At 39.3% G+C, this 136,048-nt stretch overlaps 14 protein-coding genes, 2 long non-coding RNA genes and 1 other non-coding gene across 23 annotated transcripts; 11 read left to right on the top strand and 6 right to left on the bottom strand.

The window, feature by feature from the left end:
• The first annotated feature begins 1,058 nt into the window (after positions 1-1,058).
• On the top strand, positions 1,059-8,138 carry LOC131334079 (putative pumilio homolog 8, chloroplastic). The gene is made up of 5 exons (XM_058368948.1): positions 1,059-2,403; positions 2,484-2,646; positions 5,405-5,568; positions 5,656-5,914; positions 7,592-8,138. Exons 1-5 carry the CDS (start codon positions 1,487-1,489, stop codon positions 7,709-7,711), a joined length of 1,623 nt encoding a protein of 540 aa, XP_058224931.1. The 5' UTR covers positions 1,059-1,486; the 3' UTR covers positions 7,712-8,138.
• A 1,228-nt stretch (positions 8,139-9,366) lies between these two features.
• Positions 9,367-10,738, bottom strand: LOC131334109 (peamaclein-like). Its single transcript, XM_058368986.1, has 2 exons — positions 10,588-10,738; positions 9,367-9,791 (listed from the first exon to the last, which is right to left on the bottom strand). Exons 1-2 carry the CDS (start codon positions 10,667-10,669, stop codon positions 9,607-9,609), a joined length of 267 nt encoding a protein of 88 aa, XP_058224969.1. The 5' UTR covers positions 10,670-10,738; the 3' UTR covers positions 9,367-9,606.
• Positions 10,739-18,509: 7,771 nt separating this feature from the next.
• Positions 18,510-20,965, top strand: LOC131333282 (uncharacterized). Its single transcript, XM_058367739.1, has 2 exons — positions 18,510-20,441; positions 20,537-20,965. Exons 1-2 carry the CDS (start codon positions 18,614-18,616, stop codon positions 20,644-20,646), a joined length of 1,938 nt encoding a protein of 645 aa, XP_058223722.1. The 5' UTR covers positions 18,510-18,613; the 3' UTR covers positions 20,647-20,965.
• Positions 20,966-22,951: 1,986 nt separating this feature from the next.
• On the bottom strand, positions 22,952-28,956 carry LOC131333866 (uncharacterized). 2 transcript variants are annotated; one of them, XM_058368652.1, is made up of 5 exons: positions 28,636-28,956; positions 27,741-27,855; positions 26,557-27,195; positions 26,258-26,444; positions 22,952-23,446 (listed from the first exon to the last, which is right to left on the bottom strand). In XM_058368652.1, the coding sequence occupies exons 1-5, from the start codon at positions 28,710-28,712 to the stop codon at positions 23,421-23,423; spliced, it is 1,044 nt and encodes a 347-aa protein (XP_058224635.1). In that variant the 5' UTR covers positions 28,713-28,956; the 3' UTR covers positions 22,952-23,420. The 2 variants fall into 2 exon arrangements, with proteins under 2 accessions (XP_058224635.1, XP_058224636.1); XM_058368653.1 differs by having other exon boundaries at positions 28,625-28,953.
• A 1,077-nt stretch (positions 28,957-30,033) lies between these two features.
• On the top strand, positions 30,034-33,061 carry LOC131333865 (protein arginine N-methyltransferase 2). Its single transcript, XM_058368651.1, has 3 exons — positions 30,034-30,375; positions 31,560-31,955; positions 32,688-33,061. The coding sequence occupies exons 1-3, from the start codon at positions 30,102-30,104 to the stop codon at positions 32,999-33,001; spliced, it is 984 nt and encodes a 327-aa protein (XP_058224634.1). The 5' UTR covers positions 30,034-30,101; the 3' UTR covers positions 33,002-33,061.
• Positions 33,062-34,601: 1,540 nt separating this feature from the next.
• On the top strand, positions 34,602-35,348 carry LOC131332992 (glycine-rich protein 5-like). The gene is made up of 2 exons (XM_058367294.1): positions 34,602-35,223; positions 35,266-35,348. The coding sequence occupies exons 1-2, from the start codon at positions 34,602-34,604 to the stop codon at positions 35,346-35,348; spliced, it is 705 nt and encodes a 234-aa protein (XP_058223277.1).
• A 1,395-nt stretch (positions 35,349-36,743) lies between these two features.
• LOC131333864 (acyl-CoA-binding domain-containing protein 5-like) lies at positions 36,744-40,988 on the bottom strand. Of its 2 annotated transcripts, XM_058368650.1 has the most exons (5): positions 39,120-40,988; positions 37,962-38,067; positions 37,752-37,852; positions 37,509-37,580; positions 36,744-37,074 (listed from the first exon to the last, which is right to left on the bottom strand). In XM_058368650.1, exons 1-4 carry the CDS (start codon positions 40,772-40,774, stop codon positions 37,544-37,546), a joined length of 1,899 nt encoding a protein of 632 aa, XP_058224633.1. In that variant the 5' UTR covers positions 40,775-40,988; the 3' UTR covers positions 36,744-37,074; positions 37,509-37,543. The 2 variants fall into 2 exon arrangements, 1 of the variants encoding a protein (XP_058224633.1); XR_009201946.1 differs by lacking the exons at positions 36,744-37,074; positions 37,509-37,580 and having other exon boundaries at positions 37,753-37,852; positions 37,962-38,120.
• Positions 40,989-48,051: 7,063 nt separating this feature from the next.
• Positions 48,052-50,516, top strand: LOC131333863 (uncharacterized protein At2g23090). Its single transcript, XM_058368649.1, has 3 exons — positions 48,052-48,534; positions 48,826-48,866; positions 50,185-50,516. The coding sequence occupies exons 1-3, from the start codon at positions 48,459-48,461 to the stop codon at positions 50,302-50,304; spliced, it is 237 nt and encodes a 78-aa protein (XP_058224632.1). The 5' UTR covers positions 48,052-48,458; the 3' UTR covers positions 50,305-50,516.
• A 1,338-nt stretch (positions 50,517-51,854) lies between these two features.
• Positions 51,855-66,777, bottom strand: LOC131332308 (transcription initiation factor TFIID subunit 4b). Of its 3 annotated transcripts, XM_058366457.1 has the most exons (16): positions 66,590-66,776; positions 66,457-66,517; positions 66,265-66,373; positions 58,406-58,851; positions 58,192-58,287; positions 57,677-58,057; positions 57,250-57,558; positions 56,027-56,157; positions 55,836-55,923; positions 55,295-55,430; positions 55,120-55,175; positions 54,993-55,049; positions 54,744-54,884; positions 54,593-54,658; positions 53,934-54,201; positions 51,855-52,416 (listed from the first exon to the last, which is right to left on the bottom strand). In XM_058366457.1, exons 2-16 carry the CDS (start codon positions 66,493-66,495, stop codon positions 52,244-52,246), a joined length of 2,496 nt encoding a protein of 831 aa, XP_058222440.1. In that variant the 5' UTR covers positions 66,496-66,517; positions 66,590-66,776; the 3' UTR covers positions 51,855-52,243. The 3 variants fall into 3 exon arrangements, with proteins under 3 accessions (XP_058222440.1, XP_058222442.1, XP_058222441.1); XM_058366459.1 differs by having other exon boundaries at positions 58,406-58,836; positions 66,457-66,777; XM_058366458.1 differs by having other exon boundaries at positions 58,406-58,848; positions 66,457-66,775.
• An 829-nt stretch (positions 66,778-67,606) lies between these two features.
• LOC131334935 (small nucleolar RNA snoR100) lies at positions 67,607-67,714 on the top strand. Its single transcript, XR_009202337.1, has one exon. It is a non-coding gene; the product is annotated as a small nucleolar RNA snoR100 (small nucleolar RNA).
• Positions 67,715-70,489: 2,775 nt separating this feature from the next.
• Positions 70,490-74,393, top strand: LOC131332737 (uncharacterized). Its single transcript, XM_058367033.1, has 4 exons — positions 70,490-71,043; positions 72,488-72,716; positions 73,476-73,600; positions 74,041-74,393. The coding sequence occupies exons 1-4, from the start codon at positions 70,714-70,716 to the stop codon at positions 74,122-74,124; spliced, it is 768 nt and encodes a 255-aa protein (XP_058223016.1). The 5' UTR covers positions 70,490-70,713; the 3' UTR covers positions 74,125-74,393.
• Positions 74,394-75,173: 780 nt separating this feature from the next.
• On the top strand, positions 75,174-78,269 carry LOC131333492 (protein THYLAKOID ASSEMBLY 8, chloroplastic). 3 transcript variants are annotated; one of them, XM_058368038.1, is made up of 3 exons: positions 75,174-75,326; positions 76,149-76,633; positions 77,330-78,269. In XM_058368038.1, exons 2-3 carry the CDS (start codon positions 76,178-76,180, stop codon positions 77,723-77,725), a joined length of 852 nt encoding a protein of 283 aa, XP_058224021.1. In that variant the 5' UTR covers positions 75,174-75,326; positions 76,149-76,177; the 3' UTR covers positions 77,726-78,269. The 3 variants fall into 3 exon arrangements, with proteins under 3 accessions (XP_058224021.1, XP_058224022.1, XP_058224023.1); XM_058368039.1 differs by having other exon boundaries at positions 75,185-75,326; positions 76,172-76,633; XM_058368040.1 differs by having other exon boundaries at positions 75,255-75,330; positions 76,172-76,633.
• A 1,365-nt stretch (positions 78,270-79,634) lies between these two features.
• On the top strand, positions 79,635-81,780 carry LOC131333494 (uncharacterized). Its single transcript, XR_009201818.1, has 4 exons — positions 79,635-79,788; positions 80,395-80,622; positions 80,798-81,609; positions 81,646-81,780. It is a non-coding gene; the product is annotated as an uncharacterized LOC131333494 (long non-coding RNA).
• LOC131333493 (expansin-A20) lies at positions 80,135-81,789 on the bottom strand. Its single transcript, XM_058368041.1, has 3 exons — positions 81,654-81,789; positions 80,749-81,067; positions 80,135-80,658 (listed from the first exon to the last, which is right to left on the bottom strand). The coding sequence occupies exons 1-3, from the start codon at positions 81,784-81,786 to the stop codon at positions 80,355-80,357; spliced, it is 756 nt and encodes a 251-aa protein (XP_058224024.1). The 5' UTR covers positions 81,787-81,789; the 3' UTR covers positions 80,135-80,354.
• Positions 81,790-84,729: 2,940 nt separating this feature from the next.
• LOC131334132 (uncharacterized) lies at positions 84,730-86,662 on the top strand. The gene is made up of 3 exons (XR_009202057.1): positions 84,730-84,967; positions 85,890-86,018; positions 86,326-86,662. It is a non-coding gene; the product is annotated as an uncharacterized LOC131334132 (long non-coding RNA).
• Positions 86,663-118,717: 32,055 nt separating this feature from the next.
• Positions 118,718-125,013, top strand: LOC131333326 (QWRF motif-containing protein 2-like). The gene is made up of 6 exons (XM_058367788.1): positions 118,718-120,700; positions 121,922-122,041; positions 122,542-122,658; positions 122,776-122,865; positions 123,608-123,715; positions 124,538-125,013. The coding sequence occupies exons 1-6, from the start codon at positions 119,024-119,026 to the stop codon at positions 124,631-124,633; spliced, it is 2,208 nt and encodes a 735-aa protein (XP_058223771.1). The 5' UTR covers positions 118,718-119,023; the 3' UTR covers positions 124,634-125,013.
• Positions 125,014-128,466: 3,453 nt separating this feature from the next.
• On the bottom strand, positions 128,467-129,554 carry LOC131333428 (zinc finger protein ZAT10). Its single transcript, XM_058367948.1, has one exon. It carries the CDS (start codon positions 129,372-129,374, stop codon positions 128,664-128,666), a length of 711 nt encoding a protein of 236 aa, XP_058223931.1. The 5' UTR covers positions 129,375-129,554; the 3' UTR covers positions 128,467-128,663.
• Between the last annotated feature and the right edge of the window lie 6,494 nt (positions 129,555-136,048).

Below are 136,048 nucleotides of genomic sequence, written 5' to 3'. Positions count from 1 at the left end.
ATTTTAGAAAAGATAAAGGAAAATAGAGAAAATGATAACCAAAACAAAAAAAGTACTATGTATCAGAGAAAGAGCGAGAGAGTATGTTACCGAGAACAATGGATTCCGGGTTCCGAGTGACTTACCGGCAAGGGCGATGACTGTTTGTGGCTGGACAATCAGAGGAGAGGCTTTGATGAGAGAGAGAGAGAGAGAGAGAGAGAGAGAGGGCGGTGACTACTGGGGGGGTTTTTTTTTTTTATCAACAAGACAGAAGTTGATTGGTAGGGGAAAAAAATAAAATTGATGGCATTTTTGTAATATATTTGTAAGAGTGTGAGTGTTTTCTTAAGAGAGTTGGAAATCACACTTGAACCCTTGGATCAAATGAATCCTAATCATTCCAACAACTTGTCCCAATACCCTTTTATTTTATAATAGAGATGGAAAAAAAAAACAAGTTGAAAAAAAACGAAAACAAGTAGTACTGTAGTTTTGATGATTTCTTTCATTTGCTAACTTGCCTACTTACATTTTTATTTATAACAAGAAAATGTAATAAAAAAAAATTAAAACTTTATCTTAAGTAAAAAAGACGAAAATGAAAAAATGTGTGCTTGTTTAAGGTGGATATTGGACTAACTTGTTTAAGGTGGATATTGGACTAGCTTAACTTATTTTCAGAAAATATTTTGATTGTTAATGAACTTTTTTAAACTTTTGGGTCAAGTACTTAATTCCTTTTGATTCTACCTTGATAAGAATAATCAGGAAAGTCAAAAAACATATGAATGGAACTTGAGAACGGTTTAGGAAAAAAGAGTAATCTAAATACACACGTGCTATAATTTGTTATTAAACGTCAAAGTCAATGTCAAATTTTATAGAATTCAACACAGAATTAGTAAACATTTTATGAAATATATAAAATAAAAACAAAAAAAGTGACTAGTGTGAGGAGGGTCAAATTATTTCTAAAAAAGTAGTAGTAAAGGAAAAAAGAAAAAGAAAACGAAAACTATAGAGCAGAAATAGTATGAAACCGCGTGGGTTGTAACAGGAGGATAGATAGAAGCTGCGAAGCAGCTCCAGGGTGACAGACACCCACCCCGCAGTAGCCCTTCCACCTACGCCTTTCCGCATGTAAATGTTTCCATAAACTGCATGCATCCCCTCTCTCTCTCTCTTCATTCTCTTCAGACTCATATCAAATCAAATCCCTTCCTCTCCCCCTCTCTCTTCCTCACTCTCCCACCCATACATACACAGATACGGAAAAAAATACATACATACATACCTAAAATCCCAAATCCCATCAACATTGCCCAAATCCCATTTCAGCTTTTTGCTTTCTTCCTCAATTTCTTCACTCAAAAACAGATTGAAAATTAAATACCCATTTAAATCTCCACCCAAACCCCTATAAAACCCCACTACAAAATCCCGAACCCCTCCAAACCCTCTCTCTCTCGCTCTCTCTCTCTCTCTCTCGTGCGTTTTCTTGAAAATGGAGAGAAGAAACCCTTCATCACTCTCTAATCAAAACTCATCGTCGGAAAACTACTACCCAACTGACCGAAACACCCCTCCTGCCCTTGATCAAACCCTAGAACCCTCTTTCTCTCGCCTCACCCTCTCCTCCTCCACGCCGCCGTTTCACCCCGAAGATCTTGATTACCTGATCGGCGCCGAGGGTTACTCGACTCAGGGGCTTAGGGTTCAGAGTGCGGTGGACGGTCAGATGGGTTTTGGGTTTGGTGGGTCCGGCTGGAATCCGACGGTGGGGCCCCAGATGGGTCCGTATCCGACGGCTGAGAGCCAGCCGTGGCAGATATCCAAGGGGGTTAACGTTAGTTCTCCGTTTGGGTTTAACCAAGGGCTTGGATTGGTGGGTGAGGGTGGCTCTGGGTCCCACGCAAGCAGGGCCTACTCTCACAGTTTCTTTGACCCAGCCCTTTTCCAGTGCCCTACTGATCATAATCTTGGTGGGTCTTTCTTGCAACCCAAGAAACAATTGGGAAACCAAATCCCAATTCTGCCCTTTTCTAACAAAAGCAATTTTCTTGATAATTTTGTGCCTATGAACTCATATAATAATCTGGGTACTAGAAGTTTGAATCAATTTCCACAGTTCTTGAACGGTTATTCGCTGAAGGATTTGCGTGGTCGGATTGTTAGCTTGGCGAAAGACCAATACGGGAGTAGGTTGTTGCAAACAGAGTTTGAGGACCCTGGAGAGGACGAAATTGAGATGGTGTTGATGGAGGTGATAGACCATGTGGGTGAGCTGATGAAGGATCAGTTTGGGAACTACATTGTTCAGAAGCTTGTGAAGGTGTGCAATGAGAGACAGAGGACTCTAATGGTTTTAGCATTAACCAAGATTCAGAATCAACTCATTAGTATATGTCTCAACCCCCACGGGTACGTACGGATTGGAGTTCGTTGTTAGTTTGATATTTTTCGTGGTGTTTTAATGCTGATTAATATTGTTTTGATTGCAGAACTAGAGTTGTGCAGAGATTGTTGGAGACTATTGATAGCCAACGGCAAATTTCCTTGGTTTTGTCAGCTCTGAGCCCTGGTGCCGTAGTATTGGCCACTGACCCAAATGGACATCATGTGATCCAGCAGTGCTTGATTCATTTCTCAAATGAAGATAATAAGGTAGGTCTCAATCCTCTTTGTTGTATGTGACCAATCTCTCTTACTTATGTGTAAAACTTGTATAATGCTGCAATTTAAGTTGTGTTTTTAGTATCTTGTGAAAAACTTGTTATTTACGTAGTTTCATCTAAGATAGTTCTCATTTTGGGGAAGGTGGGGAAAGGGTCCAACTGCGTGAGCAGGATACTCCTCTGGTTGTTGACCTGATATGTTCAAATCAGTAATTCGGGGTGCCTTGATTTCAATAAGAGACCAACAAATAGGTTATGGAAATTGTTTAGTTTAGGTCAAGGAACTTTGGGCTTTATTGGTTTTGAACCTCAAATATTTTTCTGAACTTGTGAATTGCATGTTCTATGAGATCCATACATGGAATTCTTGTCCGAGTCCGAATCCTCGTAAATGTTGTATTATTACAACAAACCAAAACATTGGGTCCTGTGTTCTGTCTTAAGTTTTTTACCGTTTTTGTATTGGTTTGTCAATATTCTGTACCTTTCAAGAAGTGTATGTTTTGAAGATATTATGGCATTAAGTTGGATTTTTAGGTTCAGATAATGATTTTTTTTTTTTGTGGATTTATAGAACCTACTCTAGCCTTGTGGCTCTAGTCTACAGGGGAAGGGAAGGGGGCTCTGGGGGAGTTGAACACTTGACCTCATGAGCTAGAGTATGAGGGTTAAGGCCCAACCGCCATCCCAACTCTCTTTCCCAGATGCTAACGAGTCATTCTCATACAAATCATTCATAAGAAGATGGCATCTTCCCAATAACATTCTTGAATAAGTTAATAAAGTAACAAGTAACTTGGAAGTTGGATAAGTTATTGCTTTTTTTTTTTTTCCTTTAGCAGCTGCAGTTCTTGAATTTAAGGTTCGCTAAGTCTTAGAAAACTTAATTAACCAAGAATTACAGGACTTTTATTGAGGTATTACAGAGAACATGTTAATGAGTCATGCTGCACTGTTTTCTTGTTTGCATTTGTAAATTCTTTGTTTCCCATTCCTTGTGTTCAAAAGGCACGATTTGTTGACATTAGTTAACTTTGTTTCCCCTAAACTTATGTGGATATTGTGTTTTGAGCAATGGAATGAATGTACGCAAAAATTGTTAAAAGTGATATTTCCATTCAAGACGATACGGTTTCATATCCAAATCCTTTCCTCCATTGGGTATGCCCCTTTACATAAAAAATATGCTTAGTATTAGGTGGTCTAGTCTTCATCAGTTCATCTTTTAATAAGTTAAAAACATCCAATTCAAAATTAACTGACCAGGTGGCATGTCCTCCTATACTAATTTTGAAGATATAGTTAACCGGACAAGTTCTAACATAATTTGTCGTTGAATGACCTCTATGAGAGTCTGTCACACCTAACCACTAACCTATAAGCACTTTCAAATGTTCACCAAACAAAAATATAAGCACTTTTAAATGGATGGTCTAGCAGTGGCGGACGCAGGATTCTTGATGTGGGGAGACCGAATCACATGTATTTGTAAATTAACAACAAAATTTCATCCTCATATAGCAATAACACAATTTTGAGGAGACCTTTCTTCATAATTTTTATATACAAAATCTAAAATATAGTAGAAATATTGCGATAATTGGGGGGTTTGTGGGGATCCGGGCCCCTGCTTGCACCCCCCTATGTCCGCCTCTACGGTCTAGGATGATGCAATTAGCACACTATACATATTGGTTTCTTTTTTAGGTTTGTATAGCTAGTAGATAGTGAGAAGTGGATGGTCACTTCTAATAAGCCTCGTAATGATTTTTTTCCTGAAAAAAAGAATTTACTAACTTGAGAAAATAATACACCAAGTTAAGATAGATTCTAGTAAAAAGCGTCATAGCTGAGGAGCACAAGCTGCAAAATTACCACTTGATCTATAAATGCTACCTCAGTTGGTTAGAAACCGGAAACTGAAAACCAAGAAACGAAGATCTGCCGAACAATGTGATCTTAGTTACAAAGAACCTTCTACAATCTCAAAAGAAAGCCCACAGACCCCACAAGATTGGATTAAAACCCAAAAAAGAAACATAGAACCCAAAGTGATTGGCTCAATCACTGCCACCACCCGAGACTTTGTGCACCATACTGTCAATCCCTCATCTGCCACTGTCCACTTACCACCAAAATGACCACCACCACCTTCCCCTTTCAGAGCTAACACACAATCATATTTATCCCTAACACCCTTGCCGTATCACTTCTGTCTTCTATTCTACAGCAAAGCAGTCTATTTAGCTTATGTTGAACACGGTTGAGACATGTATTGGCACGCCATGAAGGTGGACAAGAGTTCTGTTAACAAATACTTCCTTTGAGATGCCCCTTTCTTTTGTTTTGGATATTTCACATATTGGCATCATTTTGGAAACTGTTTTTTAGAAATTAAAACAGGGGAAATGAAGAAAACTAAGGAAACATTTTTGTAAAACCATTCAAATAAATTGCTTTCAAAGGAAATTCAGTAAAACAACCCATTGTCGAGAATTCTTGGAAAGTATTCTAGTTTGCTGTTACGTTTCACTAAAATATTTCAATGATCTGAAGACAATAGTGATTCAAAATGTAAAAATGAAGGCCAAAAACGAACACAAAAATGATGCTCTTTCTTTTAAAATTTCATTGCTGGAACTTCTTCTGTTTATCTCACTGTAGTAGTGGGTGCTCGCAGGAATCACTTCAACATTCTATTCCTTATCGGACAACTGCTTATGAAATACTATGTGCTTTCTTTGCAGTATCTTCTCAATGGGATAGCGGATAACTGCTTGAAAATCGCAACCAACAAACACGGGTGTTGTGTGCTACAGGCATGTGTGGACCACTCTCAAGGAGAATACAGAGAAAGCCTCGTGGCTGAGATAATAGCACATGCTATTCACCTAGCTGAAGATCCTTATGGGTTTGTTTCTACAAACCATTCCCATTATTTACTCCATATATTTTTTAAGATTAACATAGTTATATTCGTACATGTTTTAATATGTAGCAATTATGTGGTACAACATTTACTGGGACTCAAGATACGAGAAGTCACAGAGAATCTTGTGAAGCAGTTTGAAGGAAGTTTTGTATCTCTATCATGCAACAAATACGCTAGTAATGTGATGGAGAAATGTTTGACTGAAGCAGGAGAAGAGGTATCTTCGCAGATTCTTTTGGAGTTTCTTAGAAGTCCGGATGTTTCGATGCTTCTAATTGATCCTTTTGGAAACTTCGTCATTCAGTCAGCATTATCGGTGTCTAAGGTAAGCTTATCGCCAAATTCATATTTATTCGTTCCCCTTCTTGTCTTTGTTGCCTAGGGAATAGATGGATGTCACACGGATAAGAATTTGGGATGTGCCCAACACCACTACCTGATTTAAGAACTAGGATCTTGAATCTTATTGTTCTTTGAAGATATCTAAAGCAAAAAAGAAGTCCACATTAGCTAGAAAAGAAACATTTCTAGCTTTTGCAAGGAGGGGAGAAGGAAATCCGTATATTCCCTTGCTCCCTTTTGATTTCAAGTACTTGCATACAGACTCACAGTCAATTCATACCTTACTATCTACAAATATCGTATGATTAACTCTTCAAGAGGTGTCTCATTCTCATTCCCATCTTTTTGACCTGTACCCAAATGTCTTACGATTAAAGTTTTGGAACGTCTGATCTCTAATGCTTGCACTCGCACCCACAAAAATTAGTTATAACTAGCGGATGTTAGCTTTTTGTTACTAATTGAGTATTAGTTCGTGAACAAGTTTTCTATCTGTTTTCTTAAATGTACTTATTTCTACATCCTTTAACTTCAGAAGGACTTAAAATTGGATGAAGGGTGCATTTGCACTTTAGTGAACAGTTTAAACCAAATCAAGGTGGCCATGCAAACCTAGTTGACTGTTAGCTGCAATTTTGAAAATGGAGGGGCCTTTGATAGTTTATGCTATGCAGTAACGGAGGCCATGTCAGCTTGCTTAGATGAAGGCAGTGGCGGAGCTATGTTGGGGCCCTGGCCCCTAGCCCCAGCACCCCGAGCTCCCAAGTTTTAAAATTTTTATTTTGTATATACCTGATTTTTAATATTATTGATAAATATTCGTGTATAGCTACTTATTATCTTCATAATTTTGGTTTGATTTGATAAAAAATTGGTTCTTTTACATTCTCATTTCTCAATTTCTTTCATAAATATAAAATAAGTACGTAACAATTGAAGTAGTCTAAAGAAAAAATATTAAACGATTGGTATAATAACTGCATTAGGATAGAATCATTTCAATGTCTAAATGTGATGTATTGGAAAACAAAAACTTTATAATATAATAATTATACGTTCCGATAACAAATATGTCTACTAAGCCACTGGATGAAGGCATTGAAATCAACCAAATAAGGTCAAACCATGACTAACAGCAGAGACAATACAAGCGTGTCATCTCTTCAATCTTTTTGCTATAGTTCATATATTCCTTATAAGAGATTTACCGGGAAAAAAATATTCCTAAAATGAACACTTGACAAGACATTGTTCACATGCAATGTATTTAAGAATGGTTTTCCTGATTTTCATATTTATTTTTTATTCAAAACTTCCTGCAAGAGTCAAGGCATTAGATTGGACTATAGTATAAACCTAAGGAAACCACATATCCCCATGTTAGATGGAACTTTTGCGGCTAGGATTAAATTCCGTCGGATATGATTTTCCACGAAATATAGGATATACATACCTTGGGAGATTTGGTGTTATTAATCCCCTCACTATTAATATGATAAGATCACTTGGGAATGGAGACTATTTATCTCCTCACTAATAGTCCAACCGAACAAAGAAGAGCTACAATTGATTGGAATTTGCAATGTCAGTGTTGACAATTTTAATTTCATGCACTCTTGTCGTTCAACTCTGACCTGATACTTGTTTTTGGGTGAAACAGGGTGTTATCCGTAGTGCTTTGCTTAACGTAATCAGGGCTAACGCTGCCATCTTGCGTACCAATATGTATGGGAGGAAGGTCCTTGACCGGCTTGACAAGATCAAGTCACATCATGCTTAGCCATTAACAAGCTGGCCAGTCAGTTCTTACAGAAATTCACTGACACTGGATGGGTAACTGACATTATACGTCTTTGTTCTTGCTTATCTGTATTTTCAGAGATCTCTTAGGTTCGGTATGTTGTGCTTATAAATTTCATTACCAATGTGACATTATGTAGTGTATTTGTGGGTATTCGAACTAGTTTGTACCCTGCGAGCGAGTAGGCATTAAAATGAAGGATTGAAGACGACTGGAAATGACGGAATAATCTGTACTGTAGAATCAGAGTGCTTCCTGTTGTTCAATGTTATACCTTAAAAAGTGTAAGCTTTTTTGTGTTTTTTGTAAGATTAAGGTTTATTTGTACTAAGTAATTGTTTTTTTTTTCTGTGGAACAGACTTTTAGGACCCATTACCGTTATTTGTACACATGGTGGGCTTCTTGTGTGTCTGTTTTCTTTTTCCTTCCATGGCTATTTGTTTTCCTGAATCTACACTAGTCTAACCTTGACCCGGTTCATGAACAAGGGTATCAACTTTCTCTTCGTAGCAGTTCAACCGTCAATTTAAGTACAACTGTACTTACGTGCAGCTATACAACCGTAAGGCTTTATATTGCGGGTGTTTGATGTGGTTTATCTCGGACGTGCTGCTGCCTAGCTTGTTCTTATCATAATTCTGCTGTGTCTATCAATTCTGAAAAATGTGAATAACTTTGCGTTGGACCCTTTCTTAGCTCGTGATTCTTCTCTTCGTTTATCAATTTTTGATAAATGTAAATAACTTTGCGTTGGACCTTACGAATGTGGATCTTCTCTAGTAATTGTTTCGGGCAGTTGTCGTCGTCGTCTCACAAGTGTGGCAACCAGGAAGTGTATCATTCAAAGAAGATACTGTTGCATTGTGAGAAATATCGCTGCGTCAAGAGAAACTGATAGACTGTCCGGGATAATTACTAAAGAGAAGTGATACCTTGAAAATAGTAACTGGGGTCTACCACGTGTATTGATTGCTAGTAAAATGAATTTCCTGAGTGAATGGGCAGATGTTGATGACTTGTTCCAATCATATATACTAAAATTGAGGTTCTTTTTCTGAAAGAGAAAAGCTCCAAATGCAGTAGCCTAGCACCTGTGCCTTTTTCACTGGTGGCTCATGTGCAATCCAGGCACCAACCATGGGGGACCGCCTACCAAATAAAAGTTCTCTGTGGTCTCTAACGTTGTACACTCTGCACGTGTCGAGGATGCCACATGAGAGAATTAATTTAATCTAATCTAAATGTAGGAGTATTTATGTTGTTCGTGTTATTCAAGTAAGGTCTAGTTTGGCAAAAATAAGTCATTCGGCTTTTCTTTTCTTTTTCTTTTTTTTTATTCAATTTTCTTTTCATTTGTTCGTTTTGCATCTTTTCTGAATTATTGTTTTGTCACGACTAGAAGAATCGAAAAAATAAAAAATTATGATCAAAACTCATAATCTTGCTCGAAACTCAATTCTTTTTTTATTTATTCCATGTGATGTGGGCTTGTTTCTCGTATTGGTTGAGTTGTGCTTTGTTATCTTGTGGACTCTCACAATCGATGCGGTATCTCGGGTTTGTACTTTGTGATTCATACCTGATGTAAATGGTCTCTCATTTCGATTGAAAAAAAAAAAAAACACATATAGAATGAGTAGTAACAATTTATAGCTGTATTACCAAGTAATTGAATCCACCATAGCAAACATATGGACCATGATAGGATCCTCTCTCTCTCTCTCACACACACACACACACATCATACATATATAAATTGCAAATAACTCCATTTTATTCCCCAAATACTGAAAAGACCTTAGACCCAATTTCTGAACAACTTATGTGTATATATTCTTTTTACCATGGCTATGTTATAGTACTGATTGAAATTCTAAGGGCACTTGGGGTTGCCCTTGGAATTCTTCTTGTCCCTATAGCAAGGGCACTCGTCCTTGTTCCCAGAAGTCCCAGAAGGAACACAATTGCACTCCTCGCAGCGTATGCCACAGTACTTCAAGCACCTGTCCTCCCGTCCTGCTTTTGAGCACCTTACCCCGCACTTGGAGTCACAGAAACCTTAATATATATAATTCCAAAAAAAAAAAAAACATACACATCACCAAATTAATCAGTAGAGATAAACATACGTACATATATACTACATAATTACATTTATATTCTGGACGATGAAAATAAAAAACATGTCATCAGGCCTTTGGTCCAACCGCATGGGGAGGAGTTTAAGTGCCTAGGGAAGAAGTCGATCTCAACTTCGAATGGAGTCAGGTTCGGTGCTTTGGTAATCTAATTTACCATTCGCAAACGCTGCCTAAGCAAAACAAAAATAAACAACATGTGTATGCGTGCATATACATATTGATAATTAGACTCAAAAGGATATGTCAAATGTGAGAGATTCAGACTCCTTTTGTCTTGATTAGGCAAAACTATAAGAGAAAAAGCATTTGTAGTCATATTTTTGTTGTGATTTACTTCAATTTTACGAAATTCTTATACCATGTAAACGAAACTTTTTCTTTTTTTAATTAATTAACTTCGTTCACCTAGCCAAGGAAGACCCAAAAATGAAAGTGAAATGTTATTCCTTTGGAATTTGTGTGCAAAAATCTTTGACAAAATACTATGGCAGGTACGAGTAATCAAGAAACGTTTTGATGGGTCCCTAATTAATTTTTTAGACGCCCTATATATATAACTCGTTATTTCTCCCACTAACAGCTTAAGCTTGAACAATTTAGTACGTCACATGCACATTGTTCTTGATTTTGGTTACCATGCATGTATTTAAATTGTAGGGCATCTTAGGTTTGAAAGAATAAGTTTTTATTAGGTATAATAATAAGCATCTTACTTGAACCAGCCATTGCAGTCTCAAGGAGAGAAGAGCTGAGAAAAAGGGACACCAGCAAGAAAGTTGCAAGAGCTACCTTCATCTCTCTCTCTCTCTCTCTCTCTCTCTCTCTCTGGGTGAAATTGTGTAATGTACTGAATCAAACAAAAGCAGAGGACTAGAGCGATATTTGTAGTAAGAAGAAAGGAAAGGTTGGTAGACCCAAAGGATAAGGTTGGTGAGTGGGCTTCCCACAAAATTTATCAAGATTCGATTCTTGGGGTCATATCGAAATTAGGAAGTAGTAATTTCTCGTGAATTTCTTAATTTTGGCCGTGAAAGAAATCAATTGAGATTGATGCGCGTAAATGGGTCCGGAAACCATGAGCGTCTTTAAAAAGAAAAAGAAAAGAAAAAGGTAGGACCAGCTGGAAAGTGTTGCCGGACGTATTAAAAGAGATAAGTGGTCCACAGTTGTCAGGTGATTTTTGTGTGGCCAAATATCCGCTAGCGGTTGGTACTCCTTGGAGGACGTTATCTTCACATGGCCGTCCTCATTAATTTCTGAATGACCAATCATATGTTGCATGTGACGTAGGTGGATTTTGACAAACATAAATATTTATAATTTTGGTCGTTATTAGCTTTCATAGTTTCTATCAAACTATTTTCCAGATTTCAATCGATAAGAGAAATAAGTAATACTCCTATATGAAATAGAACGATTTCTATTTAAAATATCTAGGCATATAAACGAGAGCAACCTCTACAGACGTTACATCACTTCATGTTAAAGTTGTAGCCATCGGATCAAAATTTTTTTAATAGATACAAAGAATATTCTTTTAATAAATCTATCCCTCCCTACCCTTATTTTTTGGACAATATATCTCTATGTAAATACTGTATTTTCTGATCAAATAGGAATATATAAATATATATTTCATATATATCAAAATGGTAACTGACGCTTTGTGATGATTATAATTATCGCATAAAACAGTTAGCTAGAGCGGATAATTTATTTAAGCTGAAACTATGTTACATTCCAATGTGCCTTTAGGCACAGACATCCACTAGTAATCCTGTAAAATAAACCATATAGTACTTCCCAAAAGTCCAAGATAGATCTAAAAAAAACTTATCTTTTTTGAATTAATTCCGGTTGTATTGATTTTCTCAGCTTTTGGTCATAAGTTTTTACTTTTCTCATCAGGAAAATCAAAAAAAATTACGCCAAACGAAATTTTTTTCTAAAAACAAAAAAAACACTACTAATATTTATCAAAATACTAATACTACGAGACTATGTTAATTTAGGCATATTAACCATTCTTAAAGACAACGTCCAATATTACCAGCAATGCTGTAAAGTTGAAATTCTAATTAATGTACGCGGCTACGCAAAGCAATTAGCTAGCCTTCCTTTTGTAGATCCTTTGAATTCTTTGTTTCACATTATAAGTGCAAGCTAAGGCACAAAGTTTCAAAACCAGAAGGCAAAGGATAAAAATCTATGGTACGTGCGACTAGCCGGCCGGGCTTCTAGCTCAATTGGTCGTATATACTAGTACTCAGGTGTTGGAAAGTTCTCGGTTCAAGCGGATAGAACAACGACTATATTTCTTATAATAATCTAACTTAACGAAAATTCTTCTTACTGTCTGGCAAAAAAAAAAAAAAAAAATTCTATGGTGCATGTAATACGTATTCTCTGGTATATTTACGATCAAATACGTGTGTATCATGAAAAAGTGAAGTTAAGTTTCGGTGTGACTTTATGGTTAGTTACAAATTTTACAGTTCTATTTACAAATTTTACGGTTCTATTTACACCCATTTTTGGCCAAAATTCAGAAAATCAGTTTGTTGGTTAGAAGAAGGCCTTGAATGAAGGTCTCAGGCTTTGAAAAGCCTCATGATCGGTCATCTATGAAATCGGGCCGATTTGAATGCCACTGATCAAGTTGAGTTTTCAAAGGCCTGGGCCAAATTTATGCCTAAGATTTCGTTATCACAAGCCCAAGCTCAAGATTGGCCGAAGACTTGGGTTGACCCACTAGCTCTAAGTATTTTATCCAGGCCTAGCCCAGTTCTTAGAAGTAACAAGGCCTACAAATAGGTCCAAATCAGTTAAAGCCTGGGTTTTTGCTTAGTCTCCGAACCTCGCCTTCGAATAAGGTTGAGAAAAACCCCAAGCGTAGGGCTAGATCGTCGGTAGCATAATAAACCGGCAAGACCGGGATCGTACCACAAGGAATTCGAATATAACTTAATCGGATTGTAGGTTAAAATGGTAGAATGTAGCGTTCAAGACAGCCAACTTGGTGATACTTTGAAACGGTGAAAATTGCCAAGGCAAAAGTCTAGGAAAAAACTTAATTAACTTAAAAAAGACAAGTCTAGGGATTTTCTAACCCTTGACAAAGGATGTTACCGGTTCTCAATTTAATGCAGGCGAGAGTCACGACCGCGTGCTCACGCCCGAAAGATTTAGCTTTAAAGACTACGTTTATTGAAAGATGTGATTAAACGGAGGCGAACCAACTTGTTTTTAACATTTATCAAACACATAGGAGGCCACGAGTCCTAGATAAGCTGCTTGCCAAGACCGCTTGACTAAACGTCTTACCAAGGAGTTAACACCCCTGGTTTAGACCAAAAATGCAAGTTAAGCTCTATTCCGAGAATCATGATTTTAAACCCGGTGGTTTGAGAACCGAATAACGACCCTAGTCCTTGGGAAAGAATATCCCGAGACTCAGCCTAACGACTACTCACACATACTTAAAGTATAGAAGAGAGTATAAAAACGAGACATGAAGTTTAACCGACGGAAACGAGAATAAACTTGATATTAAAGAGAATCTAGTCCGTACAAACAACTTTAATAAACGGAAAATTAATAAACGAGAGTTACTTACTTGATTGAGTTTTAGGAAGATTACACTTGAAAAGCTTAAGAAAACATTAATGGAGGAGAGACTAAACTTCTAATGAACTAGATGATAAGAAAGAGAAAGAGAGTGATGGCTATTTATACAAAAATGCATTCTCTCTCTTCAAAAATATCAGAAAATATCCAAAAAGTGGAAACATGCCACAAATGGAAAGTTAAAATCTGCCAAAAAGCATGTCGGTGAGTCACCCGTATCGTTACTCTAATACCGTATCGATACCGTGCAGCCTTGCTCTGAATTCCAAAATTCCCCGTAAAGGAACCGTATCGATACGCTGTCTCCGTATCGATACCGTGCTGTTTGACCAGAAATCCAGAATTACACAAAGAGGAACCGTATCGATACTTCGAAAATTGTATCGATAAGCTGAGAGTTGGATTTCCTTCTGTTCTAATGAAGTATCGATACTCCAAGAATCGTATCGATACCGTACTGTTTACTGGCAAAATCAAGCCCCTCGTGCCCCGACTTAACACCCGATGGCCCTTGACTCTTCCCGACCTTCCGTTTGTTCATTCCCATAGTCCGACGGCTACGCTCCATAAGGCATCGCCACTCGGTTCCTTTCAAAGATTGTTCAACACATCAAAACATGCCCCTTTAATGCGTATTGCCTGAAACGCTCAACAGAAAACCTTACGCGCAAAATCACTTAAAACAGTAAATAAACATAAGTTAAATGACGTAAAACAAGACTAGGTGCACCAAATATCTACAATATTGGGTGCTTATCAGTTTTCTCACCAGGCTTGGGCTCAGAAGGCTTACAATGGACGAAGGACCATGATTCACATTGAGTTCGGGCCCAAATAACAAATGGGCCTACTTCTTAAAGAAAACGTCACCTATGGCCTTCAGTTGGCAGGGAAAAGGCCTCAAGCTGCTCACAAGCAGCTTAAAGGCCTAGAATGTTCTTGCTGGACAGATCTAGGTAAGCTACTTACAAGCAGCTCAAGGTCTGAGTCTTTACTTTTTTTCAGCATGAAACAAGGCTTGGGACACATGGCAGCCATGCATGGAGACATCCCAAGCAGCTCACAAGCAGCTTAGGCCTGCACAAGCAGCTTAAAGGCCTAGAAGGTTCTATCTAACATCACACAAGCTGCTCACAAGTAGCTCAACCAGGTCTGCATTTTTGGCCTTGGTGGGCCCAAATATGCCTTTTTTACAAACATCCATGCTCACAAGCAGCTCAAAGCCCTCAAGCTACTCACAAGCAGCTTAAAGGCCTAGAATGTTCTTGTTTGGCAAACATGGGTATGCTGCTCACTAGCACCTTTCAACATGAAGCAAGGCCAAGAACAGGTGGCGTACATGCAGCCCTTGGAGCTGTTGGTGAATGACTCATGCAGACCTAAGCAAGCTGCACACAAGCAGCTCATTCAGGTCTGGTTAATCCTTTGTTTCTTGATTCTTCTTTCATAAGGAATCAAGTTTAGAGGAATTGAGGGCCCACAAGAGATAGAGGAAATAAAATGGTAGAAAGGCCTGAAAAAGTATTGGTCTTCAGCAGTGGTGGGCCCAGAAGGAGTCCATTCAAGCAGTAGCTTGAGTATTGAAGCAGTTCAAATAGCCTGGATGTTGCAGGAGCTGAAATTCTTTTTGCCCTTTTACAAAGTTTTATACAAGAAAGAAGGATTTCTCAGGCCTTTGCCGTTTTCTTAGAGTAAAAGGAACATTTTGGTCAGGGAGCAACCCCTCATTTGAGCATTTCGAAGCTGCTCAAGCCTAAGCCTCTGCTAGAAGGCCACATGGCAGCCATGCATCGAAGCATTTGAAGCAGCTGAAGGCCTGAAGACCCTATAAATTACAGAGTTGAAGGCCTTGGCAAAGGTCCACGACCATCAAGCCCACGACTTATCCAATTTATCTTTCAATTATCTTTACTTTCTCGTTCAATCTAGCCAAGCCTAGATTTTATTTCATTTCCTTGTAACCAGACTTTGTTAAACCGTTAATAAAGTCCTTTTAATTCTGTTTTAGGCCTTGTTCTACTTTTATCTCCATTTTTCATAGGGTTAGGAAATACTAAGTCCTTATCCCGCAAAGGCAAACCACGAACCTTCTCACGGTCTCCTCCCTTAGGCCGTGCATTTTCGTTCGATTAGAAGTCAGATTGAGGCTTCCAGGCCTTGATACAAATTTGGGCAGCAATCCTGCCCTGGCACGCCCACGCTACTCTAGCCGATTTGGTTTTTGCACTTTTTGTGGAGAAACAAGTTCATGATAAGAAATGATTTTCATACTTCTCTCTTATCTATTTGCACTCGTTTCTTTGTCTTTATCCATACGGAATTATCAAATTGCCCCTCACATGTAAAAAGTGAAGGTAGGAGTAAGGCTAGTTTTGTAATTTCACATGCATAATAACAAAACAAAAAAATGAGTGGATGAGTGTAAAAGGGCAGCGTGGAAATCATGCATTTACCTACATGATTTAATTTGTCACGTATTATTTTACTTCATTTCTAACAATTTGTGCAACTATTTATTCCGGTCAATCTCGAATGAAGTGTTATGAATTATTTTCACCAGTTACGAAAATGTTTACTGCCCATTACAAATTACACACATTTAATATATATAGTTGGGAGAGTCTTGTTTGTCCTTATAGCCTGTGTTGAAGTTCAACTATGCATATGCTTCTTACAAACACAAACACTGGAGTGTGTTTTTTCTAGAAATTTGAAGAACCCTAACACAGGATCTAGGATACAGTAATAGAGAAAATAAAGAAAATCGAAAGCGCGGACAGAAAAGAATGCTAGAGACTCAGAGTTATACTTCAGACGAGTGTATACGTCTGTCATTTTAGTTGTTTCTTTATGTTGATAAAAAGGACGGCATGCACTACATGTGCGCATTTTTACATACGATTGGCGTGGAAATAACTTTTGTGACACGGCTTCACAAAATATGTTCAAACTGAAAGGGGTTGGGTTGTTGACTGGGATGTTGGAGGAGGTATTTTTGTCAAGCATGTGGGTCCCACAGTGCCGTCCCAGCCAGTCCAGCTTCTGAGTATTGCTAGAGTTCAGTTCAGTCTCGAAAGAACGTCCTGTGCACCAGGTACGATTTTCGTTGTACATCACGATGACAAGTTGGAAATATAGTTTTCTTTCCCGTCCTAAAGATCTTGCTTCACGGACTTTTAATAGGTAACGTTTAATTCCCACAATGTTGTAACGAAATTGTATTGCTTACGAATGACCTGAAAATGACCAATCTAATTGTAAGTCATCACTGCTTAGTTACCTAAAAAAACAACTCATCACAGCTTTCTGGATTAATTCTAGTTACTGTTACCCTTTCTAATGGTTGTTGTGAAGTAAGTTTTTTCCCCTTGGGTTTGCCAATGGTTAATTTGATGCCTCCTAATGCAGACTCACTTCTGCCTATTTTCCTGTCTCGAGCTTGTCTTCAAAGGGGATTGAATCAGGCATGTGTTAATCGCAACCATTTCCTGCTGTTGGAGCCTAGTCTTCGTTAGCTGTCGACTAAACATGACCAGTCTTCGGCTGATAAGAGTAATGTGGAAAACACGTACTGAAGCCTCTTTACCAGCTTGGACATTGTTAATTCAGTTGCTAAAACTTCCAGGCTAAAAAATCGTTCAAATTCAAAATTGAAGAAGAAAAAAACTTTAACAGCTCACCTGGTGTATTGTGTGATCATCAACTTAGAAATTAGTACAATTATGCAACACGCGGATGGGTTTTTGGGAAGGAATAAAACAAAACTTAATCATGCATCGCGACAGAAACCAGATGTCTTCCCAGGGACTACGCCACGCTGAATCATCATGACAGTAGGATAGGTAGCTAGGGGAAGATTTTTCAGGACAATCACCAATACTTAATGGAGATAATTTAGGTTTAAACCTACTTTTCATGCTTTCCATCGCCATATTGTATTCTTGTTTCGTAGCCGCATATTCTTGAGACCTTCCCCACATGCACGGAACTGTTTTTATTACTCCATTCCTGCCTTCTGTTCTCTGCTTTGCAACTTGTGTGGTACTATTTGTTTGAAGAAAATAACATTCGCAAACGCCAGGGACCACAGCATTACCTCTAGTTTGCAGGGACAGTGTCCCAATTTCAAGTTGTGGTCCCAAAAGGGGAGATGTAGTTCCAGGCTAATCAGCATTACTTCTGATTATAAACATGTAATATTTCCCTGACATAGACAGATTGAATCCAATATGCTAATGCATTCGGGGGGTTTTTTGCCGGTACTTTGGAATGAATATGCTAATGTATTCAAGCCCATGTGTGTTTGGGTAACTCTACCTAGGGAAGCTTAGCTAGCATTAGACCCCTTGACCAAATTACCCAAAGCCAGTATTGGATTCTAGACAGCATCCTGACAAAATTTGCATAGAAAACAGTTCTACTGTTAAGGATTTTTCTTTTTCTACCCTTTATCAGTCTGAGGTTTTACTGTTGATTTGGTAGATTTGTGGGAGAGTTTGCTTAATAAGAACACAAAAGGCTTGTGTCCAAAAATGGTATATAAAGGAAGTGGTAACATGAGGGTGTGAATGTGGCAGGCACTAATAACAGAAGACAAAAAAGATAAGATAAACAAACACAAGCATTGATATTTTAAGAAATCTTTATGATAAAGCTCAAGTTGGTTATTAACTTAAAAGATAAGTCTGCATCCCTTTGATTTTTTTTTACTGTGAAAATTCTCTTGTGGTTGTTTATACAATGATAGAAGTACCTATGTAATCCTCAATCCATCGGGGCATGGGTGGGGAGGACTAAAGACAGACGTAACCATTGGCAATGTATGCACAAAGTAGGTGCTCTCAAAACGTTTTTAAAATAGCGCCCCTTGTGGTTGTTAATGAAAGGACAAAAAATAAATGCAGTCTTTCTCTTGGAAGAAAAGAAAGGGCAGAATTTAAAAAGGAAAAGTTGTTTTTGAAACTATTATAAAACTCTTCCTCGTGCGCCGTTAGGAAACATTCCACCACTCGGCCAATTCCACTAACCTTCATTTAGCTTTACATCTTTACATGTAAACCCTAATCCTAATCCCAGCCCAAAATTCTGGAGTAAATCTATTTTCACTCCACCATGAACTTGCATAAGAAAAAGGAGAAACTGCCCATCCCCCTTACTAGTACCACAGCCAATAGTATGCAGCAGCCCAAAGAGACTTGCACTAACCTTAACTGTTTCTTCTGCCTTATGAAGGAACCTGAGTCCTCAATAAGGAGAGAAGGACTTGCAAACTGTTTCAAGGAAATGCCTTTCACCAACGACCATGAACACGTTTTGGTCCTAAGCGGATTATGGAACATCGCCATGACTCAACCGGATGATCCAGAGTTTCCATCTCTCGGCATCTTTAATTGCATGGCCAGTCTAATCCACAGGGGTCTCATCGACAGAGATTGGCTTCTTAGGGACCAAAACCTATATATTCCCTATTATGCAGCTCATGTTATAGGCTCCTACACCATGAACAAGGTTGAGTTTGCCGAAAAAGCAGTGGACTCAGGAGTGATCCCTCCACTGATGGAGCTTTTCAGAGGAAAAATGAGTTGGGTTGAGCAAAGGGTTGCAGTTAGAGCCCTTGGACACTTGGCAAGCTACGAAAGCACGTTTGAGTCTGTGGCAAAGTATGAAGAAGAGTTGGTCAACTTAGCCATGAATTTGGCCTCCAACTGTCTTGAAGTGGTATATGTTAATTATGTAGGTGTGAAGGATAAGAGCAAGAGGTTGAATTACCACTGTGATTTGCTTACTAGAGGGGTTGGAGGAATGGAAATGGAGAACCGAAAGGCTGAGGAATGGGCTAGCCAAATCCAGTGCTGGTCTCTCTATCTTCTCAACTGCTTTGCCATTAAAGAGAGATCCATAAATCTCATGTCTGAGAAAGAGTTCCTTGAGGACTTGTGTGGAATGTGGGGTGGGTTGGTGAATCACAGCTCAGCCGCGGGGGTTGGACTCATTAGAATCTTGTGTTACACTGAAGTTGGAAGAAAAAGAATTTCAGAATCACCAGAAGTCATAGAGAAACTCTGTAATCTCTCTAGATCTTCAGATGATTGGCAGTATATGGGGATTGATTGTCTTCGGTTACTTCTAAATGATGCGGATACAAGAAACAAAGTCATCCATACTGCCACTTTGTGTCTTGCGGACTTGATTGAGATTCGGACACTCGGAGGAAAAACAAACATTGGTGAAGCGATTGCAAAGGCACTGCTCACGGATTTCAGACAAACAAAATCGAAAATTGTGGACAGTAGAGTTGAGAGAGCACTAGAAGAAATATGGGATATGAAGGTGGAGAGGAGAAGGAAAGAGAAGAGGTTGTCTAGTGAGAACGTTGAGGAGAAAAGGGTTTTGGTTAGCCTGATAAAACAGCAAGGGAACCATAGCTTTTCGGTAGGAGAAATCGAAGAGGCTTTGTTGAAGTATACAGAAGGTTTAGAGTTGTGTCCAATGAGGTTGAGAAAAGATAGAATTGTTTTGTACAGTAATAGAGCTCAGTGTCATTTGCTGCTTAATGATCCTGATTCTGCCATTAGCGACACAACAAGAGCTCTTTCCCTTTCTACCCCTGTCAACTCTCATAGTAAAAGCCTGTGGAGAAGATCTCAGGCTTATGACATGAAAGGGTTGGCCAAAGAAAGCTTAATGGACTGCTTAATGTTCGTAAACAGATTCATAGGTTCAGAAACAACAAAGCATGTTAAAATCCCATACTACGCGGCACGCATGATTACCAAGCAGATGGAAATTTCATGGCTTTTTGCCATCGCACAATCAAAGACAGCAAGCGATCACATGGATAAAGCAAAACAAGCAGACGGTGATAATGAGGCTAGCAGCAACGAGGATTCAAACTTTGAAATGTTGAGAATGATGACAAAGAACAAGGCTTTCGCGACAGGTAATTAACTCTGTCAACCTAATTTTTTAATTTGTGTAATAGAAGATTTATGGAAGTTTTGATGCATGTGTTGATGACTGTTCACTCTTTTTCAGGTTTGTCAACCATTGTAGAAGAACCTTTGATCAGAAAGAGTGGAAGTGGCAGGGGAAAGTTGGAAAGATCCAAGGAAAGAAAGAATGCTGCCTTGGCTGTATCACAGTAAGTCAAAAATGAAGTTTTAGTAACAAATTCTAGTTGCAGCTTCGATTAGAGTAGTTTAGTACAGCCAATTCATGCTTGCTTTTTGGCTGTTCATGTGATGGGCAAGTTTTGATCCTATGGTAGACTCTTCGAAATGTATGAAGTGTCAGGTGTTGTTGGACACCCAACACTTCAGTACATGTTTGGGATGTATCTAGCATTTTTAGTTATCGTTTCGTCTCTACTGCAGAACGATGCATAAAAACTCTTATACTATGCATGAAATGATCTTTAGCACCTGGTAAATTCATTTTACCATAAAAAGTAGGAAACCATTCAGATTGAGTACTTTGCAGTGTCCCAGCCGTATCCTTGACATGAGAATTAAATGAACCCGATGCTTAAATACATTATCGTTCTCAATACCTGTATCCAATTCGATGTAACATAAATCATTCAGGTGTAAAGAATGCACAATTCATCTCTCTTTTTAACTCTACTTTGAAGGTGGAAAATGGTAACATGGTAAGGGTTATCAATTTGAAATGATTGGAACACCTTCATCACATGCAAGCATATTAACAAAGGTAGCCAGGACCACAAATCCATATTCACTATAAAACCATTTTAGTACACAAAGTTTCCATTGTAGTAGTACCTTAATTCCGGGACTTGATTTTCTGAATTTAAATATGGATTTGAATTGGTTTTGTTTTTGGATTTACTGGTTAAAAGTTAAAACTTTAAAGAAGAGAATGTTGCAAGTGGACTGCAGTTGATGCCTCCTTTATACTCCCATGTACATGGGTAGGGTTCGATTCTCGTAAGCACCCATCTCCCTCCCCAAGTCCCCTAGGATAGAGTAGATTAGGATTAGGATTAACGAATGGAAAAAAAGAAAGAAGAAGAGAATGTTGATCCATATTAGCTCTGTGTAGACTAATACTTAGAAGTTTGCTTGGTGAAATCATGGTGATAGTTGTTACATTATTATTCAGTAATGCCATCCAAACATTACAAGCAACATTTGGTATCTGGCCGTATTGAGTGTGGTTGCAAGTTCCGTACTCTCACTCTCAAGGGAGAGGTCTTGAGTTGGAGTTCTCATGGAGGAGGTGTTCGACTCCCGTCGTAACTAGTAATTCCTAACATCCTACCGTATGGAAAAAAAAAAAAAACACTCTCAAATACTCTTATTCTTAATTCTTTTTGTCTTTTTTCTTTTTTCCCTGTGGTTGTTTTGCTAGTTTGCTTTATTTGTAGACCTAATAACATGACAAAGCCAATGGTTAGGTTAGGCACATTTGCACCAAGACAATATTAAAACACCCGAAATATTTGACTATTGTTGCACCTTTCCAATTTTCTTATCGCATTTATGGATTCTATCACTCATTCATTGGAGAAATATACATATAAAACTGGTAGGTTAGATTAGGCGCAATATCCTTCTCAGCAAATATGTTTTTATTTAAAGAAACGAAGGTCCTATGTCTAGGGTTGATAAACATACCAACCTGCTCGTGTTTGTTCGTTAAAAGTTCATTCAAGATAAATTTGTTTATGTAACAAATCAAGCTTAGAACATTTTTTTCAAATTGTATACTAAAAAATTCAACCTTCTCGAGATTGGCTCGTGTTTTGGTCGATTAAAGCTCGGTCGAGATAGACTCATCTCATAAACCAGCTACTCAATAAGCTTTCAAACCAAGCTTGAAAAACTAACTACTCAGCTCATTCTGCTCGTTTATCACCCTACTTCACCCTACTTATGTCCACCGAATATTCACCTAGAATGATGTTATATTAGTGTAGGTACAAAGCTAGTGTATAATAATTCTAAATGTTAGGCCGCGAATCAAAGGAAGAGCAAGCCACCATTTGGAAAAATCAAATTCGAAACTTCAAACCACTAAAGATTATCCGGAGCTTAAAGGTATCATACCAATTAAGTTTGCCAATACCAGTAGATACCACAAACAAGCAAAACCATGGTATTATGGCAAATTTGGGCAAAATTGTTTGGTCTGGCACAGCATAAGCCGCAAAAAAGAAATCAGGATGGGGGACGCGGCCGTGCACCCCCTCTCTACACCGTGTAAAACGGCCGATCCGGCCATTCATCTCAATATGGACGACTCGGATTGAATCCGAGCACGTACAAATCTAAAGCGTCCATTACTCGATTAAGATCCGAACCGTTGATTGCCGAGATAAACGGCCAGATTAACCGCTCCACAGAGAGATGCTCATTAGCATCCCCATTCCGTGAAAATCACCACTACTACAAACCTTTTTTCCCCATTGCAATCACCAAGAGAATAAAATAACGGAACGACTGACAGATGAATAATAAAATAAAGTTCAATATGCCACATCTGTAACTTTATGATCACAAACTACAAGCAGCCCCATTACAAGAAAAATAAAACTATACAAGACCTGGCAAGTGCCAAAAAATATAGGTCTTTCTTTTGTTACATTTTCTGAAGGAACACAACCCTAGACCAACATTCTCAGCCACCACCTTGGGGTTGACAAGGGAATACAACACAATTTTGCTGGTCAAAAAATCAAAATTGGGAGATATATTAAAAATTTGGATAGGATATTAATACAGCGCCATTAACTTCCAAGTATTACCGTTATATGGCATAACATAGAAGATAACACACCTACATTCATCAGGTGTCAGCATTAAGACCAGTAACACCTTCTGTTTTTTTCCGGACCTTCACATTCCCAGATACCGCTATCAATAACAAAATGGTCAATGATGAATCGGCTTCTGCTCCCTTAAATTGCCTGAAATGCAATCAAAACTGCAAAGAGGACCATGTCCAGGATAAGCCTCCAAAAGAAAATTGGTTAAAGACAATTACAGCACCGCTCTCATGAGACTGATTAAAGACGCCATAAATAAGCTTTCATGGGAAACAGAAGCACTACCATAGTACAGTGTTCTAAAACAAGGAATTAATCGGCGATTAATCACCGATTAATAGCTGGTGGGGCCTATCCGATTAGGTCCGAGTAACAATTAATCGCCAATTACTAATTAATATGCACCGATTAATTGCCGATTAATCCGATTAATGGCTCAAAGGTGGCCGACCGCCCGACTAGCGCCGAGCGACTTTTAGTACATTGCCATAGTACCATCAGAAAATAACGAACTTCACCAGCTTAACACTTGAAGATGTGAATAAGACTTTAACATGTCAGGATGACATTTCAATCTTGATGGCAGTAATTACAAGTTAAATTGCAACATTTGGAAATGGCTAGATACAAGTACAACCATTCTTATCACAAACTATGCATAGGCAGAACAAATCATCATACAATGCGGAATAACTGATTAGTTACCAATACAGCAATACGGGTTCTAGTTACGGATAACCAGAAGGTACAAAAGTTTGGTGGAGGAATAGAGGTACTTTGTATATAGGTAAAGTTCAGGCCACATAAGCCACCATGTGGGCGTGGCAAGGTAATGTTTCTCAGCTACTATGGAGGACCACAACATCATCCCTACAAAGGAACCTCGACTACTCCCTCAGTCCCTTTTGGGCCTTTTCTTCTCATATCAAAAACCACACTTTTCAAGGAAACAGTAGTTCTAGCTTTTCTAATTTACTCTGTTAGATCATTTTCGGTCATCTGAAAATTTTATAATCTTGTACTTCATAAGATCACCTACCGGGAAGAATAGTGAAAAAAAGGTATGAAGTGGATGTATTTATAGGAGGGTACGAACTACAAAGCATGGCCAAGGCACAAGTCCCACAAAGGACCAAGAAACTTGATTTAACTCTTCGCTTTAACCTCCAGGGAATCTAACCTAACGGTGTGGCACCCCAGGAAATCTAACCAACAGATGTGGCACCCCATGGCCACAAAACTTAGCCCAACAGGCTCCCGAGGCTCTAAATCTATCCTAGAACAAGATGCCATAGACAAGGGTAAGGCCAAAAAAAATGGAGGATAAAACGCACTTTGAAGCAATGCTTAACCAAAGATACCGCACTAGCATATAGAAAGTCAAAAATCCTCTGGATTGGGCCCAGGATTTAGTCCAAGACCTAGGCACCGCATTCATTGACCTCTATACCTGGTCTTGGGAATCTCATGGCTTAACCCAGAAGGAAGCATACAAGAGACACATCCTATCACCCGAAAAATGCCACTGAATCCGGGCCTTTAAGTAGGATGAATGCAGGGGTACACGCTCCTACAACTCACGAGCTCCGGTAAACTTGAGCCAAAAGTAAAGCTCTATCTGGCAGACTTCAATTAATAATCATGCAACAGAAAACCGGTAACCTATTTAGGACTTCATAGTTTGTAGCTTCTTACAAAGAAACAAAAGGAGAGATTTTGAACATTAATGTATGGGAATTTGGGGGCCAATTTGGCTGTAAGCATTGTGAACAGTACCTAACATAGTAAGTTAGGCTGTTGCTAGGTTATTTATATGAATTACAGAAACACATCGCGTCGCAAAGTAGGCTTGTATGAGGAAACAAAGGCTAAGCATACCGGGTTGAGCTTTGGAAGGCTTGAATGATGCTACATCGGAGATCTAATAAGATAACTAGAATCATAGCACAGCTCATGAGAGACGTATCCAAGACTATTTAAAAAAGAAGCACCAACTATCATGAAAGTGCCCAAGTGAATGTCTGACCAAACTAATCATAAATAAAACCACTACAGCAAACAAACTTGATGATACATGGTTTTAGTTGGCCCTAAACTGGCCCAGCTTAACACCAATCAACATACAGATTTAGTGAAAACCTTGTCTGCTGCTGTGACATAAGGAAACCCATTTGAGGAACTGAAAACCACAGGCTGTCAAAGAAAACTCGAGCTATTCTCTGTACAGTGATTTCCCAATTGCGCTAATGGTTCAACTTCCTTAAGGAGGCAAATCATTTTCTAGTTTTTCAGTACTATATTCACAGAAGGTTTTCCTCCAGTTTTCAACAAAAAACAGAATGATATCAGTGGATAATGAAACCCACATGCTGGAAGTTTAAGCCTGCCCCTCATGATTTGAAGAACTATTCAAGATCTGTTCTCAGGCCAGAATAGCAGTTACACCGACAGGAGAAATGAGTACCAATTCTTGTACTGAAGGCCCAAAGAAATGCAGAACCTATACATCCAAGAACCGAAAAATGGTAGTGCCTGGAGAAGGAGAAGACTAGCGAGAAGAGGAACCTAATTATAATCCGTGATTTTCGGTCAGTTTTAATAGAACTCCACAATTGCAGAATCTATCTCTGTATAAAGCATCTGTTAATTATCATATAACCCAAAAAACAAAAACACAAGATGACCAAGTAACTGGCTTATACCAATCAGACATGCATAAGGTTATATGCACAACTATATGCTTAATAATATGCATACATATATACATATTTATAGAAGCACTAGGCAAATAATTGAACTGCTCAGATAATTTCAGACGCATTTTAAACCTTGCAAGCAATTTGCAAGCTGCATGAAAAAAAGAATATTGTGAAAAGGACTTAACAAAATACTACACTCCCATAAACAGACAAATGATCAATCTAAGGGGAAAAAAAGGCAAGATAAGGTAAGACTTCAAGCAAGCTCACCAATCAGGCCAAGAAGTAGAACAATTGAAAAGACCACTTGAAGGGGCCGACGATACTGCATCTGATACTGAGACCTTTGAAGGAGTCTCTGAACAGCTCCATACCAACCATACAGTTGCTTGTTGTCATAACAATCATCGCATCCAGCAAGGCAACTCTTACTTCTTTCATAACATGCATCAATGCCCTTTGAAGAAAAAGCAGGATTATAAGGGTTGGCAACATACAACGTTCCACATGGAAACCAACAGGCAAATCCAAAAATGTATTTCAAGAATAAAAAGAAGATGAATAGTCACCCTCGTCAATTGCTGAGGTTGTGATAACATAGAGTCAGCTTCTTGGTGGTGATCTGTATTTTTCAACTTCCTGTACCCATTCTTCGGCCACTTCAACTTAGAAGCATTTTCCAACGTACTAAGCAACCCTAAGCTGGGTACCTTTCGAGGAGGTGGCACAACATGTCCATTGGCCGAATTATGGGGGAAAACATCATCAGGAACTGCAATCTTCCAGGCTTCAATATCAGCACTTGCGCTTGCTGTCCTGCGATGTCCAGGCAACTTCTCCTCCCTATCCTCCACGAAATTCCTCTCCACCGAATGTCTTGAATTCTTTGCACAATCTTGCGCTAATTCCTTATCAGCCTTTTGAAGGTTCGCTGATTGTTCAGTCCTGATGTCAATATTTGCAAAGCTTTTGTCCATGCTAACTGATGGTCCCGAAAGAAACAATGCAAGCTCGTTGCATTCCCCTTCATCCAAACGCACCCACGGCAAAGGTGGCTTGCCATTTGAAATAGCTGATTTGTGCAAGGAACTTTCAATCTTTGAAATCTGGCTCTCAATTGCAGTAACAAAATTGTGATGCCTCTCTTTCGCATCATCAGACGAGCTATTAGCGTAACTAGACTTGACAGCACGTTCCAATTCCTCCAACTGCATTGATTGCCGAACAGCAATTCATAATCATTAGGCATGATATCACAAACCCCTTGTTCCCGCAACACACACAAATAGACGCAGCTGCCCAAGTACTTTAGGGAGGTAATTTGACCACCCTCAACAGGGGAGAATATATGTAACAAAAATAGTCGCGTGATGACTTCTTTTTAATATACATTTAACCACCCTTAAAAGCTAATGAATACTCTAATGCCATGCAATTTTCACGCAAACTTATAGAAGTTGAAATCCTAACCAACTCATTGTTCCCAACACCAATTTAACATGAATCCAACTCATTGCATAACTAATTTCCACAGCCCACACCACCATTCATAGCCAAAGAAAAATATTTGGCTAGTAAGCATTGAAAGAGACGTAAACGATAGCATGCTACAATTCTTTTGCCATCACGCAAGGATTTCAATAATCAAATTCATCAAGGTAAATTAGGATTTTCTACGTATTTCCAATGCTTTTCTCGCTGCCATTAATATATACTCAAAACAAACATCAATATGCAGAGAGAATGGGATGACCTGCCATTTGGTGGTGCCGAGGGTAGTACGTACATCCCTACGAAGTTCTTCTGAATTCCATATGCCAGACGAGTCTTTCATTGAGTGAATCCACGTTCTATAAGTCGATTCCATCCTACAAGACATTGATATACAGTAAATAGTTACTAGGAAGACTCAAACTTAGCATCAACAGCAAGTCATGTTAAACTACGTTATTTTGAATCTACCGGTAGAAGGTACTCCTCTCCTAACATTACTCGTTTAGACTTCTAAATGAGTTGGTCATTAATAATTTCAGAAATTTCACATGGTCTGAGAGCAAACAATTAGGGTTGCTAAACGAACGAGCCCAAAAGTTGATTGTTCAAACGCTTAAATATGTTCAAGCTTCGCTTGTTAATAACTTACAAGGTTAGCCAATCTCAAACAATTGAGCCGATCACGACCTAATATCAAGTAGCTTAAATTTTCTAAATATCACAAGTCGGACGAGTTGCTAAGTCTAACGAGCCGAATAGTCAGCTTGTTTGAGGTTGGTTTTGAAAACTTAACGAGCAGAGCATCAACAAAATGTTGAAGTTCGGTTAGTTTACGCAGCAAACCGTCTCCAACAAACTTTTAACAACCTACCACGAACTCACACTCCTGCAGTTCGGTTCATTATGAACCCCACAAACAATAGATACTGCAATCAATAGATTCTATTCTCGAACCTCGCAACCATCAAATAACTAAAAATTCCTACACATGTTTGAATGCTTACAAGGAGACTTAGGCCCAACGGGCAACACAAAAGTCACAAGATACGCGTCTAAATGTTCTTCCAGATCTACGAATGAATAAGATCGAATAACGAAATTGAGAAATCAAAAGATTAATAAACCCTAGGTGGGCAAACAGACCGTGTGTATACCTATCAGCAGATTCCTGAACCTCTTCCGCTGCGGAGAAGAACGGATCCTTCTCCCACCGATCAAAATTCGACGCCATCCTTTTAATACCAAAAGCTCTTTTTCTTCCACCAAAACTACAAAAATCTCAGGTAATTCAACCAGAAATCAAAACCCTAACTATGAAATTGTATCATAGAAGCGTCGATTTCCCAAAAATTCATCGGTAGTGCGTTGGAATCTCAATGTGCGTGTCCTCGTAGATTGCGCGCGTGCGAGGAGAGAGAGAGGGGAGGGAGGAGAGGGGCGCGAGGAAGACAGAGAATGTGGGGTAGGAAAATATAATTGTGAGGTAGTTGGGGACTTTTTGGGGAAAATGAGTTTAACTGTGGGAGTTGAGAAATTTTTGGTTGCTCGGTGGGTACCACGTCACGTCACCCGGAGACGTGGTGTCCGAGCAATATATTTAGACCATCCAAAAATGTATTAAACAGTCTAAATTAAAATACTTTCTCCAACACTCTCTCTTCTCTTTCTCTTTACTTTTTCTCTCTTCAAAACCGAATCGTTCAAAACTGAAATGAACAGGCCGAATGCGCCGAGCGATACCACCACGTAATATCCGCTCGGCGCTGAAAATCCTCTCTTGGGAGTTATTGTGAGGATTGGATGGCGGCTTTTAGGTGTGCTCACCGTGTGCGGTCAAAATTGATGTGCAATAGGATTAGGACTGCATAACAGAAGTACAGTATCTGGAAATCACGGTGCTTCTTTTGTGCTGAAATTATCTGTATCCATGTATTTTGAGTCGTTGGATTGCGTCAAGAAATGTTAAATTGAATGTCGATAAAGTTGTTTATGATACATCAAATTTTGCTTAAGAAACCAAACCGAAAAAAGATAAATTAACTATTGTTTCAGAATTCAGCCATTAATTTTTAAACAAAGTTGGACGTATCATAAATACTCTTACCGATATCCAATTAAACTTATTTTTTAAGAAACCCTAAATAAATAATTCTAAATAAAATAAGCGGTTTCAATCATTTTTTAATCCGAAACAGATCTAAAATAGATATAGGAAAGACCTTTTGACACAGATAAATTTATACAGATCATGCACATAAATTTTTGTGGGATTCATCTCGGGTCTTACAAAAATAATCCAAACCGCTCATCTTTTGTAAAATATTCTTTTTAAGTTTGTGAAAAAGAATTAGTTGTAACGGATAACAATAGGAGTTTTTTCAGAAATCGTAAAACTATGATTTCTGAAAAAATCCTTATCGACATCCGTTTGAGTTATTTTTTTCCCTAGAATACCCTAAAAAATAATTTAAAAAAGATGCACGGTCCGGATTATTTGTGTAGTACCTGATATGGCCCCACAAAATGTATCTGCACCGTATGTGTGAAAAAATTCTGTGCACCGCTCCCCTACCAAAACCAGGGTTCTGCATACGTTCCAACATTCCGAGCGTGCGCCGACATGGACGACGGGGAGCTACTCTGCGAGGCGGCGAGAAGCGGCGACACCGAAAAGGCGAACACCCTAATAGAAGCCGGAGCAGAGGTTTCGTTCTTCGACGGCGACGGATTAACCCCTCTGATGCACGCCGCCAAGCACGGCCACGCCGCCGTGGTCAAGCGCCTCCTCGAAGCCGGCGCTCCCTGGAACGCCCTCTCGCCTTCCAACCTCTCCGCCGGCGACTTCGCCATGGACTCCGGCCACCAGGATGCCTTCGACCTCCTCCTCAATGCCGGTTCGTGATTGCGCTTTCTTCCTTCCCTCCTTTCCTTTTTTGGTAATGCATAGTGTCTCAGGTCAGCTTGCACATCTCGGACTTATCCATACCGCCCCTCCCATCACACGCATATGCGGGTGAGGTGGCCCCCAAGAGTTGTTGCTGACGAGAATGAGAATCGAACCTTAGATGTTAGGATGGAGCAAATACTTAAGTCTCAAGTCAAGACCGTCAGGCCAACCCCTTAGGGTTCTTCATGTGTCGCATTTCTGGAAATACAATAATAGAGCTGCAGTTGAGTACACAGCCCCTTGGGGTTGAAGGATTTGATAAGAAAAGAAAGGATTAGAGTTTATCGTCAAATCATCACTCATTGCATTGAGTAATTTGGTGACAAATGGAGAGAAATGTACAAAATTGATTTTTTTTTCTTTTGCCCCTTTTTCAGCGGTGAGATTTGATGAGAAATTGCTCCCCTTTCTTATCAGCATTTTCCCACAATCCAAATGGGCTGTTTTACAGCCCCATTGGATTGACCTGACTTGGTAAGAGAATAAAAGAAATGATTGAGTGTTTTTGCGAGAAATGTGCCAAATTGGTATATTTTGATTTGTTCCTTTGTCTTTAATTGATTCGGTGAGATAGGGTTCCGAATGCACTGTAATTATGGGTTTTAGTTGGTTAAAAACTTGAGCTTGAAATTTTGTTTCAAGCTTTATTTGTTTATCAGTTGAGCTTAAACCTAGCTGATAATCTCTTTTCACTCGATAGTTTGCTTTTCCAATTTTTTCAGAACTTATCGAGCAGAGCGCTAGATAGTTTTAGTTGAAAATGTAATGAGACTTTAAGAATATGCTTGAGCTTGGTGTATTTATGTCACACGCCAAGCGTGAATGAGCTTTCGACAATTCGATCTTCAGTAGTTTGCTTCATTTGATTGCCCTTTAACAATAATTGAACAATTAAACGTGTCAAAGGAACTGACATTGTTGCCTTCCACAATTTCACTAGTTTTACCCTTTGGGGTCAAGGTCTTTGCACCAGCTTGTTTCAAATTGCCTACCCTTGGTGCTGAAGATAAGTTCATGAATATACGGATAATCTGTGATTCTACTACTTTTATTTTCTATGTACATATCAATTGCTCAGGAACCATTGCAAGTAGTTTCTGTTTTCTCATTTTCTAACATAATATTATATAGGGATACAAGCTGAGTTGATCCTTGGAACCATTGCAAGGAGAGCAAATCCAGGTGGGGATCCTAATGGTGACTACTTGGAGGATAGAGTTAGTTTTAGTGAGGATAAGCTGATGGACTCTGAAAGTAAGGCTGTCATGATGGCTTGGGAGAAGCCATTGATGGAGGCGCATGCAAAAGCTGTTTGTTCAGGAGGTGGGCACATACTGAACATTGGATTTGGAATGGGGCTTGTGGATACTGCCATTCAACAATATGCACCAGTTGCTCACACCATTGTTGAAGCTCACCCAGAGGTCTATGACCGTATGCTTCATTCTGGTTGGGGGGAGAAGGAGAATGTGAAGATAATATTGGGCCGCTGGCAGGATGTCCTTCCTCAGCTTGAATCTTATGATGGTAAGACAAGATTCAGTTGCCGTTATATTATATACGTATGAAAACATGGATATTTACTTTTACATTAAAAAAAAGGGGAGGGGGGGGAAAGCATATCGGGGATGAGGCACTTGAATAAAGAGACTAAGGAAATGCTGCAGTGGCAGTGGTTTAATAATGTATGGGAAGACTCTCTCTTTTTTATAAAGCAAGGTGTCATGGGCCAGCTTACGCGCACCTCGGACTAATCCCAACAGCCCCGCCCACAGCCATTTCACGCACTTATACATGGGGGTTAGGTGGCCCCAAGAGTTGCTGGCAAGGAGTATCGAACCTAAGACCTTAGGAGGGAGCAAACCCCCAAGTCCCAGGCCAAGACCTCTTGGCCAACCCCTTGGGGTTGCTCTAAGACTAGTTTAGCTTCCTACCTACCTGCTGTATGTCTTAGCCTCTGAAATCTTCTCTATTTGCAGGTGAGAATCCTTATGAATGCTTTCTCTAAAATAGTTATGCACTTATGTTACTCATCTAGCTAATTGTTAACAGAGTGGCCACTCACTTCAACTGACTGACCTAAGAAAGTTGATCCCAACTACTTGGATGGCTAAAAATCATTCTTGTTTAGACCTCTACATAATTTGCTACCTTGAGTTATTAGTGAAAACAATAGCTGATTGGGTGTTGGTATGCCCTGCACTTTGGCTAACTGTCAATGTTCTAGCACTTTGTAATTGTTGGTCTCATTTGGTTCAGGTATTTTCTTTGACACTTACGGAGAGTATTATGAAGATATGAGAGAATTCCACCAGCAACTTCCTTTGTTGTTGAAACCTGGAGGGATCTACTCATTTTTCAACGGCCTTTGTGGGGGTAATGCCTTTTTTCATGTTGTGTACTGTCAATTAGTTTCTCTGGAGCTTGAGAGTTTGGGTTATTCCACACAGTTAATACCCTTACCTGTAAAGGATTGTTTGGGAGAAGAAGTCTGGAAGGGTGTGAAACACAAATATTGGCAGTTGGACACATATTACCTCCCTGTTTGTCAGTCTATACAGGATTCTGAATGATGTTTGGATTCATACTACTTGTTTCTTGATGTTCTGTATGATTAATCATCGTTTAGACCATTCAGTCTCTTTTAGTACTTATAGTATTTGCAGATTCAAGATTGGATGGATAGGGAAAAGAGGAAATCACCCTTGAGTAAACTTGTGCTATATTTGATGTCTTACACGTCAGTGTATGATCTTGTGAGTACATGCTCAGGACGTTAGTGGACTTTGATTTTACTCATCAAAAATAATTAGAGTGCACATTATTCGTCAATAATGGCATTAATTTTGTGCGATGAAGCAATGACACTCCTAGAGATGGTTGTATCTCTGTCAGACACTCTGGGACATGCGTCACGCTGGCACATAGGGACATGTATTGGACATGCCACGTGGCATGTTCATTAAAGTCTAACCTTTTAAATAGTGGGACACGTCACATGGCCTGTTCATTAAAGTTCATTTTAGCAGCACAAGCAGCTCTAGCTGGTGGGTAGTGGAATATGATTACTAAATGGGTGTTCTATTTTGTTTGGAAGCAAGCTCATGAACGATTAATGAGTTATAATCATGAATTGAAGCATACTGTCATTGTTTACAGCTGATAGGTTGCTTTCATTAAAATGCATTGGGTGAGTGGTTGAGTTATAATCATGAATTGAAGCATAGTGTCATTGTTTACAGCTGATACATTGCTTTCATTAAAATGCACTGGGTGTGTGGTGTATTCTCTTAGCCTACTCAGATGGCTTTCAACGCTATCCTTTCCAAGATCACAAATGTTCTGAATTATTTCTCAATACTAGCCACAAAATGGTTTTACAAAACCAATTATCTGTTCTATTGTTTATCTTGGACCTCTTGGTTAATCTTGTTCAGTTGCGTGTTTAAATTAGTGTACAGACCAGTTTTCATCTTTTACTTTCCTGCTCCACATCAAACCCAGTTTTGAAAGCCAGTTTTGTGCAAATCTAGCAGTGAAGCAGAATGTCTGGCGAAATACCAGTTTGGTAGCTCCCCATTCTCCATAGTCCACTCCTTGATGTTGCTATCACCGCCACCTAGTCCTGTGATTCTCTTTTCATAAAGTTTTCACTCTAAAGATGCGTCGGCAGTCGGGTGATGGAATGTAACTTTAGAACCCCGGAAATTAAGCGAGAAATCAATTGGACACATTCCTATGCCATACATTCCAGGCCTCTATTCCATGTTATGCCCCTCATTCTAAAGTGCAATGCATACCACATGACATTATCACCAGGAAGATAATACTTCCTCACCAGAGTGGTCATGCAAACTGCCATCACCACCAGAAGCATTTCGCACATGTTGGCTCATCATGCATGAACACTCTCTGTGTCTGTGATCATCCCCCCACCACTCCCAGTCACGCAGACTACAAGCTATATAAAATGATATGTGTAGCATCAGAGGACCGTCACCACCTCCCAACCTTAAATTCCTTCTTTTATCTGCATATTTTTCATGCTTTCTCTTTAATTTTTTTTAGCTCTTAATTATTATTATATTTGAAAGGTTGCGTATAAGTAAGTGATTGTGTTCCTCTTGAGGATGTAACTTCTTGCACTTTGCAAGTACTAAAAAGGGGGGATTCATGGGAAGAAATACTGTAGTTTTTTGGGGTCTCGTTTTCTCTGTCTTGGTGCTTTTGGGGCTGTTTGATTATGTTGCTGTTGAAGCTACTAGAGAGGGGATGCTTTTGTACCATGAGAGACACAATGGTCTTGACGATTTGCAGGAAAATAGGTACAGGGTAGATGCTACCTATGGAGGGTCTGCACCAGGTGGCAGTGGGGGAGGATCAGGTGCGGGTGGTGCTTCGGGTTATGGTTCTGGTGGTGTGGGAGGGGGTGGAGGGGGAGGAATTGGCAGTGGAGGTGGAGGAGGGGCTGGCTGTGGGGGTTATGGTAGTAGAGGTGGCGTTGGTGGGGGTGGGGACTCTGGGATTGGCCAAGGTGGTGGCTATGGTAGTGGAGGTGGCGTTGGTGGGGGCGGGGGAGGTGGGGGCTCGGGGATTGGCCAAGGTGGTGGTTATGGTGGTGGTAATGGTGGAGGGTTTCGTGTTGGCGGTGGTAATGGAGGCGGGTTTGGCGGTGGCTACGGGCCAGGTGTTGGAGGGGGTACAGGAGGAGGAAGTGGGATGGGCTCTGGATCAGGCCCAGGATATGGCAGTGGCAACGGCGCTGGCGCTGGCGCTGGTGGTGGTGGTGGTGGTGGTGGTGGTGGTGGTGGTGGAGGCTCTAGTGGTGGTGGTGGAGGTTTCGGCGGCGGAAGTGGATCAGGGAGTGGTCCTGGGGACGGTAAAGGAGGCCCTTACCTTCCTCCTGGCAAAAGCCACTGATATTACTAACCTAGTAGCCTTATTAGCATTAGGATAGATTAAGGAGGTGAATAAGGAGCGATTTTCTCCTATTTATAAATGTTATATTAACAAGACCTAAAAAAATAAATGTTTTATTTCCTATCTTTCCTTATCTGTCATGTTAGACAATTCAAAGTTTCCAATATGGGAAAAAAAAATCTGTTTATTTTCAGTTTGTCGGATTTGTTGTCAACATTAATTTGAAGTTTCGGCTTGTCGTAGCAGATAGCGGTTGAAAGGTCGTGGTCAGTGCTGTTCATTGAGAATACATTCGATCAATATTTCAATTTGACAAGGCCAATAACAAATATACAGTATAAATGATCTTTTTTTCAACGTTCTCCTAATGATCAAGGGTTGAGACTTGAGTTCGAAACCAGGACAAATATACAGTACAAATGATCTTTTTTGAGGCTAGTTGAAGTGCGTGTAAGTTAACCGGACACTTAGTTATAAAAAATATTGATCATTTTTATCATCACCGCATTGATTTCAAGGATAGAGCTAAGGGGACTAGGAGGTGGCCATCGTCTAACAATATCAAAACACTCATTTACTTTACTAGTAATAAATTCCGAGTTACAAAGCATATTTACTTTAAAAGTTAATGGGCCCTTTGTAAATCAAAATTTAATTACAATGCTGTTGGTATAAAACGATTAGGCTGAACAATTTAAGAGTTTGTGTTAGATGACGACATAGCTTAGGTTCAAAAGATCAACTCCACGACAGGATGAGTTAAACAATTATACTAAGATTGTTGTTAAAGCATCTTACATGGGGAGCCATTTTGGGAGCCAAATTCATATTTTTTTGGCTTCAAAAAATATGGAAAGTCACTTTGGGAGCCAAAAAATAACTTGGCCATTTCTTTCGAGGGTTGTGATCTTATAGCTCTTGGAAGCAATCCAATTGCTCTGATATGTGGGAACGGCAACAAGTGGTAGCGGCCAAATAATGGCTTTAAGTACCGTAGAGCACTTTTTACCAAATTTTGACAAAATATAACACTATAACAAACCAAAAAATGGCTTCGGTTCCTATAAAATGACCAGTACCATTGAAGATGCTATCTTAGCATCTCAAAAGCAACGCCCTAAAAATTTTAAGCTCAAGTAAGAGAACCTACAAAGCTACAACAGCTTTCATGACATTGTCCACATACTAAGATTTAGCTTTCTTGTACTACTTCCTTTCCTCATAATGAAACGTGAGGGGAGATCATAACCCCAAAAATAATTTCAGATCAAATACTGGCATTATTGGCATACCTACTTGGATTCCTTTCACAAAATTCCTGCTACAAATTTTTATCGAAAATTTGGACCATTAATGGAAAACGAATCCAACCATACAATAAGCATAACCACAGGATTAAAATAAGAGCAACCATCAGTTATTTACTTACTAATTCGTGATGGATCTTTGGAGAGACAAATGACTTGTATACACGTATATGCAGCATTCACAACCATATTCATAGACATCCCACGTCGGGAGAAATCAAATTCAAATACAGAACAATAGAAAACTAAAACGAAGAACAATGGAAATGGCACGACAGCTAGCAATACTTTTACTAATCACACACTCCTTGTGCTTGGCAGGATGAACTAGTCTTCCTCCTTGTGATGCAAAGGCAGAAGAATAAACCCATGTCAGGGGAAATCAACAAGCAACCCAATGCTTATTATCAATCTTTGTCCTGAAACATTGCAAAGGCCAAGTTAAATAAAGTTAACTTGTGTGATTTAACTTATTTACTGCTCTATCTACACATGATTTCTCAAGAAAACCAACAGAAAGTCAAGATTAGAAAAGAAAAAATAAACTTTATGCGATAACGTATAAAAATGCAGCAGAAATAAGAGAGACTATGGAAAAGTAGTGCACAACATTGAAAATTCAAAGGGTAATGAACCAAGTTCGCGCATTTTGCATGACAAGAAGATTGACTGACACCAATTGTTAAAGAGTCCCAACCTAGGACGAGGCTTTCTTGAGTTCGGGTATAGAGGAATGGATACAATGATACTGCTGTGTCGTCTATATCCGAGGGAACAAAATATTGTTTTCCAAACCACCAACATTGTAAATCTAGATCACCAGTAGATGTGGAAGCAAGATAGACGAACTTACAATTATCCCTTTATTTACAGAGTTCGAGCCCCCAGTCATACACCTCCATCAGCGCCATAATCTTCCAATTCTCTGCAGGAGAGGCAAAAAGAGAAAGGGAAAATGACGTAAAAAATGCAATGACAAGAAAAACACAATATAATCACCAAACCGAGAGAGAGAGAGAGAGAGAGAGCTAGGGGACCAAATTTAGCTCTGACCAAAAGTCAAGTCTAACTAATATGAATACGCGAATAAGGTTACCTTTTCTTTGTAGAATGATGTTGACTGTGCAGATCGGTGCTTATTTCACGAGATGGAGCAGCATGTATTCCAGATTCTAAAGAGTCTGCACAATCATCTCCCTGTCGAATGAATTGCATCCAAGTTGGTGCATGAGCCACTCATTCTGAGACACTGATTTAAGTCATTGGAATGTAGGAGAACCATACATTTCTACACAGAAATACTTACAGATGATTTTCCTTCCATCCATCCTGGAACTTTATCTGAAAGTAAGGCAATATACTGCTCCCTAGCAACCTCTGGATCCATGTTCCCCATCCTTTGCCACGCATTCCTTCAACAACGTAACCAGTACCGTCCATCACTCACACATAGCAGCTGTCAACCCTGTTATTATAACTAGCAATCAAACTTCACCCTGAAATTTGTTCGAGGGCATGACCTAATGTTTTTGTTCATTCAGTACATCTTTCCAGATTTCCAAAGTTCTAAGAGTACTTATGTGTGGTCTTTTTCAAACCTAAGTTTCACTGTTCTAAATCTAGACACTAGTGCACAGAGGCAGTCTTTAACTTGTCTGCAAACCAGATGACTAAGGAAAACGATTACTAGATTTAAAGGGTGGAAGACTATGTTCAAAGTTAAAGCATGCTGGGAAACTCAGAATATCTCTCCAACTTTCTGTTCAAAAGGAAGACCATTTGAATTCTACTCTTTCTGCTTGGCAGCATTTTAAAGTGATTAATTGCTAGCCCTGTAGTTAGGCATTTTTAGAGCATTTCATAACCATTTTATTTGTCCGTTTAGATGCCTGGTTTCTGGACTAAAATCTCCTTACATGGCATCATTACAGCTAAATTAACTGGAACTAATGAATTGGTCTTGTTAAAAGTAAAAAGAGTTGGTGAAGACCGGAACAGAACAAGGGAGGATGTGGAAATGTATCATTCTCTGTTTGACAACATTCCCAACATGATCATAGCAAATAGTTATTCCTTGTTTCCATTTTTGCCTTTGTGTATTGTTTATTTCATTTGCCTCATATTTCTTATCATCGAGGAATGTGCTTTTAAAGCCTTAACAGATAGTTACAGAAGTTGTATCTACCTCAATGTCATAAGAGGAATATGATTTTAAAGTTTAAACCCATAACGGATAGTTACAGAAATTACACCTACCTCAATGGCTATCTATAGATGAACACTATTTTTCCCCCATTGCAGGTTGAGTTGATGTCTTTCTCTTACACCACCCAATACATCTAAATTGAGCAAATTATATTTTCCTACACAAATTGACAAGCATACATATCCAAAAGAAAAAAAACATTGAACAAAACAATTCCAATCATTAAGAATACCACTCCATTGTAGGAAAGTTTCATACCATTTGGCACGGGAAGAGATCTTAATCGCCATGGGTTGAGGCTCATGACAAGGCCCTTCCATGGCAACCTTATGAAGCCCATACAACTGCATCTGAACATCACTACCCATACTCGACAACCGGTCATCCTTTCCCCCACTGGCAACATACTTAGCAGCTGCAGCAAAAACCTCACCCAACTCGCTCCTCTCAATCCCCTCCCAATCATCATCTTCCTCACCACCAACCGATTTCTCCTCCTTTACATCTCCCTTATTCAATCCCCCTTCAATCCCACTCTCCACATCACTAACCTTAGCATCTTGAGCGACTGCAATGTCATCAATCGCTGACCCACTATCAATCTTACAACCAGCATCCGCATTCTCAACAATGGTTCCTTCGAAACCCAAAACATCCATTTCATTTCCTTCCTTAACAACATTTTCAACATCACCCACATCCCCATCCGCGTTCTTGACGATTTTTCCTTCAAATACCAAATCAGCCATTGGGCTTCCTTCCTTAACCACACTCTCAACATCATCCGCCTCTTTTCCACCTTCCTCGTCAATCAATCCATCCAAATCAGTCACCAAACCCTCTTCCTTATTCTCACTCTCAATATCATCACCCTTTATTCTCTCACATCTTTTTCCAATATCACCCGCATCTTCTTTCTCATTTCCTTCGTTAACATCATCCGCCTCTTTTCTCTCACCCCCTTCCTTCCCACCCAATCCATCCCAATTAGTCCCTCCATCACCTTCCTTAACAACCCTTTCAACATCATCCGCCTCTCTTCCCTCACCACCCTCCTCAACAACCAAACCATCTAAACTAGTCACTACCCCTTCCTTAGTAGTTTCAACACCATCCCCCTCTTTTCCCTCACTACCTTCTTCCTCAACAACCAAACCATCCAAACTAGTCACTACCCCTTCTTCCTTAATAATAACACTTCCAACATCACCATCCTCTCTTCCCTCATTACCTTCTCTCTCAACAACCAAACCATCCAAACTAGTCATTACCCCTTCTTCCTTGATACTGACACTTTCAACATCATCCCCCACTTTTCCCTCACTACCTTCTCTCTCAACAACCAAACCATCCAAATTACCCACCAACCCTCCATCCTTAATTCCACCAACCCCAACGCCGCCCATACCCGCCGCCTCCCTCCCCAATTCTCCTTCCGACGCTCCCCCGACCTCCTCCACTACCTCAACCCTACCCTCCGCCTTTTCCTCAACAACCAATCCACCCAAATCAGCCACGTCATCCACTTCCTTAATCCCAACAACACCACCGACTGTCTCCACCGCCTTCGACTGTCCCTCCGTGGACCCCACTGGCACGCCTAATGCCTCAATCTGGCCAGAACGACACCGTTTCTCGTCAAAGGCTTCGAATTTATCTACTTTCTGAACGGATTCGTCGGCGAATCGGACTTTTCTCGTGCTTCTAGTACTGCTCTGGACTCTTAATCCTCCGTCGAACTTCTTCTCCTCCACGAGTACCATCTGTCCATCATGAACTGCGTCGTTCGATTCTTTCAACCCCAGGTCTCGTTTGGAGTCACCGGTGGTAGCTGTTGAGACGAGTTTGGCGAGGAAGAAGGAGAAGATGAGGGCAACAAACGCCGTAATAAACAGCTCCTGAACAAGCTCCATTTGAACGATTGTCAAAGATTATTACAAGAGGAAAGTGGAAAGAACGGACGAGAATTGGGAAGAAAGAGAGAGAGAGAGAGAGAGAGAGAGGAATGACGGATATAGAAGTACGGAGTAGTTCACACGCATAATAGAGCAAAGCATATTCTCATGCTTTCTTGGAGAAGGGGGTCTCCTGCGTATTTGATTGGCCTCGGTCTCAAGCCTCGTTTGGTTCCTGCCTCCCGGTTTATTTTAGTCACGTAGGCTCTGTTCCGCTAAAAATTTTACTATTTTTTAAATACTTATTTTTTGAAAAAAAAAGATACTATTTTTCGTTTTACGAGATACATCATTCTCTCATAATACGTCACTTTTAATTCAGAAAATAACTACGGAGTACTTATTTTTCTTAACGAAACGGAGCCTCAATGTACGCATGTGTGAAGAGTAAAAGTACGAGTACGAAACGTCCTTTGAAAACGTCCTAAATTAGCAGTAGTATTAAAATTTGTGACAACGAAGGATTGAGAACGCGAACAAAGAATATTATTAAAGAATTATGTTATTAAGCTTATTAGTGATTCGTTAGTTTTCTCATAAATATATGTGAAGTACATTTTATGATAAGGAAAAATAGTTAGATGTCTTTGCTTATTTGGCTTTTTTTATTATCTATTTCCTCCATTTTTGTTATCTATTTCCTCCATTCTAATTTGGCTGTCTCTCGTTCTATCATAATTAGAGAAGATTTTGTATGTTTTTAATTAATAATAGTTTAGTTATACAACATGAATCTTATTTTCTAAATTTCAATTAATTATATTTAAAAAAAATGAAAATCACATATAAAGTATCAGTATACATTGAAAAATTTAGGTAATTTAAAGTGACGTCACTCCGATTGGTTTAACACTCTGAGAGTAACTCTCAACAAAAAGTAACAAATTGAGATCAACAGAGTATTATTAGTTAAAATAATCAACACTGCGTAATTAAAATCTGTACAGAAAAGAAATATACGATATTTTAATAGAAGTAGTACTTATTTTTCTAGGGAATAAGCAAGAATAATAACCAAACATGTCTATGTGTGATGGTCTCCTTCTCGTGATTTGTGATGTTTTATTTATCAAATTGGATCCCATGGTCATCATTACATTATATCATTCATAGAAAAATTAAAATAATTACAAAATACTAGTAATCTGTTGTCATTGAGAAAAATGTTGTCCAACCATGTGATCATTACGATGGACTGAATGATTTTTTTAAGTAAAACCTTACTAGTTAAGGTTTGGAGGTCAAAGGCGTCAATTGCCCCAACTCACTTCAGAGTTATGAATGAACAAAATATATTTCTTTAAAAAGACTAATTTTAGTTAGTCTACTAATTTACTAAAGATGCTAAATTACTTCAATCTCAAAAAAAAAAACCAAAAAAATAGTATGACTATGCTTGTTTTAGGTCTCTAAAACAAACCTCTTTATCTGCGCGCAAGCTCAATAAGTTTTTTCTTCATTTACTACTCTCATTTCTCTATCTCTTTTTTTACTCGGTACCCCAAAAAACTTCCTAAAAATCTAAACCCAAGTTTATATACTAATTTTCACATTCTTTTTCATTTGTTATCTAAATGTAATTTTTATTTATACAAAATTATAAGGGTTTTTTTTAGGGAAGAAATCTTACAACTTTAGATTGGTAAGAATAAATTACAAAAAATGTATTTGAACTAAAGTGCACAACTTGGACAAATAAATCTATGCGGAATTCCACTTACAAGTTATACATCAGCGGGGTTAGGGGGAATTGGGGGGTTAGTAAGTTAATTATACAATCACATCCATTTTTAACGCACCTAAATGCGCACACACTCACACAAATGTTTCCCTAACATTTTTGTGAATGTGTGTAATTGGTGTGTAAAATGGGTGTAGTTTCTCGACAAACTGCCAAGAATCCGTCTTCTTATTTTTGGGTCGACCCAACTATGGATTCACCAGTTTTTTTTGTTTTCGGTCTACAGAAGGTGCCTAACCTTTATTGCGCCAACCCAAGGGTTGGACCAGTTATTGGTGAATCCACTTTTCATACAATTGATCAGAGTTTGATTTTTAGGGTCCGGTCGTAAGGAAAAAAAAACTTGCGTATTCCTTAATCTCGGCATGAATTTCTTGCATTTAACCGGATTGAAGAAGAAATTAATAAAAAAACTGATCCAGACATATGCGACCGTCGGAAAAAAAAAAACCCTTATTGCGCCACGACAGCACCGCAATGCCAATCCGAAACCGTTATGATCGACATCCATAATTCACGGGCAGTTTCTAACTTGTTGACTAGGAAAGAGAAAAATAAAAAATGCTTCCCTATATAACCTTTAGAAAGGTGGTGTAGTAGCTGTATTGATAAGAGCAAAATGAATCAAATGATTACATAAATATGACAGAAAACAAAAATGGCTGCAACGAAAATCGATCCGAGATTTTAGAAGAAAGCAAACCTCGAACTCAGGTTAAGCCAGCCCATTGGGATTGACATGTGCGTATTTGGAGTGGATGTGCTGAGTTGCTCGGTTGAACTGAGGATCTACAGGAAATTGGATGGTTCAACTCCTAGGTTATCTTTACTCCTCATGAATGAGAATTAGGCGCCGGCTAGTTAAGCCTGAAGTTCAACGTCAACCCTAGGATTTCTTTCCCCTTATGCTAATGACTGTCCATTCAATTTAGGGATTTGTTACGTATACATTATTCGAATATGTAAAACCGTACATCCTACTTTAAATAGAGGTAATGACGTGTCGGAAACTATAAGGCATTGTTTGGAACTTGGGAATGGAAGTGGAAAAGGATGAAAATGATTAAGAAGAAAATGAAAGGGAAAGTTGAAGAAAAATTTGAGTTTGTGTTTGAAATTTTCTCCTCTCTTTCCTTAACAACCAAACAAAGGAAGAGAGAATTTTTAAAATTTTAATGCTTTATTTGGATTGATATTTGGAAATTTTTTTGAAAAATAGTAGGGGTAATAAGTTGAAAGATATAGAGAGAGAAATGTTGGAAGTAGGAAGAATCTAGAAGGAATCTAGGAGGAATTTTTTTTTAAATTTTTTTTGAAAAGGGAAGAGACCAAGGCATTAAAATTTTCCATCCTTTTCCTTTCCATCCCCAAATTTCAAACTTCGGGTTGGTGTTTTGCAATGAGGTGCACAACACCGTGCTGCCCACTTTCAAGCCATCGGATCGTGCATTTGACGGCTCGAATCTCATCTCGGCAATTAACGATCAAGAGTCGTTCATTGCTGATATAAGATCCGCGCTGTTGAACGCCCAATCTAATGATTCAGAGGTGTACAATACGGTACTGCGCACACCACTGTACAATACCATCTCCAATTCTCCAATCAAAGCCTAAGTGGTTGGTTGGATAAGAAGTCAAGGAGAGTATTAAATGAGTACTATTTTGGAGGATAAAGTATAGGAAAGTTTATCACATCCCATTTTAAAACCATGTTTTGTTACTTTAGTATAAGGCATGCCATGCCATAATTTCAGTGGGGTTGATGCATGTGATCATCTCCCTTTCAGACTTGAAACTACCCTACAAAAAAGCAACGAAAATGAAAGGAATAATTAATCGCCACAACTTTATTAGGAGTAGTATGTTCCTCTCTCTCTCTCTAGTCTATACCCTCTTACGTGTAGCCCTGATTATGTTTTCTTTTACTAATAAATAAGATATGTCCGGCCCACTTTACGCGCAGCTTGATTAATTTTCGATGTTCGGAAGTTAACGACCGGACAAACTCTCGAATGATCCCAAGATTTGAAATGATTGGCTTCCGTGAAATTCGAACTTGCGGTCTCATAAAAAGACAAACACTTACTATTCATTTTCACTCTACCTAATCCCTTAGGGTTGATTATGGTTTCTTGTTTTCATGCTTGTTGTTAGCAAAAACAAAAGCAATGGGAAGTTTATATAGTCTAGTTAATTTTGTGCTTTAATAAGTCCTTTTCTTTTTCTTGAAGCAAAAAATGGTGCTTTTCCTTTGATCTGTGCTCCTAAGGAGTAATTAACGTGCATTATTTATGCTTTAAAGGGCCTGAAATGGTGGTAAAGGCCCTTCCAACATTAAATACTCTTGACTTGAATTTTCCCAAATTATCTCTTGTAATCCGGATCAAAGATAATTTCAGTTCTGCTGAAGTAAATCTCAGATTGCTTCAGAGATTTTCCTCAAAACACGTTAATTAGTTCAATAATCTCTTCCAATGATGGCCTTGACAATGACTAACATGTAATTAAAGCAATTTTATTTGCCTCAAATTTAGAGACTGTGTTCAACGCTTCCACTCTATCAACCTCTCCCATATCACAGTCAGGGCAGGCTCAAGAGATTTGGATGCTCAATGCTAAATTGTGGGATGGTGCCCTATGCATTTTTGGAATTAAACGACAGAAATGTTTCTTTATATTAACACCAACAGCCAAAGTGGGTGGCTTGAATTCTACTTGACTTAGTTTTAAAACCTAACAGTTACAATAGCATTATTTTTGGAAAAATAATATTTCAAAAGAAAAAACGGCCCAAAAGACTCGATCTCGGACACTTCACATAAACTAAAATCAACTTACCACTGAGCTAGCAAAGACATTTGTATTGTAAAACGAACAAATAATAAATATACTAAATTACAAATAATATTGGAGTGCCCCTAAAATTTAAATTTTTTTGGATGCCTGAGGCACAGATCTCTTGAGCCTGGGCCGGCCCTGATCACAGTTGTGCAGAATAATCCACATACTTTGCGGTGGGTTCCACAAAAGTTTATAGTGTGGGAGGCTCCCCGGGCATTGCTGAGCATTGCTCTAAAAGAACCAAATAATTTTTCTTCAAATCCTGGTATTTTAGGAATGCAGATTTTTTTTTTGGTGTGTGGTGGGATGGTGGTGAAAGGGACCATGCATAAATTATACAAGGTATAGGGGTATTTTACAACACCGACCATCGTCCAATAACAGGGACTAATACAATTAAGAATCGAAATTCATGGGCCTTCACTTTAATCGATCAAAATTAAATCGAGTTTGCTCAAATTTCTCAATTACGCTTCTCAAATTAGCTAATTCGAGTAAGCAAGAGGTTCGTCAGGGGACACTTTCTCACGAAACACAATATCTGATGTTTTGAACAGAACGCATTGATGGTTAAACTCTGCTGCGATGACGAATGCACCAAAGCAGAATGCATTGGGCGCACCTGGCTATATATATATCAGCTATAAACTGCAGTTTCGTTTCGTTTCTTTCTCTCTCTTTTTCCTTCTTACCCATAATATAATTGGGAAAAAAAAAAAGTGATAAATTCTACCCATTGCCCCATCGAAAATCTTACACCCGCATTATAGCTAACTCATTTTTTGAGTAAAAGAGAAAGTCTAGAAACACAATAGTTTGCATGGATTGGCCCAGTTAATAAGCCCATTGTGAGAGGCCCAATAGAAAATCCCAAAACGAATGGAAAACCCGGCCCAAAACAAATGGAAAGCCTGGCCCAAGATTTACCTAAGCCATGCATATTAAAGGAGGTCTTTATGCTGACACGAATTGGGGATGGTGCTGTGCAATGGTGTGCGCAGCACCGTGCTGCACACCTTCGAACCGTCGAATCATGCATCCGACGGCTCAGATCTCATCTCGGCAACCAATGATAGAGAGCCGTTCATTTCCGGAAAAAAAAAACTAGAATGGCATACTTCAAATATTTGAACATAGTTTACCAAAAAAAAAAAATTTTGAACATTACCGTCGTTATAAGTTACTCAACTTACTTGTGATTGCTTGTATGATGAGGTATCACATATTTTCTTTGCAGATTGAGTAGTCTGCTCAGGGAAATTTCTGGCTTGTATCAATAAGAGGTATATTTTCAGCATCACACGAAACGCGTGTCAGCCTGACTTCGGGTTGGTGCTGTGCAATGAGATGCACAGCACCGTGCTGCGCACCTTCGAGCCGTCGGATTGTGCTGTGCAGTGAAGTGCACAGCTCTCAATCGTTAGTTGTCGAGATGAGATTCGAACCGTCGAATGAATGCACAATTCAACGGCTCAGAGGTGCGCAGCACGACTGCACAACACCAACCCGAAGTCAGGCTGACACGCGTTTCGTGTGATGCTGGAATTTCATTTATCCAAAACTTTGTATTTAACTATTTATTTAAGGTAGACGTTCGGAAATTAATTTTCACATTTTTTTTGTTCCATATAACCCACCTCTTTTTGGGTTTTGCGCATTCAAAAGTGAACCCTTTTTTTACCCATGGATAAACAACGAGATAAACTTATTCAAGCAGTCCCCACATCTCGACCGTCCAATTCAGCTTTGAACGGTTCGGATTTAAATGAAACTATTTCGGAGAAAAAATGAAATTCTTCTTCGAAAAAATTTCATTGACATGCGGACCGTCCAAAACACTTTTGATTCGTTGCGATTCACCTCTATAAATAACCATACGCAGTACCCTCCATTAAAAAGATTTTCTTATAAAGATTAAAGAATATACTCCCTCCGTCTCGATTTGTTTGTCCAATCTTAGGTTTCCAACTTATTAAGAAAACTAAATCTAATTCATTGATTTGAAAATTTACATAATCTCATTTATTGATTTTGAAATTGAACAGTCAATATAAATCAAAAAGGGAACAAACAAATCCTTCCGGAGGGAGTAGCTAATTTACATGCAATAAGGTAAAAAAAAAAAAGTGTGGTGATTAAAAAACCATGAAAGCGACTACCAGCACTTTTTCATACTTGTCAAACGAGATGAAAGGGAACAAGCATTGGAAAGGGACCTAGGAGTCCAAAATGTCAAACTTTTCGGTTCAATATTCCGCATCTTATGATTATCTTTTTATCTTAAAAAAATTTGGGTAAATTTATCTGGCATAATTTATGCTTTTGACTTGTGGGTTGAATGTATTTGCTTTTAATACTATATATTTCTTTCTAATTATTACTGTGTAGGCAACTTTTCTTTAGTAAATTCAAGTGCAACAAATACCCCCACAATACACCAGACCTGGGGACGTTGCCGAGTACCCTTCTGCCAAGTGGGGTATCAAGCGGGCATTCGGTCACTCATCTCGGCACAAAAAGGTCGAGAATCAACAATTTAGATCTTGACCGAATTCAAATCTGTATGCGCTTAGATCCCCGAATTGTTGGTACCGAGATGAACGACCGGATGCGAGCGCTCGGCACCCCACTTGGCATCATCCCTAAGTCCACACCCAATACACCAGAGCCAAAGTAGTTCGACATAAATACGTGGAACCCCACACAATAGAGGCGTAGTCAAACAAGTGATAAGGCCAACGTGGTGCTGCTGTCCTCCATAACTTGTTTCATCTAATCTTCCTTTTTATTTCTTGTATATTTATTTTGTCCTGAAGCAATTAAATTATTTCTGGTCCTCATATATTTCTATCTCTAGTCTAGTCTAGTCTAGTAAAATAAAAGTAGGTGGGCGTTAAATAAATACACGGTCCAAGCTCGAATTATTTATATATACACCGCGTCCCCCAATTCTTCGGCCCCCAAACCCATACACAGGCAAAAGGGGGCACGCAGCTCAAATTAGGGTTTCCAATTTCACAAATCGAATCTAGGTTTTCGAAATCAGCAGCGGCAGCAGCCATGGGCGGAGGCAACGGACAGAAGGCCAAGATGGCTCGCGAGAAGAATCTCGAGAAGTCTAAAGCCGGCGCTAAGGGTACGCACAATTTCTCCGTATACACGTACAATCACACGAATATCGATTTTTTTTTTTTTTTTTTTTGTGGTGTTCATTCTGTTCTGTTAAAGATGCATTTGATTTTCGTTGATCTGTCGATTGATCTGTGCGAACGATTTGATGATGTATAAAAACGTCTTCTTTTGGATTTTTCATCTGTTTCTCCTTGTAGTACTGTCTTTAAATTTTGTCTTTTTTGGTAATTAGGTGTAAAATTAATGGTTTTTAGAGGGGTTTTGATGTTGATCTGATGATTTGATATGTGGGCAGGGAGTCAGCTTGAGACCAACAAGAAAGCTATGTCGATCCAGGTTGATTCGTCTCTTATTCTTATTTCTCTGTCTTGATCACGACATAATATGTAGATAGATTAGGCTGTGCTTCGGTTAATTGAAGTCAATTTCAGTTTTGATGTTTTTTATCCTAATTTCTTTCGTATTTGTGTCCGTAAATTTGCAAATTGGGAAGGAATTTGTCCTCAAGTTTGACTTTTGGGGCAGTAGTTCAAAAGGATCTAGGGTTTTTTGATATTACGATGCTCTCGACAAAGCTCAATAAAATTAATTCGTGTGACAGGACCCAAGTGATTGGGACTTGAGGCTTGGTTTGGTTTAGTTAATAGGAGTTAAAGAAGTTCAAGTAACGCGATACAAACACCAAGTTGAAGGTGTGGTATGATTAACATAAAATAAAAAAAGGAAGGTGTGGGATGAAATTGTTCTTTTGTTTAAATTCATGTGTACTTCATTGAATAAGGTTATGGCTTGAGAACCCAATTGACTTTTTGGGTTAGTGGTGGACCAAAAAATACATAAATAAACCTTATCAAGATGAATTAGTACCTTTTTATATTGTTGGAGCAGGTTTGAGTAAGATACTTTCAGAATGCCTGTTTGATTATGGCTGCATAGCATCCATCTTATGCCCAGTGAGGCTGATTTAGGATCTATAATTTCGTGGAGGGATTTTTAAGGGAAAAGGAAACTATGGGATGATTCTCGTATCATCTTTTTCAGTGTGATCAAGTAGAATCCCTTAATTTTTTTCTTTTGCCTCCACTTGGTGAAATTTGGGGGACTGGCAAGAATTAACAGAGAAGCAGCAGTGCTAGTGTCTCTGTTGCTTCTCAATTTCCGCATAGTATTGTGTCAAATCAATAGTTATTGTATTGTCAATCCAGCAGAAAGTGGCAAAAAACTGCTATTCTCTGGAGCATGCTCTCATGCAACCTTATTTTTCTAAGTAGTTTAGTTGTTTATCTTGGATTCTTGGCATTGGTGGATCACATATGAAGAACTTCACTTGTTTTCAGCTTTACATACTAGGTGAGAACAGTGAATCTTTTTTATGCCGTTGGATTCACACAGCAAGGGGAAAGGAAAAAATTAATGATTTTCTCAGCAATTAGTCTATCTTTAAGGCAAATAAATACTCCTGCTTGAATTTTTTGGTCATATGTTGGAAGGATCCCATCCAACCATCAGAAAGGGTATTGACCAACTCGCAAACCATAAACTAATTGCAATAAGTGTAGTTAAACAACTGCTGGGCCAACTGCCCTTGTTACTATTGACTGAGTTTTTTGGTGTATTTACGATGTCTCTAATGAGTGATAGTTGTTGAATGCAGTGCAAGGTGTGCATGCAGACATTCATTTGCACCACATCAGAAGTGAAGTGCAAGGAACATGCTGAAGCAAAGCACCCCAAGGCCGACTTCTTCGCATGTTTTCCCCATCTCAAGGCCTAATGTGATAATGGGTTTTGTAATGTTGTTCCTTCCGCTATCGATGTGCTGAAGTTGGAATCTTTTCCAGTGTTGTTATTGAGCCTGTTCTAGACTAGGGAGATGATTTAGTTTCAACTGTGTGAAACATCATTATGGGATATGTCCCTGAGGGATTTCTTAAGTATAAATTGGGTGAAGTATGTCTATAATATGCCCTTTGCCTTTGGTTTGAACTCTTCTATTGTTGTGTGCTGGTGACTGGTGTTTTGTCTTTTTTGTTTCTGGAAACCGTCAACACCCAGAAACATGAACCGTTCCAATTTGAGTGACGTCCAGGTCTTGCCTATATATTTGGTTAACTTATATTGCAATAAACTAAAACTCTGAAGGAGTTGGCTTCTCGGGGGACTGCACTGTGCAGTCGGCAATTTCTGGACACAAGTGAGAGGTTCATTTGAATGATCGGAACCGTGTGAGATGTCTTGTAAATCTCGTTGAGAATCTCAACTGTCAGAAATCATGAAAATCATTAACCTGTTTGAAATGAATTTACCTGTATATATGGGTTTGATTGAATGAGATCGAACTGTTTCTCACAAACATAAATGCATTACGAACAGGTATTTATCGGCATCTGATTTTCAAGATTTTTCTAGAAGGCTAATCGGCATCCTATTTTCGTGATTTTGCAAGGTTAATGTTCTCAACAAGATGTGCAAAATAACAGTTTCGTTATGCCACACGGCCCGTATTGTACAACTATTGGAGTATACTTTTATAAATTCAAGCAATAAACATCAAACAAAACACCTTTCCAAGAGCATTATGATTTTTCTTTTTTCAACATTTCGTCCTGCCGAAACTCCTCCCACCAAGAGATGAAGTTGGCTTCTCGGCAGTCCCCAGCTGGAAACTGCACCGTGCAGTTGTTGATTTTGGGCACAAGCGAAACTCATTTTAATGGTCGGAACTGTTCATTTTGTAAAACTCATCGTATACTTTAATTGTGTCAAAATCATGAAAATCATTAAACCTGTTCGGAATGCATTTACGTTTGTAAAATTGAACGGAATGCATTTACGTTTGTAAAAATGAAGGCAATAGTCTGTCTGGTGCATGTAGCAGCAGGAAAAAACAGAAAATATACCTCTTTTTGATACAAGCCCAGAAATTTCTATGACAGACTACTCAATCTGCAAAGAAAATATGTGATACCTCATCATACAAGCAATCACGAGTAATTTATAAAGACGGTAGTGTTCAAAATTTTGAAGAATGCTATTCTAGTTATTTTTTCCTCCGGAGAAAACACACCAAATCTCAGTAGATTTTATTAGTATCTTTTTGGCAAAACACAACAGTTTAACTATCCATTGAGCAACAACCCTTCCACTTGGCACCTAAAGGCCAACTTCCGTGCTCGACGGGTGGTAAATTGGAAGCATCCCTGAAGGCATACAATAGTGGTAGCAAAATACCGACCAATCTTGAAAAGAATGGCAACGTCAATCTCAAATTACAGATCGCCAGTCCAGAAAAAGTAACAAAAAAGATTTGTGGTCACAACACGCTGACTCGAAAGCTCTACTTGATATTAGAGATACATAGTGCACACAAAAAAAACCCAAGACATTATGTTGCATTTATAATACAGAACTCAATTTGCATATTAGCAAATCGGCATTACAAGCATAAACTAGCAATCTTCCTTGCTAGCACATGGAGAAGCACAAAAAAATACATAAAATTACAGTTGCCGAGCGTGCCTTTGGTAACAACAATGCATTGGATCTTAGCAAGCCTTTTTAAAGAACTCAAGCTCAACACGTCACTGGAACTACGGAATCATTATAAATGTGCCTTTGGAAACAACAGATTAGCATTGGATCTTAGCAAGCCTTGCCTTTTAAAGAACTCAAGCTGCACATCTTGCTGGAATCACGATTGCATCCGGGAATTGTTATTCAGCTACAGCATCACCACGCATTTTTTCATACAAGCGATACATCACTGTAGACTTCGACATCTGGGGCTCCCTTTCGAGGACAGCAATAACATCCTTAATCGAGATAGAGGGAGTGGCTTTAGTTTGAGGCACCACAACTTGATTCCTCGCCAATTTCCTACTCGACCCTATTGACAGAACAAGGGTTAAAATCAGAACTCGTGAAATGGAACAAGCAACACAAACTATCATTTCGCGGAAATTTACCACACTAAGGCTCCATTCAATTCCCTAGACGTGCCAAAATATTGAAGAGTGTTCATAGATGCTGTTAAATGAACTGAGCTGTATCCCTGTTTTATTTTGACAATGTGAACAAACAATCATGCAAGGAAATAACATAAAACAAAAAGGTATCTTGGTAATTGTCCTGATTTTTCCTCACCAAACCTCCAAATTTGCCTGAAATTCTGCCTTCAAATTTGAAGACTTGCAACTCCAAGAAATGATAATTATATGGTCCTGATAAGGTAATAATTGGTCCCGGAACTAGGAAGTTGTTAATTAACTCGACATACACTCTGAGAAGAATCAATTTCCAACAGAACAAAGGGCAATTATAAGCTAGCTTACTTAACTAAGTTAACTAAAGGCATTTGCAATCAATTCTGAATTATCACTCATTTGACTTTTCAGCTAATTGGACCCCGAAAAATGGAGCCGCTCATTTGAGCTGCTAAAATAGAAATCGAAAAATTACACCACAATCTTTCAAGTTGAATATGTATGCACAAAAAGGGTATCCGAACAATAACTTCACAAAAACTAATGATAGCTACTTTACCAAACAAGTTGAGCTTTCTGACGCAACTAACAAAAACTTGCACAAAACACATTAACAATATGTTTGCAGTCTTTTAAGCTAATAATACGCAAAGGAATCAATTGAAAAGATTAGTTATCCGGAATATTCACACATTAATTCTCTTTCCTTGAGAGTCTACCAATGAATACTCTCTTGCGTGAACTTGTTCTGCCCTAACAATATTTTAAGGAGCAACTAAAAATTATGGTATTCTCTAGCTTCAAGTTTCATGCTATTGGTTTAATCCAAAAAAAAAAAGTTTCATGCAATATGGTTTAATGATGTTCTGCTAACAAACCCTACTGTTAAGGGTTACTTAACAAATCATTCAAATCTCAGCTGACTTGGCAATACTTTTCCCCAGTTACATTTGTCAACGTTGATTAACATACTAGTGACTGCAAAAACCAAGCAATTTAATATGAATCATTGACTACTCTTTTTATCAAATACTGTTTCTAATGCAAGAGAAGAAAATCATCGTTGTGACGTGTTTAAATGGACAATACATTCTGCACTCAGGCATATGAGAGACTTCTAATTCACACACACACACACACACACAGAGAGAGAGAGAGAGAGAGAGAGAGAGAGAGAGAGAGAGAGTAGCCGCCATGGTGTATTTGATAAACTTGTAGCACAACGAAGGAAATACCACTATTTGGTAAAAATGTAGCACAACTAAGGAAATACCGCCATCAACAAAATGGTTCCTTCATAAATTTTATACTATAAAATAAGTCGACATCTTCGAAAACCTCTGTACTAAGAAGCTATGCCCACATGTAAAACATTGCTAACACCAAAATTTGGCTAAAAAACTGCCTAATTCAAGCTTACCAAATGCCAAAGAAGCAGCTGAGGGGACTCTTTTCTCTCCTCCTTCAATATCCCTTGCATTTTTTGCAGAGGTTGATGAAGGCTTGAAACTCATTTCTTTGCCCTGCTGAGAACCAGAAGCCACATCGACTCCCCCTCCTTCACGTTTCTGTCGGGCCTGCTCAGCCATTAGCTGCCATTTTGACAGCATATCATCCCCTCCAACAGCAGCTCGGGCAGCAACATTTGCAGCTGTGGCCCGCATCTTGTCATCCTCGTCTTTGTTTGCCTGCATATGTAGTAAAAGTTGAAAAAAAAAAAACTATTTCCCCCCCTTTGAGTGGTGAATATTCTTCTGTCAATCATGCTCTATGTTACATGGAGTGTGGATCAGGTATCTAATGCGAATATGTGTCTTAAGTGCTCAATTCCTCCAATTTTCATTTCAAGGTCACAGGGACCCACTGTAAAATTCATATTCTTAAAATATTCCTTCAATTTCTAAGATAAATAGTGTATACAAGGTGCATTTAGGTGTATCACGAGTAATATATAAGTTGTATGCAAAGTTCATGGCAAATTATAATTACAAAATATGCTTGCTTGGCGTCCAAGACAGGTGCTTAAATCTACATTTGGAAGAGTTAAGAGTCTGTGTACCGCAAAATCATGCTCAATACCTTAAGTGTTTTCACACGACCATCATCTCTCTCCTTATCACCATCAACTCCAGCATCACCATCTAGCTGCAATCATTTAAATAACACTTAAAACACATGTATCTAAGCAGGCAAATGCACAAAATAAATTGAATTTGCAAGAGCAACTCACTTCATTGAGCTTTTGGAGTTTTTCTGCTTCCGACTGCTTTTTCTCCCATTCTTCCCTGGCTTTCTGGTTAATCGCCAAGATCTGCTTCCGAACATCTGAAGTTACAATAGTTTGGTGCCTTGGCTTCTCAATATCAACCCGCTACAAGAGTTCATGTCAACATATTGGGTCAAAATCAACTTTCATTTCTTTGACTACTCATTTTCACAAAGAGGAAAGAAAAAAACGATAAGGCAAAAAAAGACCAACCTGCTTTGACAGTCTGATCAGATTACTTATCAGCCCACGCATTCTTTCCTCTACACACTGGACTTTCAGTTACATAAGAAAGGTGCAAGATTAACAAGGAAAAAAGCATACTGGTCAAGAATCTCACCAGTGACAAGCATCTCTCCACATCATTGCTTGAACTTTTCACACCGCATTTTGACACTGCCACGATACACATTCCAAATTGTCAAGCTGCATGCTTCAAAAAATTGGTTCTCTCCAGAAACAAAATTCATAAATTCAACAGAGATTAAATTTTCATCACAAAACGAATGTTTAACTGATTTCTGCCAATTTCTTTTGAAGGGGTATTTTCTGCAAAATCAGCCTTTCTTCTTCTTCTTGCACAACCCTTCGAGATGCTTCTGAAACTCGACTTTCTTCCTTGGGCCCGGAAAGCAGCTGTTCTTCCTCTTCCTACATTACACAGCATATCAAAGAACTGTGAGCTCCTCTTAAAGTATCTGCAAAGCGTGTTTAGTTAGACCATCACTAAGGGTTCAATAGCTAAATGGCTAGCACTGCTTCTACAATGGTGCAGATCTTATTTCATCTATTTATTTCAAATCATGATGCATTGAATTGCTACATGTGGGCCCATGGTGAAAGAGGTAGAAATGAATGGACACGCTATATTTTAGCTATAGTGCCTTGTAATCAATTCTGCACAATATACAGATATAGGTAAATATAACATGTGTTTTGCCCCACCATAGGAAGAGGCAATCTGGAGTTTCATACTAAAATATAGTTGTAGGCTAGCATACCATTAGAGAGCGCTATTAACTGACATTCCAGAAAGATGATGGCAAAACATCGTACCCTAAGATTAACTCCGCTAACAGCAGTTACATCATTGAGTTGATCGATGCTTTGATCCGCAAAGGTCCCAGATACTTTTTGCTTCTTACTGTCAGATATAACAAAAAAAAGGTTGATGATAGTGAGTGAGAAACAAAAGTGCACCAACAATCAAAGACTGATTTTCAGTTTCGTCAGCTAAAGAAATACACCTTGATAGAGGTGGCGACGAACCAAGGGATTCAAGTGGTTTCTTCTGACCAATAGGAGGCCTTTTCGGGGGAGTCTTTGCATTATTTCCAGGTCCAACTGGAGTAAGTGCAGATGGGATTCGAGAACTTAACTGATAAAACATGAAAGCAACAAGTAAGCCAATGGACAGCCGGAAGCAAAAATATGACAACAAAGTAATTAATCGTGAATACTTTGGAAAATTATAGTAAACCAAAAAAGTTCCTTTTCCGAAGAGAACAATTAATAATCCCATTAATAGGAAAGGGAAGAGCTTTGAACATAAAAGAAAGGAAGAGGTCAATTAAAAATGATAAGACATCAAAAATTAAGAGTAACGCATAAAAAACAAGAGAAGGAAAACTGAAGAGTCAAGCAAACGCAGGAGAACTGATTCTCCAATGATAAATAAGTTCTATGAAAGAATTTTCCTGCAAAATGCTTATTCTTTTGCTGACAAAGTCATGTTGAAAATCAACCACGCGCTATCGCTATATTTATGGACTATACACATACGACAATGTACTGGATGTATTTACGAGGGCCCTGTCGATATAGACCATCTATGTCATTGCCGGCCTCTTGCATGTACATGCAAGAATGCCCTATAGAGCTGCAAATTGAGCCTTTATATTTAATTGTCCTTTGTCTTGAAATAAGCACTTCAAAAAACCCTTAGAAGTAGCTTTTAAAATTGCTGGATAAATATTCTCTGTTCTTAGTTTGAGAAGAGCAATGAATATAAGATCAGTAGCTGCCACGACCCAAACCCATCGACGAAAATTCCGGGAATGTGAAGTTTATTTTATGGTAAAAATCAGGTTTTATCAGGTTCAAAGTTTCTAAAAGGCAATCACACATAAACCTCTATAGAAACTCTCTGACACTACTACAGGATTTAATGATTAAAGAGTACACACTATCCAGATTGATTAGCCATCAATTAGCAGCGAAAGACAATCAGGCAATCAAAATAGCTGGACGACTGAAATTAAGACAAACATCAGATCTAGTAGTCAAAATGTACGAACACCAACAGAAACCCGAAATGTTCCTAAAAATCTTCTATACATTCTTCACTGTTTAAGAGCGTTTGTAAGTGGTGGGACATTTCGTTTATCTCATCCTGAAGTTCAATCCACACATTAGAGAATCTTAGAATAAGACAGAACCATGTAAGTGTAAATGATCCCGTTAAGATTACCGAGTTATTGGGGTCCAGCTGTGCTGTCATAGAAGAAGATGCAGTATTAGAAGGCACCGTACTTGTAATCCCGGAGAACCCCATCCTGGCGGAATGCATCTCAAGGGCATCATCCTTTAAAGTTCCTGTCATTGCATTCCCATGTGCCTGTGAAGGGGAGAAAGAAGACAACCCCCTGGGGGAAGACAGAAGTGATTTGTACTGTTGCTCATTCCCCTGATCAACAGGCTCTTGTTTAACGTAAGCCATCGATGATTGAGCACCATTTTTCTGCTCTTGACCAGTTGATGATTGCCAATGAACCAAATTCTGTTGCAAAGATTTACTATTTTATCAAGTTAGAAAGATTCTTCACCGTTGTACTCTTCACCTAAATAAGTTTGCCACTTGAATTTAGAAATATTCAGCCTGAGTTGATGTCACTGACCTGATTTGCATCAATGCTTTGATGAACTGAAGCTTGCCTCATTTGTGAATCATGGGGTTGCTGTTTGAGAGATGCGGCTGAAGCATTAACATTAGATCCAGAAAATGGGTGATAACTATTGCCTGCACTTCCATAAATTGGAAAAGATGGCTTCTTGCCCATTGTCGAATTGGCTGAATCAGATTTCAGTTGTGATGCAGAAGACGGGATATGTGACATGTCACTGGTGCCTCCCTTCTGGTGAAGTTGTGCAAATGACTGGGGAACATTTCCCTGATGAGGACCAACAGTTTGCATTTTCTGATGCTGTTCTTGTGCAGAAGCTTGGGATTGTAATGATAACTGGTTGGGTCCAGTCTGCGAGTTTCGAGCCTGTTTTCCCTGTTTGGTTTCAGCAAAACCCCAATCAAAGTATAGTTTAGATAATCTTTGTGGTTTTCAGAATCAACTTTGTAGAACACTTTTTTTTTATTAAGTAATATGTAACTCCAACCAAATAACTGATTTATGATTACCTGAGCATGTAATTTATACACTGCGATCTTGAGCATCTGGTCCCCAACAATAGATCTCATGTTCTGGACAAAGATATCTTTGGAGATTTCATTTTTCTGAATAAAAATGAAATTTTACCCCATCAGCTGGAGAGTCATCACAAAAGATTATCCAACGTAAGACATTCATAAGACTCGTAAAGTTGATAAATAGAAGTCAACGTCTGGGATCCACCTTCAGTTTATTAAAAACAGTTTGAAGTTGCATGGATCTGTCTTTATCTAGTTGAGGTGTTAAGAGTGGTAGCAACAGGCCAAAAGGCACTTGTCCACGTGGATTCCCGGGCTTCTGTTCTGTTGCCGCTGCATGTTGGTTAATTTTTGGTAACTCGGGATTTTTTTCAGAATTATGAATGCTGGGTGGTCTAGAAAAATGGAGGGTATTTTGTTCTGCTTGCCGTTGTCGACGATCATCTAGCAATTGATTGTCAATCTGTTGCCGCTGATTCTCAGGACCAGATCCATGTTGCTTTAGATCCGTCTCAGATGAATGTTGAGCCTGTTGCTGGGACCCATTCAGATTTTGTTGACTTCGAGAATTCGCTGTTTCATCTTGGCTGGAAGTGTGCCATGGGGGAAATAACTGACTGGAAGTGCGATAGATTCCTTTAGATAAAGCTGCTGTTAAGTGCAATACTCAATCAATAATCAATCAAGATGCTTCTAAGAAGGGAACAAAAATAACTAGCAAAGTGTCCAAAGGGTCAAAGGCAGTAAATCCAAGTATGAAGGCCACTTGAGCAGACTAGTCCCATAATATACAAAAGGAAACTTTGAAATATGATCCTCAATGAACAAACTGACTAAAACATACACTACCAGTCTACCACAAATCAAAGAAAGAGAAGTATGTTGATAATACAATATCCTGTTCGGTATACATCAATAAGAAACCCACATACGAACTCTCGTGTACATGCTCTGCTATCGGTCAAAACAACAAGCTTACTACATTTTATAATTTTTTTTCCTACTCATATCCAGTATAAATCTAGCTTTCCAAAATGAGTTCATAATCCATAGCTACTGGCCAAAACATTATAGTTGTTAGCGTTATATTTTAGTTTTTTTGCTGTTAGTCTGTGCTAGTGATTTTACAGGGTAGGTTATTTTCTTGTTTCAGGTCATAACATCATAAATACATGGCTGGTAGAGAAGCTTATTATGCCCCTACATCTTTACCCTAGTTATTCTTTCTTCCTCCTTTTCCCTATCTCACCTTCTTCTTCTTCCTTCCCTTAAAACCTAAGTCCTATTTTGCAACTTAAATATAAACCTCCGTGAGCCCATTCCTCTCCGGTACAACTAAAATGGGTTTGCATTCTATGTCAAATTGTTAATGCATTGACCTTCCAACGGGAATTCCTTACAGCATACCCTCAACCAGTAATAGGCAATAAGAACAACAAAAGGTACTTGTCAAACAAAATCAACAAAAGGTACAGCCTCTCCCTTCCTAAAATGTTAGACAATGAATGTCAATAGCTATCAACAAGCTCATCTGCACAAATAACCACTCACTGCGTCAACAATAACAACAACAAATGCGCAGCCTCTTCCTTCCTGACACAGTGAAAGGTCCACTTAACGAATGTCAAAAATAAAAATACAAGCTGGTTTACGCAAATATAAACCCACTGCTGGCTTCTACAGAGAAATTTGAATCAGATGATGTACGGCCTGTTTGATTAGTCAGATTAGACGCGCGATTCGATCATCAATCCAAGCGAACTCTATTTTCACCCTTTGCATGCAACAGTCCAAGTATTACATGTCCATAAGACAACCAATCATAAAGCATATGCATTTGAGGATATACATATCAGGCACTTAGGCACATATTCACATTAGATACCCGTTCCACACTCCATGCAACATTGAGGATTGATAGAAGAACATTCACCACTAAAAGGAGGGAAAATGGTTATTTTTTAAATCTTTTTACGACATATGCAGGCAAACAAAGACGAGGATACAAGATGCAGGCCACAGCTGCAAATGTTGCTGCCCGAGCTGCTGTTGGAGGGGATGATATGCTGTCAGAATGGAAACTAATGGCTGAGAAGGCCCGAGAGAAACATGAATGAGGGGGAATCGATGTGGCTTTTTTGGTTCTCAACCGGGCAAAGAAGTGAATTTCAAGCCTTCATCAACCTCTGCAAAAAATGCGAGGGATACTGAAGGAGGAGAGAAAAGGGTCCCCAGAGCTGCTTCTTTGGCATTTGGTAAGCTTAAATTAGGCAGTTTTTTCGCTAAACTTTCGTGTTAGCAAAGTTTGTACAAGTGGGCATAGAAAGTTAGAAAATGAATGTCTATTGTATGAACAAGCTCGTCCCCACAAATAACCACTCACTCCATAACAATAGAAACAACAAATACACAGCCTCTTCCTTCCCGACACTTTGAAGTTACACTTGTGAATGTGAAAAACAAAATACTTGCTAGTCTACACAGAATCTAGTATTGGATTGTGTATGACCTTGCCCCGCAACAGGGCAAGGATTACATATCCATTAGACAACCAATCCTAAAAAAATATGCACATACAGTACATTGGAGGATGCGGTATAATTAAACCCTTCCTCTTACAGCCCCTTTGGATGGTGAGAAAGGGTGAGAATAAAAGATTGGAGTTTGGCATCAAATCTCACCAATTCGTGGGAAACAAAAATATACCACTAAACACACAATTTCTTTTCACTTTTCACCATGCCTCACCTCTTTATCCATCCAAAAAAGTGATAGGATTTCTTCTTCGGTTCTTCCTTTTCTTTTCTCACCATCCCCCGAGGGGGCTGTTAGTTAGTATGGAGGAGGTACAAATTTATATGTCCCAAGGTACGGTAGGACGTATCCCCTTATCATTTCCGACCACTCAAACATTGTTGTTCGGTATTCTACCCTAGCATGTGAAAAAGTAGCAAATGCTAAAACCCCTTTGCACACTGACCCAGGATCATGTTTCTTAATAGCTCACAGCCTCACATCAAGCACAAGCTAAAGTTATGAAATTAAAACTAAGTCAATTCAAATCCTTAAACTTCTACAAACAACAAAGAGGAAGTACAGACTTATTGTACATAAAAGGATTTCAACAACGGAAAAACAAACAATAAGTAGAGTCCTAATTTCGCACTCCATTTAGTTAGCTCAATTTGAGGGTTATTATTGAACTGATTACTATCAAATGGAAGGTATACTTAATCCTACCCAATAATCAGATCCAGGTAGCCGTCGGGAAGTTTACAATAGCACTAAGTCTCCTAATCATTCAGTAGGACCCTTGCTCCCACTCTCAATTCTCGCTCTCGTGAATTTAAGTAATCCTGGATTTTTTTGAAAGACGCTTTCACGCTCGCGCAGGAGCACTATGTGACTTAGCCCTAGCATGTGAAAAGTATAAAATGCTAAAACCCTACTTTGAAATTATAGACTAAGCACTCCTAAGCTGACCCAGTATCATGTTTCTTAATAACCCACACTAAGTATACACTAAGTTATAAAACTAAACTATTTTTTTTTTTTTTGAACAGCAAAGAAAATTTATTAATTTTTGAAAACAGATTACAAAGATTAAAAGGATCCGAAGCACGAGGCATCAAATAGAGCAAAGAGAACTCTGACAATCATATGCCATGCTGCTAGGAACCAAAAGGGAAAATAACCACCCGTGGATGGCAAGAAGCCAACCCGGGCCAAAAACCCAAAGAAGAGACAAAACACACCCAACCACATGCCCCTGAGATGATTAATGATCAATCATGAGTTTACTTAAAACTTCCTCATCATCACCCAAATAATCTTCGGCCAAGATTTTGTCGATAGACCGAGCAGCCTTTGCATCATCCAGGTGAAACCTGTTAGTGTCTCCGGAAAAAGTGGATAAAGCCGCAGCAGCAATCGCAGATCTAAACACAATGCTTTTTTGCTTCTTTTTTCCGCCTGTCTTCTTGGATTTGTGATTCTTACTTGCACCCCTCTTCTTGGGTTTTGGAATGCCCAAAATATTGTCTACTGACTTCTGTTCCCATTTTTCTTTCCCTGAATTCTTAGCCTCCTCAACTGGGTTGAGGTCAACAAAAAGATGGATGCCCTCAACTTCCTTGTCATTTAAAAAGCCTACTTTTGATAGGTTCCAAAAGCCTTCATTAGGTTCCGCAACCTCTGAAGCAGGGTCATATACCATTGCGCCATCTTCTGAACAAGGAGTATTATCCCCCGCAACAATTGCTCCATCATAAAAGGTTTGGGATTTTTCCTTTGCAGCTATTTCACTATCCTCACTACCCTGAAAAGACTCCGAAGGTTCAGAGTCGGCCACAAGCATATTATCCTCATCAAGATTGACCTCATTGAGTCTAGTATCGACGCCACCACTTACTGACTTGCAATGGGATTCGCTTCTGTGAACAACGTCCAGCTCCGCATTTGAAGAGGACCCATTGGTTGCACTCATAGACACCGGAATAACCCCCACATCGTCCTCCTCCTCTTCCTTTGATTCTTCCTCTGAATTCGAGGAAATATCTAGACTAACTCTTGGAATCTGTTTCTCCGCTTCATGTGGTTGGTTACACGGATCTTCCATCACCTTAACTTTGTAGCTCTTACCTTCGACATCAACGGTAATCCACTCGTCAATTTCCTTGAAAATATTTGTGGCGATTAGAATCTTAGCCTCCGCAAGAGATGACATCTTCAGTGTTGATTCGTCTGTAGATATGAAGGAACCCCATAATTCCCCAATAGATTGGAAGGAAGTATTACTCCATACATTGAGCGGAGTCCCATAACAACACAACCAAACAAATCTTTCAGCACACGCCGCTTGACCATCCCACGGATTAGTTTCAGAAAACCACCTTTGAAGACAGCGTTCTTTAACCATTTTCTCCATTTCGTCTCTGCTAGAACAAGTTAAAATCACAGACCTCCCACCCAATGCCTTAATATCAATATTGTCAAAGCCCATCCCTGCCATCTGGACTTCAACTCAAACTATATTGTAAAGACCCGGTATTTTTTTTTATAAATAATAATAATTATCAAAATATTATTTGCTCAAAAAATTATTTATGTCGTCACACCAGTTTTATTTCCGTAATCGATCGTGTGCACGCGTATCCGGCAAGTGGTTTTTCCTAATGTGTTCGTGCGTTGCACCGGATCATTTTCCCCCATCCTTCATTTTTTTCGGTAGAGAGGGAGCAAACAAAATCCCCCATTCTTCTCCTTAATTCCCTCCAAGTGAGACAACACATCATGACCCAAGAGTTAAAACCCCCCATGCCAAGATCCAAACCCAATATTATAACCCCTTTCCTCCCTTTTAGTTTTTGTTCCCAGCACATACACACCCACGGCAGAAAGAGAGAGAGCACGCAGTGTGGGAGAGAGAGAGAGGGGGCAGCCGGCCTCCATAGTCACCACCTCTCGCCATCATCGCCACCTCTCGTCACCACCCGAACACCACACCTTCTCCTCCTCTTCCCAACCGAACTCCTCCACCACCTCTCCACCTCACCAACCGGACTGCCACCTGCCATCATCACCCGCCACCTCCTCCCACCACCCGAACTCCTCCATCACCTCCAGCCAACCACTATCACCATCCGACCACGCTCACCCCCAACCGGATCCCACCACCGGTCAGCACCACCGCCACCTCCAGCCGCCGCTCATCCTCTCACCATCATTTTAGCTGAGCTCCGCCGCAGCCTCGACCTGCCACCGAACCCCTCCGAAAACCTTTTCGCGGACAAGAGGTAGTCCGGAACTCACCTCCCTACGTATATATTATGTTCCGTAATGATTTTTGTTTTTGTTTCGGTATGATAAGATTCGGACCCGACGTCGCCGGTCGCACCCGGCCGAAAACCATGTTTCTTTTTTTTTTGAATAAAGTGGCCATTGGAATATTGAAAACTTAATTAGATTATTTACTTTTTGTCCCCTTGAGTTTGAATAGCTTTTAAACCACCATAATGAATAAGTGATAACATTATAAGTCCTACGGTTAATAAATTTCCGGTTTAATCTTAGTTTAATCGCATGATAAATTTATTTGCATGATAAACTCGATGACATGATAAATTTTTATTGCATGTTAGTTTTGCATGATTTGTTCTTATTGTGAAATTAATTGTTGTTAGTCTGTTAGCATGTTAAGTAAAAATGTTAAACTGTGTGAAATGCTGTTGTACTTAGAATGGACATTAGGTTCATAGGGGTTTGGTGTACTTAGATAGAAGATCACATAGACGATTTTTAAGTTAAAGGAAATCGGAAGATAGGAGATGAGGTAATTGGGGGTTAGCCAGAGGAATGATGTTTACGTGGGATTTTTGGAGGTTACCCAGTCAATCCGGATCTGTTGGAGGTTATCCACAGAGTCTAGTTTGGGAGAGGAGAAATGAAGCCAGGGTATGGCAGTTGATGGTCGATTCGAAACCTTAGGATATGGCATTACGCGATTGCTCTTTTTGAATAGGAGATAAAAGGATGATATATATTATAGTACCAGGTTATGGTCTATATACTCCCAAGGTTACGGTTAGTTCCTTGTGGGCCCAGTGGTTACAGTTAGTTCCCTTGGGAATTCATCCTTGCGAGGTGGTTGATGACTCCGACTAAGTAAATAACTTAGGTCGTTTCATTAGGGCTCCCGGTTAGGGCAAGCAAGGAGGAGCGGTATCACGAATAGCCATAGTCCTAGTGGTTAGCATGGGAGGATGTTTCTCAAAGGTTGAGATTCTAGAATTCACTGAGTTAATGGCTAGTAATTGAATTTGATCTTATTGCTTAATTTGCCTTTTAATTTAACTGTATTGTACATGCCTTTGTTTGTAAGTTATGGGTTTCGGGTGGATTTTGGCTATTGAGTGTCATCGCTCACGGTACTATGTTGCCCTGGTAACTCGAACGTAAGGTATTGAAGACGGAACAGAAGGGCCGTAGGCAAAGAATGATTTAATGTTGACCAAAGAAGATATTATCGAACCCTAGTTACACCCTTAATTGCTTTGTAATTTCAATTAATTATTTTAATATTGTACAGTAAGAGAATCTGGCAAATTACTTTAAGGTTGGTATGTTGTGATTTGATTGTGTTGGAATTGACAAAACTTTTTGAATTTTAAATGCTTCGAAATGGAAAACCAACTGGAAATCTCTTTTCAATTTTTTTAATGTCTCTGAATTTTTGGGGTGTTACATATATAAACTTAAATCCTCAACATTTTACAACCAACAAAGAGGAAAAACACACTGATTGGCAAAAAATTGGATTTCAACAGAGAAAAAATCCCCAAAATAGGGAAGTCCTAATTTTGGTACTCCATGTAGTTAGCTCAATTTGAGGGCTATTATTGATCTGATTAGTAACAAATGGGAGGAAGGCATGACAGTCTAACACTAGGTATAAGCTAAAACCCTACTTTGAAATCACAGACTAAGCTCCTAAGCTGGCCCAAGATCTTTTTCTTAATAGCTCACACAAAGTATAAGCTAAAGTTGCAAAATTTAAACTAGATAAAGTCAGATCCAAGACATTTTACAACCAACAAAGAGGGAAATAAACTCAGTAACAAAAATTGGATTTCAACAGGGTAAAAAACCACAAAATAGGGGAAGTCCTAATTTTTGTACGCCATTTAGTTAGCGCAATTTGAGGGTTATTATTGATCTGATAACTAACAAATGGGAGGAAGACACAACAGTATAACACTAGGTATAAGCTAAAACCCTGCTTTCAAATTACAGACTAAGCTCCTAAGCTAACCCAGGATCATGTTTCTTATAGCTCACTCTACGTATAAGCTAAAGTAACAAAATTGAAACTAGATAAGTAAAATTTAAATCCGCAACACTTTACAAGCAACAAAGAGGAAAATAACTTATTAGACAAGAATGGATTTCAACAAAGGTAAAAACAGACAAAACTAGGGAAAGTCCTAATTTTGCACTCCATTTAGTTAGGGTTGAGGGGTTATTATCGATTGAAGGTTGAATCAGAGGAATGAAAGGAATACGCACCAGTGTCTGAATCAGAGGGTTGAGATGTGGAGGTATTATCGCCCTCTATGTCCCTGTTAAGTGCAGCTGTGAACGCCTCCACGTCAGCCCCTGAATGCATCGTTTCGTCCTACAAAACGAATTGTATTAGAACGATTAAAACTCTTCACTTCTCGAGAGAGAGAGAGAGAGAGAGAGAGAGAGAGAGGGAACCTCGTCTTCTTCGAGGAGCTTCATTATGGAGGGGTCCATCACGAACTTTGATTAGGGGTTCGTAATTTAGCGCTTGTGCTACTATATGCTAGGGCAAATTGATGGGATGCGATGCAGTTGTTCTTGCTGGATCTTTTCTGCTTCGGAATCCGGATTTGGTGCTTTACTTGGAGGGGAATTGGAAGTGGGAGAGTGAGGAAAACAGTGTAAAATCGCCAATCAGCGATGAAATACAGGATGCAGAGATCAGGGAGAGAGAGAGAGAGATGATTGCCCTGGCTTATATACATGGAGAGAGGTGTGATCAAGTGTGGCCAATTCTATTTTCAGAAAAATAAATCCGCACTTGTCTTCTTTGATTATTTATCAACCGGTATTCGATCCACATGATCTTCCACAACTTGTATCTTCTTAACAAGATCTACAAATTAAACAGTTTCGATTAAGAAATAAATCCAGAATGTGTTCACAATTTACCAATTACACTTCTTTGCGAGGGACTAAGAACTTCGCAGGTTCAACATGCGAGCTATTACCCTGTCCACGTTAGTCGCCCCCAAATATGGACCCGCCCAAGCTGGGAAAGATCAACAGCAGTCGTCGTCCAGTTTACCCCAAGATTTCTCTCCCCCTCTCTCTCTCTATATGTGTGTGCGCGCGCGAGTGTGTGCATGCATATTATATCTTGCTACACCTTGTTTACAAAACGCCCATCAATTCTCTGGGAATTAATTCTTGCGTCACATTTCAGGTATAAAAAAGCTCATCTGTTATCCGAGTAGTATACGATTAAAATTAGGCTACGGATTTTGTTTTACCTAGTTTAGTTCAGGTCGATCTTCTTTGTCGCGGTGCTTGGATTTTTCTCCACGAAAATTCTTGTCTTTCATCATCAAAACTATCATTTTTCAGTTCTTTAGACGTACTTCTACAGAGTATATCAAGTGTTGGGATAAGTTTCTTTTATAGCTGTAGAACGTCATGCGGGCTTGGTAGAGTGAATAAAAAAACTGTTTCAAAACTGTGAATTTCTGCTCTCAAATGTGCTGTTCTTGATAAATGGGCTTGGTGAATGGGCGTACAACCATTGCAAAATACTAGGTACATCTTAATTTTTTTTTTTCTTGTACATACCGATGCTCTGAACTATAAATGAAAAAAGCATGGTCATGTACACATAAATTGATTTGGGTCTCTAAGCCTACTTTTTCTGATGCCATTTGGTTTTGATTTGGGGGCATGGTTTTACGACAAAACGTACTTGTAGCTCATTGGTTCTTGGAGGTTTAGCGGGGCCATTGTTTTAGTGGTATTCTGAAAGCAGCCACTTTGTGCATATATTGCCAAATGTTATATCTGTCTCCAATCATCCCCCTCCCATATCCCCAATGATTGAGGACTAGATAGGTTATGTTATGTTGTTGTCGTTGTTGTATTATTGCATGTTAGAAGTCCAAATACTTCCTCTTCGTGAAATAATATCAGGCTTGAAATTCCTTGATGGAAGAATTGTGTACTTAACACTAATGTTGCAAGTTTGTTATTTTTCAATAACCATAACGATGGCAGTGTCCATGACTCCATGTAATTCCCAATTGATGGATTGGGTGGAGATAGATCTATGCAATATATGCACCAAGTTATTGCTCTTAGAAAAATATGACTTTATATCTTTTTAACACTTAAGTGTGGTTTCAACATGTTTGTGAACTAGTTGATCGTTTTCTTGTTTTCTGCATTGTGGTGCTGCATTACCACTTTAGAAATTTATTTATGTATTGGTTCTTAGGGAGAGATTTTTTAGTGCCGAGCGGGTATATCCCACGTGGTACCCGCTAGGCACATCTGAGCCGTCCGATACACTTTTGGACGGCTCGGATTAAAACCATCTCTCTCCTCTCACTCCAACACTTTCTCTCTCTTTTTCTCTCTCCAAATCCGAACCGTTCAAAAATGAAATGGATTGCCCGAATGTGCGAGCGGGCACCACGTGGTACCCGCTCGGCACTGAAAATTTGTTCGTTCTTAGGATATGAATATATGATCATACAACACACTTTACGTGCTCGAAAAGGAATTTCAAATGTTTACGAGGGCCTTTACATCATTTGGGATCTTCTACGAGGAGCAATACCATCCTTGATGCAAATAGATACGTACTATATACAAATATAATCAACAAAGTTGGGCAGGAACAGAGGCCTCAAATGAGAAATGCTATGCCTCGACGAAAAGAGTGGCATTTTTCCTTAGATATGTCTCACATCCCTGTTAAACATTGTGTGTCGGAAGTGGTGAATCTTCGGAGAAACAAAGATATTTGTATGGGCCGAGCTCTTGTTTATGTAGTTCGGCAAGAGTTTCAGCATTGTTTCGAATAAGGTATTGGGATACATATCTGTATTGTTTAGAGGGGCATGCGTCGGACGGTATACCACCGTATCGGCTGGTGTTCTTGAAATGTTGGTATTGGAGTCCAAAATTCTGCTATGCCGGTAGACCAGACGATATGCTAGTACTGCTACTACACTTAGAACCCTGATTTTTTAGTCACATAGAGCAACAGGGGCTGTATATGATCAAATTTTGGTAGACTCGTTATGTTATTTGGAGATATGAGTGGACATAGTGTAATTGGAATAGTGATGGATCGACACTTATTGAGAGCAGAATGTCTTGACTAGATTTTGAACATCTCTTTCCAGTGTCTTATCATATTCACTTCACATAAAATAAAAGTTTGTCCTCATAACTGATATAGTTTGGTAATATTTCACGAAATTTGTACCTCGGTAGCGACAACATATTCTTGGGTCGTTAATTGATTTAGTGTTGTTATCGTGTTCACAAAGAAGCTTATATAGGAGTAGTTTGCTGTGTACTTCAGTGTTCACAAAGAAGCTTATATAGGAGTAGTTTGCTGTGTACTTCAATATCTATGCCCAAATCACTCAAGTACACTTCATTTGTTTCATTTAGGTCCTTTAAAAATACAGCCATACCTAGTTGGAGAGGCTGGTGGATTTGTTAAACTTGTGGCAATTGAAGAGCCAATTGGCAAATACGAATCACGAGTCCAGATGTAGGGTCCAAATTTGATCCAGTCCTTTGACAGTCATACGCAGGGGTATTACAACTTGGGTGTCCATCACACAAAAATTACAAGAGAAAATAATATCCGTTGCAACAGTTCAACTTCTACAATACTTGCGGACTTTCATGTTAAATAACTTCGGGTCTTTCATTCTTAAAGAAGGGTGTTAGCGAAACAATTGTCATATATTTCGAAGACCCAGTTTAGAATGTGACTGGGTTGGCCATGATTAGTTAGTGACCACAGTTGAAAATTTGTGCACTTGGTGTAGTATTTTTGTCATAGAAGGGTGAGGGTTCATTTGTAGCAATTCAATTCAATTGTATATGATTCTATAAGCCTACGTCTGTTTTTTTTTTTTTCCAGTCACATCATATACATTAGTGGGGTGTTAGCTAGGGGTTAACAAATTATTTAGGGGGTCAGAAATTATTCATAACCCTAAATTCCCACCCTCACCCTTTGCAGAGCAAAAACTTCTGCCTTCACTGAGGGATGGGAGTGAGAATACCACCCTCTCCATCTGTACTTGTATGGATGGAGAGCTTCATTGATTTTTTGAAGGTTAGGACTCAAAAATCATCTTTTCACCACCTACCTAACACATGGTACAAAGATTCTATTTTTATGTACTACTGTATAATTTTAGCACAAATAAAAATAATTTTGACATTTATTTTTTGCTAAAGCCAAAACAAATGAGTCATTGACATTGACGAGAAATTTTTCGCTGCCGGGTGGGTATATCTCACGTGGTGCCCGCTCAACACGTTTGGGCCGTCCGATACACTTTTGGACGGCTCAGATTAAAACCCTATTTCTCCTCTCATCCCACCAGTTTTTCTCTCATTTTTCTCTCTCAAAATTTGAGCTATACAAAATCACAATAGACGGCTCGGATGTGTTGAGCGGGCACCACGTGGTACCCACCCGGCAATTAAAAATTCATCGACATTGACACTCTTTCATTTCTAATTCCCCGCCACCATAATCTCTCTCTCTCTCTCTCTCTCAACTGTGACTCGGTTGCACCGCGGTCTCACATCTCGATCCAAAAACCTCACCGCTCTCCAACTCAATCGCATCCAATCCAAATTCGTTTCCGTTCCCAATTTCACCCCCGCAAATCAAGGAAAAATAAAAGAGACCCACACATCATCAACATGCGAATCATCGCCTCTATCAATCGGTTCCGACGTACCACCGTCTGCCCCAACCCTCAACCAATCACCAAGCACCACCAAAACCACCAACAATGGAGAAGAATCTACACTCGAACGCATCACCACCTCGGTAGTTTTGTTAGGGTTTCGAAAACCCCTCGCCGTTTCTGCTTTTCATCAGTTCCTTCCCATTCGTATTCTTCTTCGTCTAGTTCTGATTCGAGGATGGGGTTTCTGAAATGGTACTTGGGCATGCTCGAGTCTCGTCCTGTCATCACAAAAGCTATCACTTCTTCACTTATTTACACTGCTGCCGACTTGACATCACAGGTATAGCAACAAAACCCATGTCCCATAATAGCCATATATTTTAGTAGTATAGGTTATTTAATTCAGGAGCTTTCATCTGGTTGCATTTCCAATCAGCTTGTAATGACGTTGCTTGTAATGACATTTAGAGGATATGGGTTGGGTATTGATGCAAATCTCCGCAAATTAAGTCGAGGGTCTTGTTAAGGAATGCAATAATGAGGTAGTTTGACAGTTGTACATTCGTTATAATATGCACTTTCAGGAAAGAATCCGGCTTGTTTGTAGTCCGCTTTTGGACTTCTGAGGACTGTTTGCATAATCGCAGCCGTCCATATGTGTTTTTATGATCCAGATTTGCTGAAGGTTGTCTTGCTTGTCGTATACTTTCTACAATCTGGACCAAATTTTGTCGAGATGAATGATTGAGATTGAAGTGCACCGGCTTCTTTGCGGTCCAACTGCTGAGAAGTCAGATCCTTTAGGAAAATGTAAACCATTTCAAAGCATGTTAACACACGTTACACTGCACCGGCTTCTCTGTGGTCCAACGGCTAAGAAGTTGGATCCCTCAAAAAAACATAGAACCATTTTAAAGCATGTTAACCCACATTACACTCTTGTTAGCAACTTAGCACAATGCTTGATAAGGCATCACTGGTCCGTAATGTAAATAAGGTGCATGGTAATGGTTTCTATATAACTACATCTGTGGATGATATTTGTAAAGTATCACGAGCGTCTTATCAGAATTGGTCAACTGAGTTTTGAAACAGCTGCACATTCATTGTGAAAAGCACTATGTTAGCGCACAGATTAACACAATGCTTTATGAGGCATTATTGGTTGTCAACGTAATTAATGTGCATGGTTATGGTATTTATATAACTATGTCCGGAGCTAATACTTCATTGTACAGGAAGAGTATGTGTAATTTTGTGTGCAGTAGGCGCGAGGCACTGAACTTTGCTTGTATAGGAATGGTAATCATAGCATATTCTCAGCCTTAAGGGTAATAGTCTCAATGCAGATTCTGTTCATTGTAAGTCGTTATTTTTTTGAAGCATTTCATCAAGCACTTGATGGGAATGTGCGACATTATTGAATTTGAAGGACAAGATTCAATTCCCAAATGAGGCATAGTTGTGTCCTTTTTTTTGAACAACAGACATTGTCGTGTGTATTACATAAGGAAAAGCGTAAGACTTTCAATTCAGGAATTCAGAAGAATGCCCATTGGATGTATTGACACAACTAAAAGATAGACTAAAAGTTTGGGGCAGGGAAGGGTTGTCGATGGAGCTGTCTATTTGTCATCGTAGGCCACTCAAATCATTTCAGTTCCCACTCAAACAGAAAAACAAAATTAAATCCAATGAAAATGCAATGGAAGGAATGAGTTCATCTTTCTATAGATCTGAATACTCGTGTTCACTAAATCAGTTATTGTTGTATTCAATGTCAGATAATTACGTTGCCACCTGCTGGTTCGTTTGACTCAGCAAGGACATTGCGCATGGCTGGATTTGGGATGCTTCTTGTAGGGCCGTCACAGCACTTGTGGTTTAACTTCATAGGAAGAATCCTACCAAAGCGAGACGTAGTAACTACCTTGAAGAAACTGTGTATGGGACAGGCTCTCTATGGACCCTGCCTTAATGGTGTTTTCTTCTCCTACAATGCAGCTTTACAAGGTACACTAATGGCTTACAATCTACTTATAACAGTGAACTACATTCAACTAGGTAGTTAATTAAGCTAATTCCATTAATAATAATAAAAAAATCTAATTCCCAAGTATAATGAATCCAGAGTTGCATGTTCAATAGAAATCTCGTCTTAACAATGGGGGCCCACTTTAGGACTTAGTGCTGCAGTATAAGGCAGGTGTATGTGTTTTGGTTTTAAGTTTGGCTAATTCTCCTTTAAATCACTAGCCAGTGAAACACAGAAAGTTACCAAATATAGAAATTGGTACCCAATTTGGACACCTCTAGATGAACTGATGAAGCTTTAACAAACACAAAACTTTCCTAATACAATACTATGGGGATAGTTTGCCTTAACAGCAACAGTGCTGGAGCTTTGTGGGTTATATGCAATCAAACTGGGAAGGTTAGATCAATTCTGGCGAAGTTGGATCTTGCCGAAAATTACCATCCTCCCACTGTATATTACGATTTTTTTCGGGCATGATATGCTAAAAGCATTTCTGCTCCAGCCTCTTTTTTTTTTTTGTGAACTTTATATTTCTGGACAAAAACCTGGGGTTCCACTTCCACAATCGCAGGATTTTCAGAAAAAAAATTCCACTTCAATAAAAAAAAATTCTGTTGTTTTTTTTGTTCTTTCTCCCAGTTTTTGTGGTATTTTCAGTTTCCTGCTTTTTTGTGCAAAATGTATCGACTTCAATTTTTGAACCATATGAGTAATCGTGTTAGTTCCTATCTCAGGTGAAAGTGGGAACGAGATTGTAGCCAGATTGGAGCGAGATCTTCTTCCAACATTGATGAATGGTCTTATGTTCTGGCCGATGTGTGATTTTCTTACTTATAAAGTCATTCCTGTCCACTTACAGGTAACATCTGGATCCTTGATGTTGAATTTGAAGAGATAACCACAGTTTAGATGCCCTGAATTTTCACAAGACTTCTATTTGAGGGTTTTTTTGCTATGAGTTTTTTCAGCACTTCCATGATTGGTTCTGCCCAATTGCTTCTTCTTTTTATTTCTGCGTATTGAGTTTTGCACTCCCCTTTATAGGATAAGGCTTTTTTGTCTGTATTCATGTGTATTTACAGCATTGTCTTTTTATTGGTTCCTTTTTTCAACATAAAAATGTAATATTGTAAATTCCCATGAATAAAGCAAGGTAAAAAAAGGTGTAGAATAACAAAGGGACTGCAATTACCATTTTGGTATTGTTGCATGGTTGAACATATTTATATACCTAGAAGTCTACTTTTGGGACTTGTTTTGCTAACTGATCAACTGAAATTTTCTATGTTTTATTGGCAGCCATTGATGAATAGCTGTTTTTCGTACATTTGGAGCATATATCTGACGTACGTGGCTAGCTTGAAGAAAGCGAGTATTGATTAGTTATCGAGTCTGTTGAGTTCTGCAAGATCTGCAGAATTAGAAAGGAAAGAAGAGAAAAATGACCTAGATGGAAGAGATACTAGCAGATTTTTGACCCTCTCCATAGTTGCAGGTTCTTTCACTTCCAGTGACGGAGAATCACAGTTCCGTTTTTGAATTTTGTTATTCATAAGTTGCCTGTACATAATTCCTTGTTATTTGAGTGAACGATTGAAATGACTGAGAAAGAGCAAAACTCAGAAAGCTGAAGTTCTTTGATATTAGGTTAATTTCTCGGTGCTGAAGTTAATTCCTCGTATCTAGCGAACTGCTTCCCAAACCATTCAATAACATCTTGATGTGTCCTACATGCATGCCGAAATCTAAAGTCACAGAATTTTTTTTTTTTTTGCTAATCGAAAAGGGTGGAGGAAGGGACGACCGATTATAGCAACCGCTTGCGGCTTGCGTAGGTTTCTATTCAAACGGTCTTCCTTAGTAATGTTAAGAACAAAATCAAAAGGGTGTAATTGATAATGTCTAAATTGTCACATTTATTTCTCGCCCTAGGTCATTTCCAGCTGCCATTACAAATGTTAACTGTTTCCCTTTTTGTGTTTTTTGTATAGAGTATATAGAGGGTGCCAATTATTCAGCCATACATTAATGGATAATCCATTCTGAACTCCATATTGTTTTACATTTTTTTTTTTGAAGGCAAAAAAAGTTTTATTAATCTTTGAAATTGTTACAAAGACCAATAGGATAAGGAGAACGACGTCATATTCCTGACAAAGCTAAGAATAATCCAGTTGCAAACTCTTACCTCATGGCTGGAAAAATTATGACTCTGGATGCAAACTTTGTCGAAGTCGTGTTCAAACTCAAGCCGCAAACTTTGTGACACTGGACGCAAACTTTTTCTGAAGTCGTTTGTCGTGTGCAGCATTTACGCTTTTAACTTAAAATTCTAGCCGCAAAATATTACTATGCCCGCAAACTTTGTGACTCTGGACGCGAACTCTACATATCCTTAGTTGACCCAACTGAAAAAATACAGACCTAATTGGTGCAAATTGGAAACAACAAGGACCGTTAGTATAATTAAAGACCTTGGACCAAATTTCCCCACGCAGCGCTCTCTCTCTCTCTCTCTCTCTCTCTCTCTCTCTCACACACACACACAGAGTAATCGGCGAAAAAGACTCCGGCAGACGGCAGCTGTAAGTGCAATCTCTCCTTATTTCTGCTCTCTCTCTCTCTCTCTCTCTCTCTCTCTCTGTCTTCTTATTTCCTCTGTTTATTGACTCACCTCCATGTTTTTGCTTATGGAAATGGCTTCTGTTATCTTGCTTCTATTGGTAAAATATCTTATGCTTGTTATGTCTAATGAAGCATGCTAAAACTGTAAAATATATGTACGTAATTAATTTGCTGTACCCGTACCCTACTTTCCTGCAGGAACGGACGCATGATTCTTATTGTGTGAGGACCAAATCACTTGTATTCATATGTTAATCACAAAATATCATCGTTTTATAATAATAACATACTTACCGCGCACACACAAAAAAAAACCCCGTAATTTTGAGGGGATCTTTTTTTATAAAACCTAAAATGCAGTAGAAATAGTGGGATAATTGGGGGTTGGCGGGGACCCAGGCCCCTGCTTGCACCCCCTTGGTCTGCCCCTGCTTTACTGCACCCGTACCGTACCAGCACCCCGTACCCATACCTATGCTTCAATGTTAGCCTTTCATTATCGTGCTATTTTCAAATTACCCACACTAGAAATGTGCTCATGGAGGGTTTGAGGTTTATTCTGATGGTATTTGGGTGAAATATAATGTTGAGTATTGTTACGATTTGGTTTTAAATTTCCACTATTGTTAAGTTCAGGGTGGTTGGTGCTTCAAACTAATGCTATAGCTATGCATATGACACTTTAGTGTGTTAGGATCAATATCTGTGTTCATCAAATACGAGTGAAATATCGTGTTTTAGAGTGAGTATCAATGGGCTATTCATACATGCGTTACTTACAGCGGCTGTTGCAAACTTCATATAGAGAACGATGAATTGGAGTGCAATCAAGACCACTCTTCCTACTACACCTTTTTTCGCAAGCTTTAATCTTTGGGATACGAATAGGCAGCTCCCCAAAATTCGACACACCAGACCATGGGAAAAGCAGATGCTGTCACTTGGATTTGGAAGCAGTAGCAACAATAAAGGAACAAGAAAGAGGGGTACTACAACTAGTACTGATAGTTGTATAAGAATAACGATGAAGGACAGGAGCAAGAACCGAAAGCCTCTCCAGAGAGGAAGGAATCTCAGCATCGAAGCTATCCAAACCATTCAGGCTCTGAAGCGAGCAGCAGCAGCAGCAGCCCAAGACCGTCCCTGCAGCGAGTCTCTGTCTCTGGACGTGGTGTTTTCTTCCAAGTTTACAAGGTTACTCAAATTAGATATGATGGCCGTTCTTCATGAACTTCTCCGCCAAAACGAATGCCTTTTGGCCCTCAAGGTTCTCTCTTTTCCCCCTTTTCCTTATGCTCCACCTTTATCTTCTCTCTGTACCAGCAATTTGAGCAAAACTACTTGTTTGTCACAATTGAGTTCCAGTTTTATGAAAATCATTACTCACACCCCCGGCATGCATTGGAACACACCATCTGATGATGGGGGATTTTGTAGGCTCCAAGATTGACCGGAATGATTGGTACCCTCTGGTAAGGACCGATATTGACGCTGGAACGGAATTAGGAGACTAGGGTACCAGTTTCACACAAATCCGGTACGTACCGGCTGGTTTGGTAGGGATTCAAAACCTTGATTATGAGACACCACATTTCATCTAAATACAAATGAACACCTGGTAACATAGTTTAATAGCTTGCAAAGTATATACACATGCTGAGGAATTGTGTTAGGCGACTGCAATTGCATGGACCAAATAACAGTGGGCAACTCCTCTCTTTTTATATCTGTAGTCAACAATTGAGTTGTCCATATATTTTGTCTTTGGTGAATGAGAGATTGATTGAGTTGTTTATTTTGTCCACTGAATGATAGATTCTTCTTTGACCTTTTGTTTTCTTTCCACTTACAATGGTTTTCTGCAATTGCTGTTATTTCGTTGATTAATATGTGTACTTGTTGTCTTTGTTTCACTACTTAGTCCCTACTAACATTTTCCAACAAATGCCATTGCATCATCTAGGTTTTCAAGGTTGTTCAGAACGAGCATTGGTATAAACCTCAAATCTCACTATATGGGGAAATTATATCAGTTCTGGGAAGCAATGAGTTGTATGAAAAGGTAGATCTTCTGTTCACGGAATTGAAGACAGAAACTGGTATGGAGCATGATATTGAGGGATTCAATGTGCTGCTAGAGAATTTGATGAGTTTTGACATGATAGAACTGGCAATGGAGTGCTTTTTCTTGATGAAATCACTTGGATGTGAGCCAGATAAGTCATCCTTCAGAATATTGATTAATGGTTTAGAATCCAAAGGAGAAACTGGTTTGTTAGCTATTGTGAGGCAGGAAGCTGAGAAATATTATGGTGAACATCTTGCATTCTTAGAGAAGGAAGAGCTAGTAGGAAGCTAAAACTTGAATCCATTGCATGAATCAGTCTTACCATGTTACGGAAGGGCAAGATGTTATCACCACTAATCCTTCTAAAAGGCAATTGGACTACGCAAATGTAGCAATGGAAATTGAGCAGGCGGTTTTTGTGCATATGGAAACTTTGGCAAGAGGATGCGGAATGGCCCGAACTAGCTCTGGCCTTTGGTTTTAATTCATCAAAAGGGACATAAGAAATAAATGGCTGATAAAAGCATACTACACCCACTGATGTGGTACAAGCTGGCTATGTTGTCTACTGTTCAGTTTGATGCTTTTGGTAAGCTGTTATTATGGCTGTAGTTGTCTCTGTAGCAGCCAAGCAGTTTGATAAATCAGCTTACCTTTGAGAAAAAACAAGGGAAAATTCTCTACATTGTTTGGTCTCTTGATGGAAATAGGTTGCAAAACATTATTTACCACACTCTTATTTACCACACTCATAGAGTGAACATTCAGAAATGGCAGTATATCATTGCTCTTATCATTTTATAATCATTTACCAGTTGGGTATCCACATTTTGAACGTGTTGCCATTGCAGATACATTATTTACCTGTTGTGTTATCATGTTATCAACTTATCATTGGCATGTTTTATTGACTGCATTAGATGCTTATGTACAGAACTGCTCAATGGTTTATTCACTACCATTAAACTGGTAGTCGTTGTTGTAGAAGCAATGTCGGATGCCTCTAACCGTAGCCAAACACCTATATATAAGAACATGATATCCAATTCGGTGGCTTTTTTTCCAATGGAGCCCTTTAATTGAAGGCCTCCTAGCTTTGTGAGGAGGGGTGATATAGTCATTGTAATGTTGTTCACATTTACTGGATTTACCCTGGTTTTAGTTGACGTGTGTGTAAACTATCCACATGGTCAGGGTCATTTTGGGATGTGAATTCAGAGAGTAAAATTAAATATCTGATTTTGTGCTGAACTTAGACGTGTACAACTCTCTCTCTCTCTCTCTCTCTCTCTCTCTCTCCCTCACATTGCCAAACCGGGCTTGAAAATATAGAGAGAATTCAGAGAGTAAATATCTGATTTTCGTCTTGTGGCCTTCAATTGTATATGGGTGGCATTCCCTTAATGCCTTTTTGATAATATAATCTTTTACTTATCAAAAGAATAATAATAAAGCCCTTGGAGGAGTTCACCCATCAGCAGTATCAGCAACAGCTAGGTACTGAGGAGAGGCCTTAACCCTTCTCCAGGAGCTAAGGCAGGCACAAATATCCCCAGTAATCAGGTTTTGTCAAGCAGAAGCATCCCTTGACAGATTTGACAGATTTTGAAAGACTCTGCCATTCCTCTCTCTCCAAATCCTCAATCAGGCCAGTTTTCAGTATCCACATTCTTGAAATCATAGATTCCTTAATTTTCCTATTTGGCTTACATGTTTTTACAATAATGCTAATTGGCTTTGATTTGGGGGCATGGTTCTACAACAAAACGTCCATGTAGCTCGTCGGTTCTTGGAGGTTTAGGGGGGCTACTGGTTCAGTGGTATTCTGAGAGCAGTCACTTTGTGCATATATTGCCAAAGGTTAGCTATGTCTCCAATCATCCCATACCCCCAATGATTGGGGATTAAATGGGTTCTGTTATGTTGTTGTTTATTTAACCCCAAATGATCAGTTTGAAGATTTTGCAAACCACAATGCATTTGAGCTGCTGGCGAAATATTGTACAACTCATCCTGGTGTTTAACAATGATATACAGCTATAGCATGACGATCATCTTTTATAGGTAGAGATTTGGTATATGTTTTAGGCTGTTGATTTTGCCACTCCCTTTTTTGTTAACGCCACTCCTCTGCAAGTGTATTTTTGATGCAAAAATACACTTGCAAATGAGTGACATTAACAAAAAAGGGTGTGTCAAAATCATTTCCCATGTTTTAAGAGTATTTTATATTTGAGCACTTGCCTTTGTTCCAGGGTACGGCTTCTGTGCTACTTGCTGGGCTCATTGCGGCTCTGAAATTGGTCGGTGGAACCTTAGCTGACCACTCATTCTTATTCCTCGGTACCGGAGAGGTATGCTGTTTTCATCCCCAGCCTCAGGAGATTTCTAATACAGATACGTATATGTGTATGTCCACAGAAAATTTAGTGCATATTAGCCCTTCCATTATATGCATATCAGACTCTTAGACTGGAGCGAAGCTGGAAAATAGAATAAATTTATATACTCTTGGTTTGTTATCGAATTAGGAATTTTTGTTGCCTCTTAGCTGTTGGTTATATGTGCAATTCATCATTTCCCGATATAGTCTGCAGCAGTTCACATCAGTTTTCATCTTTTTTTCTGGAAGAGAATATTCCATGTAAACATATCTGAATTTGACTCCGCATGTTTACTCTATATATATTGCTACTTGTATTTTGCAAAAAAGAAACATCAAGGCTCTTCTTTAAGCCGGATGAATAACTTGAGGTCTTTCTCAAATATTCTCATCGTCTTGTAACGATGATGTTAACCCCAAGGATATGCCTGGGTAAGTGAATGACTACAAGGTGATATCTTCCACGTGGGTAGACATTTCTTGTTCGATTAACCGCCTGACTTGTAAAAGTATACTACCTAAAATATCTGTCTGATACTAGAACTGTTTTCCTTGAAATGTCTGACCAAATCTCCAGGTTGGTGGAGCAACATTGTAGGAGGTTACTGTTCTTCCAGTGCTGGTGGTGACCTCAAACGAGAGAGGCTGTCCGGAGAGGTTGAGATTGCACTGCCAATTCTGTCCCCAGTTCCTTCCCATGGGTATCCACCCTGTCTTGGATCCCTTCACTTTGACTCCAACGACTTCCCCATCCGATCCTACATTGGTGATGAGGACTTGATAGTAGAATGATGTCCCGTAAACGGTAAACCTTATTGCCCCACTTCTCTCACACTTAACCCTGCTCAATTGAGGATCAACATGAATTCATTTTCCCTCTGTTGCATGTTATTTCTGGACAAACAAATGAGTGAGTTATTAATGTTGTTACCTCCTGTACTGGACCGGAACTATGTCAGCTCTTTTCTCTGCGATTTCAGCAAAGGCAGCTTTCGACATTTCAAAGTGTGCGCGGGGGAAATTGCACCACCCACCATAATCAGCCGGAAGCCCGTAATTCGGGGGACAGAAATCGGTGGCAGTAAGAGTTACGGATGGGCTTCCCTGTAGGCACCACAGGATATGGTCGACGCACCTCACCTCGAAGCAACTCCCGCAGGTGCTCCCTCTGTTGAACAACATACTACTTAGCCCTGCGCTGTACTTTCCGTAGCTGCTCCTGTGAAGGTCGCCGTACCCACAAGCTCCTTCTGCAATATGTGTAACCAGTAAGTAATTCTTCATACAGCAAGGTATTGAGAGAAAACATGTCAAGTGACGTCCCACATCGCTTGGTACCAAAGTAATATGAAGCATATAAGCGAAGTTTCACATCACGGTCTTGGGTAGAACTCAACCCCAAAAGCTAGCTATTGAAGTGAGGGTCCCATTACACTTATATTATTCATATTACGTTGGTACCCAAGCATGTGGGACTTTGCTTTACACTTTCCCTCACACCCAGCGTGCTTACTTGGCAGCACCTGCGCGTGCAAGCCAGGAATACGCACCATACCCATCCATGGCATACCCGGCTCTAATACCATGTTACATGATCTTGGGTAGAACTCAATTCTAAAAACTAGCTATTGAAGTGAGGTTGCCCTCGCCCCTCACGCTTATATTCTTCACATGACTTTGGTACCCAAGCGATATAGGACTTCGATTCACAGATGTGTGAGTGCGCGCGCTAGTAGTATTTGGGACAATTTCACAAATGTGAGAGACTATTAAGTAGGTGCCAAGGAAGGAAGTAGTCTAGTAGCTGATCAAAAAAAAAAAGTAGTAGTATAGTACCTATGATGATAGAGCCTTCGGTTTCTTTGGAGTACGTTGCGGTGGCGGACTTCCATTCATCATCTTGGGCAGCGGCATTGCATCCATGAAGTAAAATCAAACAGATCACAGTGGCCTGAAAGGCGGCACCCATCTGAGGTCTGATAAAAAAGCTCTCTTTGAAGTCGTTCTTAAACTGGAAGAGGTTCTTCTATTGCTCCTCTCGTTCTTTCTATTTTGTTACTATCTACTTTCCTCTCTATTCTAGTGGGAAAAGGAAAGCTTTGAGTCAAAAAGAGATTGGCGCCTGCATTTGGCTTCATTGCAGGAGAGAGAGAGAGAGAGAGAGAGAGAGAGAGAGAGACTAGTGTTGGTGGTGGCAGACAGGGATAAACATAGAGCCTTAAATATAGGAATCCAAGGGGCTCTGCTTTGAGGATCCAAAAAAAAAAGGGGGGCTCTGCTTTTAATAAGTGTGTAGAAAGAAAAGGGACTTCTTTTTTTCTTTTTTTTTAACTTTTTTTTTTTACTACAATGCTACAACCACACCAAAATTTATGCACCCAAACTTACATCCACTCACAAAATTCAAGGGTTCCACATGCAATAGGAATGTGCAGTGTGCATAATCAGAAACAAAGCAAAAATAAACAAAACCCAAAAACACATTATAAAAAGAGTAAGCTAAATATAGATTCTATTCTTTAGCATGTACTCCTTCATTAGAATAGATGTTTTATGTTCTCGTCCTGAAATTTGAAAAAACGCAGTAATACATTTATTCAAAGACAACTCGTTTGTCTATAATGAATGATGATGTGACGGATGAGAACATATGTAGGGAGTGGTTTTAGGACCGTGATTTAATTGATTCTTATAAAAATTTGTGTACTTCAAAGGAGAACAACCATAATTAGACTTTAACCAAACAAAGAAAAGGATGGAAAATTGTACGCAATCTACGCCAGGGGCTGTGCCTTTTTCCCGATAATGATTAATTGCACGTTTGTGGCAATCCACCAAATAATTGAGTGCTTCTTAATATTACATCCTCCTATATCTATGGCCAATCTATAGATAATAGGTAGAAATAGATTTGAACTCCGCACCCATGCCATGCACGGGATCAAGACGGATGCTATGTATGTCCAACTGGGAGCAAGGATCCTGTAGTGAGCAATTCGAGCCGTTCATGTCGATAATCAATGGTTTAGATATGAACCATTAATTGGGGAAGCGGACGGTCCGGATGATCACTACACCCATGTAGTGAGCAAGTCACTACAGGGTCCCAGAGTCATGTCCAGCTTGGGTTAGTAACATGAACTCTTTTCGTGGTGGCTACTTTGTGGTGTTAGTGATGAACTAAAAAGTTGGATAATTAAATATTCATTGTATGAGCAGAAGCAAGGAAAACACAAAAAGAAAATGTGTTAGCTAGATGACTAGCACAAGACTCATTTTCTTTCTAATTTTTATGCTCTTCCCGCTAGATGACTAGCACTGAGTTTTTCATATACCATTTGTCAAGATAAAGAGTATTTTGTGAAATGGCAACATCGTGTGGCACACTGACACCGTGAATTACCGATCCATCCATGTTTACTCATGTTGGCACTGCCGGCTCGGCTTGGACCCGACTCACGCACATGCTGCCAAACATAAATGGATCGATCGGTGATGCAATATGGCAGTGACACGATTTCACAAAATTCATTGTCCAAGGCCAATCTCCACTTTGCCAGTCTTCCACTAGATACAACTAATCAGATCTAAGGTGCTTGAGAATTAGTAACCAATAACGACATATATATACGCTATTATTGTTCGGAAAATTTCCAATCGTATGCTTTTTTACAGTTAGGATTGGCAAATGACACACGAAAACTTTAAAAAGCAGTACTCAAGACTTGTAAGAGAACTGTGTAGAATGATTTGGGTAATTCGAAATGGAAAAAGGACATAATGGCTGAGGTTTCACTCTCAAAGGGTCTCAAACTCAATTGCGGGGCCCTGACCTCAAATCAATAACACTGACCACAAATTCTGGAGTGCATCTAAAATAGTATACTTCGAAAATCATTACCCTAAATTCAACTCATAAATAAGTCTAATGTGGATGATCTAACTTGCCAAACCGAACTTCAACGGTCTATTATCAGTCCCCATTATTGAGGGGGGAAAAGGCTTAATTAAAACACCCTCTCAATTATTACGTTTTTTTGTAACATCACCCCCTCAATTTAAAAATTAGCCAACATGCTCCCCCTCAACTATCAAAACTAAGCAACATGACCCCTATGGGCGTAGTGATAGAGAGGGAGAGAGAAGAGAGATGTGCGTGTGAGAGATGACAGACAGTCAGACACGTAAAACTGCCCTAATTTTACATTAACGGAATATTTGTCTTTTGCCCCTATTCTATCCAAAAAATTAACAGAAGTGGAGAGAAGGGGTGAAGTTGCTTAGTTTTGATAGATGAGGGGGTCATGTATGCTAGTTTTTTAGTTGAGAAAGTGATATTGCAAAAACGTAATAGTTGAGGGTGTGTTTTTGAAATTAAGCCAAAAAAAAAAGAAGGGAAAAAAAGAAGGGCGCCGCTATTCGCAGCCCTTTATTTTCTCCCGTAGCCCATTACATTTCGGTAAATGGTTGTTGAAAATCATAAATAGCATTTCGGTAAATTTCTGTTGAAAACAAGATTATATTTCGATAACTACATGTCGAAAATATGTTCAACTTTCGGTAAACAACTGCCGAACATGCATTTTCGGTAAACATCTGTTGAAAAAAATATTATATTTCGGTAATTGGATGCTAAAAATATATCTCAATTTCGGTAACTAACTGTCGAGTATAATTAGAAATTTTTAACGGGCTATGGGAGTAAATAGAGGGCTGCGAATAGCAGCGCCCAAAAAGAAAACACGTTTGTCCCACTAAGGACGAATCCAATGATACATCCACATGGCAGGGTACAAGTCCTAAGTTGTCTTCGACCAATCGTCTCTCCGACACGTGGCGACAAAAGGCCAAAAAAAAAAAGAATCCGAAAATCACGTCGAAAAAAATCAACGAGACCAGCGAACGTTGGACCTGGACACGGTCCCCAACCGTCGGGAATGACCCGTGGCATCGCACGACTCGTCGGTTTCTCTTTAAGAAAGAGATTGGAGATTTTGGCCAGCCATCACTCATCAGAATATCAGATTCCAGTGTGACCACCAGACCACAGCTCACCCCCTCCAGGCAGCCGGCGGACATCGGTTTTAGAGAGAGAAACTGAGTGAAAATCTGCTGCTACTCGCCAAGTTCGTTGCTCTCTGCTCCGTCAGGTCTCTCTCTCTCTCTCTCTCTCTCTCTCTCTCTCTCTCTCTCTCTCGCAATGCATAAACAAACAACATTCGATTGAAGTTTTGTTTTCCAAATTTAAGTATGAAACACAATTTTCAGACATAATTTGGATTAACAATTGCGTTCGGAACCGTTCGATAAATACGTGAGTTCGCCTAACTTCTATCCTCTGTCAGCCCCTCTCTCTCTCTCTATCTCCCTGTCTCTCTTCTTTTGGCAATGCATAAAACAAACAACATTTGAACTAACTTTTATTTTTCAACTATCGGACATAATTCGGATGCATATCGGTGAGCTTCGGACACAATTGTGACCGTAGTTGTTTTTTAAATTTGTGTCCTTTTCTTTTCATTTTCTTTCCTCATATTTGTTGCCCGTTTTTTCAGTCAAATGTTGGAATTTTTATTTATTTTTATCAACAACAAATTTCATTCCAAGAAGCCTAATGGCACTCATATGAAATAATCATAATAGTTGGTAAGAGCTAAATCTACTGAAAACTAGAAAACGAGCAAAACCACAAATGGACATACAAGCTCAAAAACGCATTATTGATTCTCAAAAACGCATTACTGATTCTAAATTTCTTATCATCTGAGACTAAAAAAAAGATTTCTTAATTAACAAACCTTTCTTATTAAATCTTCGGATTGAGATTTTGTCATAGTCATAGTCTCGAGTGCAGAAAATTCAAAATGTAAACCAAAATAAGCTAAAAGAAACAAAAAAGGTTCATAGTTATTCAACAACTTATTTTAAAAATTAGGTTCGTACGTAGTTTTGTTCTTTTTCCCATCGAAACGATTTGAATTACAAAATTCTTTTCACCACAAACATCAAAGAAATAGCTAAAGGAATGTTTCGATAGCATCGTCGCTTCATATTATGATTCAATTTGCTCAGGGTCTGAAGCCACAACGGTTGCAGCCGGTGGGGGTGGTTTTTTCGCGATGAGGTGGTGGCGCAAGATGGTGGTTCCTATGCGGAGAATTTGGATCGTTGTCGCCAAGGGTGTTGGGATTCGCAAAACTGGTAAGGATGGATTTTCTGATTTGCCTCTCAATTTTGTGGATACAAGTTCGTTGTTTTCTGTTGACTGTGGAAATGGCTAATGCTCGTATGCGGAAATGGATTTGTCCAATTGAAAGTAAAATATATGGGTTACGCATTAACCCCGTTTGTCAAAAAAATTTAGTTTCGCCCGTATTTGTAAACGCGTGACAATGTGGCATTGTTCAATTTGTGTTAACAACGTCTCCCTAGCTATACTTAAGATCTCGCAGATACTCCACTTTTACGTCTAATTCGACCAATCAAACGTGTCTATACACTCCTGTAGGACTAGTGAAGCTTCGGCAAGAAGTGAGGACTTGCGAGTACCAGGATGTCCATGTGCTATGGGAAATGCTGAATAGAAATGAAACAGAGCTAGCTGGTTCCAAAACCAAGAACAGACAATTCTGGAGCATCTCCGATTGGGCAAGGCGGCGCACTCCGTATCTTTCTCGCAGCTTCTGATCATTATGTTTGATCCTCAATTTGTGCCCCCTTTTTGTGTATTACAATCTTTCATTTGCTGTGAAGACCGAAGAGAATAACAACAGAGAAGCTCCTGCATGAAGTGGTTGCTTTGATTTCGTACTAAATCTACCATCTGTATAATTCTTTTGTTTTTATTCAGCTTCGCGTCGTGGGTAAGTTGTTGGTGTTGTGGGTAAGTCTTTGGAAATTTGCACTTAGGCTCCGTTTGTTTGGGCGTAAAATGTTTTCCGGTAAAATGTTTTACCTATTTTTCGGTGTTTGGTTGTGTAAAAAATTAGGAAAACATTTTACATGTAAAATATTTTCCATCAATTAGATAAAAATGACTTACCCTTAAATCTTCCGTAAGTTATTTTCCGAAATGAACCTACTGTCTTCTACTGTAATTCTCACTGCTCAGTTTCCTCGATCGTCAGTCCTAACCCACGTTTAATTCCAATATTCCAGGATCTCTCCACCGTTTGAGTCTCTTTCACTCTCTTTACACTATTTTGTTAATTTTTTAAAATATTTTCATGTGCCAACCAAACACTGGAAAATAAAAGCTTGAAAGATTGTTTTCTGAAAAAAAACATTTTACATGGAAAATATTTTACATTGTAAAGCATTTTACATCGAAACAAATGGAGCCTTAATTTGTATGAAAATTGAAAAGAAACTTTACGTGAATAGAGATTTGTGAAAATAGATGTATTCTAAATTCTACATACTTCGAGGGCCTTCTGTACCCAGGTGCTTTTAAAATGGGTTTCATCCTAAGCTAAAAAATATAATCTGAAGGGAAAATGACGGCTAAAGACGTGTTTTGATAATTAATACCCGACAAAGATTTGAAAGCAGGGCTCACAACTTTGAATCCTACTTCCAAATTATCGCTATTGAAGTTTCTCAGTTTGAATCCTTAGTATTTCCAAATGCTCTTCTATTCCATACCTGAATTAGAGCCTCATCTTGACTTTAGGGCCCGTTTGGATGCGGAAAAAAAATTAGGAGTATTAGTTAATAAGGGGATAAGATAGTAGGAGGTATTAGTTAATAAGGGATGACCCACATTGATGTGATGTTTATGGAGGGAAAATTAAATAGTAGGTTGTTTGAATGATGTATTAAAGAAGAGTGATTAAATAATACTTAGTTTGGATGGAGGATTAATAGGGGTTATAAGGAATGATGGATAATATAAAAAGCTATCAAATGACCATTTTACCCTTGTGCAGTCCCTAAATTAATTATGTATTACGTTTTATATGTAATTGCAAATTTAATTATTCTTTCACAACTTAAGCCGTAATATTTTTTCTACTAACAAATTAACGAATTTAGTATTATTATTAAATAATTTTTTTTATAAAATTTAGGTTTTAAAAAAAAAATTAAGTGTTATAAATTTCAATCCGTTTAAACAGGTGGAAAGACTTTAGTTTTTTGATCATTTTATTCTAAATTGTCATAATTAAATTTTGACTCTAGGGCTCTCGTTGATTAACCCTAAGAAAGTTGTAGAATCAAATATCTCTTAGGGCTAATCAACGAAAGTCATAGAGTCAAAATTTAACTATGATCATTTAGAATAAAATGATCAAAAAACTAAATTTTGGATTGAAATTTTTGAGTTAAAATATAAAAACATGTGATTGAATGAGTTATTTTAAAGATGAGTGAGTCCCTATATCTGTGAGTCGGCAGAAAGGAAAAAAAAAAATCACGAATTTTACTGCGCGTGTCAGCAAGTGGGACAAAAAGTTCTGTCCCAACTTCATCTCTCTCCCTCTCTCTCTCTCTCCAACTTCATCTCCATTTTTACTGTACACTATATGGTTGTAGTCAGACTTTAAAGTAGAATAGATAGATTTTCGGTCTTTGTCAGCACTTGTTGGTCCCCACAACTTTTTTGCATTCAAAATTTCATTATGAAATAAAAACTCAAAAAGCCCAACCGAACACAGTGTTTGAACCAAACAATCTTTCCACCGGTTCAAACGGATTGAAATTTGGAACACTTAATTTTTCAACCTCTTTAGACAGTTTATATATTAAAAAATATAGTTAAAAAATTAAGTATTCCAAATTTCAATTCGTTTGAACTGGTGAAAAGATTTTAATTTTCTGATCAATTCATCCTAAATTATCATAATTAAATTTTGACCCTATGGCTCTCGTTGATTAGCCTTAAGAAAGTCGTAGAATTAAATATCTTTTACAGCTAATCAACGAGAGCCATAGAGTCAAAATTTAATTATGACCATTTAGGATAAAATGATCAGAAAACTTAGATCTTCGCACCGGTTCAAACGGATTAAAAATTGAAATATTTATTTTTTTACACCATTTATATATTAAAAAATATAATTAAAAATTAAGTGTTTCAATTTTCAATCTGTTTGAACCGGTGCGAAACTCTTATTTTTTTGATCATTTATCTTAAATGGTCATAATGAATTTTTGGCTTTAAAGTCTTTCAATGAGCACCCTAAGAGAGCCCGAAAATTAAATAAGAAGTCTTAAGATAGGTTTGATGAAAAATTATGATTTTGGGTAGAATAAAAAGTAAAAGTTGATTGAATGATGGATGGAAAAAGGGGGATAACGAGGGGTATTTTCGTCCACAAAACACACCTCCACAACTGGAATATTTTTGGGCTCATCAAGAGGAGCCCAAAATTTATACCGGACAATCACTACAATTGGGCAAAACGAAAAGGGGGTAAGAAATAATAGGGAAAGAAATTGGGTTTGCCAAACGGGGAAAACAGGTGGGTCCCTCCCCATATACCCCTGCTAATTTTTTCCCTCCTCTTTTCCCTTCATCCAAGCAGGGCCTTAGACTTAGAGGCCTCCTGTACCCGGTACAACAAGGCCTACTGTTCCTTCAAAATGGGCTTCATCCAGAGCTAAAAAATATGATCCAAATGCTCTTTTATTCCATACCTGAATTAGAGCCTCATCTTTTATCATTATTCAGATTTGCTTGCTTTGAATTCTTTATCATTAATGTTTGGTTTAAAGTCGAAGTATTCCATACCTGTATTAGAGAATGGAGTCTTGGAGAAGAAGTTTCTAGGTGCCGGGTGGGTACCACGACGTCGGCGATTTCAACGATCCGGATTTTCCGAGAGAGAAAAAGAAAGGAGAGAGTGGTGGGGTGAGGGGGGAGAGATGGAATAAATCTAAACTGTCCAAAACACGTTTGAACGGTTGAGATCGCCGACGGGTATCGCCATGAGGTACTCGCTTGACACCCAAAAATTCCTCGGAGCCTTGACTTTGGATGTAATATTCCGTATTTCCGTGATGCCATACCTGCATGTTCTTATTTCTTTATGGAGTATATTATGTTCTTGTCCGTTGCTCTAACCTCTCTGATGACAGTGGAGATTGGGCATGGGGGCATAAGATTAATTCAGTTTCGGTGAGTGTTGGATTTTGGGGTAGTTATGCACTTCATTTTCATAGGAGAGATTGCCATACTATGGTAGTTAGGATCATATGTTTCCACATTATATTATTGGACTATAGGCTGATAACAATAGTCAAATTATTTACGTTAAATGATATTTTAGTTGATATATGTGAGGAGAATGATTTACCTAGAAATCCGCGAGAATGGGTTTTAGTCTGTTCAGTTTAGCGAAAACATGACAATGACATTTCAGCCACTACTTTAGCGGTGTTCATGATACGTATTTTTGGAATATTTTGAGTTTGGATCATAATTTTCTAATTTTTTCGGTTCCTCTCATTTAGACGAATTGTAATCCACAACAATTTAACTGAAAACTAAGAAAATATAATTTTTTATGAATAAAGACAATTTATAAGCCAAGTTACCAAAAATAAATAAAAAAGTTGGTTATTAAGCCAAACAACATGGTTGGAGATTTGAATAGTTATTTTCTTATTGGTTAAGTCTTAATGTCAATCCTTATTTTGTGTCATCGCTCTCAATTTTTATTCTCATAAATTTAGTAATTTAAAATATTTTCAAAAGTCGTTTTCATGCTCGCGGATCCTTTTAGTAATTTAAAATATTTTCAAAAGTCGTTTTCATGCTCGCGGATCCGCTATTGCTCATACATGCGGATTATGTGACTATTGATAAATCAAACATGCAGTACATGAAAGTAATGGAAGATTATTTACTCCATTGATAAATTTGGTAAAAAACCGCAGTTTTTATTAAACACAATTTATTACTCTCGTCCCTCAAAAATGGATGATTAAACTTGTTTTCAAAAACAGTTTTGCAAGCCAAGTGGTTGTTTGAAAACAATAAGTGCTACTCTATGAAGTCACAAGTTTTATTATCACAGAGGCCAAGCATTTCAAATTTTGGGGCCACTAGGGGTTATGCCCGGTCGTTACGTCTAGAGTTTTGAAATTAATCGGTTAAATTTTTTTTTCCAAAGCGCAATAAAATTGAGTTTTAAAACTATTTAGACTAAGCGGTTAGTTGCAGGGGATCTCAACACCCATAACTCAGGTCAACCAGTTTTACTCTTTAATTACTTGGTTTTAGATACGCGTCAACAATCTCCCAAATCGAAAGATTTATCATTAAAACCATTTTACTAGAAAGGGAGTCGAAATACCAAGCGAATTCTAATATTCATCTAGTAAATGCAAGAGATGACATAACTCTAAGCATCGTGCGTGGCAAGGGGTTAATATTTTTCATTTTACCGCCACTCCAAGTTTAAAGAATCTCAGAACCGCTTGTGTCGTGCCCGAAAACCAGTCCCCTGTTCTGCCCACATTAAGAAGGGCTCGCATTTCCCCACAAACTCCCGCATTCATTTCGCCACATTCCCCACTGTTTCTGCTACTCAAAACAAAAACCCACATTAAACCCATATATTTATACACCAATCCAACACCAAATATATATCAAAATACTCCTACTGTTTGTCTATATTCCGGTATGGGCTATCTCCAGATTTTCAGGTCGACTTTGGCGTACTGAAATCACCTGAAAATCTAAGTGTGACGAAAGGCCGGTGATTTCTTTCTCGTTTTAAAGTATATTTTTTTTCCCATTCCCTGAGGGAAATCTGAAATGGGTTGAGTTATTTAAGCAGGTTTTTGTGAGGTTGTAAAGGGCATAGATCTGTTCAGAGGCGTATTCTGTTACATATAGAGATTTTGGTGGGTTGAAGAGATAGTTTAGTTTGGTTAATTGTAGGTATCTATTGGGATTATGAAGGGTGGTTTTGCGTTTTGGGTGGCTGGGACAGCTTTGGTGTTGCTTAGTTTCTCCATTGGTGGAAGCTCCTCCTCTGTTACTACTGGTAAACTTCTATGGCTCTGTTTTTTTCTGAAAATTTAATTTTATGGTGGTTACATGATTTGTGTTACTCCATGGTTGTTTGGTTGTGATAATTTTATGGTTGTTAAAAACCTACGATATGGATACGGGTACGTACCCTTTGATTCGCAACGTCCCTTTCCGAAGACGACTTCTTTTTAATTATAGGAATCCAACAATACGGTAACGTGCCTTACGCTATATTCTTCTATCCCGATTCGGTATGTATCCTGCGATTACTTATTGAAAAAATTCATACCGGTATTTTAAGAAGTAGAACCCCAAATGCGTAGTAAATTGTTTGATCAAATTATTGCGACGTTTAAACCATTCGAAGAAAGCCAAAACTCAATCCATTAGAGCTCAATAGAAGAAGGAACATATTTCGATCATGTTTTCAATGAATTAGCTAAGGGTTCTTTCCTTGACCAAGGCACCCGAAAGCCTATATGTGATATACCTCACTTTGGAGACTTTGGAAATTTTCTTAAAAAACATAATTTTTGATATATAAAACACTTACTTTTCATATGTGCAACAAACTTTTAGACTGTAATTAGGTAAAACTAACATTTAATTGTATATCAGCTTATTTTACGTTAAGATTCATAAAATGAAAAAACAATACTCGATCGTATCCCGATACGAAAACACCAGTAATTTTGGGTAGTTGGGTTTCTTGTGATATTGCTTCATTTGAGTTAATTGTTCTATGAGCGCATATTTGTTTGATAAGATTAATAGTCATCGGATTAATAATATCAAACGGATTCCAGTATTGTATATCACACTTTTTGAGATTATATATCTAACTGACGTTTAATCTTGAGTTGTAGAAATTATTTTTTGCGGATAAAAAATATAATCTTGGAGTTGTAAATATTTTGAGCAAAGCTGGACATTTTCTCACCTTGGATATATGGTCCAATCTCATGCTCATATCGGGTCAAACAAACTGTTCCCTGTAGTTTATAAACAGAAGTTGCACCCGCAACACAGCATATCAGCTGCAACACATCGGTTTTTTGCTACTCTTGTATACCGGAGAGACTAAAAAGTCGCATGCAAATCGACCAATTCCTGCTACATATGGGCTCGTATGCAATTCTCAGTCCGCTTTATGCCCGTTAGGCCAGTGGTTTAAGCTCTTCCTTAATGTTTTTATCACCTAAAATGATTTTGAAAAATTCGCGTATGCTCGTATCGTTTGTTACTGTTCCACGTATCTAAGTTTTAAGTCTATCTGCTTTTGTACCAACAGTCCTTAATATCACCTTAATCGAACTCCATGTATAGCCGGAAAGGGAAAAACAAACTTGATCTACTTAATTCAGAGTGCTCAACAATAGATATACCAAGGATTGCGAAAGCCACGAGTCTGCCCCATTGTTGGCGAGTGCCATGAGTCCTATCTTGGTTCTTTTTAGCCTTCATGCACCTCGTAGGACCTCAACCTGCCTACTTGGGTCTTGTACCGGAGCTTTTGAATCACTTTCAGAGGGAGTTTGAGGAATGGCAGACCTCGAATCCAAACGATTTCTCGTTTTTGTTCTCCATTCCCCAAGAAAATCAAAACAGGAAGTAGAAATCCGTATTAGGCACGATGTTTGAATGAAGGCTTTTCGGATTTCTTCTGTTATGTTGAGAAATTGCTTCATTTGTGACAGTTGGTCTGTTGCTTATGGTAGCTTTCTCCATCATTTAACTTCAGACTCTAGTTCCAACTTTTGGTTTTTGATTGGATTCTCAATGAGACGTTTATCTCTCTTCGTTCCATATAATATTGCTTGCTAAAAAACTTATGTTTAACTCAACCAGATATGGCTTTTACTCGCCACGAGGATGATACGGGAGTCATGACAGGAAGCAGGAAGCTAAAGGTACACACAATGAACTGCATAGCTTTAGGGATATACGAGTCCGTTTGAACTTATGAAGCTAGTACAATGTTTCTTTCCAGATAACTTAGTACATGAATTTTTTTCTCTATTTCTGTTGTTTGGTACTATACGGAAACGAAAATCAAGGGAAAATGGAAAATTGTTTGCACTGTTAACGGAAATGAATTAATTTTGACTGAACTTTTTGCATGCGAACTTTTCCGGATCAGCGCTACTACCACCCCATCACTAGTACCCCTCAACCACAGCCACCATCACTGCTGCCTCCGGCCCCCACACAACCATCACCACCATTCCAAATATTTCTCCCTGGGAACAACATTTTCCGCCAAATCTAACGGACCCCAAAATTTAAGCAAGGTTTCTCCTTTTTATGACTCTGACGTGCTCTATTCGTCCTTTCTTTTCCCTCTTTTCCAATCACAGGAGATCGGTCACACTTCAAGCACCGATAAAAGTGATCAATCAGGAAGTGTAAATCTGGAAGACTATGAGCCTATCGATCCAGTTCCAAGTTCAATGACATCCATAAGACCTGGACCTATCCAGCATGGCACTCCTCTCATGCCTTACATCCCAAGGCCTTCACCACCTCCTGAGCACCCATAACTTGGTGGGTTTCCTTAGCCTATATCTGAATAACCTTTACCACTGTATTTTATATGCTTGAAACTTAAGATTGTAATAACTAATATCTACGCGGTTTGACATAATGTTTGAACCTTCTTGTGTTCTGTATCAAGTTACACTGCCAACTTATATACCCCTACTCCTGCTATCTATTTCTTTTGGTACATAAGAGTTCAATATTTTTCTCTTGAAATTTAGGCAGTATGGGAATATAGCTTTCAGGTTGTGAATTGTCAACTTCTTGTGTTATATTTATTTTGATTACTTGGTATTCGGCCCAATGAACCTACTAATCGGGAGATCGATCCAGCCGTCCACTATGTGGTGTCCCCATTAAAGCCGGCCCCCTATATGAACTCGCCTTGCCTACGTTACATGGGAACTTTCATACCCTAATGAATTATGTTTTGGTATGCACGTTCCGAAACATAGTACACTACTGTTTCAATACGGTAAATTTAGCGATCCAAAGCGATCCCACAAAGTTTTTTAGAAAAATCAACTTACTAAAGTAAAAATTTAGAGAGCATGGAATTTTGGTGGGAGAAAAATGTCAAATGCTCTTAAGACATGTTTTTTGTATGGATAATTTGATAAAACGTTATGATCTATAGGAGCCTATCCCTAGCGTACCACAACTTAGGTATGTGGGTGTACCACGTTCCCGTTCCTCGTACTGGTAAGACTCCTTTTTAGGTAAGATACTGCTCTCCATTGGAATCAATAGCACGCGGGTAGGAGTCGAACTCCAGACCAAATGCTTCTAGGCTCTTGGCTGCTAAACCAAATGACTACTATTCTGCCTTTTCTGATTTTCCATTGCCTTAGAACTGCTACATTTTCTCAATTTGCATCTTTTGATGAGTATGTCAGATCAACTTAAGAAAAAGCAAATGGCATTTCTTATGGATTAGCCCTAAACTGTCATAAGAGGCCATGGTATTAAGTGTTTGTGGTATTAGGGCCCGTATTGTTCCCTTTGGGTAGAACTCAACCCAAAAGCTAGGTATTGAAGTGAGGGTGCTCTCAAGCTTGTATACTTCATATTACTTTGGTACTCAGGCGATGTGGGACTTCGCTTCACACCCTTATTGTGAAGAAAGCTTATTGATCATATGAACTTCTCGTTGGAGAAATTGAGTTATACTTGCTATGAGAATACCTAGTTGAAAGAAATGCAACTTGCGTTTGATTCACTCCATATTATGCAAAAAAAAAAAGAAAAAAAAAGAGAGAGAGGTCATGGCAATAACACTAGATATCGTAGTTTGTTTAGTTGCGAGTCCAGAGAGTGCAAACCAACCTATGATCCATTCCTTGACAAATTATGTATTTTTGACTTTTATAGGCGTGTATAGGCTCTGTTTATTGATTGATCTCTTTTTCGTGTTGTCAGTTTTTGGCCTTTTTGTTCTTCGCTTTCTTGGTACATAAGTGGTGGTTCATCTTATTTTTATCTCTAAGACAATAGGGCACATCCAAACTCAAAATTACTGTATCTATCTTTCAAAGACCAATGGAGTTAAAAAGTGTCACGGTCTATGCATAACTCAAAGGAAATCTAGTTACCAAAAAAAAAAAAAAAAGGAAATCTGAATAGCGAAATATGTTTGCTACACGACCAATTAAACGTGTCTGACACGGGTTTTATCCCCTTATCCAACCGAGTGTCTTGAGAGATTTACAACGATCGATATTTGCGGATAATGCATTAGTCCAGATAATGTAGGTGAACATATTTGGGTAATGCTTACCTTTCATTTTGTCAACTGAAACAAATGCAAACCGAATTCATTGAGCTCTGGAGTTGTTGAGCATCCTTCCCCCTAGGGAGTATTGGAATGCTTCATGGGTTAACTTATCCTAAACAATGCAAATATTTCATAGTTTTTTGCCCCAACTTAGGTGAGCAGCCATCCTTATTGTGGGTATACTTAACATACACGTATGGGTGCACCTTTTGTAAGATAGGTATGGTTTAATGCTGGTATTTTGACCACATTCAGCTTTTAATGGGCTGAAGTGCGCATTATATGTTAGCTAGTTGAAGAAAATGAGAAGCCCATAATAATAATGCCATTAGTCATGGCATATCAACTTGTTTTTCTTTCGAATTGGATCCTCTCCGGTCCTTAGTTTGGACTGGATGGAACATTCCAAATATGGATGACCCATTGTTGCAAATAATGGTTCGGATTTGTTCGGATACTCGTACCGGCAAGAGCATCGGAGCAAGTCCGAACCATTGACTCTTACCGGTAAGAATATATGAGCAAAGCCAAACCATTATTATACCAATGTATGGTCCAAATTTGAACTGTCCCGTGCCATCCAAAACTTGGACCGTAGAGAATCCGAACCCTTTTCTTTTGTTTCTTTCTATCTGTTTTTCCCCCTTTAATGTGTCTCTTCCTAAAAGTTCACAGTTGGTGACCATCTCACAACTAAAGCAAGCGCAATTATAAATTGCACCTAACTGATTGACTTTAATCATGATGTGAAGATATCCTTCTCACTCAAGTTAATTTCATTGTCTATTTTGGTTCTCTCTTTGCCAGTGATTGCTAACCCTTCCTTTCATTAAAAACTTTCTGATAGTTACGGAAATCCAATCAATCCACATCTTGGGATCGCATCCCCTTCGTTCCAAGTTTTGGACTAGACGGGACATTTCAAATATGAACCGTTCATTTACCGTATCTGACCAAATCGATCAATGGAAGATCCAGATTTGGACTGTTCCGTCCAGTTCAAAACTTGGGCCGAAGAGAATCCGAACCCGCACATCTTACCCAGTTACATCTCTTTTATGGTTTCACTTCTTTTGGCTCATTCTCTTCCCTAATCTTTCAATGAAACGTGATCAAAGTTTTCTAAAAGTAGCTGATCCCTTTTCTCAGTCCCTGCCACCACACTCTTCCATTTGTGGGTTGCCAGTGGAGAAAGAAGAATCATGAAGTAATGGGACCATACATAAATCAATTCTCTTAAGCCTAAGAATCACTCAATGTGGGCTGCTTTAATCAAGTTTGGGACATTGTCGAGCTGTGGTTTGTTAATTTTTTTATAACTCGGTATCCTTCCAAATGGACCTTCTAATTCGGAGATCAATTTCACTGTTCAGTAGCGAGGGTCCCAATTAAATCCAGGGAAAATCCCGCTATTTATTGGCGCAATGCCGGTATTGATAGCAGGCAACACACCCATAAGAGTCGAACCCAAGATCAAAAGGTTTCCCGAGGCCTTTAGTCACCAAGTGGCAAGCATTCCGCCGACCCCTCGGTTTTGTGTTTTGTTTTGCTACTTCAACACCAGTAACTACTAGTATGAAGTGTTATCTAAGTGATGAAGCTGGCTGTAACTTAACCGTCATCTTTGTTAATAAAAGTAGGCTTAACTAAATTTCCTCCTGATTAAGTTATCAGCAAATTGACCTTTTTCTAGCCATAGAAGTTGTCAGCTTGGACCCACTTGCAGTTCTAGTTAACTTTTCTCCTATTTGTTAATTTGCATGTTTTAGCAGTTGATAGAATATAGATTTGGAGAAAGTAGGTCTAACCTTGCATCATATGATAAGCAGTAAATCTGTTGACACAGACTTTTGACACACAAATCGTGCACAGATCGCTGTGTGGGGCCCAAACGATCCGAGCCGTTCATTAAATGTAAAATATTTTTTCAAGAGCTCTCGCTAAAAATCAGCTCAATCCGATACCTATAAATACTCGATTCAACCATCTAACTTTTCATTGTCCTGAAATCTGAATAAAAACTTAGATGATTGGATCGAGCACTTATAGGTATCGGAATTAGCTGATTTTTTGCGAGGACCCTTGAAAAATGTATTACAATTAATGAATGGTTTGGATTGTTTGTGTGGGATCCGTAATGAGTCCCACACTGGATCTGTGCACGCAATCTGTGTATACATGTTGTGTGAGTAGCAACGTTGAATAATAAGTCAATTCCCCTTGGATGTTCTTTAGAGCAATAGGATGGCTAAAATGCATCTTTTGATTCAAGTGGGACCCGTTTATGAAATGATAGGTAGTGGTTAGTTTTTAATTAGCACCTTGAAGGGAGGATTTGAACTTTTGACCTTCTTTCTCCTGGTACCTAAGTGCACTCCGAATGCCGTTGGGCCAAAAGCCTCTTGCCGGTAGGTTAATATGTTGGGTTAGTTAGCACAACTACATATCCGTAAGCTCGAACCCTAAAGCTCCAACCACTTAAACTACACACTCAAGTGAGTGTTTGCCAAAACTTAGATTTTGGTAGCAGTTCAATTTTCAGAGTAAAATTCAAAAGAACCAAAAAAAGGTAACTTCTTAGAAGTAAGCTGCTTGATGCTAAACAATCATAATAGGAGCTGGAATGCACCAGAAATAACATGATAGAAGATGTTGTTAGCTCACCTTTAGAATTGGCCCTTGTAAAGTTGCAGAACTATAAGTGAATCTGAGACTTCAGTGCCTCTAAAGTTAAAGAGGGGTAGGCCCCTTTCGGTTATACCATATACAAGAAAGGTAAGGAGTGAAGAAAGAGGTAGGGATAGTGCCCTAGAAAGAGATACTATGGGCTTAGCTTGAAGTTTTTTATTTCTTGCCAATCAAACAGTACTTGTGCTCTAATGCTTAAACAGGGAAATTCTATGGTACTCCCCCTCCTGTGGTGTGACCAAAACATAACATGATACGGCTTTTCATGGCAAACGGTATATCATTTTGCGGTGAATGTTATGATGGGGGACACTGTAAAAAAAAATGATTTTGAATTTTATGCCATTTTGAAAAATGTTATTCGTGATGTAGTGAAAACTTTGCGTCTTCGTTTGGTAAACTGTATGCCATTTTATGGTGTCATTTTGTTCTGCCAGTTTGTGATTTTTTGTTACGTCTTCTTATGGTTCATATTATACTTTCTTATGGTGAAAACTAGGGGGATACGGTATCCCAGACAAGAGGGGATAGCTTAGCATTCCCCCTTAATTTGAGATTTTAGATGTAACAGAGTATTTGTACCCTATAAAGAGATGCTGGGGGCTTAGCTTGAAAACTTGTTTAATTTCTTGTCAATGAAACAGTTCTTATATTCTTCTACACTTCTACTTAAGAGATAGAGAAACAGTTCTTATATTCTTCTAGACTTCTACATAAAAGAGAGAGATATTCTGGCTTTTGCTTTCCTATTTTGTATCGTTTTCATTTTCGGCTCTGTTGTCATATTGATCAATACTTGTGATTTTGAATGTAACAGGAAAAACGTACGAACAGTTTTGAAAAACCAACATCGAGAATTTTTCAAAACAAATCTGCATTGCGTGAAGTGCGAAAAGATGTTTTTTGAATTCCGGAATTCTTGTGTTTTCACGAAACACTGATAAGGATACCGGGTGTTTTTGACAATTTTTCGTTGCGTTTTGTTTGGAAAACAAAGAAAACGAAGACAATAGTACCAAACAGATCTCAAGTTTTCTTATCCTTTAATTATGTCTTCTTGTTAGTTATCTTCTTCATTGTCTAAAGAAATGATTGCTCACTGATACGCACCTAAGATTGCTTGATCGTAGTGCTTAAGTCCGTTAGTTAGAAGTGCTTTTAGCTTTTATTGTCGTTTTTAGTCGATATTGCTCGTGAGGTAGTTTGTTTAGTGTTTCAGGCAAAACGCCCTTAAAAGGCGTGTTTTGGATGCAAAGTCAACCCCCAAGTTAATTCAAGACTCATCGCTCGGTGGAACTTGTGCCAAAGTGACCAAAGAACGAAGGCGAGGAGCATCGGGCAAGCCAACGGTCGTCGGGTGTCAAGTTTTGGAGGCTGGCCTGAAGACCAGAGATAAGCTCCCCGTATCGATACGGATTTTGGACCGTATCGATACGCGTTTGTTATCTTTCCAATCAGAGAGTCCCGTATCGATACGGCCATAATCTGTATCGATACGGGATTGTTACGGGAGATTGGCCTTTTCAGCTTAACGATGTGGTATCGATACTTTGCTTATTCTGTATCGATACGGAGAGCTTCCGACCAGATATTTTGCTACTTTTTGGACTTTCCATTTATGGAATACTTGCTACTTATAGTATGTTTTTTAGATATTTGAGGAGAGAGAAACCCATTGTGTATAAATAGGGGTCTCCTCTCTCCCCTTTGTTATCTAGTTAATTAAGAGCTTTTAATTTTCCTCCATTAATGGTCTTTCAAGCTTTTCTAGTGTAATTCCTTAAGAACTCAAGTAAGTAATTCTCGTTTGTTAATTTCTCGTTTATTAAAGTTGTTCCTACGGACTAGATCTTTTATAATATCAAGTTTGTTTTCGTTTTCATCGGTTAAAAGTCATGTCTCGTTTTTATGCTTTCTTTCATGCTTTAGCTATGTGTGAGTAGTTGATAGGCCAAGTCTCGAGGTAATCTTTCCCGATGACTTAGGTGGTTATTTGGTTCTCGAAACTTCGGGCTTAAAATCTTGGTTTTCGGAATTTCATTAATCTAGCCTTTTTGGTCTAAGCGAGGCGTGTTAACTCCTTGGTATGAAGTTTAGTCAAGCGGTCTTGGCAAGCGACATATTGAGGGCTCGTGGCCCCCTACGTGTTAGATACATTAGCAAAAATAGGTTGATTTAATTCCGGTTAATCACATCTTTTGATAAACGTAGTCATTAAAGCTAAATTCTCCGGGCGTGAGCACGCGGTCGTGGCTCTCGCCTGAGTTATATTGAGAACCGGTAACATCCTTTGTCAAGGGTTAGACGATCCCTAGACTTGCCTCCTTTTAGTTTATTAAGCGTTATCCTAGTCTTTTGCCTTGGCAATTTTCATCGTTTCAAAGCAAAACCAAGTTGGCCGTCTTAAACGCCACAATCCACCATATAAAATCTACATTCCGATTAAGCTACATTCGAATTCTCTGTGGGTACGATCCCGGACTTCCGGATATTATGCTACCGACGACCTAGCCCTACGCTTGGGGTATTCAACCTTATATTTGAAGGCGAGGTTTGAAGGCGAAGCATTTTTGGCGCCGTTGCCGGGGATTTCTTTTATAGCTTATTTGGAGGATCGACAAACCATTGTAAGTACTCCGTTTATTTTTCATTTGTGTACTTTGAGCTCGGCTTAGCGGATACCTCTAACCGAGCCACCAATTCGACTTGAGGTTTAACGAAGCTAGTCGAGCATCAATTGCCTTTTACCTTATTTTTATTGTTGCTTCTATAGCCGTGGTGGTGGCATAACCCCACGAGACTGTTTGTGAACGAGGCGGCAGCATAGCCCCTCTAGTCTGCTTTATTGGACTGTGCAGGTTGTATGCTCAATATCTATCGTAGCCCTTTATCGAATCGGTTACATCGATCTGCCTCTCGCGAGCTATCACCTCCATTAAGCCCAATGGCAGATCAACCAGCAGCTCGCACTTTGCGCGATTATTTAACGCCAGAAAGAGGTCCACATGTCTCCCCCATAGTCATTCCCACTTGCACTGCCGCCAATGCGTTTGCTTTCAAGCCAGAGTACCATCGGGTTATCCCAGAGTTTCGAGGGCGTGAATTGGAGGATCCTTATGCCCACATTCGGGAATTCGAAACTATCGTTAGCACCTTTGTGACCGGGCCGGGTCAGCTAGATCAAGCTCGCCTGAAGCTATTTCCCTTTTCGCTCAAGGACAAGGCTAAGCAGTGGTTCCATTCTTTGAAGGCCCGCTCCTTGCTCACATGGGGGGAAGTGCAAGATGTGTTCACCACTAAGTTCTTCCCGGTCAGCCGAACCAAGCTCCTCATGGATCAAATTCAGAATTTCAAGCAAAAAGATGGGGAGGTTTTCTACAAGTATTGGGAGCGTTACAAGGATTTGCTTGCAGCTGTCCCACACCACAATTTTCCCATGTATCTTGTGATCAACTATTTCTATTTGGGTTGTGATCGGGATTCTAAGCAGCTTTTGGATACTATGGGGAGCGGTGACTTTATGGGAAAGGACCCCGACGCCGCTTGGGAATTCTTAGATGCTTTGGCCGAAAGAGCTCAAACTTGGCAATACATTGATCCAGGTGACCAAGCTATGAGAAATCAAGGACCGGGAGGCTCCGGTAAGTTTTCAGTGAATGAGCATAACGGTCTTGAGACGCGGTTGGATGAGCTATCGTTAAAGTTGGACAGAATGAAGCTAGATTCGGTCCAAGCAAAAGAGAAGAAAGAAGCGACAGAAGTGAAAGAGGTGAAAGAGGTTCGCCAAGTGGAAGAAGTTTGTGTCATTTGCGAGACTACGGGTCATTCGACCGACAACTGTCATACCATCCCCACCCTTCGGCAACACTATAATCAGCTCCCAGAAGAAGTATGTGCACTGAATCAACGTTGGGATCCATATTCCAACACTTATAATCCGGGGTTGAGATCTAATCCAGCTTTCCGTTGGAATAACCAGAATGAGGCCGGCTCATCAACTTCTCAAGGTCCTCCTCCTTCTCAGAATCAAACATGGCGCCAATCTCAGTTTCAGGGTCAGCCACGTTTTCCTCCGGCACAATCTCAAGGCCCGCCAGGATTCATACCACCGAGCCAATTCCAAGGGCAAAATCAATTTCAGCAGCAACCAGCCCCACCTCCACGACGTTCTCTGGAGGATACTCTGAATGCATTCTGTCAAATGCAAACGACCACTAATGAGCAAACTACCCAGGCGATGAACGACATAAGGAATCAAGTGGGTAAATTAACAACGGCTATCGGTGTTTTGCAACAAGAGAAAGGAAAACTACCTACCCAACCTCAACCAAACCCTCAAGGCCAACACTTTGCACAAGGCTCTTCGGTGACTTTCCCCGAGCAAGCAAAGGCCATAATATCGTTGAGAAGTGGGAAGACGGTTGATAATGCTCAGGTGGAGCCGCCGGTTGCGCAAATCTTGTTACCTTTTCCAGCACTATTGAAGCCCACAGTGTCAACTGGGGAATCTCCCAAACCGGTTCTTACAGAAGAAGAAAAGGGAAAAGCCAAAGAAGTCGAGGGTCCGCCCGCTTTCACCGTTCCTGCTCCATATCCTAACCGACTTAAGTCGCCTGCCAAGCCAAATTTGAACAGTGATATCTATGAAGTTCTTAAAAAAGTGACGGTTAACCTTCCTTTGCTTGATGCTATTAAACAGGTTCCATCATACGCCAAATTTTTGAAGGAGTTGTGCACTCACAAACGGCAACTCCAAGTGCAGAAGAAGGTGTTCTTGACTGAACAAGTGAGCTCACTCTTCCAATCAACCCTTCCGCCCAAGTATAATGATCCGGGCTGTCCTACGATATCCATCACCATCGGGGGTAAAGTTTGTGAAAAGGCTCTTCTTGATTTGGGGGCAAGTGTAAACCTCCTCCCGTTCTCGGTCTATGAACAACTCGGTTTGGGAGAAATGAAGCCAACTCGGGTGACCTTACAACTAGCCGATCGGAGTATTCGAGTTCCCAAAGGGGTGGTCGAAGATGTTCTTGTTCAAGTTGACCAGTTCGTGTACCCAGTCGATTTCGTAGTTCTTGATACGTGCCCGGTGCCGGCAGCTCAATCGTCCGTCCCAATCATTCTTGGCCGGCCGTTTTTGGCAACATCCGACGCCGTTATTCATTGCCGGGATGGCCGCCTTAACATGAGTTTTGGCAACATGAAGATGCAAGTCAACATGTTCCATATCGGTAGCCAATTGGGAGATGACGAGGATGTGTGCGGAGTAAGCGTGGTCGATTCACTTGTTCAAGACCACATCACTACGTTTATTTGCAAAGATCAGTTGGAACTCGCACTGACGTCTGCCGAGGCCGATTTTCTTGAAGCCCCTGAGGTTGCGTACTTGTGCTTTTTGTTGGATGAGGAAGAGATGTGTGGTATAACCCCATGGGTCCCCAAATTTGAGGAGCTGCCCTTTATTGATAAGCGAGCCGTTCCGTCTAGCATGGAACCCCCAGTGCTTGAGTTGAAACCACTACCGGATACCCTCAAGTACGCCTATCTTGGCGACGGCCAAACATACCCGGTAGTAATTTCCTCCGCCCTCACCGAACTTCAGGAATCTCAACTCCTCTCTAAGTTGAGGACACATTCAAAGGCTATTGGATGGTCCATAGCCGATATCAAAGGAATAGATGGATCTTTATGCTCCCATCACATTTACATGGAGGAGGATGTTAAGCCCTCTCGCCAGCCTCAACGACGATTAAACCCGATTATGAAGGATGTGGTGCGCGCAGAAGTTCTGAAATTGTTGGATGTTGGCATTATTTACCCGATAGCGGATTCCAAGTGGGTGAGCCCGATACAAGTGGTGCCAAAGAAGTCTGGGGTGACTGTGGTGAAAAACGACAAGGATGAGCTTATTCCAATGCGTGTTCAGACTGGCTGGAAGGTGTGCATTGATTATCGAAAGCTGAACGCCAGTACCCGAAAGGACCATTTTCCCCTTCCCTTCATCGATCAAATTTTGGAGAGAGTGGCCGGGCACAAGTTCTACTGCTTTTTGGATGGGTACTCCGGTTATAATCAGATTGAGGTGGCCTTGGAAGATCAAGAGAAAACTACTTTCACGTGCCCATTCGGGACCTTTGCGTATCGTCGTATGCCGTTCGGGCTTTGCAACGCCCCCGGTACCTTCTCGCGGTGTATTATGGGTTTATTCAGTGACATGGTGGAGAAAATTATGGAAGTATTCATGGACGACTTCTCAGTTTTTGGTGACTCCTTTGAGGTTTGTCTTACCAACTTGGGGTTAGTATTGGCTCGGTGCGAGGAAAAGAACCTAGTGCTGAATTGGGAGAAATGTCATTTCATGGTGACCGAAGGCATTGTACTCGGCCATATTGTTTCTTCGAAAGGCATCGAAGTGGATCGGGCAAAAATCGATTTGATTGGGAGTCTTCCGACTCCAAAGTGTTTGAAGGATATCCGCTCTTTCTTGGGGCATGCCGGTTTCTATCGGCGGTTTATCAAAGATTTTAGTGCAATTGCCCGGCCTTTATGTCATTTGCTCGCCAAAGATGTGCCGTTCGAGTGGACGCCGAGTTGCGAGACCGCCTTTGCCAAGCTAAAATCTAGTCTCACCTCTCCACCTATAGTGCGATCGCCGGATTGGGAATTGCCCTTCGAGCTCATGTGTGACGCTAGTGATTACGCCGTTGGAGCTGTTTTGGGCCAAAGGAAAGGGAAAGAGCCGTACGTCATCTACTACGCAAGCAAGATGCTCAATGAGGCTCAAATGAACTATTCCACTACGGAGAAGGAGTTGCTTGCCATAGTCTTTGCGTTGGACAAGTTCCGGTCTTATCTAGTGGGGGCTCCGATTACCGTGTACACCGATCATTCGGCTCTCAAGTACCTTTTCACGAAGCAGGATGCCAAGGCGCGTTTGATTCGGTGGATTTTACTCCTACAAGAGTTTGACCTCACTATTAAGGACAAGAAGGGTGTCGAGAATGTGGTGGCCGATCATTTGTCTCGCTTAGAATTCGAAGATCATACATCGCACATTCCTATCGGCGACTCCTTTCCCGATGAGCAGCTGTTCTCCATCACTACGGCTCCATGGTACGCGGATATAGTGAACTACTTAGTCACCGGTCTTATGCCTGGACATTGGAATTTGCAGGAGCAGCGTCGATTTTTGGCCGAGGTGAAACGGTTCTCTTTTGACGACCCGTATTTGTTTAAGTATTGCGCCGACCAACTTGTTCGCCGTTGTGTGCCCGAGTCTGAGCAACATAGTGTTATCCAGTTTTGCCACACGGAGGCTTGTGGCGGCCATTTCTCGTTCAAAAAGACCGCCGCTAAGATTTTACAGTGCGGATTCTATTGGCCACAATTGTACAAGGATACGTTTGCTTTCTGCCGGGCATGTGCGCGCTGTCAACTTCTGGGGTGCGTGACGCGACGTAATGAGATGCCGCTTACCCCCATTTTGATTATTGAAGTGTTTGACTGTTGGGGTATCGACTTCATGGGGCCATTTCCTACATCTTTTGGGTACCTCTACATCTTGTTGGCCGTTGACTATGTCTCCAAATGGGTGGAAGCCATCCCCACTCGTACTAATGACGCCCAAGTGGTCGTTGAATTTCTCCGTGAGTACATTTTGGCGCGCTTTGGTATGCCCAGGGCTATCATTAGTGATCAAGGGTCCCACGTTTGCAACCGATCCATTGCGGCCCTCTTGCGGAAGTATTCCATCATTCACAAAGTCTCAACGGCTTATCACCCGCAAACCAATGGCCAAGCGGAGCTTGCAAATCGAGAGATTAAACATATCTTGGAGAAGACGGTTAATCCTACCCGTAAAGATTGGTCAACTCGCTTGGTCGATGCTTTGTGGGCTTACCGTACTGCGTACAAGACTATCTTAGGAATGTCACCTTATCGGTTAGTTTACGGGAAAGCATGCCACTTGCCAGTCGAGCTTGAGCATAAAGCGTATTGGGCCATTAAGAAACTAAATTTCAATATGGTACAAGCTGGTGCCCGCCGCAAGCTCCAATTGACGGAACTCGAGGAGTTGAGGTACAATGCTTACGATCACTCTAGCACTTACAAATCTAAACTCAAAGCCAAGCATGATAATAAGATTGTGATTAAAAACTTTGCGCCCGGTCAGCAAGTCTTGTTGTATAATTCTCGATTGCACTTGCATCCCGGGAAGTTGCGCTCCCGCTGGGCCGGACCTTATGTTGTCAAAAATGTGTCCCCTCACGGGGCAATAGAAGTAGAGAGCATGCGTAACGGTTCCTCTTTTAAAGTTAACGGTCAGCGGCTTAAGCCTTTCCTTGGTGGCTTTGAAGCTCGCGAGCCCGATGAGGTCTTGGCCGATCCCGTTTACACGGATGGCCCCTCGTTTTAGCTTGTGTTACTCTAATTTGCACGGGGAGCGAAAGCGTAACCGCTGAACTTAACTGTTTGTCGGACCCGGCCCCCGGGTAGGGGGTACCCTCCATTGACTTGGGTATATGTAGCTCCGCACGCCGCTACTAAAAAAAGGATCGTGTGCCCAGCTCCGGTTAGTAAGGGCAATTTTTAATATCAGTGACATAAGGCTTTCGTTAGTTTTTCTGATAGGAGTAATTCACAGTGAACCACTCACGTCTTCCAGATTAGCCCCAACGGGGGCGGTATAGATCTTAGGTTAGGCCTTGATATTCCCGTGCCCCATTACCGCACTTGGCTCTATCTTGTGCCTGCCTGGTTACGATCTTAGGGGACGCTGGACTTCATTGTTTGGCGGAGTCCAGCTGTGACTTGGACTCCGAGCTCTGATATTAAATTCTGTATATTTGTACATTTGTAAATATTGCGTTTCTGTTTTGTTCTTATTTTCTCATGTTTCGGGATTTTCTCACCAAAAGATTTCACCAACGCATCATTGTATCGGGCTTTAATTAGTCCTTCTTTGTCGTAGTTTGCCGTTAACGATCCATGCTCACCAGATATGTCCCTATCGGGGGCAATTTAGGTCTTTGGGTGCGGCTTGATATTCCCGGGCTTTGGCCCTAGGCTCTGTCTTGTTTCACTTTGTTTTGATCATAGGGAACGCTGGGCTTAATTGCTTGGCGAGGTCAAGCGGTGAATTTTACTTCGGGCATGATGTAACACCTTTGATGGTCTAGTATAGCCACCCGCGTTTTGCCTACTTGGTGAGACACGGGACGAAAAGTATGACTCGTGAGATTGCGTGAAAATCGGGTGGTGTCTTTTGTTTTTCTTTGTTTATATGTTTGTTGGTGCCCGGATAACACGAGCCGGGCGGTTCTAATGTCATTTGTCTCTTAGTAGGTAGTTCAAGCTTAAGTCTTTTGCAGGGTGTACGTGCTACCACACCAGCCTTGGTGGATTGGATCTAACGTCGGAGTGATTGAGGCATTCAGGAGCCCTAAGCATGGGTGCGATTACGTGTCGCGGTTGTTAGTCCAATAAAATTTTGGCCATGATCCTGTGTGACTAGCTGTGGTTCCGTTGGAAGAACCGAAGGAGTCGACCTTGGAAGCCGTTCGGATGACAAACGGAGCCGGTGGCGCAAAAACCTCCAACTTGGTCGAGGTATCCGGGGGTTGACATTCCCCCATAGGTACGATCTTTTGTTCCTTTTTCCCTACTGTTGTTCTCCATGCTATGAGGGCATAGCATATTTCAAGTTGGGGGGAGGGACATAAATCGGATATTTATGTTTTATGCGTTTTGTTTAAATTTTTTCGTTTTTGGTAGATCAATCCTTCCGTTATTACAAGTTAGTGGAATAGATCAACTTAGCACGTGGTCAATAGTTCATTAATTGGCAAGAGTTCGTGTAAATATTTTTGTTAAACTTGTTCTGTCCAACTCGTATGCATGCTAAAGGGCGAGAAATTAAATGTTGAGTGTGTTGTGAGCAGGTTTGACCCATATCCCGTTGATGGTTCTCAGTATATTCTTAGTTGGGTTTTAATCTCATGTCATGCCTAAACGTATTCGTTATCTACTTTAAATCGCTTCGGAATCTATGGCATATGTAAGAAATGATACAAGGCCATCTTCGCTTGATTAAAACCACAAGAGAGTCTCATTGTCCTTCAGAAATAAAGCCTAGTCCGCGTCTCACTCTTATCCATAGGAAACCGGATGTTTGGGTGGATGGTTGGAAGTTGGTTTTAAGCTTTGCTGGGGCTGGCTTCAGGTTTACAGGCTCCGGGTGTATTTTAAAAGTGGCTCTGGGCGTCGGCATTGGCTATCGGGTGGCAAAGTTGAACTTCTGGAGATAAGCCTCCCGTATCGATACAGCACGTAAGGCGTATCGATACGCGTTTGTTCGTGGGCAATCAGAAAGACCCGTATCGATACGGATTTTGGACCGTATCGATACGCGTGGGTTAAAGTCGAAATCTGCAGTTATCAAGGTCGGCCTCTTCATCTTCCCAAACTCCATTCTCTCTCACTAACCCTCCATAACCGCCCAAGCTCTTCGAAACCCAACCCCAAAAACACCAAAATCAACCCCAAAACTCCATAATCTCTCCCCAAAACTCCAAGCTTTCAAGGAATTCCAAAGGTTTTCAAGGATTTCAAGTCAAATCCTACTCGTATTAAGGTAAATCCTCTCTCTCTCTCTCTATGCGCATAATCTTCCATTGTTCTTCCTCTATATTAACTCCAAACCTTGATTACCCACTATATTGCCATGCATTGCTATTTTGAATCATCCTACCATGTTCTAAACCCCAACTTCCGAAATCACCCATGAACCCCTGTTTCCTAGATTTTTGAAATTTTGATTGGTTTTGGGACTGGAATTGCATGGCGAAGTTACCATTTGTGTACTTAAGTTTAGAAGCAAACTCTGTGTAGTACAACTCAGAAGTGTTGTGGATTCTGTCTGGCCGCCTATTTTTGCTGAAATTTGCACGTTCCTGGCTGCAATCTGGGTTGTTTTCGGTAGTATTTTGTTTCAAGATTTGGGATATTGTTCTGTTTGGTAGGTTTTGCATGCAATGGTGAGAACAAAGACTGTGGTTTCCAAGGGCAAGGCTCCGGCTTCTTCTTCGCAACAAGCGGAGGAGATAGTGCATGAAATGGAGGAGGAGGAGGAAATGATTGCAAACCCGCAAAAGCGAAGCCGGGCTAAGAGGAGGACGGCGGCTGAAATTCGTGCCGCAACTCAAAAGAAATGGGAAGAAGGGATTCGGAACCGGGGGTTCAAGAATGAGCGACATGTTGACGTCGACAACCTTGGTATCGAGAATCCGTTTGTTCGTCGCATCCGCGACCAAGGTTTGTCTTACTACCTGGCCCCTAACCCTAGTTACAACAAAGAGCTTGTCGTAGAATTTTACAAAAACATGAAAATTCCGCCTGAGGAGGATGAGAAGAAGGATGATGCCAAGGTAACATCAAAAATTGGGAAGATTACTATCGAGGTGACTTCAGGGTTTATTGCACGGGTTTTGAATTACCGCCAACCACCCGCGGATGATGTGAATTATCCCGATGAGGAGTATGTGGCGGATGAGACCGTTGTTTAGGAATTGTACAAAAATCCTAGGGAGGCAAGTCTCCCTCATGTGCCGGGAAGGTTTAAGGAGGTATATCGGCTTGTCAATCAGCTAGTGCATCACAATTTCAATCCGAGGGGTACGGAGAACAAGCCGGATAGCTACGAAGGGGGGATGATTCACGCGTTCATGAATCCGAATGTGGTGTGTGACTGGGCAAAGGTTATATTTCAGGAGATGATTGATTTCAAAGCCAAGGCCCCAACCAACTCTAGATTGCCTTTTCCGTGTTTGGTGACCGTTATGTGTTTAGCTCAGAAGGTTCCCGCTTCCAAGTTTCCGGAGCGTGAAAAGCTCAATCCGGGGGATATTAACAGTTCCATACTCACCCGGAGTATCTCTCAGTCCCGACCTACTGCTGCTGCTGCCCCACGTGGGGAGTACTTGACCACTTTGCCACCAAAGGGTGCAAAGTCGGCTGCTTGGAACAAATTGCTGTTTTGCCAAGGGGTGGCCACTATGGGATGCCTGAAGAAACTGAAAAAGGAGACCCGAGCCAATGCAAGGAGGCAGCGGAAGATTGATCATAAGTTAGACTGGGTTCTGAGCCAAGGAGTGGGGCAAGCCAGTGAGCAATATGTGCCACCGCCCGAGGAGCCTGATGAGGACAGCGATGATTTTGCTGGGGATGAGCCAGTGTTTGTGGATGACGAGTAGAGTCGGTGGAGTAGTTGGAAATCCCTCAACTTGGTCGGGGTGCTTGGTGGTTGACAGCCCATCTTTTATCTTTTATTTCGTTGTTTTTAGTTTAGTTTGGTTTAGTTAACTCTGACTTAATAGTTTAGTAAGTTTTTGTTGAGGCCGGCATGTGGCCTATGACTTGGTAGTTGGAGTTGGAGGCGGCCAAGGGTAGTTGAACCAAGCTAGTTTATGGCCGCTATCCTATTTTGCTAACCGTTCTTTGATTTAAAACCAAGGTCAATATATGCTATAAAGCCCTTAGTAGATCTTTAATATGCCTTGATTCCATTTCGATTTATTGCCTGATAGCTAGTATATTTAGTTTGTGGCATGCTTTCTTTCGGCAATTTAGTTTTCAATCGTTTAGTCGTAAGTTCTGTTTAATGGTGCTCTCCACTTATAAGGCATGGTATTTTTGTTCCCCGTGCCTAATTCGAGCACTTTTCTTATGGGATATGGTTACATTGGTTGGAATTGGTTAAGTTATAGCTTCGTATCCGTCTTTTGTCTTTTGGCGCTCGTTTTGGATACTTGATTATAACTTGCTCAATATTTAGTTGATCGCTCAATTGTTGGCTGCAAGTTGTTTTGGAATAATTAAGTTGTTTTAACTCTTGCCAATTAGTTGCAGTTTGAGTAGGTGCCAAGTAGCTCTGTCGGAAGGATGGTCTGGCGTTCTTTATTTTTCTTTAGTTCCTATTTTGTTGCTAGGGACTAGCAACGCTCAAGTTGGGGGGTGTGATACGCACCTAAGATTGCTTGATCGTGGTGCTTAAGTCCGTTAGTTAGAAGTGCTTTTAGCTTTTATTGTCGTTTTTAGTCGATATTGCTCGTGAGGTAGTTTGTTTAGTGTTTCAGGCAAAACGCCCTTAAAAGGCGTGTTTTGGATGCAAAGTCAACCCCCAAGTTAATTCAAGACTCATCGCTCGGTGGAACTTGTGCCAAAGTGACCAAAGAACGAAGGCGAGGAGCATCGGGCAAGCCAACGGTCGTCGGGTGTCAAGTTTTGGAGGCTGGCCTGAAGACCAGAGATAAGCTCCCCGTATCGATACGGATTTTGGACCGTATCGATACGCGTTTGTTATCTTTCCAATCAGAGAGTCCCGTATCGATACGGCCATAATCTGTATCGATACGGGATTGTTACGGGAGATTGGCCTTTTCAGCTTAACGATGTGGTATCGATACTTTGCTTATTCTGTATCGATACGGAGAGCTTCCGACCAGATATTTTGCTACTTTTTGGACTTTCCATTTATGGAATACTTGCTACTTATAGTATGTTTTTTAGATATTTGAGGAGAGAGAAACCCATTGTGTATAAATAGGGGTCTCCTCTCTCCCCTTTGTTATCTAGTTAATTAAGAGCTTTTAATTTTCCTCCATTAATGGTCTTTCAAGCTTTTCTAGTGTAATTCCTTAAGAACTCAAGTAAGTAATTCTCGTTTGTTAATTTCTCGTTTATTAAAGTTGTTCCTACGGACTAGATCTTTTATAATATCAAGTTTGTTTTCGTTTTCATCGGTTAAAAGTCATGTCTCGTTTTTATGCTTTCTTTCATGCTTTAGCTATGTGTGAGTAGTTGATAGGCCAAGTCTCGGGGTAATCTTTCCCGATGACTTAGGTGGTTATTTGGTTCTCGAAACTTCGGGCTTAAAATCTTGGTTTTCGGAATTTCATTAATCTAGCCTTTTTGGTCTAAGCGAGGCGTGTTAACTCCTTGGTATGAAGTTTAGTCAAGCGGTCTTGGCAAGCGACATATTGAGGGCTCGTGGCCCCCTACGTGTTAGATACATTAGCAAAAATAGGTTGATTTAATTCCGGTTAATCACATCTTTTGATAAACGTAGTCATTAAAGCTAAATTCTCCGGGCGTGAGCACGCGGTCGTGGCTCTCGCCTGAGTTATATTGAGAACCGGTAACATCCTTTGTCAAGGGTTAGACGATCCCTAGACTTACCTCCTTTTAGTTTATTAAGCGTTATCCTAGTCTTTTGCCTTGGCAATTTTCATCGTTTCAAAGCAAAACCAAGTTGGCCGTCTTAAACGCCACAATCCACCATATAAAATCTACATTCCGATTAAGCTACATTCGAATTCTCTGTGGGTACGATCCCGGACTTCCGGATATTATGCTACCGACGACCTAGCCCTACGCTTGGGGTATTCAACCTTATATTTGAAGGCGAGGTTTGAAGGCGAAGCACTCACCACTATGTTTTGTTTGTATTAATCTATTTTCTCATCATCTTAATCATGCCCACTTTGTGATTATTGTTTTGGTTTGGATGTACTATAAGTTTATAACTCCATGATATCAAATCAAATGAATTCTACCAAGTGTTTATAAGATCAATCTTATAGGGTTTTATTATTATTATTATTAGTGGTGGGAAGGAGGCTCCTCATGCTCAAAACCAAGTACATGGGAATGGGGATGATGGTGAGCAATCCCTTGCAAAGCGGGTGCAGAGTGGTCGACTTGGCCGTTCATCTCGGTTATCGACGGCTCAGATCTTAGCCAAGCAATGGACGGTTCAGATATATATGTGCTTAGATTCTGTTTGAGCCGTCCGCACTGAGATGAACAGCCGCTCCGTACCGCTCTGCAAGATGTTGCTTGGCAGCATCCCTTGGTACGAGTACATGAACGAGATAGCACTTGGTGATCGATGAAGCTGGACCTCAAACCCTTGTCTGTCTTTGATTAGCTGAGAAAATTGAAAAGGAAACAACACTTTGATAAAGCCACCGGAATGGGCTTTATTTTTGTTGATTATAACAGGAGAAAAACATTCCAAAAATCAAGTGGTCCTTGGGGTATATCTCCTCTCCAATCATTCAAAATATTGATAGGAGAGAATAGTTTTATGAAGAAATAGTTTTTTCCAAGCTCATTTTAATGATCGGGATTATTCTTTCTTTTTTTTTTAACTCGTCGAGCACATTAAGCAAGAAAAAAATCAAATTGATCGCATGTCATTTGATATGATTTCGTAACACATTAATATTGCCAAAAATGGTTGAAATGTTGTTGACCCAGTGTAGCAATCATATTTTTTGCAAGATAAATGTGTTCCAAAATCATCTCGAATGATATCTAATCAACTTAATTTTTGGCATGATATTCTTAACAAGCTAAATAAAATGAACATTTCCAATCAATGAGATGAGCTTGGAAAGAATCATTTTCGGGCTGAAATTGTACTCTCGAATCCATTTGAAGGACTGGAGAGGAGTTGTTCTTGTCGTGATGAGACCTTGCATGTGCATATCAATGAAATATTTTGGACATGTTTGCGTATTTTTGATAGATTGAGATATTAAAGTAAATGGTTATGAACATGCTTAAGTCTGCAAACGAAATGAGCCGTTCGCGAGTAAAACTTCATGAGCTTTGGCTAGGTAAGGTCCCATTTCAACTCAACTCCCTAAGTGAAGAAATGAATTCGAGCTACAATTTTAGGCTCGTTTCTTGATTGAGCCAAGCTTGAGCTCTTTGAAACTCACGGTGTAAGTAGGCTCACAAACACAATAATACACTTATAAATATTTTATTAAAATATATCCTGTAATTGATATAAACTTATGTTGTTTTTCTTAGAGAGCTCAACTTGTTTAGATATAGTTGCCGACTGGAGTTCGAGCTGAGCTCACGGTTAATAAACAATTAAAAATTGGTCTAATTTGTTTAATTTGGAGCAAGCCGAGCTCCAACATTCCAAAACTCGGCTTTGCACTTGCTCGTTTGTAGCCCTAGAGATGATATGAGTAACCCTCCTATTTTCCTGAGTAGTTAGTCAAATTGGTTAGTGAAAACAAGTACAAGCAGGCGGATGGTTGGTATTTTCAAACTAATTTACTGAGTTAGTGAATTGGTGACATGTGACTAGCAAAAAAAATCATGTCATAGATTTGCCAATGATTAAGATCCACATTATGGTTTGGAAAATTGCTGAGATTATTCCTGAACTCCCCTACCAAAATATTCTAGAACAATTAGAAGAGAAAAAAGATGGTAATGATGGTTGGTTTGTGAAGGAGTTGGTTGGTTTTGGTGTAACTATAGCTTGGCTTGGGATTAACTTAAAGAGATTGGAGTTATGAAACCGGATCCGATGGTGCTGTAGTGCACCCCCTCACTACACGTGTAGTGTGGTCAATCTGGCTGTCCATCTCGGTAATGGACGGCTCAGATTTTCGTCCGAGGACAGCTTGGATTTATAGAAACTCGGATTAAATTTGAGCCTTTCATATCGAGATGGACGGTCGAACCCGCTGCACTACATGGTGTAGTACAGCAACTCCCAATCAAAGGGAGGTAACCATCCTTTGCAGTTGCACAAGGTTGATGAAAGGATAGCCTTGAAGTTAGTCCGGTTGGTTGATGAATTTGCTTCCCACATAATTATATACATTAATAACTAGAGTTCGATTCTTGTAGTTAGGCTGCACAAGAAAGTAATTTATTGTGAATTCTCTAATTTGGCATGAATGGCCTGCCTTTGATCGAATCAGAGAGAGGATTAGCAGTTGAGGTGCGCGTATGCTGACCCGGGACACCCTTGACCGTTGAAAAAAAAAAGGGTTGATGAAGGGATGTTTTGTTTGCCGTTAGTTATAGATGAAGCTAATTTGTTACTTAAATAATTGATTTTGTCTTATTAATCAATCAGTGTTTGGTGACTTGAGTACGCTGTTGATTTGTTGATTTTCCTCACAATTTTGGCTACCTATTGCAACCACAATGAACATGACCTCTCTTTTTCAGTCACTTTCTTGGCATGACCCCAGATAACTATTCATGCTTCATAGTTCATGGCCTGCTTAACCTAACAATTCACATTTCTATTGTACTCCGTATCAGTTTATTAAAGACAGTTTAGGCCTAGGCCGGCCTATGAGCATGCCACGGTTTGTGTCTTGTACATGTGTCGTCCGTGCCTAACCATGTAGTTGTTATCTCTTCGTTTTAATATAAATGGGATGATCTTTCGCTCAAAAAAAAAAAAAAAAAGTACTATCCAGTAAAAATAAAAATAAAAAAGGAGGAAGAATTTTTTAGAGGGTGTCAAAATGATTACAATGGGAATATAGAACACAAATTTAAAAAGGAAGGGCAAATTTGTGGTAATTTAAATTTAAACTAAAACGGATATAATTCTCAAAATGTAACAATAGTTGTATAACTTGCATCGTATTTCCGTTTGACCAAGAAAAGAAAACAATAGTTGCAATGTTGCATCGCTACTGTTTGAGTGCATTTAACCATCAAACTTAACACATGCTTCAGCAATTAATTTCATTTCAGTAACCTTAGAAGGAAATTAAAAACCTACAAATTACTAATTGTTTTTGCTTAATTTAGAAGCAAAAAAGCTACAAAGTACTAGTATATGAAATGTATATATTGCACTAGTATTTGAGTACTTTAACTCATTACCTTCAAATTAAGTTCTTGAATTTTTATTGAGGATGGGGCAATAGATTAGAGAATTGATTTTAGCACTCCAAAAATTGATGAAGGGGCTCTAAAACGACGTCTTTTTTTGTATCAACACAGTTCAGTTTTAAAGCCCCTCCATCAATTTTTGAAGTGCCAAAATCACAATCCCATTAAAAATGAAGTAGTATAAATTTATTTTCGGGTCTCACTCGGCCATATCTCGACAAAAGGAATTGAAAAAATATTAATTTATAAACTAAAATAGGGAAAAAAAGAAAAGAAAAAAAGAAGTTAACGCAAGACAATAGTAGAAAATACTTAAAAAGTCAATACTTTTCATTTACGTTAATTCACAAAAAGTGCGTAATTAACGTAAATGTCCGTTAAACGTAACGTCTCTCCGAAGGTTCCCTAAACTCAAGCATCTCACCTTGGACCAGACCTTGACTCCTCCGCTTTTGTCTTGGTCGCGTGCACATTAGCCCCACTTCCCCCATCCCCACCCACTTCCTCCCATAACTTCCCTCACCCATCATAAGGACCATTTACTCGGGAGTGTTTCTACTAACAAAAAAAGAAAAGCACTAAAAATTTAACGAATTTTATCATCTCATTTTTACTAACAAAAATATTTCAGCATTTTACCATTTCATTTTCACTAACAAAAAAATTGTCAACAAATTTTTTTTTTTGCTATAGTAACTCTACTCGCAAACCCATCAACAACTTATTCACTATCGGAAACAACTTGACATTTCTCAACAACTTATTCTCTACCAGAAACACTTAAAAACTTCTCAACCAAAAATAAAAATCTACAAATTTTTCATTACTGGAAAACACTCCCTTAGTTTTTTTGGCAGCGTCATGTAATGCTCAATTTCTTTAGAACATCTCTCCAATGGGAGATGTCAAAACTAAGGTGGACAATCAAACGGCTAATTTTGGCATTAAGTTGATCCAACCATGATGTCTTCTATTATGCCAAAAGTGACATGGCTTTGAAGGGAGGTGACGTGGCTTTGAAGCGAAGTCCCAATATGTCAACTTTGACATCAACCTCTAGATTGTCAATTTTAAAAAATTGACCATAAGCTTTCAAAATAATTTGACATAAGGGTTGGAGAGGAAAAGCGTGATGTCAAATTGAAAATGTCAAATTGCCACATAAGCCTTCAAAATAATTTGACATCTCCCCTTTTGACCTCTCCTGTTGGAGATGCTCTTAGTGCTAAACCTCAAAAAAGATTCACACATTTAATACTGAACCTCAAAGAAAATCAAACATTAGGTAGTGAACCTCAAAAAAATATTGGAAAATAATTTTCTCACTCCCCTTTTTATTTTCATTCCCTTTCTTGGTTTTTAGTAATAAAACTTACATATAAAATTTCATTAAAACACAAAATTTTGAAGGGTCCAACCCAAAGGGAAGTGCAAAAGTTAACATTATATGATTTTTGCACTTCCCAACGCTAACAATTTGGGGAGTGAAAAAATTAACTCTAACAATTTGGAGAGTGTGAAAATCACTCTCTAAATTTGAGTGCATATATCAAAATAGAAAATGTGAAAATCATTACCCAAAAATGTGCTGAATCCATATGTTGAGCACCGCATAACAGCGCCCCAAAATCACAAAATCGTTTTTCCGTCAATAAAACTATGGGTACCGGTGTGTACCAAATATACAATGCGTTCCGTAGTACTCATTTCGGAATCCCACATAAATAATCGGAGCCGCTTTATTTGCTTTAAAACAATTAGGCATTCATCTGAAAACAATAAGCTATGTCAGATATCGATAAATACTTGCTCGATTCTACGCTCAATCTGCTGACAAGAATTTAGTCGGAAAATCGATTAATCCCTTACCATTATCCGATAAGCTGATTTTTTTGACAAAGATGCTTATGAAAGTGTTTATAAAAATTTGAGCACCTCCAATCATTTGTACGAGACCCCTAAATGAATTCCATATAACGCGGTGCATATTTGGTGTACACCTTGCTCTTATTTAGACTGATGAGAAACGAACTACTACTTCCATCGTACGGTTCGTTCATCAATTCTCTCACCCAACCCACGTCACCCGTACAAAAGCAGCGAGTACGAGTCGCTCGACTACACAACTCAGTTTTCCTTTTTAAAAAATTGTTTAAAATACTACTACTACTAGTATTTCTAGCTCAGAACCCACGAGTACTAGTGCGACAGTTATGCTCTCCCTCTCTCCTCTCTCTCCCCTCTCATATTCTCGTCGGCATTCCGTAACGGTCATATCCCCGGTAATCTCTCTCTAAAGCATCCATTAACACATACTCTCTCTCTCTCTCTCTCTACATTCTCTCACTCCCCACTTCACACACATTCTCTCTCCCTCCGCTCCCCCACCTATCTCTCTCTCTCTAGCTTGAAGAACTAGAATTTACTAGGGCCCTGGTGTTCTCCGTCACTAAACTAGGGTTTGGCACTAACAACATGTGACCACTCTCTTCTCCGATGGTGGCCGCCGTATCTACCACTCCCAACCCCAAGACTAATAACCCTCCCAGAAAACCAGCCAGGCCTCCGCTCTTGCCCAACGCCGAATCCGACAATGTCCCCCCGCTCCCCAATCGGAAACCGAAATCTCGCGAAATCACGTCCCGGTACATGTCTTCCACGTCGTCTTCCGGCTCCACCACCACCACCACCTCAGGTAATTCCTCCACCACTTCCTCCTCCTCCACCAACTCCTCCTCGTATTGCTCGCCTTCGTTTTCCCTGAAACGGCACCCCTCCCCGTCCGCTGCTAAGACGACGCTGACAACGCCAGCGCCGGGTACGGCCGCGATCAAGCGGTCGCTGTCGGTGGACCGGAGGCGGCCGAGCTCGCCGTCGAATTCGGCCGCGGCGAATCTGCTGGTCAGTTCCAAGAGGAGCCTCTCGGTGTCGTTTCAAGGCGGCGACACGTTTTCGCGTCCGATTAGCAGAACGAAGCCGGCGCCGGAGATTTCTCCTCCGGCACCAGCGACGAATGGCTCGAGTGATCTAAGGAGACGGACGCCGGAGAGGCCGGTGAGAGATAAGACGGAGAGTACGAATACGAGTGGCGTGAGGAGAGGGACGCCGGAGAGGAGGAGAGCGACGCCGGTGAGGGATAAGGCGGAGAATTTTATTCCTATTGATCAGCACAGGTGGCCTGGGAGATCGCGGGAAGCGAATTCTAGTGTAATGACAAGGAGCTTGGATTGTGGTGGTGGTGATGATAGGAGGAGATTGGGTGGATCTGAGAGTGTAGTTAGGGCATTGGGACAATCGATGACCGTTGATCGAAGTAAAACTTCGTTAGATAGGAGATTGAATGTTGAACCTACCAGTAATGCCGAGTTTGATGCAAATTCTGTAATAACAAGGAGTTTGGATTGTACTGCCGGTGGTAGGAGGAAATTGGGGGGATCTGAGAGTGTAGCTAGACTTAGGGCATTGGAACAATCTGTTAGTATTGTTGATCGAAGTAAAACTTTTTTCGATGGGAGATTGAATGTTCAATCAACCAATAACGCTGAATTTGATGGAAATTCAGTTGGTGGTGGATCTGTATCTGGAACTGAAAGTGTTGTTTCGGACGTTGAAAGCGTTTCTTCTATATGTTCTAGAGTTGTACAGGAGCGTGGGAGTGTTGCTCATGCACGGGGAGGACCGCGTGGTATCATGGTGCCAGCGAGGTTTTGGCAAGAGACTACTAATAGAGTAAGGCGAATGCAAGAGCCAAAATCCCCTGTGTTGGGTAATAATGGGGTGAAAACAATAGCTCTTACACCGAAACTTAACGCGTTGAACAAGTCATTTGGTGATGGGTCGATTCTGTCGCCTAGAGGAATGTTGAATGGCAGGAGTTTGTCTTCTCCTATTCGCGGGGCTGTTAGACCGGCATCACCGAATAAGCCTCCATCGAGAGGGATGGTGAGCCCTTCTCGAGTGAGGAACGGCATGACACCAATCTCGTTGAGTAATGACTTGAGCAGAACTCCATCGATTCTCAGCTTTGCTGCTGAAACAAGGAGAGGGAAGGTTGGGGAAAATCGGGTTGTTGATGCACATTTGTTGAGGCTGCTACATAACCGGCACTTGCAATGGAGATTTATTAATGCCAGAGCTGACGCTGCAATGTTGGCTCAGAAAGTGACTGCGGAGGTACAACTTGTTGATTCCAGTATTAGTATTTTTGTGTGCAATTTCGTTTTGTTCAGTTACAAATTGGTTTGACTACATGCGTTTATATGGCATCTTCATTGATGCATGAGTCATATGACAATTTTATTTGTACCTAATTTTCTTATTCTCGTGAATTCTAGGTTGAATCCCTTTGTTTTGATTGTATGCGGACAGGATCATTTTCTGGGGGTTACAATTTTTTTTTTTTGGTGCCATCCATTCTCCTGACTGACAGATTTGTGACATAGTGATAAGAGAGAACCATATGACAAAAGGGGTGGTAATCCCTGGGTACTCTAATTGATCAAAAGTTAGCTTAAAATTTTAGACACTCTTATAGGTGGGCTAGAAAATACAGTTTGCTCACTTCCAAGAACTGCTATTTTGTCTCACTTGGAGATACTGTATGTAAAAAGAAAATGATCTAATGGTAATAAGGGATAAGAAAGTGAAATTCATAATATAGAAGGTAAAAGGAAAAAAGAGGCAGACGAAGTTGGATTAAAGGTACTATGTGAGGTAGACCGCTTCTTGATTTTTAACATGGTGCCTATGTTTTAATTTTCATATTATAATGCATCAGGTTCAAATACTGTTTCCATTGTGTAAGTAGAAAGGGGATGAATTGCCATTAAAGGAGGGCCATATACTGAACCATAAGGCATAGAGAATAAGGGTAGAAAAGAGAAAATAATTTTTCTGCAACCCGTTGAGGTATGATTAGGACAAAGTAGTGCATTTCTATTCAGAATTGCTAGATTGTTTCTGCATTTTATACTAATGGGCCTGAGAAGTATTGTATTAGCAATGGTCCTGAGATCACAGGTGGGTTATAATGTAACTGGAAACATTTTGTTACTGGTATTGGATTGACACGACAGTGGTCATTTCTTATAAGTTAGAAACCATTTGTTTTGCTATTTGTGACTGCCCGATAGCATTAGCATACGGAATGTCCAACATTCAACAGTGAGAACATCTTTAGTCGTTTTCTTTCACTCCCATTCGGTATTTTTTGTATGAAATTGTCTGCATAAGAACAGGCATATGGTTTTTTCAGACATTGTTAGGTAACTTAGGTTTGCACATCAAAGTGTACTGGGGAGAAGTTTATGATTCTGTAGCTCCTCTTCTGTTTTTAACCTACATAATGAGGTGTTGCACTTTTTTCCCTCCTAATGTCCGCCTTTTCGATATCAGAAAAGCCTGTATAATGCTTGGGTGACTACTGCAAAATTGTGGCATTCTGTCAAAACCAAAAGAGCAGAGTTACAAATGCTGCGGAGCAATTTGAAGCTACACTCCATCCTCAAGGGACAGGTTAGATCATAGTTGCATTTTTGTTGTGTTTCTTGTGGTGCTTCTTGCTTGGTTTGTTGACTTTAGTAATAGTAGTTGACGACACTGAACATGCAGTTGGTCTTTCCGTCTTTAAATACCTTTGATGCTTGTTCTACATGCCTTCTTCTATTGTTTTACTACTTTAAGGTATACAATTGCACCCACCGTCTCCTTCTTTTCTTTCAGATTTAGGTTATGTACTTGTGTAACCACTGCCATTACTTGCTATAAATTGTGTACCCGTGCATAGCAGGTCAAATATACCTTATTTCCGATTCTGCGCATGTGCAAACCACTACCATAAGTCACAATCCTCCTAAGAACTGTACCTTCACAATTGATTTATAGGTTAAGACATAGTTCTTCTTATTCATAAGGGCCTAGATATTGAGATGCTAATTTTGTGAGGGAGTATGGATCATTGCTTGTACCCCATCCAGAAACCAATTCTTTGGCTCAACTTGTACTTGTTGATGCAGATGCTATATTTGGATGATTGGGATCTAATGGACCGGGATCACTCCAGTTCATTGTCTGGGGCTACTGAAGCTTTGGAAGCCAGCACTGTCAGGCTTCCCGTTGGTGGTGGTGCAAGGGTGTGTCCTCTTGGATTCTTATCTTGAAGTAGCATTGATGTATCATCTCTTATTCTCACATATTTGCATTTATCAGGGATTTGAGAAACCATTTTGTTTTTGGGTTCTTTATCGCAGGCTGATATTCAAAATGTGAAAGATGCTATTTGCTCGGCAGTTGATGTAATGCAGGGCATGGCATCCTCGATTTGCTCTTTGTTGACGAAGGTAGTCTTGTTGAACCTTTTTGTGATCTTCCTTGTTCTACTTGTGGAAAACCTTGACTTGGCTATAATTCAACTGTCTCTATTTCCTTATATTGTTGAGTTTGATGTATGATAATAACCTTATGCAATACTTATCTACTGTAGTGTGATAGTGTCAGAGAGTTAATACCATTATTATTTTTGGAAATTAGGCCATGGTCCGTAGGTTGGAGTTGCCAACACTTTAAGTCCGTGTTAGGCTACATGGAGCACCTTGTAATTGGTCGCCACCAAATGGCTTTCGCTACTCCTAAATACTTAAACAGGAATAACCTCTTGGCCTAGTTTGTTTCAATTGTTGTAATCATATTTATTGCGGAAAGAGGATTAAAGAGCTCTTTCACTTTTTTCTATTTTCACATCATTTCTATTGAACAAGTTTGATACTAATGTTTTGATTTCAGTCCTTATATTTTTCCCATGTGTTGTTATGCATCAAGTGTACCTGAAGTTCGTTTCTAATGTGTGTCCTGGACCTCCTGGTTGGTATCTGTTTGGTCCGTCTTGCGTTTGTATGTGAAAAAGAAGGAAAGAAAATTCTGTTGCCGTCTTCATATTTATCCATGGATAATTTTTAAAGATGCCGTTGTCTTTCATGAATGATAAATGAATGTTAGGTTATTTGGTTTTCTTTTGCAAATCTATAAAACATATAGTTAGTGGGTTTCATGATGTTGCGTTTGGGTCCATTTTTCATGTAACAGGTAGATCAAGTGAACTCAGTGGCTTCTGAACTTGCAAACGTTACTGCAATGGAACGTGCTTTACTTGGTCAGTGCAAAGATCTCTTGTCCACACTAACAGCTATGCAGGTAAGGGCGAAATTCAGTTTTTCTCGAGCTGTTCTAAAAGCAGGAAGTTGAAATGTTATTGAAATTTTGTCATTCCTACATATCCACTAGATAACATAAGCGACTTCAGGATCAGTATGTCGTGCGCACCTTCCAAAAAAGAAAAACACTTGGTTGTGATAAGTACACATTGAGTGGTAGAGTGGTAATTACTAGTCAATGTGCTCGAGCTATTCACAATGCGACCAAGTGGATTTGACATTTTGTCATTCCTACGTATTCACTAACACAAGCCAAAAAAGAAATAAACGTGGTCATAAAAAGTGTACATAGAGCAGTAACTACTATTCAATGTGCTTGAGCTATTCATAAAAAAATTATTCTACACAACTTTTTGAATCCAACACAAAGTCGGGTGTGCCCTGCAGAGCTTCCATATGCTTGATATTGTGAGCCGGATATCTAGATTCTAGCTTCTCCAAAGTGATTTGGAATGTCTGTCAAACATTTCTCTCAATCAGATTTTGGATTCTAGGTGATTTGTAAATGTTGAAAAGGCGTCAATATGATTTTGGAGAAGTTGGGTTCGGGGTACTTTTGTAATCAAGATTTGAGATCCTAAGCGGTTTTAAAAGCTGATTTTCTTTGCACAAAGACTTTGCTATTGCCTAGTTCGTAATCCCATAGCTATGGGTTCTAGAATCTATAATCTAAGGTAGAATTTTCAGGTTGGGGAGTACAATCTAAAGTACGTTGCCACGCGCAAACACACCCATATTTTGGTTTATTACCTTCTCATGAACTCTTTTTTCGCAAGGATTGAGAAAATATTTACTGAACCAGGTGAAGGATTGTAGCCTGAGAACACATATACTGCAACTGAAGAGCGTGCCCTCAAGCCTAACAACAGAGGTACAAAAGAGCGGATTGTCATTTTAACTGCTTACCCTAACGTAACGCGAAATCCTGATTTTCCCGGCATCATGGTGGCACCCTGGAAACAGCGAAAAACTCCTACGGTGCTAAGAAAGTGCTGAGAGATTTGTGGCTAGGAAAAGCTGAGTTCCCATTTTTTCCCTTGTTCAAGATCCACGGATAGCGGCTTTATGATCCACGGAAATTGGCTTTCTTGATATCGACGTAGGTTGTATAAAGGTACTCTCTATAGTTACAGGAAATATATGTAAATGTGGTCAATGATGCCTTCAATATCCCAAGCTCAGTGACTCTTGTCCAATTTCTTTCTTTCTTTCAGTGGATGTAAAGAGGGATCCCACTAGGTCATTTCAGATAAATTAGTTGCGAGTAAATATTATTTACGGAGGAGCCGTGAATAAGGTGTATGGCGCTCAATCCCGGCCGTCCAAAAGTGTTTTGGACGATCCGGATTGAAAACAATCTATTAACGGTTGTTTTGGACAATCCGGATTGAAAGAAAACACTTACCGTTAATAGATTGTTTTCAATCCGGATCATCCAAAACACTTTTGAACAGGATTGCGCAGAACCGTGAATAACTTTTCTCTCATTAGTTACAGTTGGGGAAGAAAGTGATTGGCAACAGTCCATGAAGTCTATGCCTAGCTCCATATTGTTTACCAAAAATACATAAGTATATTTGACAACTCGTTATTCTGAAAATCAGAATAGCAAAGCATCGAGCAAGTGCGTCTTGAATCGGATTTGAGCATATTTAAAAGCTGTTTTCTGAGGACCGTGACTTGAGACGCAATGAAATCATCCCTCAAAAGTAATCACATTTGGACCTTTCTAAAAGGGACAATATGACCGGGGGGTGTGTTGTGCGGCTGGTGCATATTACTGTGTAGCATCCGAGCCGTTCATTTCTGAGATAAAATCTTGACTGTTAAATTGTCGAACGGACAACTTGGATGGTGCAGCAAGCCCCCTGGTCCGGACAATATTGTGCAATGTGACTAAAGGTCTGCACAATAGTTTTGAATGGTTCACATTTCTCGAAAGCTAAAGGGCTTGACAAGTTTCAAGAGTGTGGTGCTTGTCCAAGCTAAGTGAATTGCCTCTCAGGATAATGTATACTTGTTGACTACTTTAGTACCGACGTGGGAAACGTGTGCAATCGCTACGATCTTTTCGGAAATTGTATTATCTCCTGTTCTGCATGGTCCTTTTCTTTTCATATTTGCCATCCGTTTGTTGCTGACTTCATGCTTTCAAATGCTTGTGTCAGAGAAGCTCGAGTCAATTTACGTGTGTCTCAACTAATTCTCTTCCAGTATTGTAATAAGCAAGCCTTCCGCACCGAGATTAAATAATTCACAAGAAATTGCTCTCTTGCGCTATACCCCATGAATTGAACCTGATGAATTATGTATGACGCAAATTCATCAACCTTGAGACTTCTTACGTTACAAGTTCACGTAGTGTTAAGTTCACTTGGACCTATCCTAGTCTTAACTTGCATTTCCTCAACTGAGAGTTTTATTTAGAGATTAAATTTTATTCACCGTCGGTGTAAAACTCTACTTTTCCACCATCGCCTATTGTGAGCCCCACCGAACGTCTATTGTTGTAAATTGAACCGTTCATATTTCAAGACTCACAATATAGTATTGTCATGCAAAAAATCAACTTGATCGGAAGTCAATAGATATATCAAAATTTAAATTTTGGTTTATAAAATGGACGATTTGATTCAGTCAATAATAATAAAGATAAGCTGCCCATTTTACAAAACAAAATTCAAATTTTTGATACTCATGTTGATGTCCAATAAAGTTTATTTTTTGCGTAGATATACTATTATATGGGATCTATAAGATGAACGGTTCCGATCGACAATAAAACATAGTAGGACCGAAAAAGACAATAATGAAAAGGGAAAATTTCAAAAAAAACCCCTGAACTTTCTGACAACTCACAAAAAAACACCTGAACTTTCACTATTAACAAAAAAACACCTAAACTTAGCATTCCGTTAACAATTAGACCCCTGCCGTCCAATTCCGTTAGTTTGTAACGGATAGAGCTAACGGAAGGCGTTAACTTTTTTTTTTTTTACTTTTTACATTCAAAAATTACTTTTAACTCTTTCTTTTTTTATTGATAAATAAATATGCAATAAAGTTTTTTTTTCTTATTATTTATCAAAAATTAAATAATTTGAAAATAAAAGTTCTTTTAACCTCCTCTTTGTAACCTTTTCTTTTTTTTACTACTTTCCCTATTTGTAACTTTTGAATTTCTGAAATTGTGGCAAAGGCTTAGGCGGTTGGTTGTGAGGTTAATTGGTGATATGGAGTCGATTCTAATAAGAAAAAAAGGGGGGGAGAGAGAGAGTGGGGAAAGGTAAAATTTGAAAATAAAAAATAGGGTTAAAGTAATTTTCGATAAATAATAAGAAAAAAAGAAATTTATTGCATATTTATTTATCAATAAAAAAAAGAGTTAAAAGTAATTTTTGAATGTAAAAAGTAAAAAAAAAAAAAAGTTAACGCCTTCCGTTAGCTTCATCAGTTACGAACTAACGGAATTGAACGGCAGGGGTCTAATTGTTAACGGAATGCTAGGTTTAGGTGTTTTTTTGTTAATAGTGAAAGTTCAGGTGTTTTTTCGCAAGTTGTCAGAAAGTTCAGGAATTTGTTTGAAATTTCCCTAATGAAAAAGTGAAAATTTTCACTGCCAATTGAAAGAATTTAATCTATTTTATTTAAGACCTCGTTTGTGGATTTCCCTTGCCACTGGTTCTAGAAATTGAACCCAATCAGAGCTGAAACTTGACTTTGACCTCCACTCTGAGGTTGGTGAGCCTGCCAAACTCGAAAAGTCTAATGATACATGATGATGCCTAGGTACTTTAGAAGAAGCTTCTTAGAAGGTTCATACATTTCCACAAATATGCAATTAAGGTTAACAAATTCACCATGTTCTGCTGCTAAAGTTTGACCAGGATAGGAACATGAACATTTTTGGAACTTGGAACATTTCACCTTTTTTTTTAGGAAAATGATTTTGCCACACTATTTTTTGATAATGTCACACCCTGCAAGTGTATTTTGGCACCAAAAAATATACTTGCAGGGTGTGGCATTATTAAAAAATGGTGTGGCAAAATCACTACCCTTTTTTATCATCAATCTTTAAATGATTCTTCCCCTACCGTTTAGAACTTAGACACAATTTTCAGAACAAAAATGATACTCACATATCAATCAAAACACAACCTCTCACATGCATGTAGGCTCCACACACACTGCTATGTGTGGGCTCCATATGTATGTGAAAAATTGTGTAAGTTATTGTATTTGAATCGTTGTGAGAGTAGCATCATGAATTTATCAAAATACCATGAACTATAAAAGAAAAAATATATTTTTTGAATAAGTAGTTCGGTACGGCGACTTTGTCCTCGTTTCCGGTTTTGTTTGGTGGAGTCCAAATTTTCTCCGCCACGCGTGAGTAATACTTTCACACCATTTCAATAGAAATTTCAATTTTTTACTCCTATTTCTGTGACTCAAATTTTGAAAGTCTTCATTTTACCATGATTATGAAAATCTTTTCAAAACAACTTTCATTGGGTCTTATCTACATATATACCCTAAAATTCACGCAACATTTTGGAACTTAGTGAACGAAACAATTTTCATACTAATTTCGAACGCTGATAATTGTATCGTGCGTAATCTTAGACACGAAAATTTAACCATAAAGCGCATCGATAAAGAAAAAGTGCGCTATTACGTCTAATACAATTATAGAATCATTTTTTTTCATTGAATTGCAAATTGATGGAAACATGAAGATAAAATTTCTATTAATCGAAAGAATAAATAAATTCTCACAATATCATGTACACAAGCGATATGTCACCGCCCAAATACATATAACTAAAAAAAGATATAAAAATCGTAAAATCTAAATCAGCTTCCCAAAGAATCCCTAAATCCCAAACCCTAGAATTTCCTAAATCTACTAGTACTAATCTCAATCAGACTTCCCACTTCGCCGGCAACAGAACCATGCGAGGCTTCTTCGCCGGATGCGGCGACTCCACCTCCTGGTCGCCGCGGCCGAATACAAACTCCGGCAACGCCGGCAAGTTCAAGTCGAAACCACGGTGGCTGCTCGTGGAACCCATACCTTCCGACGACGTCGCCGCAGTCGTAACCCCGCTGTTTCCCCCGCCAACGACGCCCTCGTAGTGTCGGCGCTTGTGCCCTCCCAACGCCTGCCCCGTCGGAAAACACTTGTGGCATATCGAGCACTCGTGCGTCCGCCCGCCGCTCACGGCCGCAACTCCGCCGGAAGTGGTGGTGGTAGAGTTATTATCGCTTCCGGCGCCGGCGAGCTTCCGGTGACTGGCCTTGTGGCCCCCCAGGGCCTGGTAAGACCCGAACGCCTTGTCGCAAACGCTGCACTTGTGAACGAGCTTCGATTCCGTTGGAAACAGCGGTTGTTGCTGCAACGGAGGAGACGCGGTGGAGGTGGAGGTGGACGTGGAGGCGGTGGTGGTGGTGGTGCCGCTGCGAGCGAGCATGATGAGGCAGAGAGCGAGGTACTCTTCTTCGGTGGGTGGAGCGGCTTCCATGCTGCGCGGCCTCTTTGATCGTTTTCCCTTCGCCCAGGGCGAGTTGTTCTTGAAAGGGGTTGCCAGGTTTTGGTGGGGGAATCTTGGTGAGTTGAGCGCTTCAAGAGCCATATCAATAGAATCAAGAAAAATAGTCTGAAATTGAAACAGAGGAAAACAGAGGTGGTGATAGAAGCAGCTGAGTTCACACAAATGAAACCAGTTTTTAGAGAGAGAGAGAGAGAGAGAGAGGTGGAAGTTGGGAGTGAGAGAAAGAGTGTGGGGGTTTATATAAGGAGGGTGGGAGGGGAAAGCAGGGACTGGAAGGAAGGTGTAAAGAAAGACGAAAGAGTAGTGGCCAAGTCAATAGAAATCCCACACGTTTTAAAATTTGGATTTTTTCTGGTGATTCTAGAGAGGGCCAAGTGGCAAGTGGGTGGAGAGTGGACTGACTGAGGTCGGTTTAGAGAGAGAGAGGAGAGAGAGAGAGAGCGAGTGTGAGAGTGTTTGTTGGTGTGTGTGAATGTGAATGGGTGGGGGGTGGGGAAGGAGTGGGAGACTGATGACCGAAAGACCAGTTCAAAAGTCAGAATCACGAACCCAATCGACAAAAGGCAAACCGCGTACGTTCTCTCTCTCTCTAGCTTTCTAATTTTTCACGGTGTGTTTGGATCAACTTATGCATATTTTTTTTACTACTTCTCTTCCCGATCCAATCAGGCTATCTACGACGTGACTAGAAAATTCGCAAAAAATTACTATTTACAACTTGGTCCAAAGAATCGTATCCTCATCTAATTTACAACTTGGTCCAAAGAATCGAATCCTCATCCAATTAGCGTATAAAATAAACAAACTAACCGACCGACCGGACTTCTCAGACTTTCTAAAGCCCTCTCAGCCGCCAGCAGCCGTGCCCCAGAAGGCACGACACTATTTAGTGTATTTACTGAACACTTCAAGGGCGGCTGTGGCCCGTAGCCTGTAGGTTATCGCGAGGGTTCATGCATCCAAATAAACAGCATGTTTTTGGAACTTTTCACACGCAATTCGTTTTGTGGGAAGGGTGTTTTTTTTATAAACAAATATTTGGGTCAACTTACGCACGTCTCGTCTAATTTCGAAATCCTTAAAGTAACGACCACGCATAATCTCCTGTGGCCCCTAGGTTTCGTCTCCGTGAAAATAAAACATGTGATTTTGTGAAATATAATACTTATTATTTTGTCACAACCACTTGGTCAAACCGCTTTGGGTTGTAGGAAGAGTGTTAAGAAAGGCCGCCAGCTCCCTAAACCGACTCAACGTGAACCGCTTTGATTCCTTCATCCAATCCAATAATGAAAAAGAAGTCAATAAAAGAAGTAAATAAAATTCTACCCAAACAATTGCAAAGTTTCATATACTTTCTTTTGTTTATTTGAGAAACACTACTGTCTACCCCTCCGTCCCATTTTATTTCTCTATTTTTAATATGAATGTTATTTTTTTTAATTATTTATATCTTTCAATCTATAATATTTTTTTCTTATTTAAAAACTTTGCATAATTAGAACTAATCTAGAACTATCTGATTCATATTACATATTTTTTAAAATTTATATTAAAAGATAGAAACTACTAAAAATTTGCACGAGGATCAAAAATAGACAAATAAATTGAGACAGATATACAGGAGTTTGTTTTCGCTAATGGTTTGGAAATTTAATTGTTTTATGAAAATTTTCTGCTTTAAACTCCTTATTTGTATTTTTTTCGTTGATTTAGGGGGTGTTTCCACTAACAAAATATACAAAAAAAACTTAACGCAGTTTTCCATTTTATTTTCACTAACAAAAAAACCTAACGCATTTTACCATTTTATTTTCACTAACAAAAAAATTTCAGCATTTTTCCATCTCGTTTCTACTAATAAAAAAGTTCTCAGCAAAAACTTTTTTTTCTACAGTAATTTTATTTACAAACCTATCAACAACTTATTCACTACCGGAAACAATTTGAGATTTCTCAACAACTTTTTCACTACTGAAAACACCTAATAACTTCTCAACCACAGATAAAAATCTACAAATTTTTCACTGTCGGAAACACTAGTTATACTTATGTACTCCCATCTTTGTTTGCAAAAAGAGTTCTGATTTTCCGGTAGTACGTAGGATTTTGGTCAACTATAAAACCTTTGCATACCTCGTCACGTAACACGTGGCAACTCACGGTGCGGTGGTTGAGGTTTATAGCAACCAGAAAAGGGGTTGCTGACTTGCTGCGCTCTTAATTAATGAAACTGATCAAAAGGGTTTAATAGGGGTCATCTGTACAGACACGTGGATTAGAGATTTTGACTTCTCAGACTTTAGGCCAAATATCTAAAACGGTTTTGCTAACCTCGGCGGAGGATAATATATACATAGTTTCAAATAAGCTCGGATATTAATACACTTTCACAAATATCAATAAGCATTTTTTGAATATCAGTGTACCTTTTTATCTATTATCCTACCCTTTTAAACGGATGTTAGAATAATCCTATCTAACTATAGTATAATAGTATCTAAAATACAGTATAATAGTATATGAATCCAATTCACCTTGTTAAATGTTTAAGTAGGTCATGAACCCATGAGAATAAATTGGACTAAGGTCCCGTTCCGCTAATGACTTTTTTGAATTAAAGATGATGTATTGTGAGATTATGACATGTTTCGCAAAGTAGAAAATAAAATTTTTAAAAAATAAGAATCTTAGCGGGACGAGGTCTAACTAAAAATACGTTAACTGTATTTAAAAATAAGTATCTCAATCGAAATCCCGAACAAGAAATTCTATATATATATATATATATATATATATATATATATATATATATATATATATATATATATATATATGGTTATCCTTTGAGGTTTTTTGGAATTCCGAACGAAAAATACGAGATATACACTATCATTTCAAAACTTAGGGATTTGCTTTTTCTTATACCCTAGGTATGAAACCTAGCTCAAATGTATTAATATTGACTCTTGGTTGATGCGCACGTATGTTGACCGAACACTCAAGAGTTATAATTCGAAAAAGCTCTGTCACTAACTACGTATTTAATGTGTCACTAATCTAATACAGTAATAATTTTAATGGATCCATTCTGGATGCTCTTACCAATTAAGTAGTAGTAGGATAGGATAAGAAGTGGGAATAAGGCAAAATCGGCAGGTGTGGTGTGGTGAAGTCATTGCTTACAATTTAAGTACTACTAGTCCCAGGATAAGAACTGGGAGTAAAAAATTCGTTGTGATCTGGTCCAATCCAGGACTGAAACCGAGTGCACTGAAAGATGCTAGTTTATCAACACATGGGCTTTTACGCTTAATAAAAGAAAAATGTAGTCGTAAAGGAGGATGTAGTAACCGAATCGAATACTACATCATAGAAATTACTACGTGCTTTAACCCCCGGGCCAGTTCGGTTGGTGGTTTGGTCCACATGCGTATTTGACAAGGATTTGTTTCTTAGAGTCAGGCAGGAAGAAAGCAATTTCTTGCGAATCTCTTAGTCCCGATGTGGATGATCTGCCTCTGACTGGACCAGAGAAGGAAATAGTCAAGCACGTGTGAAATGATCCCGACACCTCCGAAAGTCAGAAGAATAGAAAAAGAAAAAGAAAATACTAGTATGGCAACACATGGGCTTTTATTTTTTTTATACTCTTAGCCCCATTCCTGAAACCTTCTCAAAAAATAAGCAGTTTATTTCACATTTTCAAATTCAAAAATAATGGAAATGAAAAATAAATTTTCAATTTTTTTTGCATCGTATAAAAGATCTCGATGAGATCTTTCAAATAAGATCCATATTGCATATTTTTAGATTTCAATAAGTCCATAATTTTTGAACTTGAAATTGTCTTCTTAAAAAATAAGACCTTTTTTCCCATTGCGGAACGGGGCTAAGTAAAAGACGAAGAAGTAAGCTTCGTACTCTCGAATGGATCAGGGAAAGGAAACTTCCTTGATGTCAAACTTTACTGACCGAGAATGGGGAAGAAAAAAAACACACGTGGGTTATCATTTCGTATCATTTTAGTTTTGGGTATTCTACATGTTTAAAATGAAAAAGATGACTTTATTATTCCTTTCGAATTTGTTTCAAGGGATCATTCGGGCCAGAGCTCGGATTTCGGCTCAAGCGGGTCAAAATCAAAATCATGGGTCTTTTTCGTCGTTGTATATAATTTTTTTTTTTTTAACTTTAGTATAAATTTTTAAATTTTTTCGATTTTTCTCGCCAAAGCGAAAAATATAGCGTAGAAATTCGACCCGAATCTTGTAAAAATTAAAAAATAATAATTTTAAAAAACCATGCCAAAAATGAGAAAAGACGTGGGATTGGCTCTCAAAGATAAGTCGAGGTGCACTAAAGCTGATACGGACGAGTGATTTTAGAAGGAAAAAAAAGGTACGAAGTTAGGGAAAAAATGGTATTCCAGTGATCATTTAATCGCAGATTCCAATGAAGTAATTAACAGCCCAACTATTATTGCAGCTAGAAAGGTCCAATTTAGTAGTGGTAGTGGGCCTTCAGGCCCAAATTTTTGGTAAATTTTAGTGGGCTGAAAAATTACGGCCAACTCTCTTTTCTGATTGACAATTCCAGTCCACTCTCTGGATCAACGCAGACGACTCTACAGTCTACATAGAATGGGTTGATCAACGGAACAAGTTAATTATATTACTATTTATTTTGTAAATTTATAGTAATTTCTTTTGAACATTTCAATTATATCCGATAAATTTGTGATGGTGTTCCAATAAAATTACTCTAGACTTCCATTATGAGGATATTTGTCTGATTTATTTCTTTGATTGCTGAATTTTCACACCATCTTTTTGTTCAAACACATTCCTTTCTACTAATTATGAGATGAAAATATAAATATATTCATCAATTTGTTATTTTATCGACAGAAAATGTATTAATTGAGGAATTATAAAACATACGTGTTAAGTTACTAACATGTGTGCCCACAACTAGATGGAACTTGATAATCTCTAATGCTTGCATGTGCCATTTACTACCGTCGTGAGCTCTTTACCGGTTTTATAATTTATGTGATTACGACAGATGGTTTTAATTCAAACTGTGCTCATTTGTGTTATTGGATCAAATAGGTTCTTAATGGATGACATTGTTACATGCGTGTATGTATTATTTTTATGTACATCTTGTAAAAATTTAAGCTACAGGGGTTAACAATGTCGTTTAATCTTTGTTCATCTTTGAAAGATTAATAAATTTCTTTTACCAAGAAAAAAAAAGGGGGGTTGACAGTGAACTCGAACACGACATGTCTTGAACAAGCCAGATTAGTGTATATTAATTAACTTACATACATAGGACACGAACGTTTATGTTAACGGGATGACACGATGCGCACCGTGTATCTAGTCTAAGTTTACAATTATATCAGGCATAGGGGTTGAACTTGAACCATGGCAATTAATGGACTAAGTTCAGGCAATCTAAATATCTTATTGCAGATGTTTCGTGGCAAAAATCAATGGTGGTATGGGGTTAATTTTTTTAGTGCTTCATTCGGACTAAGATCTCACAGCTGGATTTTTGTTTTTTCTTGAAGATATTATGCTTCCCAAGAATATTTCTGGTCTCATATTTCTTTAGTTAGTTGGTGCCATTTCTTTATTTGGTGCAACATATATATAAAACCTAAGCTTTTCATGGGAAAAACCTAGCTAATGTCTTGGGACTAATTTAGATGTGAAAATCAGTCCAGTTTCAATTCATACTAGCTAGTCTGAATCGCGTAGTTTAGTCTGGTCTTTTTAGTAATGTGGTTCGGTCTACAGAAAGAGAATTTATGTTATTGGTTCAGCTTTAAACTCATCTGGACCGTACTTGCATCATATATATATATATATATATATATATATATATATATATATATATATGCATATTCATTACATAGAACACCTTCATATTAGACTCAAACAATAAATGAAGTTTATTGAAATTTGTTTGACTTTGGATACAAAGATTTGGTTTATCTTTTTAAATAGTATTTTGGAGTGGTATAAATAGTTTATATGATATCTCAACTTGAGTGAACCAGGTTTCAATTCATACATATGGGAAAAAAAAAGTTTTGCACTCCATTTTTTTTATAACTATATTTCAAAATTTATCTTTTAGTGCTTCAAATTATATAATTCTGTAATTAATATGTTATGATATCATACTAGTATACAAAATTGTAACGACATTTCAAATTTAATCTTTCAGTTACACTATTAAACAATTAAATTTTAAAATGCATCTACAAAAATATTGAAATGCGAAAATCATTTTGAACCATATTTTATTCATGGTTAGCTGTTATGTCTGGGATTTAAAATTTCCAACCATGTCATATATATTATCTCAAAACAATTATTCCCCTTAATTAAAAACTTCCCACGTTCTCCCAATGCCTAAACTAGACTTTCTCACTCATTCTCATTCTGCCTAACTATCCTCAAGTTAAGCACTGACTAATAAGCTTAATTAGTCACCCCATAATTATATATTTTTGACTCATTGGAGTAATCTTAAGCATGGAGTGTGTGTGAACCCCAAGGCCTATGCGAGTGTATAATGTGTGTCCTTGGCTTTTTCGCATTCAACATCCCCATCAAGACTCGTTACGTAAGTCCGCACCATTCATTCGAGGCGAGCATTCTGATGCGTATAAATCATCATACTATTTATTGGAAGAGATTCTATACTACAAAGTCCGCCCGTGTGCTTGTGTAAAT

The sequence above is a fragment of the Rhododendron vialii genome, chromosome 7a (assembly GCF_030253575.1).
Source record: "Rhododendron vialii isolate Sample 1 chromosome 7a, ASM3025357v1".
In the NCBI taxonomy this organism is placed as follows: Eukaryota; Viridiplantae; Streptophyta; class Magnoliopsida; order Ericales; family Ericaceae; genus Rhododendron; species Rhododendron vialii.
This window is presented reverse-complemented; position numbering and strand designations above follow the sequence as displayed.

Bases quoted from the DNA above. Each gene is read 5' to 3' on its own strand.
- LOC131333282 (XM_058367739.1), top strand. From the start codon at position 18,614: ATGAACTTGCATAAGAAAAAGGAGAAACTGCCCATCCCCCTTACTAGT. The intron at 20,442-20,536 runs GTAATTAACTCT...ACTCTTTTTCAG, and splicing joins GAACAAGGCTTTCGCGACAG to GTTTGTCAACCATTGTAGAA.
- LOC131332308 (XM_058366457.1), bottom strand. From the start codon at position 66,495: ATGGACCCCTCCATAATGAAGCTCCTCGAAGAAGACGAG. The intron at 58,058-58,191 runs GTAATCATAAAT...GAAACCAAACAG, and splicing joins TGTATAAATTACATGCTCAG to GGAAAACAGGCTCGAAACTC. The intron at 57,559-57,676 runs GTCAGTGACATC...TCTTTGCAACAG, and splicing joins AAAGCATTGATGCAAATCAG to AATTTGGTTCATTGGCAATC.
- LOC131333492 (XM_058368038.1), top strand. From the start codon at position 76,178: ATGAATTGGAGTGCAATCAAGACCACTCTTCCTACTACACCTTTTTTC. The intron at 76,634-77,329 runs GTTCTCTCTTTT...TGCATCATCTAG, and splicing joins AATGCCTTTTGGCCCTCAAG to GTTTTCAAGGTTGTTCAGAA.
- LOC131333428 (XM_058367948.1), bottom strand. From the start codon at position 129,374: ATGGCTCTTGAAGCGCTCAACTCACCAAGATTCCCCCACCAAAACCTG.
- LOC131333866 (XM_058368652.1), bottom strand. From the start codon at position 28,712: ATGGCGTCGAATTTTGATCGGTGGGAGAAGGATCCGTTCTTCTCCGCA. The intron at 27,856-28,635 runs GTATACACACGG...AATGTCTTGTAG, and splicing joins GTTCAGGAATCTGCTGATAG to GATGGAATCGACTTATAGAA. The intron at 27,196-27,740 runs GTCATCCCATTC...CAATCAATGCAG, and splicing joins TCGGCACCACCAAATGGCAG to TTGGAGGAATTGGAACGTGC.
- LOC131334109 (XM_058368986.1), bottom strand. From the start codon at position 10,669: ATGAAGGTAGCTCTTGCAACTTTCTTGCTGGTGTCCCTTTTTCTCAGC. The intron at 9,792-10,587 runs GTAAGATGCTTA...ATATATATTAAG, and splicing joins GACTGCAATGGCTGGTTCAA to GTTTCTGTGACTCCAAGTGC.
- LOC131333493 (XM_058368041.1), bottom strand. From the start codon at position 81,786: ATGGGTGCCGCCTTTCAGGCCACTGTGATCTGTTTGATTTTACTTCAT. The intron at 81,068-81,653 runs GTACTATACTAC...CACATATTGCAG, and splicing joins CGAAGGCTCTATCATCATAG to AAGGAGCTTGTGGGTACGGC. The intron at 80,659-80,748 runs GTAACAACATTA...TCAATTGAGCAG, and splicing joins GTTCCGGTCCAGTACAGGAG to GGTTAAGTGTGAGAGAAGTG.
- LOC131332737 (XM_058367033.1), top strand. From the start codon at position 70,714: ATGCGAATCATCGCCTCTATCAATCGGTTCCGACGTACCACCGTCTGC. The intron at 71,044-72,487 runs GTATAGCAACAA...ATTCAATGTCAG, and splicing joins CTGCCGACTTGACATCACAG to ATAATTACGTTGCCACCTGC. The intron at 72,717-73,475 runs GTACACTAATGG...TTCCTATCTCAG, and splicing joins CTACAATGCAGCTTTACAAG to GTGAAAGTGGGAACGAGATT.
- LOC131333326 (XM_058367788.1), top strand. From the start codon at position 119,024: ATGGTGGCCGCCGTATCTACCACTCCCAACCCCAAGACTAATAACCCT. The intron at 120,701-121,921 runs GTACAACTTGTT...TTTCGATATCAG, and splicing joins CTCAGAAAGTGACTGCGGAG to AAAAGCCTGTATAATGCTTG. The intron at 122,866-123,607 runs GTAGTCTTGTTG...TTCATGTAACAG, and splicing joins TTTGCTCTTTGTTGACGAAG to GTAGATCAAGTGAACTCAGT.
- LOC131333865 (XM_058368651.1), top strand. From the start codon at position 30,102: ATGGACGACGGGGAGCTACTCTGCGAGGCGGCGAGAAGCGGCGACACC. The intron at 30,376-31,559 runs GTTCGTGATTGC...AATATTATATAG, and splicing joins CGACCTCCTCCTCAATGCCG to GGATACAAGCTGAGTTGATC. The intron at 31,956-32,687 runs GTAAGACAAGAT...CATTTGGTTCAG, and splicing joins TCAGCTTGAATCTTATGATG to GTATTTTCTTTGACACTTAC.
- LOC131332992 (XM_058367294.1), top strand. From the start codon at position 34,602: ATGGGAAGAAATACTGTAGTTTTTTGGGGTCTCGTTTTCTCTGTCTTG. The intron at 35,224-35,265 runs GTGGTGGTGGTG...GTGGTGGTGGAG, and splicing joins TGGTGGTGGTGGTGGTGGTG to GTTTCGGCGGCGGAAGTGGA.
- LOC131333863 (XM_058368649.1), top strand. From the start codon at position 48,459: ATGGGCGGAGGCAACGGACAGAAGGCCAAGATGGCTCGCGAGAAGAAT. The intron at 48,535-48,825 runs GTACGCACAATT...ATATGTGGGCAG, and splicing joins GTCTAAAGCCGGCGCTAAGG to GGAGTCAGCTTGAGACCAAC. The intron at 48,867-50,184 runs GTTGATTCGTCT...TGTTGAATGCAG, and splicing joins AGAAAGCTATGTCGATCCAG to TGCAAGGTGTGCATGCAGAC.
- LOC131333864 (XM_058368650.1), bottom strand. From the start codon at position 40,774: ATGGAGCTTGTTCAGGAGCTGTTTATTACGGCGTTTGTTGCCCTCATC. The intron at 38,068-39,119 runs GTATGAAACTTT...ACGTTGTTGAAG, and splicing joins ATCTCTTCCCGTGCCAAATG to GAATGCGTGGCAAAGGATGG. The intron at 37,853-37,961 runs GTAAGTATTTCT...TTCATTCGACAG, and splicing joins GGATGGAAGGAAAATCATCT to GGAGATGATTGTGCAGACTC.
- LOC131334079 (XM_058368948.1), top strand. From the start codon at position 1,487: ATGGAGAGAAGAAACCCTTCATCACTCTCTAATCAAAACTCATCGTCG. The intron at 2,647-5,404 runs GTAGGTCTCAAT...CTTTCTTTGCAG, and splicing joins TCTCAAATGAAGATAATAAG to TATCTTCTCAATGGGATAGC. The intron at 5,915-7,591 runs GTAAGCTTATCG...TGGGTGAAACAG, and splicing joins CAGCATTATCGGTGTCTAAG to GGTGTTATCCGTAGTGCTTT.